A 114,934-nucleotide genomic window follows, 5' to 3' on the forward strand; every position below is an offset into this window, starting at 1 on the left:
TAGATCTATTCCACGCTTTTCAAGAAGAACTCGACACCAAGATGTCAACCTGCTTCCGATTTCCGAGAAAAGAATGTATACTCTGAGGGCTGCCAACAACGATAAATGCCCATCAAGTTTTAAAGACTAATAAATTATGGAGAATGGTCATTCACCCAGCACTGTTATAGCAATTTTGCCCATAGCCTACATGTGGGTTTTTCTGTTTTTTGTCTAATATCTCCGCAGGCTGCTCTGAATATGACCACCAAATCTTTAAGCCTGGAGCTGAAGCGAGACAACATCTTGGTCATGTCCCTTTGTCCCGGCTGGGTTCGCACTGACACCGGTGGTCCGTTCGCCATCCAGTCGACCACGGAATCGGTCCAGAAACTCCTCGACATCATTGATAGCGCCGACGACCAGTGCCACGGAAAACTCATAAGGAGTACAGTGCCTGCTTCCTTTTACGACTTTTGACGTCAGTCATTACTTCGGTAGTGATGATTCGAAGAACGTACAATATTTTCGCAGGACCGAGCAACAAACAGCGCTTTGCGAATCGAATTCCAGCCACAGGAGAAGACTAAGAAGAAGGTGAAAGGAAATAAAACTTTGCTCGATTTTTGGGCCAAAAGTTCGCGTATACATAATGAAACTGTCTTGATCAGCTGAATTTTCTCAGGACAAACGAACAGCTTTGTGGGAAATCCCGCGAAAGAAATGATCAGAATAGATAAGGTTTAAGAAGGCTCCGGGGAAAATGTTTGCCAGGGATATAAGGTGGTGGTTGAATGTTTTATACTCAACGATGCTTCCAAAGACCCTCGATGAGAACAGAGCGCCATTTTGCAAAATTTACCTCAGATATCATCCGCAGTGGTCATCCGCAGATTAAAAGTGTAGTTGCTATAATATGGTTAAAGCCCGAAACGCAGGTGATTGGCTAATGGAGACAATTATGTTGTCATGATGTTTGCAATGAAGCCGTAATTGTCGCAATTAAATCTTGATACATTTTTTACCTTTACCAGGGTCCATTCACACGCCTAATATACTGAAATCATCATAACAAAGCCGGCAGAATCCAACACTAGTTTTTCTAATCGAGACACTTCCAGGATTATGGTAGATAGTTGCCACATCTATTTCCAGGATTTAGAACCGATGCAGCTCCGCGTACGATCACACAAAGGGCTTGATTTTGTTTTTATTATAATATGATACAAAATATATTATGTTTCATCGTTCCGCAGATGAAGCCTTGTCTCCTTCCTTCTGCCTCCTGAAAACTTATGCCCAGATAAATCTCTTCTTGTCCTGATAACAGAACTATGAAAAAAAAAACGCTCCTAATTTGAGCCTTATGTTTTTGTCACTATAGAGAGCATGTGAGATACAAGCTGGTCGACCTTTGGAATCTCCCTCATGATGAATGTTGGTATAGTCTTGCTACAGGCTTCCAATGATGCATGATGCGAGTCTGCGTGCCTCAGCGCAAGCGTCATAAAAACAATAACAACAACCAAAGCAACCGTCAATATAATCTATAACTTAAACCCACAGTAACAACTATCATCAATAACAAGTATGAATAACAGCAACTCACAACCATTAACAAGAACATTAATATCTTCAACAAAAACAAATAGCAATAACAACTGTTTACTGTTCTCATGATCGGGTCATTCCGGTATAGCTGAAGTGAAAACATACAGTTCACCTATTGTGCGAATTGGTGTGAATGCAGTGCATGCAAACATGCATGCATTGTGTGAATCTACGTGGTGATCTAGACGACACGGGAGTCGCGTCTGCGTTTGAAGAATCATCCCTCTACATTCATTTTTCTGCAATTTGTTAAGAACATTTCTTGTGGCTGTTAGAATTGTTAAGATGTACCATATCTGATAGTTTCATGGACTTACAAAGCCAATTAGGGAAGATAATTTTGTCTCAAAGTTAGCCTATAATATGCCGATCCTGTATTTGTTTTCAGTCATGCCGCTGATAAATATCCGGATGCTCGACCATGGGAATACGCCACCATCACCACCAATAGCAATCAATATACAGTATTGGGATGTGTAATTGCAAGGTTAATGATCACATGGACTATATTGTTATATTTCAGGCCTGACTGTGCCTTATAACCTTGTGTTTTATTTTACTACTTTGTCTAACTAACAGCCAAATCGGCTTTGCAGACGACATCCTCTAGTAGTCATCATGCTGGTAGCTTTGTAACGCATGTACATAGCTTGGGCATTGCACATAGCTGGTTATAATTGTGATAAATCTCCCAGCCACTATTAATAGGGTTCGTAACAAAAACTTTGGAGTACAGCCATTGAAAGCAGCCATTTCTGCTTTTTTTTTTCTTTGCTCGATCGTCCTCATCCTTCTCCTCCTCTTTCACCCTTCTTCTTCTGTTAAAGTACAGGCTTCATGCTTTGAAGATATAAATCGCACTGTTTTTGTGTGGGTAGGTAGGTGGGTAGCACATTAATCTTCACCGAGATATCACCCTGCTTTTTTGCGATGAATGAATGAAGCGGGATCTTTTACCAGCTAATGAGTTGTGGCTCTCTCACACACGGGACCTCATCCTATCCCCGAGGGACAGAATGTTTGGCGTCTTGCTATAGAGGGGACGGTATGATTACACTCAACATTACTCAGTGGGACCAAGGAATCGAATCTGGATGCCTTAGACCTGGAGGCAGACCCGCCATGCACCGACTGAACCAAATCACCGCCTTTTCCTTCTAAATCTGCTTCTTCCCCCCCCCCTCTCTCTCTCTCTCTCTCTCTCTCTCTCTCTCTTTTGCACACATTTTCCAACTCTTCACTTGATAATGATAAAGAGCATACAGCCAATGTATCTGACAGGGATTTCATGTTTTGTCGTTGTTTTTCTCCTCATGTCTTTTCAAGTTTATTCATAGGTAAGATGAATTCTTAGAATATTAAAGAATAAAAAGGGGGTAAGAGGTCATGCCACTTGTCAGCGTTGGCCGTCTAAGCCCTTCCACGCTTTAAAAAGACGGCCATACTCATAAGCGGTTATTAAATCATCACTCTTTGTTTATTATTTTCCGTCTTTCCTTATCTTTTCCATGTTGTTGTTGCTATGATGATGATTATCATACTGGTGAATTTGTCTCCGCGTGGTGAAAAGCCGTGGTGAGCAGTTGATGCGTGTGCACCCATCATTTTGACCCAAGTTATGGTCAACGTTTTACCATGGAACTATTTGTTGAGGCTCCAAGGTTTTAAATTTTGCCCGGGGGCCAGGAAAATCAGTGAGAGAAGTTTGCGTGAGCGTATTGCCACTACACATTGACGTAAAAAATCAATGTCAGATGGCCTTGATGTTTTATCCTTACGTGCAATAATGGGATGCTTTTGTACCTGTGAACCACATTAATATCGACGCGCGTCGATGAGTTCTGTAAATCAGTTTATATCTCTCTACGAGGTATAGGTCTCGCCAGCCTCATTGTCTGCGGGCTGGCGTGTATCACCGCAATACTGCAATGCAAAGCGCATCTCCCGCACCGAGCTATTGTAATCGTTTTAATGTTGTCGACGTTGTTTATTGTCCCATTCTACATCGTCTGATACGAGGAGATTTGGTTCCATTTCCCCCTTATTTCATTCAATCTATGATATTGATCTTTTGTTCGTACCTATTCATTTTACTAACTGAAGAAAAAAAAATATCTTGTGAAATTGACGTATATGTATTCCTAAAATCAAGTTTGAAGGGAAACTGTACCCCCGCGTTCTAGGTGACTTCAATGGTTGGTACAGTGAAACTGTTTCTTCTTAAAGCGATAAGCATTGCTTCCACCACTAAAACTGATTTGTTGTGAAATATTTCATTCTCGCTTTTATCACATTCATTGCGAAGAAAGGAAATTTGATTGCAGAGTCATGAGCAAACCAGTGGTAGGAAACGACGTCATGACTTTGAATTTGCGAATTGATTTTTTCCATCAAGTTTAATAATTATATAAATGTATATATATATATATATATATATATATATATATATTATATGTATTACAATTGTTTGCTTTTGGGTTTATTCTCGAAAGTCAAATTGAACAATAATTAAGTTTTCTTCTTTACGATCGATAACAGTCCAGTGTAGAGTGGGGTTGAAAGCGGTCAATTATGCTTGAGGATTATTTATATATTTTATTTACTCAGTTTTATCTATTTTATACTGCAGGGTAGGCCTCTCCAGTTTTGTACGATTGCTTTCCAAAGACACCTTTGTTTCGCAACATCGAACTGATTTGCTGTAGAAGACTTGAAACATGATAAACAGAAGAGCTTTTACCCTCTTATTTTTTCGCCATTTGAGCCGGGTTGATTTTTTGTGTTATTTTTGTCTTTTTTTGGCACTAATAATAGTTCAGCTGCTCATGGGAAAGCATACAATGACACGTGCACGTTACTTGTAGGCCCTACTCAGATGTTTGACGTGTGATTTGAATGATACACTGTGAAGTCTGTTATTACTGTTAACCTGCTTACATGCAATGTGAATGGGAAATTGAAATACAGTGTGGTTTTTGCTGAAAGGTTTAATGAAGAAAGGTCTATTTTGTATCAGTAGTTGCCACAAGATTAAAGGTCATTATAACGATGTATGCATACGTCTGAAAGAAATACCAGGCCTTTCTCAAGATCTCATATATAGCATTATCACACAAGTGCAGGGATCCTCATAAGGGGTGCCACACTTTCCCTGTGCTCAAATTAAATTTACGTGTTGTGATGACACTGTAGGTCTACTTGCATTTCGTTGAAAACTGTAGATTAAATAGTGGCATGATGTGTTGATGTGTGTTTTCCAGGAAATATGTTTGAAGTTGGTTGTTTGTCTGCTTGTTTGCTTGTTTGTTTGCTTGTTTGTTTGTTATAATCTTGATAAGGATTGCCGTTTGTCTTTCATCGCTAAAAGCCACCGTGTACTGTACACAAGAGACGATAACGAATTGATTTCGAGTTTTAGGCAGTGTGGCGTGATTTGCAACTGATGCGTGGGGTCGTAGAGGGGTCAGTGACTAATAAAGCTTGTTTTGCAGTTCATGTGAACGTGAGCGTAATTACGACAATGTCCCGGATATTATAATTCCATAGTGTGCTGCCATTCAAACGATGATTATAATACACAAGGTGAAATGTGGTCAGCAGTGTGAATCCAAAGTATGTATATGACCTGCCTGATAAATAATGATCAGTATGTTGACGCCATGAGAAGTCATGCAATGAGCTTCTCCTTTCTTTGAGTCCGATTATATTTATATCGCTAACATACACATATTTGTTAATTTCATTGTATTTACACGTTGATCATGTAGCTGGTCGTTAACTGTTGATTAGATAGCCGGTTTAGAGTCACTTATTAGTAAAGTGCAAACATCAGCAGCAGAGAGTGCAAAATGCTTGAAGTTTCATCAATGTTTGGATCATGACGTCTGCTTCTTGCGAGAAGTAGACATAGAGATATAATCTGATTAGAAGAGATGTTCTTTAATAGTGTATACATGTATCTCTACGGGTGATGAATGGTATACTAGTGTTGTTATCTAGAAGAGTTTTGTAGTGGAAGCAATTTGAGCGTCATTTGTTATGTATTATTGTCCAATGTCTGGGACTTTGTGCCTTAATTTCAAGTCTTAAATTCGCTCTTTTTGTTTTCCGAGTGTGAATGAACACTGATGAATATGGAACGCCATTAAGGAAACAATACAAAATTCATTTCACTCCAGCCAATATTCATTTCACTTTTAACAAATACATTTCACTCACAAACATTGATTTTACTTTTTATAAAAATACATTTCACTTTTCACAATAATACATTTCACTTTTAAATTAAAATTCATTTCACTTTTCACAAAAATACATTTCACTTTTGCATTAAACTTCATCTCACTTTTCACAAAAATACATTTCACTTTTGAATTAAAATTCATTTCACTTTTCACAAAAATACATTTCACTTTTACATAAAGATTCATTTCACTTTTCATAAAAATACATTTCACTTTTAGATACAAATTCATTTCACTCTTCACAAAAATACATTTCACTTTGGCGTACCATATCACTCAGACGAAACCATTTCACTGCGCTAAAACCATTTCACTCTGATAAAACCATTTCACTCTGATACAAAAAAAAATACGTTCCTCTTTTTTCCCGGCCAAAAGGTGGCGCCAGTCTGAGAGGAGTCACAGTGCCATGGCACTTTGTTAGCGCTGAGCTGAGGTGAGTAGCCGGCCAGCTGGCCGGCTGGCTATGCATGCAGTACCTAGATTTACTGAGTAGCCAGTCAGTCGGCAAGCCCGAAAAAACCCGTCTAGAATATCCAAGTCCTCGCACGCGAGTTGACCCCGCAAGTCATAGAGAGAGCGATTGGAGAATCGTTTTGAAATGCTCATATCTTGGTCACTGAATTACGATTTCACATGATTTTTCTTTTATTTGATAGGTAAAGGTTAAAACTTGGATGCTATCTTGTTGATTTTTCCAAGAACGACATGAAAGATTATCAACTTCGTGGCTAACTAATTGCAGATGTTCCGGAAATAATGGATACAGATATTCTTCTAAAATTCTCCTAAAAGTCTTCTTTTTCATCGTGGCGCACCAACAAAAGTTATATCATGTAAAAGGAAATTTATTCAGCTTTAAGATGATACCTAAAAGTGTAATGTGATGATTTGTAGATGGGTCAGCAGCCAGCTGATATCATAGGGATGTCATTCCTTTTTTTCTCGGCACGAAATCGCGAAGTACTGTACTGTCCCACATATAGAAATTGACGTGTGTCCTCGATGCCTTTGTACGTGTGTGTCTAACTGTATGAGCGACCCCAGCGTAAATACACGTGGTCAGTTTCGAGCGTCTAGCTGTGATATACTGTACTTGTGTCTGTCATTAGACATTACGTACTAATAGTCTACAGCCTCTTGCTGGGCCTCCCTCTCTCTCTCTCTCTCTCTCTCCCTCTCTTTTTTTTGATTATATGTCTTGTTCTTGTTATTCATAATACAATGTATGTTTGTTTTGTTTGCTTTTGTCCACCCTTCTGATTTCGTCAACAGGAAGTGTCTGATTCTCAGTTTCATTCTGCCATCAATCATTCACATCACTCTCTCTCAATTCAAAGCATCCTAAGCATCCACTCAAATACATTATAACCACTACTTATACCGTTCACTCAGCTAAAGTGAACACAGTTACATTATATCGAAATTCCGCTTACATTATCCACTTTTTTTTTTACATGCTTGGTTATAACAACATTTTGATATAACAAAAGAAAGCTGTTGATCCCAAGGACTTCACTACATTACTTCACTCTATTACTATAGGCCTACCTAACTAGGCAGAGAAATTTACATACATTATTGCACGTGCCATTCTCATCAATTCATAAAATACCTTTTTTTTATTAATAACAACAGAGAAAGGAGCACAATCCACAAGTTTTTTTTTTCTTTATAAATGTATATACATCTCCATATATATATATATATATATATATATATATATATATATATTTATTTATTACATGTAAGTGTTGAAAGAACTACATCGCAGTTAAGTTTCAAGGTATCCACCAATCTTCATGACAATGTATCACACACATAACAAAAAAAAAAATAATACCTAAAGTAAGAGCTGCATAAGCAGTCTACGGTTTTATCTACTTTTTAGCAGTATAGTCAAATGCAGTTTTAGATCATTTTATTTTTTTTATTTATAACTCATTTATTCATTCATCCATTTATTAATTATTTTTAATTTATTTTTTGGTGGTGGTATTGGACTCAGTCTCCAGCCAAGTGGCATGTAAGAGACCTGCAAAAGGTACAACTGTCAGCGGTCTTGTGAGTACATGTAGGAACGCGAGTAGGATCAGTCTGTCTTGACTACAACAGTGATGTACAGTGAACATTTCAAAAAAAAAATTCTTCTGGTGAAGCTCAGTAATAAGACAAGAGCAAATGAATGTACCAGGTAGTTTGAACAATTGCAGAGCTACATTGTATGGAGCAGATCTGTACAAATAAAATGCCGGCAAATTTTGACACTGGCAATAAACAAACTATACTGATACCGATGTTGCACAAACATGAAACAGTTGTGAATATGGCTTGAATGTTATGTAAGTGAATAAAATCAAGCAAGAATACCACAAATGTTTTGAGGCAATACTCTGTAAATTACATGCCATCTACACTTTTGGCAAGGTTTCACTCAAATGATACATGTACAGAGATAACTTCATTGATAGTTCAAACTGCATGAATGTTTGAGGGTGTACAAATGCCCTTGAGTACTCTGAAGGCAGGTACACATACGTGTATCTACTATAGTATTCACATCGCCAAGGTTTCACACACATGAATAGAGGGTGACAGTAAACTGGCAGCTGCAAGAGCAATTTGAAGGTGTACATGTATACATATGAAGTGTACTTACTGGAAACAAAATGAAACATGTACAAAATATATAAACTTCATCGACAGTCCAAACAGCAGAGAATGTTTTGAAGGTGTACATATGCCCTTAAATACTTTGAAGGCAAGTACAATGTATCTATTGGTCACACTGCCAATGTTTCAAACACATGAACTGGCAGCTGCATCAACAATTCAGAAGTGTACATACTACATATGAAGCAGGGGCGGATCCAGGAATTCCGTAAAGAGGGGACGCGTTTACAAAATTAAAGGGGGGTGCATGCACCCCTCCCCCCATTTTTTTCTTTTAATTTCTTTTGTTTAAACAAAAAATAAAGGGGGGCGTGCACCAGTTGCGGTCCTAACTGGATCCGCCAATGTATGAAGTACACTTACTGGAAACTAAACAGATAAAAAATTTAAAGGTAGGGGATACCTTTTACAGACCTCCCAAAATGCAGCAAAACATTAAATATGAACCTCAGGGGACTTGTTTAGGTAACTGCTGAGAAATTTTGAAGTCAACAGTTATCTACAATTTGAATAATGCACAAAACTCAACTACTCAGTAGTTCTGTGTGTCAGCCACACTTAAGCCTTTTTGTTGCAGTCTTCTGTATTTTTTTATCTATAAACACAAATCTAAAAGTATAAGAGCTGATGTAATAGCATATAGAGTGTGTGGCAAGAATGTATATATATACAAATGTTTGTAAGTTTTGATGAACTTTCTTCACAAAATATACATGATGGACACACATGCAGTGCATGGGTCTGGAAAGGTAGCCTAGTAATGTACTGGAATTTACGGTGAGCCCCGAAAAGAATTCAATTCAAAATCTAACGATCAATAAAAATGTACTAAATGTTACCTTCCACTTCCAATACTTTATGGGAGTTTCTAAAATGATACTCTCTTCAACATACCACTGTATTTATACAACTCTTCATTTAAGGCATGCAAATGGGATTCCCTACCTTTAAAGTAACTTTAAAACATCAATATTACTGGAAATCGAAGCAGACAGATTAGATTTGGCCTTATAGCATCTTGCAAAACATCTATGTGAAGAAATCTTTCATTCCCAACTTTAGCATTGACTGTATATATAATCTTATCTGAAATGTCAAAAGGCAAACTAATCATCCCAACATCTCTGTCAACTGAATACACATGTATCAGTACATGTACACAAGCAGTATCATACACATTTAAAATATCTGTGTGTCACTCTCTTCATGGTTATGACTGAGTGAATGATACAAATGTGTATTCGAACCCCTTACCAGTAACAACACTCGACAACCCTGGGGTAGACTACAGGCCAACATGAAACCCCCCAGGTGTTATAAAAATCTGCTCATCTTACCTTTCACAAGGTCCACAATTTTTCTTTATAGGTATCTAATAAGAGCATGCCCGTTCAATGCGAACATGTTTAAAATTTTGGTTGATTTGGAAGAAGTACTAATGTAATGTATCATCTATCTAACTGTTGTGTCAAAATCTTCATCTTCCTTTTAATATCCCTTCTTGACCGTTCAATTCCTTTTGGTAACATACCTTGTGTATCTTCCTGATCGAACAGAATTCTTATATCTTTGAAACCTCTTCTGAAATGGGTCACAACCAAAATATTAGCAATAAAACATGCATACATGTACTAACTAAACCTCTTATAGTGCTTCAGTGATGATGTACAAATTAAATTCATACCTTCTGCAACAAGACATGCCCCTGTCGAGTAATGGCTGTACGTCCAGATACTACTTCATACTGTACAATGTACTTGCTTCCATAACATTTATCAAGAATATCATGAAGGATGATATTTAGTTTAATCAGGGCTCATAATTCTGCCATCTGTACAAACTCCAAAGTAATTTAAATGCACATAATTTAACATATACTATCTTGCATAGTTCCACACATTGATGTATCTGTAATGGTCGAACTTCACATTTACTACAACAACCGTGCTTTTCAAAGAATATACATGTACATCCTCTTTACTAAAAATGTTACCGTAAAGATGAATGAAGTTGATATACAGTAACATACTGTAATATGTTACAATTGTATATCAACTTCATTCTTCCTATTGTATCATATCACATATTTAGCACCTTTCTGAGGTAGGTTATCATGATCACATACTGCTCTAGGTTTTTCAATGAAATGAAAAAGTTGACAGGTGTACTAATCAGTTGTTTCTATTCTTGTGAGGAAGTCACTCAGCGCTTGCAAAACAGCAGTGCTCTCCTTGATAAAAATCTGTCAGAGATTGAATGGTATGTGTGCATCCAAGAAAACAAAATACACTATAGAACTGACAGTGTAGATCTTCTCGTTTATGTCATGCAGATTTTCCTGGAGGCCACAGAGAAGAGAATCACCTTAAATATGCATGTTCCATCGGTGTGATGTCAGGTACTGGGGATACCTACATATACAATGTGACACAAATAGAGAAAATTAATCATAGATGATATTATAAACCATTATTCACAATAACATGTCCGAAAACATTATGTTGGAGTAAACCCCAATTCAAGCAGAGAGAAACTACAGACATGCACTGTACTATGGTAAACATATGAAGAGTCTGTTCGCAAAAACCGATGTCCATTTTTGAAGATTTTCAAGTACGGTCTCTGTCATAAAGTACAAAATAACACCTTTTAAATGAGATATTGGTCACTAAATATAAAAGGGCATTTTTGAAGTTATGGTCAAAAGAAGCAAAAATTTTCTTAGTATTCTCTTTATTTTTCCTGACCTTTAATCGCAAATATCTCCATTTGGCAAATATGGACTTATCGGTTTTTGCGAACAAACTCTTCATATTATTCTGAGAATAATTGCATTCATTCAGACATCCTCGTAAACTTTCTTGTTACAAATTGTAGATGCGGAAGACTAATAATACATCTCTATATTTACTGACAACCTGTATACCAACTTGAAAAATTCAAATAGCCTGGTACTCTATTAGTGTTAACATTGCAGCCGGGTCAACTCTTAAACATGTCATGAAAATTATGTTTACATCAAATACTAGAATCGCTCTTGTGCCTTCTTTCTCCATGCGAAAGAAAAAAAACTAATAATAATAATAATATTGAATCTATACTGTTCTTGTTTGTATTAAGTGATGAGTAGGTGCCTAAATCATATAATAATTAACTACTAAGAGATGAAGACTAAGACCCTGTTTATTATAGACAGCATACACATTGTACACTGTACAATTTTTGTGAATAAGTTGTAAATTCAAATTTACAAATTGCCATCGCCACATACAATTGTAGGCCTACCGCCACCGGCCTACACTGACTCACTGTACACTGGACACAAAGCCATCAGAAATACATACACCCTGGGAGACACTCCCCTTGCATCTGTATCAGATCTCCGGTATCTAGGGTTCACTTTTTTATCCAACCTATCCTGGCAAAGTCACATCAACAACATCACATCCCGGGCCAATCGGATGCTAGGACTAGTCAGCAGAAACCTACGAAAGACCTCGCAAAGGATCCGCCAACAAGCATACTTCTCCCTAGTGAGACCACACCTAGAATACTGCAGCTCAGTCTGGAACCCACATACAAACAAACACATTTCCCAAATAGAAGCCATCCAAAGGCGAGCAGCAAGATTCACCCTCCAGAGGTATTACCGTCCAGACAGTGTCTCTGCCATGATTGAACAACTTAAATGGGAAAGTCTGGAGAGGAGAAGAAATGCTGCTAGCCTCTTCCTCATGTACAAGATTCAGCACAACATGGCAGCCATCAATGCACAGCACTACACATCACCCATGATTGTTAGCAACACACGACAGTACCATCCAAACAAGTTGCTGGCAATTCCTACCCGAACCCAACTCTATCGGAACTCATTTTATCCACGTACAGTAACTGCTTGGAATGGGCTTCCTAAAAACGCCCTTGAAGCCACTTCATTGGAGGCCTTTAAGGGAGCTCTTCCACTCAGCATCTAGACTGAGGAACTAGATTTTTACTCGCACCATATATTTTTAATGAACCAACAAGCATGCACTGCAAATGAGCACCTAAGTTCAACTCCTTAGCACTACATCCTGACTTATGGATCCTGCTGAGTATCTTCGTAGAAGTAGAAGTGTACACAACACACGATATCACGAAGTTCCAATTGAGCGAATGAACAACGCTAATTTCAATATATGGGACTGACCCTGCACCTCCGCAGAGATCGTTAACGGTGCATTTACGGTCCAAAAAAGTCCCCTTCCGCACTAGATGCGATCACGTGACCTTCCGGAGGACTAGAATACATTATTTGGCCTCTAAGAATGCAATCTTCAGGCCTAATTTTTAACAAGTTATGCTTCTAGGGCACCGTCGATCTTGGTATCTGCGTAAAGCACGAAGTATTGCCGACCTGATGAACAAAAAGTCACATCAATCCCCTTTTTAGATGGGTCAGCAGCCAGCTATAAACACGGGAATGTTTTGAAAGAGGAAAAATACTATGTCAACTTCGAGATACTATTTAAACGGCAAAAAAATACTCATTTTGAACCGGAAAAAATAGCATGTCGATCACAAGAAGTCAGACATCAAACTTACCCCACAACATCGCTGTTGAAAAGCGTTGTAAAACATACGTTAATCATTCAGCAAGTCAGGCGTAGATTCAATTCTCGATGTAGTATGCATGTAACGGCACGAGCGTGCATGTGAGTGAGGCCGAGACGAGGACCGTCGACTGCTAGCTCGCCTCGCGTCGCTTCCGCGCCAGCGTAGCGCGCTAAATCTAGGTACTGCATAGCCAGCCGGCCAGCTGGCCGGCCGGCCACTCACCTCAGCTCAGTGCTAAGTGCCATGGCACTGTGACTCCTCTCAGACTGGCGCCACCTTTTGGCCGAGAAAAAAGAGGAACGTATTTTTTTTTTATCGGAGTGAAATGGATTTATCAGAGTGAAATGGTTTTAGCGCAGTGAAATGGTTTCGTCTGAGTGATATGGTACGCCAAAGTGAAATGTATTTTTGTGAAGAGTGAAATGAATTTGTATTTAAAAGTGAAATGTATTTTTGTGAAAAGTGAAATGAATCTTTATGTAAAAGTGAAATGTATTTTTGTGAAAAGTGAAATGAATCTTTATGTAAAAGTGAAATGTATTATTGTGAAAAGTGAAATGAATTTTAATTCAAAAGTGAAATGTATTTTTGTGAAAAGTGAGATGAAGTTTAATGCAAAAGTGAAATGTATTTTTGTGAAAAGTGAAATGAATTTTAATTTAAAAGTGAAATGTATTATTGTGAAAAGTGAAATGTATTTTTATAAAAAGTAAAATCAATGTTTGTGAGTGAAATGTATTTGTTAAAAGTGAAATGAATATTGGCTGGAGTGAAATGAATTTTGTATTGTTTCCTTAATGGCGTTCCATAGATGAAGGATAAGATGACTGTTTGTTAATTCAGGCTGTCCTGCAAATTTTCTTGTAATCCCTGGATTGACATTCCGCCTGTGTGCAGTAGCTGGCAGAATAACTCGAAGTTATTTTCTCTCTTGTCTCAGTTTGTGTGTGTGTGAATATCTATTTTTGACTGCTCAATTTGAGCGCAACAACAGCAAATAAAATGTATGAATTGTCTTTTGTTGTCATTGTTACTTGGAAGAGCACAAACGCATGAATGACAACTTGTCCATCTTTGCAATTTTTACATTAAATGTGCTTTGGAAGAGAAAAACGAATGTGTTCACTCATGCGAAAAGTTTGCCTTTTATATTGACCGAACAGGTTAATAGCCAATTAAATTACCTTTAACATGGTATATAAAACTTTAATATTTAGCCAAATTTGCTACGAGAAATATGAACTTGAAAATGTGTTTACTTTCTCTTTTTTTTGCTAAGTGTATATGTATGTATATATATATATATATATATATATGTGTGTGTGTGTGTGTGTGTGTGTGTATATATGTATGTATATATATACATATGTGTATATATATGTATATATATATATATATATATATATATATGATATATATATGTATATATATATGTATGTATATGTATATGTATATATGTGTCTATATATATATATATTTTTTTTTTAAACATTTATTTTTTTTCGAGAACATGTACCAGGTGGTTGCTTGCTTTGGCACATGTCATAGCCACTTGTGTGAATGGTAAGAAAGAATGGTGAGAGAAGAAAGGGAGGGGGGGGGGGTAGTAGAGAGAGAAAGGTGCAAAGGAGGGCATGGAGAATCATTCAACTGAGAAAACATAGAAACTACTTCGTTTTCCTGTAGAAATCATGTTCATTCTGTGTTTTTTTCTCCCCACAAATTCTGTCCTACTTTCTATGTTGTTAAGATTCAGGTTGTTTGAGGAAGAGAGGTTTGCAAGGAACACCATGTGTATGTAGTCCTTGCAGGGACTGCTGCTTAATTAGAAGAGCCGCCTCGAAAGGGGAAAGTTGAGGAAGGAGAGTGTAAGGAAGACAAATAGTGACAGGTGAGGGGCAGCAGTGAGCTGGACATTGATGTTGCACTAGTGGAGATGAGAGAAAAGGGGACAGAGAGAGGAGTACTATGTAAGCTGTTATTTTCGCGAGGGTTTAATTTTCGCGAATTTCGCAAATCACGGTTTGATCACGAATTTAGCAACACGCAAAAGTGTCACCATGCGCCACTGGCGTAGCCGGGGGGGGGGGGGGGGCGATGGGGGCGGTCGCCCCTCTCCCCCCCTAAGATTTGGACCGGGGATTTGGGAGGCAGAAAAAAAAATGCGTGTATACTGTATGCATGCACATGAAGCGGGTCTCCTTTGCAACCTTTCATCAAATAAGATTTTTTTTTAAATATTTCACTCAAAGTGTGCACCAGATCGTTGAATTTCAATTCAAAATATGCAAAATCTCTCGTGCTTGGGAGGGGGTATCCCCCTCCCAAACCCTCCCTCTCTGTGCCTCTTTCCCTAGCTAAGTACTTTTTTTAGATTTACAAAAAATTATGAATAATTCTGAGTGCACAACATCTCTTATATTCCGAAAACTCAAGGTTCCCTCATGTATAAGGGGAATTTCCCCTTTTAATCGACCCTTTCCTCCCTCAGCCCCCCCCCCCCCCATCAGTGTTTTTTTTTTTTTTTTGTGATTTCCCAAATGTTGATTCCATCAAATATGCGTATACGAGATATCTCAATTTCAACCTTAAAAAGGCAAAAGCTCCATCGGAAGGGAAGGGTGGAGATAACACTCGCCACGCCTTCTCCCTGCTCGCCCCCCCCCCCCCCCCCGACATGCATAGAAGTAGACTGTGGCTATACCCAGATCGCTTTATTTCAATTCTAAAAACGCAAAAGCTCCACGAGCGGGAGGGGGAATCCCCCTTCCCCTAAGCTCTACCTCACTAGACTTTATACATACACCCATAACAGATGGTGCACATTCGGAATAAGAGCTAAATTCCGTGATTTTAACACTTCGATGAAAAAGTATTGCACCAAAAATTTGCACCAGATCGCTGAATTTCAGGTCTGAAAACGCAAAATCCCCTTCGTGTGACAGGGGATATGCCCCTATCTACACCCTCGTGTGCATGCTTTTTCTGTTTGATTGCTGAACAGACAGCGTTCATGATATTCAGTGTAAGAAATAATACAAGAAGACTAGTGTATTTAAATTATACCATTTTATAGGCATATTGTTCAATAATAATCTACACTAAAATATACTGCTATATACCTTAAACAAGTGGGACTGTTTCACGTCGATAAAACGCGCAAAAACATGCATCAAATTGCACCATTTGCAATATCAAAATGCAAAAAGTTCTTATCGTGGGAGGGGGGACACCCCCCTCCCACACCCTCCCCTCCCCCCTCGCTCGCTCCGCTCGCTCGGGTTCAGTCGCGTTCATGATATTCAGTGAAAAGAATTAATACAAGAAGTGTATTTAAATTATATCATTTTATAGCCAAATTGTTCAATAATAATCTACACTATAATATACTGCTATATACCTTAAACAAGTGGGACTGTTTCTCGTCGATAAAACGCGCAAAAACATGCATCAAATTGCACCATTGGAAAATCAAAATGCAAAAAGTTCTTACCGTGGGAGGGGGGAAACCCCCCTCCCACACCCTCCCCTCCCCCCTCGCTCGCTCCGCTCGCTAGGGTTCAGTCGCGTTCATGATATTCAATGAAAAGAATTAATACAAGAAGTGTATTCAAATTATACCATTTTATAGGCAAATTGTTCAATAATAATCTACACTAAAATTTACTGCTATATACCTTAAACAAGTGGTACTGTTTCTCGTCGATAAAACGCGCAAAAACATGCATCAAATTGCACCATTGGAAAATCAAAATGCAAAAAATTCTTACCGTGGGAGGGGGGAAACCCCCCTCCCACACCCTCCCCTCCCCCCTCGCTCGCTCCGATCGCTAGGGTTCAGTCGCGTTCATGATATTCAATGAAAAGAATTAATACAAGAAGTGTATTCAAATTATACCATTTTATAGGCAAATTGTTCAATAATAATCTACACTAAAATTTACTGCTATATACCTTAAACAAGTGGGACTGTTTCACGTCGATAAAACGCGCAAAAACATGCATCAAATTGCACCATTTGCAACATCAAAATGCAAAAAGTTCTTACCGTGGGAGGGGGGACACCCCCCTCCCACACCCTCCCCTACCCCCTCGCTCGCTCCGCTCGCTCGGGTTCAGTCGCGTTCATGATATTCAGTGAAAAGAATTAATACAAGAAGTGTATCTAAATCATACCCTTTTATAGGCAAATTGTTCAATAATAATCTACATCAAAATAAACTGCTACCATAAACAAGTGGGACTGTTTCACGTCAATAAAACGCGCAAAAACATGCATCAAATTGCACCATTTGCAACATCAAAATGCAAAAGTTCTTATCGTGGGAGGGGGGACACCCCCCTCCCACACCCTCCCCCCCCCCCCCCCCCTCGCTCGCTCCGCTCGCTAGGGTTCAGTCACGTCATGAAATTCAGTGAAAAGAATTAATACAAGAAGTGTATCTAAATCATACCCTTTTATAGGCAAATTGTTCAATAATAATCTACATCAAAATAAACTGCTACCATAAACAAGCGGGGACTGTTTCACGTCAATAAAACGCGCAAAAACATGCATCAAATTGCACCATTTACAACATCAAAATGCAAAAAGTTCTTACCGTGGGAGGGGGGACACCCCCCTCCCACACCCTCCCCCCTCGCTCGCTCCGCTCGCTCGGGCTCGGTCGCTTCGCTCCCTCGCACACTAACCGCCCCCCCCCCCCCTAAGATGAAATCCTGGCTACGCCGTTGCCATGCGCTAGGTTAATAATGCATTAGTGACAGCGTCAGTGTCAATCTGCGAAAACAACATCTCGCGAAAATGTGACCTACGCATTCGCGAAAATATCTGAACGCGAAAATAACAGCTTATACAGTAAGTAGTAAGAAAGAATAAGAGTGAATATATCAGGTCAAATGTTCAGAAATCTTTTCAAGGGGTGAATTGCTTGGAGTGAATTACTCACATATATACAATATCTTTCTATTTTGAGAGTGGTGCTGGCGTAAAGCAATCTAGGTGGAGCTGCAGGACTTAATATATGTGTGTGTGCGTCCGTGCGTGTGTGCATGCGTGTGTGTGTGTGTGTGTGTGTGTGTGTAATACATGTCTATAATACTAGTAAAAATTAATATTGTACATCTGACAGATTAATTCACTTCATGAACACATATAGAAATTATCATAACTCATCTCTTTATTACAAATCAAAGGTATGCGGTGGCAAGATAAAATATGTACAGCCTTTATGATCTCTGATCTATTCTTGTTCTTCCGGTGACAAAACTCGCTGAAATGGTGGTTGGTTCATCCAAGATCCAACAATGTCACCAAAATTCAGAAATAGGAATGTGGCTCCCAAAATTCTACCTCCACTAAGAGAACATACAGGTTCATGTAGCAGATGTAGTAGAATGGGTCATTCAAAGTCAGAAATCTGTTTTCTTTCTTGTAGTGTTTCTGAGCAGGAAAGAGTGGTGTTTTTTTTTTATGCCCACAGAATAACTGATAGTATGATTGATTGAATTCTACTATTAGAAGCACAAATTTCTCATGAAAAGTTCCGAGATAAGAAACAATGTATACCCCATATCATAACAAGCGAGTCAAATTTTTCTCTAATTGGCACTTCCCGACAATTTTACGAGTGATTAAATTCGTGATCATGGAGTACAGTAATACACAGATAAATGAATGTGTATGTCGCATTCATGTCGTGATCAGAGTTGATATTTTTGCATATTGTAAAATTTGCGAATAACACTTAACTCCTGAAATTCATGAAAATAAAAAACAAGCAAAAAAAAAAAAAAAATACAATGAGGTTTATACAGTAATCTAGGATTATAAGACAAAACCAGAGTTGAGGGACACTTAATGATTCAATTTAATTTCCTGGCAGTTGTTGTTTTAAAAAGAAAAAGAAAAGAAAAGAGAGAGAAAAAATGGGACCCTATTACAAGATAATTTGCCCCAGACAATACTGACATAAAATCAGACCATAATAAATCTTAAACAAATCAAACTTTATCATTAGATATACAATACATTGTATGATGTCTCCCTAAGGGAGCTCATAATGAATTCATTTCCTGACAGCACATATAACAGTCATACACAGGTTTTCTATTTTTCTGAGAATCTTCGATGTACTACTGCAGTTGTAAAGTGAAAATAGAGGCATCCTGCTTGGTTACAAATACATGTATACAAACATATATTCTATATTGCAGCAATAGAAGGAAAAAACATTTCATTTATGAAGAATGAGAGTATGCCATCCTGTGCTCTACTGGCATCATAACATTTGAACAAAATCACAAGATTAATGACCAAAAGTAGTTCCCATAGCTTTATGTTGTGCACAATCAGAAAAAAAAAAATCTAGAATATCTAACAAAAAATACAGGACTGACCCAACTTCCTTTGACTACAGGTACCTCCCTCTCCCTCTCTCTGCATGCTGCCATTGTGCTTAAAGGGATGGTACAGTATTGGTGGAGATGAGAATCTGGCTTTTAACTTTTTGCGAGATACCACGAAAACACTTACGATATAGTACAGAGCATACCATTTTAAGAGGAATTCAAAGTTTATTTGATGAAAATCAGGTTTGGAATGACTGAAACATCCAAAAACAAAGTAAAACAAAGCGATCATAATAAAGTGTGGGTCCTACACTATTAGAATCGCTCTTTTTTGGATATGTCAGCCATTTCAAAGCCAATTTTCATTAAATAAACGTTGAATTCCTCATAGAATTGCATGCTCTTTCATGTTTCATAAGAAGTTTCTCATTATCTCACAAAAAAAAAAGAAACCTGAAATTAGGTCTCAACCAAAACTATATGATCCCTTTAAAGGCAAAATGTTCTCATTTTTATGTGCATTGAAGAATTATTCATATTTGATAGTTGTACTCCTTAGTTGTCATTAAAAAAAAAAAACAATGACAAAGACATTGCACAGATATTGTGATACCGAAAACAGGAACTGGAGACAAAAACAAAACAAATACATACATGCACATAAATACCCAGTGAAATACGTGTACTGAAAAGCCCATATTATATGGCAATATTCAGGGAAGTACATGTACAAGAGTCCATAGTGTAAATATACTTCTATGCAACAGCAAATTAAGTTACGAAAATATTGTACATACGCATTTGTGGCAGCCATCCTTATGCCAAGTACTCTGCTGAGAGCACAGAAGTTTGTTTGAAGCTTCCATCTATTCTCTCTCTCTGAAAACTTGTTCTTTACTTTGTTCTGGTGTTGCTCATCTTTAGCTAGGTGTCAGTTACTGTAAAACGAGGAATTTTCGCGTGCATTTTAATTTCGCGAATTTCGCGAGCGCCAAGATTCGCGAAATTAAAATGCACGCGAAAGTTCTTGTCTGCACAATAGGCACTGAATGCCAGTGGCAGTTCGCGAAAATTTCATGCCGCAAAAATGGCCGTCGCCTCCAATTCGCAAAAAATTCATGCCGCGAATTAATCCCTTCATTGTTGTTACTCTGGTGGTTTACTTCCTGTTTTTTGTCCCATTCATGGCACAGCCAGCACGGTTTGGTAAAGATTAAAGCGCTTGAATAGACACTGTACTTCAGAGCCTGTTTTCTCAGTTCACACTTTTCCTGAGTTTGTGCTTTCTTTCCAATATTTAGATAGGTTAGGAGAGTCTATTTGATTTGAGTTATACATCATTTTAAAGCTTAAAGTCTGCTCTTTCAGAATATGGTCTTAACTAAAAATTCATGTCTGGCGACTTTTTGTTTGTTTTGAGGTGCAGGGTCACATATCATGTTTTACAGTATACAGCTGGAACAGAACTCAAAGAGAATATGAATCAGAGCTGCCTGCACTGTACTTTCATCACGTTTAACCCTTCTGTGTCCAGGCACATAGCTTTCACATGCTCAGGTCTTTCATCAGCAGCATTCGGGAATTCATCCAAGCGTAGTTGTGTTATTGTCAGCCCACTCAGGTATAACAAAGTCCAATGTCCAAAGTCCAACAAAAAATGCCAAGGTGACACGACAGGGATCAGGGGGGATTTGTTAATTTCTACTCATTAACAATCAGTTTCCAGATACTTTGCCAATCAGTAAAGAACACGCTCTGGCTTGCTTGCCAATTGATGAACCTGTAGTAAGGGTTAACATCATGTGTTCATTCTGGCTTGATAATTCTCTTTCATGTCTTAGTTTTTCCCCCTTTCTTCTCTGAAAGGAAAAATAGAGATTCTGGAAATTTTGCACGAATGCTGTCACATACATCTCAATTTAGTGACTTACAGAGCTACATAACAACAATTGTGAGACTGCTCTCATGCACGTCACTAGCATCATAATCTCTCATTAAATCATTTTACCATGATGTTTTGCTCGATTTCTGAAGTTTTACCGTGTCATTGTTCTACACCCTGGGAGCTTTTCTTTACACACATTTCTTGTTCAAGGTCATTCTCGAAACGTCGATTCACACTGTATTTCTTCACACAGCTGATTACAGAGGCAGCTGTATGACATTGAAATCTCCCACATGAAAATCTCTCATCTATGACATAATTGTGCCTTGATCAATTGTGTATGATATAGTGTAACATCAAAGTGTGCTTTCAAGCAATTTTTAATCATATGAATCCACTCTGAATGCGTTGGAATGACAGATACATTCTGCAACTTGAAATTAATGTCATGCTTTAAGCTCTTGCCATTCTGCAAGTTGAACAAAGCAATGAACACACACATGGCCTGCCAAGCAAGGGGCATTCTTCTGCATCATTCAAGTGGAGGACCCTTTGTCACAACATGTAGTTAGCATACGAGGCACACTCAGCGCAGAGAAATCCAAGCTGTTGTTTTGAATTCTTTCCTTTATGCCACCACCATTGATGCATGGTGTTCAGACCTTTACTATCAGTTCCACGTCTTCCTTAGATTTCAGTTCTTCCCTCTGGTCCCTTTTGGTGTTGCTGCTGTAACAAGCTTTCTTCAATTTCCAAATCAGTTTCTAGATCTACTCCCAGCTCTTCATAACTGCTTCATACTGATCCCTATCAATGAAGGGCTTATCAATGGATCTGGAGGGAAAAAAAAGGGGGAAAAACAGGGAAACAAATAATGACTGAGTGATACAAATAAACAAATGATCATTTTATCTATTATCCTATCAATCAAATATATTATACTTATAATTACTATAAAAAGTATATGATTATATATATTCATACATAAAATAACTTATCTGTTTGTCTATCTTTCTATGGGATGTAGATAAAAGAGAAGGTCTAAGTGAACCTTCTTTGCTTTAGTACCTTCATTATCAAATTTTTGCTCCTCACAAAAAAAAATGTTAAAATTCCTAATCAAAACAAAGGAACAAAATGAAGAACTTTGTACCAAGAAGATGATCTATTGCATTGATTGTATCTGTTTGCTTGTTTGTTTGTTTTCAAAAAGAAAAAAACGACAAATTTATCTTTGGCAGTTTTTAAATGGAAACATAATATGCAGTGTAATCATAAAATTCCCCTTGCCTCCCCAAACAGACTTTATATAAGCTTAACAAATGCACCCAGGCCCATAGCCAAGATTTCTTTCCTTAAAAAAAAAAATAATAATAATAATCTTGGAGGTGGGTAGGGGTGCAGCAAGAACTCTATTCACGCAAAAGGAAAATGACATGGTTGGGAACTAAAATGCGTATTGGGGCCAAACATAACCATTTCCAACTAATGGGCCAGCATTAGTCTCACTCTACCAAACAAACAAATAAGCAAACACACAAAAATATATTGCTACTGATTGAAAAATTGCCCTTCCATCTATGTAAACAAGCACGGATTATTCAGTATCATGTCACCAACCTAAGCATGTATGCCTGTGATTTTTATTTTTTTGTCATGGCTACTACAGTGCATTCCCGTTATAACAAACACGGTTATAACGAAATTCCGGTTACAATGAAGTAAAAATTCAGGCCACAACATTATCAGCTCTATGTTTGGTATTGTTTATCAATTCGGCTATAACGAAATTTTGATATAACGAAAGAAAACTGCTGGTCCTGAGGACTTAGTTATAACGGGAGTCCACTGTACTGAACACTGAATAATCAGTGCTTATTTATGTCGATGAAGGGCAATTCATCAATCAGTTGCTATTAAAATGCAAACTCGATGCAAGAATTCACTCATTTGGGCACAGAAATCTACAAGGTACACTCCCGACTGGTCCGAAAGGCAGAGTTAAAGTGTGGCACGATTCAATGAAGGCTGTAGATTTGTCCACCTTCTGCATCAGTTCAAGAGCTCATTAAGGGTGCGTTTATCTAAAAATTTTCTGAGGCATAATTACGATCCTAAACGCGTGTTTGAGGCATTTTTGGGCGATAGATAACTGCAACTATGTTTTCAAACATGTTTAGAAACACCAATTTGAAACGACATTCAAAGGGCGATTTGAAACGTGTTTGAGACCAGGACTGCCTTCTGTGGGTAGATAAATGCAATGCCATTTCGAAACGCGTTTCTCTGAGCTGCCACGGTCAACTTCCAGTATGCTGTAAACGCTGTCAGTTACAAAAGTGTGTGCATCGGTTGACCTCTACTTCCAGGGACAAACGGTGCAAAGTAGCTGCGCAGTGACGACTTTAGTGTCATGATTATATGATTGCTAAATAAATGCAGTACCCTGAGAATCGCGTTTGAAACCACATTCGTAAATGCCATTCGAAAGGTGTTTTGGAATGTAATTCTCTCTCTCAAGTCAGATATATGCAGCCTAAGACCAAAAAACCTATTTCAAGACAAACCAAGAACGCTGTCATTGCGTCCTTCTACCGCTGAGCCCATTGCAGGGCGAACTCACCCTATCATGATGTCGCCGCAGTAGACGCACTCTGCTGCAACGATGTCATCTAGCTCATTGCGCAGCCGGTCCATCTCCTCCCTTTTTGTGGTGCCCTCGGCGGAGGCTGTTGAAGTCTGAGGGCGCTGTGACTGTAGGGCACTGAGCTGAGATTGGATCTCACTCATTTGTATCCTCTTTGCTGGAATCAAATGAGGCTGGACCTAGTGAGGAGAGAGAGAGATCAGGGTCCATTGTTCAAGACTTCAAAATATTCCATGTTATCCCTTTTTATACCAGTCGAATCTACTAGATACTATCTCCTGGTTCGGGTCTAGGGCAATTACCCCAGACCCTTCCCCTGGCCCTAATCCTAATCCTGAACCTAATCCTAACCCTAACCCTAACTCCTAACCGTAAACCTAACCCTAACCCTAATCTTTACTCTAACTTTACCACTAACCAGTATTTAGCCGGGGGGGGGGGGGGGGGGGGGGGGGGGGGGTAATTGCCGCCCTGATACGCCTAGTTCTCCATAGTTCTTTGCCTGTGTACAATTCATAGTACTTCTGACTGGGTCACCCTTTGGCACTATGACAAAGAGCAAATACTGTAACCAAACACAAAAACAAACCATACAATGCATCAGCTTGTAACAAAGAGGGTGAAGATACAGTCCAACATCTCCTATCCGGCCGCCCTTTATCCGGATCTCTCTATTATCCTGATGCGAACTTGGCGTGATTTCTTTTTTTTTTTAATGTAATAATTATGGGGAAAAGGAGATTTCAAACCAAAACAAAATCCCTACACAAACTGACATGAATTACATTACATATTATTCTCAACATAATTAACATACATTTTATATTTAACTTCCATCTAAATAACATGCATTCAGACATTCACTACCCCCAAATCACTGTCAGAACATGGACAGAAAACTTTTCAAAAATTACATCAGGACACGGTACAGGCGATCATTCTTCGGCAGCTGCGTGTATTAAACATTGAGTCTCCCATATACGGCCAAATCCCTTATCCGGATTAGCGCCGGTCCCAACATGTCCGGATAGGAGAGGTTGGACTGTATAACCTTCAGTGTACCAAACTTAGCCACCTAGGTTTGGGAGAGGGCGAATCAAATGACAATATTCCACGCATTTAACAGCTTATTCCAGCGTTCAGCGAGTACAGTATTTCTTGTACCTGTGTACATAATTGTAAGGCAGCCTTGATCATTCCTTGGACCTATGGAAAAAGATGCCTGTGAGCTTCATCACAGGAATGCCAGTTAGAATGAAAGAGAGTGCCTGAAATAATCTATAAAATGAATCTACTTTGTACAAGAAAGGGCCTGAACTTTGATACCACCAGGGCCTAAATCCAGGTTTTTGCTTTAAGGATGTCATCCCTGTTCATCAGAGCTGCCAATCATTTGGACAGAAATATTACAGTTACTTCATGTGACCAACATAGCTGCCCTACGTAATTATCTCCACCATTTGACCAGAAATAATCTCCCTCTCAGTGTTAGATGCATTACGGATTTTGATAAATTCAAATCTGTGTTAAAAACTCACCTTTTTGATAATTGTTGATCACATGTTTGAATAGAGAAATATGTGATTGATTTTGTTTTCATTAATTTTGTAATCTTATGGTATTATGCATTCTAAGAACTGACAATTATTATCATTATTAAACAAAGAACAAAAACAAAACAAAAAACAAATGCACAACCTATTTCAGTTATGTGGCATTGTGGCTCAGTCAATGAAAAAGTCTTGGTGCTTTGAGTTCCTTAGCTTCTTGTCATATTAGTTACAGTGCCGTGCTACCGATGCCATACATGAACCTATCATCATATTTGGTACCATATACAGAGTGAAACATCTATTACCCCCCATCTCCACTATTATAGTAATGCACCAGATTATCATTGTCACATGCCTTTCAAAGAAGTAACACATGCACATATGCTGGCTCCAACGGTGGGATATGAGCCCCGGAAGTAGGCCAGTCCACAAGGCTTTGCAATTGGTGGTAAACATACAGACCATCAAATAACACAATTGATTTCCTTTATACCCCTTTATTGACCCTAACAAGGCCAGGGGGGTGGGGTGGGGGTGGGGGGTTTCTTTCAAGTCTCCCACATCTTTTGACACCAAATTTGCAACCCCTGAGCACGCAGTTCCGAAGTTACACATAAATATGTACATGCATGTCGGACTGAAAAATGCTCAAAAATGTGAATTCACGTTCTATTTCAACGCAAATCGTGCTCACAGTCAAATTCATGAAAGCATGATTATTTTTTGGGTTTATAGATTAAAATCAATCAATAACATATTTTCTTGCTTGCAATAATGTTGCAGACAAATTTCATCAAAAAATAATGAAAAACAAAAAGTAAAAAAACATAGAAATACATAAGAAATTCTGAAAAACAATAAAATACATAAGATTTTTTTTTGAAGACGCATTTTTTTTCCCTTACATTTGTGAAGGACACTAGAAAGAATATCTATACAAAAATGTGCCTGTTTGGAGCTTTATTTTATAGTGATTTAGAGCACATAGTCTGGTTTTATGCATAAATAACATAATTTAGCATTTTAACAATCAACTTCATATTTTTGTAGATTACTTCACAGGCCATGTGTGTGTCAACATTTGTCGTGATTGTGCAGTTGACGGCCGAGATCTGAAGGGGGAGGGGGCCTGGGAGGCCCTCTCCAGCTCTATCATCTACCTAAATAGCCTGACCTGGTTACATTAGGGTTGAACTGCAATGCAGATTGGTATGGGGGGGGGGGGGGGGGGAGATCCGTTCAAATGTCACGGAGATTATTATGTACTACAGAAATTAACCAAACCAGACCAACAATGTGTGTCAACACCCACCAAGTTTAGAGCAAATCTGTGCCGACGGGGTCTTTTGTCTAGCTCTGGCTGTTGCTTTTTTAATAACAACCGATTGTTTCTGAACACAAAGAGAAATCCACTCTGAATTCCAGACATGTTTCTCTTTGTTGTTTGCACAGAGACAAGTTACAATACAAGTTACAACCTACTTGTTGATAACAATACTGAAGTTCAAGTATATCCATATGCATATGTCTATGTATATGTATATGTTTTTGCATAGTATAAGTACAGTATATGCACATGAAACAGTCATTACAGGCAAGATTTAAAGGGGGGAAATTTAGTCCAAGCATAAGTTACTGTATACGCCCGAATATTACGCGAGGCTTTTATTTCGCGAATTTAGCAAGTCGGGCGCTATTCGCGAAATTAAAGACACGCGAAATATTGAGTCTGATCCCGATGTGGATGTGACATACGCATGTACATTTCTCCATTCAGTACAAGACTCCACAATCGCGAATTTAACCACTCGCGAAATCGTCGGGAATTCCCGATTCGCGAAAATTTAGACTTGCAAAATATATGGCGTATACAGCAGTCTGATAAAAAAGAGTAAAATCTTACGAGTTCAATTGTAAAAATTTGACTGAAAGCAGATGAAAAGTAAGGAAGTTATGACATTATGGACTGGAGTTCCCCTTTAAGATCAGCATTTTACCTCAGTGATGAGACAGTCAGCATGGAACATGTGCTCACAGGGAAAGAGGTAGAAAGACCGCGTGAGTAAATGGGAAATTGCAGGAAGCACACTTCTGCTGTCCACTGACTATGCCGTACCTGTGTGTTTAAGACGGGGGGTGAGCAGAAGGTGAGGGGGTGATATTCCATGAATTGAAAATGAGAATATTCACATTTGATTTGTCTGTCGGAAGATTGCGAATGACAGAAATACAGCTAAAGGAAAATTGTTGAAAATAGTCATATCACGCTGTAATGCCATATTTGTACGATGCTAATGAAAATGCTGAGCATTGATATACTTGTAAAGAAATGCAGTACACAAATCAAATCAAACCAAACCAAACCAAACCAAACCAAACCAAACCAAACCAAACCAAACCAAACCAAACCAAACCAAACCAAACTCTCTTTCATAACATTGACCCCCAGAAATGACAATTCTGTGCTTTGGTGCTGCATCTTGAATGGGGTCAAATACAAAATATTTGGCTTGAGCCCTATTTTGCTCATATACCACTATTCCTGTTGAAGAATTATCAAATATGTCTATATAAGTAACATATTCTGGAAGTTGACATTTTTTTCTCTCAATTTGGCAAATTGTGTAAGTCTCCTTTTCTTATTTGGTGCAGATTTCATGACTTCTTACCAGGTCCATCAAGTCTTTCTCTAGCTTTTACCCCAGGAAGATTTTGATGGATGAAATCACATTGTGACTGAGAAATGGGCATGGCTTGGAACTAATCATTGGTCATACAATTGTAAATTCCATGCATCTTCTTACATGACTGATCTATTTATAAACCAATGTATTGCAAAACCTCTTTTCTCTAAAATGTCATATTTCAGGAGAGTGAAGAAATAATATGGCAGCTAAGCACTGTAACAAATGGGAACACCTTTCCTTTGACATGCCATGGTGGCTTCATTTTTTTTTTTTTTTTTTTGGGGGGGGGGGAGGGGGTAAGACAGCAAGGATTTGGACAGAACATCACTCTACTTATCTTCTCATAATCACTTTTAATAAAAGGAGTGATTTACACCAAAATTTGGGATACACAGTCTTGTCATCCCAGCGATGAGGTAATACTGGTACCATCTTTCAACCCCACTCTGCTTCCCTGAGCAGTTTTGACAAACATCACAACTATATACAGTATCCAATTCAACACATCCTTCATCATTTTATGATGAGAGACAGACAGAAAGGTGCAAATGGTGTGTTCTGCAGTTGTACTCGAGAGTACTTGCCTTACATTAGATGTGGAATGTTGACAAATCATTAATCCATTCATCCGATCATCCACATCATAAAGGTTCATTCTGCTCCACCGCATAACAGAAGACCGTCGCTTCCATTTTAAAAAAAAAATTATCTCCCCATCCATCAGCTACCAGCCCAAGGTCTTCCAATGCTAATCAGTTCCACCAACAAAAAAACAGAGAAAAATAAAATGGGTGAATGGAAAAGGTCAAGGTTGGCGGCTTACTTGTTTCTGGTTTCCTGGATATCGGCACGCAGGGCTTTGGCGCTCTCTGACGCATCCTCCATGTCCGCCTTCAGGGCCTCAATGTGCTGGTTGTAGTCTGCAAGGGAGCTGCAAATAGCATCCTGTGGATAGGACATACACACAGACACACTTTTTAAAAATGATATTCCTTATTCAATTTTTGTTTTATGTCATCATTGCTTGTACTCACAATAAAATGAAAACAAAGAAACAAACAGTGATGTTATGCAGATTAATTCAAAGAGACTTCAACAAAAACCTAGAAATATGTATGCAACAGTCACACAATACAAAACTAGACCTAAGTCTTGCAATAAGATATTACTTTGATCATCTTGACCAAACTCATTATCATCTGATTAATTGCACAAAATACACACATGACGAGACAGCATGACACCATAGCCTGCAATAAACTAAAATCCCATAAATCATATTTCAAATGATCAAACAAATTCTGTATTTTTTCTGACTTATAACCCTAACCTACTTATATCTGATTTTCTCATGCAAAACAGAAACATTTAACACACATGTGTACTTGCTGTATCTACCAACTGAACTATCCATGCCCCTTCATCTACCCTAACCACCAATCCCTCAACCCTGTCTCCTGCATGTGAAACCCCTCTACACACGTAGAACCCACCCCTGCCTGCACACACACACACACACACACACACACACACACACACACACACACACATGAACATGCACACACACACACACATAACACATGGAAAAGTGGGAAGAGTGTATAGAGTTATATTGTCTGTATAAAGATATGACAGGCACTAAGGTTGGGAGACCTTTAACCCATTGAGAATGGGCTAATTTCGTTACAACATGCATTTCCCATAGGCACTTGCCAGAGTATACTCGGGACTTGTCTTCAACTGGTTGAAGAGCTGTTACTACAAGGAGATGGTTATTATTTTGTTTAATCATGTCCTGGGGAAATTGTGCTGCAGGTGTATTAAAATCATCTTGGCAGTATTACATTTGCACCTCTAAATCTCCCTACACATCTTACATGATATTTATATAACACCTAAAAAGAATGTAGCCATCCGCCTGGTTGATTGCCCACCGTGTGACATACAGATAAAAGTACCATCACATGCTGTTTCTGTCAGTCGTGCAATTCTTTTGCAAGCATAAATGGACATTGCATGGCTGGTGCAATCAATTTCTATTGACTCCCATGTTAAATTCACAAGTGACCCGAATTATTCATGCCATTGCATGGTTCTGATGTCACAATAAACAAACAATCGCCATGCGCACTCAACAATTACAAGTGCACTTACAAGTGCATATTTTCTCACTCACTTTTGTAAAATTCTTCCACCCATCGATTTCGCATATATGTCTACACGGCTGACTATGACTGTGTTACTCAGTCGCCTTTCAAGGAAAATGGTTGCCATTTCTGTGCTAAATTCAATGATCTGTGTGGACCATACCTGTTGAAATCCGAGATGTTGTATATGAGATCCACTACTCAACTCATTTCGCCTCGTTCAATAGAGTGCCTCTATCTTTCACCTTGTGCAAAATCTTGTACCATCGCACTCATGACATTTCACTATTTGTACACAGATGGCACTGCTAAAATTCACTGAATCAGCACAAAATCTCACACAAATGAAAAACTAAAATATCCCAGTCTGAGAGGAAAACACAATCCTCCATGAATTTCACTATTAGCTGTAAATAAGCCATTTCAAAGTTACATTCTGGGCATAACCAGATACTGTATAGGTCAAATGAAAATCAGACATGTCGCTATGGCAACTGGTATGCCTCTGCCATGTCGCATCAATCTCCCATAGGTTAAAAAAGTTGTACATCTTGACAGTGTGAGACGAGCATTTCCCATGATTGGTAACACTGAAATGACATGTATGAAAGCTTGTGGTGACACAACCTCAAATATGATGAGTGTTTACATACATTCATTGAACCAGATTTGATTTTGATGGCTAAATTGTTTCAAAGACCAAGAATTTGGGAATTTGAGCAATTTCACTTGACTTTTGACCCCATGGCTCACATGTTCTTTAAAATAACCAATAATTGGTAATGTATGAATATAACTGCAATACTTTGTGCTATTTTCAAAACATGAGAAAAAATAGTGACATTTTAACATTATCACTTTGATAACCTTTGACCCCACAGCCCATTCCTTACAGAATCATGCGTAGTATGCATGTACAGGTATATACCCAGTTTAAGTAAGTGTAAGCACTGAGTAATTTCAAAGGTATGGAGAAAAAGTGTAATTTCAGCATTAAACAACAGAATTTTAGCAATTTCACCTGACATTTGATCTTTGACCCAATAACCCCAAACTCCGCTAGAAGATCTTTGATAGGCAGTATATGCATATGTCCTAACTTTCATGAAGATAACCTATGCCTTTTCAGAAATATGGAGGGAAAAATTTAAATCTTAGCATTTTCATTTGACCTTTTGACTCCATGGCCCAAAACTTTCTATAGTGAATCTTCACCTGGTAATACAAGTATACATTAAGTTTCAAGAAAATACCTTCTGACATTGTAGAAATATGGGAAAGTCAGTGAAATCTTGTGATTTTTTTTTACCTCGACATTTGAACTTTGACCTTGAGCATATGCACCCAAAAGTTGATAAGCACAGCTTCCTCCAACATTTTGTATCTTTTACTGTCCAAAAAATGGATTACAGACGTAAGGATGGACAACCTAAAACAGGGGCAGATCCAGAAAATTAAGGGGGGGGGGGGTGCATGCACCCCACCCCAATTTTTCTTATTATTTCTTTTGTTTTAACAAAAAATAAAAGGGGTGCGTGCCCGGTGCACCCCCGCCTGGATCTGCCACAGCAAAAACATAATGCCTCCGGCAACACCTTGTGGTGAAGCCAAAAAATAATTCAATGAGACACAGAGTTGTAATGTGCAACGTCCTGGAAAGCAAGCAACTGAACGGTTACTTTGCATTGCAGTGAAGAACATTCTTAACAGTCAAGGGAGCTTGTTAACATAAAAGCCAGCTGGATTACACAAGCGGTGATATCTAGCTATACAACTGTTTTGTCTCTATGGTTTAAAACTTGGAGTCAATTTGAACCAAAGCCTAAATGCAAACTGGTCTATTCAGCAACTTGGATACTTTTGAACACTCTACTATGAAAACAGACTTTTAGACCTGAACAGCCAAGGGCTTTAAAGAAAGGGATTTTTTAATCTTTTGAAACCCACTTTAAGAAACACTAACAATGATGAGCAAATATCAAAATAAAAAGATAAAAAACTGTTGTATATGCAGAAGCCACTGACAAAACAAGTGGATTTCCCAAAGCAATGCTTTTCAACCAGTGGGCCATGAAACTCTTGCAAGTGGACTGCAATGTCTTCCCAAAATAAAAATAAAAAAGACTTGGATTCAGTCTACACTGTACTCATGTAACTGGGCCTCCCAAAACTTTGCAGGAGCCAAAATGGGCCTTGGGTTAGAAGACGTTGAGAAGCGCAGTCCTAAAAGCACAACTCACATGAACAATTTACACTGAAGTGTGTGGGAAGCAAACACAACGAACATGAATAGCATACAATAGCACAAGGTGATTCTTTGTATATATGACGCAGGGATGTGTGGAGGAGGTCAGGAAAATAATATTTTATTCATTGTCAATCAAGCAGAATGTGAACTGTGAAGACAAAGCAAAATTAAGTGTCAATCGTTTAAGATAATGGGTGTCATGTACACAAGACGTGATCATGTCATACGAACATAAAAAAAACAGCTATTCATTGAAACAAGACAAGGACACATCTGTGACATGAATCCAAGGAAGGGAGGGGATGGGGGTGGGGATAGGATTCTGGTTTTCTGGCTCTGGTATTGACTTCATAGTGCCATGTGAATTTGGGCTAACACCATTCTCATTTAAGGTGATATTGAGGTTTGAAGGGTAACCCTCTCACAAACATCCAAAGAGGAAGATTTAATATTCAAAATGACTGCCCTTAAGAAGATTAGCAGCTAAGACAGCAGGGATGGTGGGCTTCAGGATTGCATGTTGGGAGGGGGTGGGGGAGATAAAAGCTCACTGTGCCTATGGAGGGGTGGGGGAAGAGGGAGGGGCAGACAATCAAAGGCAAATATAACACATTTCAATGTTTGGAGCCATGTATCAAGAACATTAGAACAGAATGTTGTGAACTTTTAAACTGAATGTTGGGATTTTACAGCTGTGCCATCGGCTAATTCCCTTGTTTTTATATGCTGCAATGTCGCAGTGGACTCATATGAATGCTTAATTCCCCCCCCCCCCCCCCCCCAGTTACAATCTTAATTTTCTGCACTTTGTTGAGTAAGAGGAAGTTTGAATACTAATCTTTCTCATGAATGAGGCCCTTGAAGGGGGCAGATACACAGTGCATAACACCCTTTAATTGGTGTGTGGCTTCAATTATTGAAGACGCTTCTCTTCTTTGTGTTTAAACCCACTGGAATGTAAAACACTCATTTACTGGAACAATGCATTGTATGTCTAGTGCATGTCTAGCCTACACCAAAGCAAACATGTAAATGTAAGAAAAAAAAAGAGAAGGAAAAAATAGACTGAACACTACACTCACAGTTTTAACTTTGTGCTCATGCCCCACGGAAAAGGCCAACAGTCCAATCATAAAGGAGCTCAACAATAGTTGGCATAAGGAACAACAGTCTCCCATTCAGCATTTTTTTTTTTTTTAAACAAACTTATGGCATATGTTGGAAAACGTGACTGGAAATGTTTAGCAAACTCTCACACATTAAGCATTAGATTCATGACAGAAAAAAAAGATCAAATACATGTCAGAAAGAATTATGGCATTACTGTCATGAAAACAAGATAGATCACATATCAAAGAAGGAAATTTCCAAACATGAGTAGGATAAGCCTAATAAATACTGATGTCTTGTGCTGTGTGTGTGACCTTCAACCCTTACTGCACTTTTATCTATATCTCTAGTCATCTATCAATGACTAGAGATAATGTGACCCTCCTGGTCCCTACTGTAGCACCATGATTGTGTGTGGGATTGTCAAATTGTTTCACTTGAGTACTTTGACCTAATTTACAGTATGCAATGTTTTGGAGGTAATCAACCAAATCCCAATACACTACTGTAACAAGTTAGGCAAGGTGTGCATGGCCACCTAAGAATTCAAGGAAAGGATTAAAAAAAAATTGATATATGTAGCTTCTTTTGAACAAGCTTTCTTAATCGTAACAGAATATTGCAAATAATCTAATGGCTAAGTGTACACAGGCACCTATAGAATTCTATGGGGAAAAATGTTGATAGACGTGGCTGTTTTGAACAGGCCACCTGGTTCTCAAAATGCAGACTTTAAAAGAAGCTGGATGTTGCATTCTTCCTTTTTTTTCTGTTACTTTTTAATGTATTAGTATACAATGATCATTGATCAACAGCATTATAGCGGACAGGATCTACAGCCAAGTATCCAGTTTCGCATCCTGGGTTGAGAGGGACATTGTGTGTAAAAACATCTTGACCAAGACGCACTAGGTAGGACTCGGACTTGGGAATCCATTTAAAAGTCGAGAGTCTAATCCCGTATACCACAGTGCCCATACATGCGAGCACAAATGCTACATGGCTATTAAAACCTATGACGAAGATAAATCTAAAAACCAAAAACCACTTTAAATGTTTGTTTATTTGTTTCATTTCCTTCTGAGAAGATGGCTAGATAGCCAATATTCAGCTGCAATAGCTGGTTTTCCATGGGGTCCAGTTGGATGTAAGGCAGGACCACTTCACCGGGTTAAACACCCTGCTCTTTGCGATGAATAAATGAAGTGGGATCTATTACGTGCATGAGTTGTGGCTCTCCTACACACAGGACCTCCTTTTTGTGTCCTATCCGAGGGACAAAGTGCTTTTTGCCTCTTACTAGAGGAGACGGTATGATAACACACAACATTGCCCAGTGGGACTGGGGAATTGAACCGGGGTCCTCAGGATCATGAGGCAGACACGCTACCGACTGAGCTAACTCACCACCCTTTTGAGAAGACAGCAAGTGGCCTCACCTTGAAATGGTCGATCGTGACGAAGTCTGGGAAGAACGGAAGGATGTCCTCGATCTTGAGGAGGGGGCACTCCTGAAGGACGGCCATGGCCTTCTTGATGTCGTTCTGCTCGGAGACGACATGCTTGGCGATGCGAAGCCACAGCTTGCGCCGCAGCACTTCGTCATCATCTGGCTTCTCGGCGCTCTGCTTAGCTAGCTCGACATCCACCTGCGGGAGGCGGGGCGAGGGAAGAAATCGGCGTCGACCGCTGAGCGTTAGCACCTTTGTGCTGCCTTTTCAAGTTGTGTGTCTCTGACGACATTACAGTTTCTACATGCATTTACATACCTCCACAGAATAAATCACATCACGTGTGGTACCATGCTTCTTGTAAGTATGCATTCTTGCACCCGTTGCACATACTGGACATGCCCATTACATCAAAGTCAGACATGTCTAGAAATCTGTCCTACCAAGGCACTTGGCTCAAAGCAGATTCTTCTTCAAAGACAAAATATTGCTTTCACATTGAATTCTATGACAAGTGAGAATACTCCATATCGGTTTTCCAGCGAATCTGAATACTAAATCATAAATTCAACCATTCTCCCTTGACAACTACATCAATGAGAGCATCTCCTTGCTGTTTTTGTTATTCTCTGCTTTTTTTCACAAGTGTGCTTTAGAATCAAACACTCCCCCTGTTATCTACATCTGACACTGGGAAATACCAATACAAGACACGGCACACAAAATGCATGTCATTATTTGTACAGCATGTTGTGTCATCTGAGCTGTTCCGCACTTTGCACATTCTGTCTTTGCACTCATGGAATGGGGCATGCCTCCTGCAAGCACAGAGGTTGCAATCATGTCATTAATATTGCAGTACTATTAGTGCCACTTCCTCCTATGACATCACATCATGTAATTTACCTCATCATAGTGTGCATACATGTAAGTGCAACTTTAAATTCTCAGAAGACAAGTTGTTCCCACTTTGTAATGATGTCCTGTAAAACATTTAGCAACTTCTCTTTCATATCTAGAATTTCTAGAATTCATTAGGCAGCATTTTTGGCGTGCTTTATTCAGTGTGGCAAACACGTTTAGCATTCTTGCAACAGTATGTACATTCTTTGATTGACACATAATTGTTGAATTTCGATGAGATATTACTCAACTGAGGACAAGCCACTCCTACACTCACTGTAAACATAATTCAAAAATTCGCATTCAGCTTTAAACATGACATTCATTGCATGTGAGTATGCCAGCTAGTTAGTATTTAGATTTAGGGTAGTCGTGAATTAACTCTTTATGTGCCATGTTTGCACGCCCGACTCAGCTGATGGTGTGCCAAGTTCGCACATTTTGCTCAAATGCACAAACCTGCCCAAACTGACTGTTAAATCGCCAAATGCCAAAATAGCACAACGAAAGCTTCACTGGCAACCTACTCCTCTCACATGTAAATTGTAAGTTTCTGTCACAGCTTTGTATGCAAAAGTCATGCCTGGACAATAACATACTTGTAGCTACTGGTCATGTGAAATAAAAGAAATAGCCATATATTTTTCACAAAATTTACATCAAAACAACATTTGGAATTTTCTCTACAACTTCGCTAATTGCATTGCTAGCAAAACAAAAATCAATACAAAGTTGTATGGAGACAAAAAATAGAAATTTTTCCCAAAGCATGCCTGCATTGCAGTCACAGAATAATGTGGTACATAGGGGGCTTCCACCCTGGCACATAAAGAGTTAACTCCCAACAAGGAAATGTCTCTTTTTTTAAGTCAGTCTCATGCATTTTCTTTAAACAGCAGTGAAGATTCAACCAGTATTAAATGGCACGATTCCCAGTGAAAACCATATTGGTTACGAATGTATCCACCTATATTCACACTACACACCTGTGCCTATTCTAATATCCTTCATAGCATTTATCTACACATGCGACAAATCTCAAATTACCTTTATTGCGAGATCGACAGCTTCCTCATATAACCCCATGGTGGTGTAGATGTGTACACAAGCTTTGAAGTGATTGCGCTCTGCGCACAGCCTGAGTGCATATTTCAGGTCGTAGTTCACGTTGTCAGCAATCTGTAACAAGCACGGTAATGTGAGTAAACATTTTAATTGGAAAAGTTTTACAATGCACCCTACCAAAATTGCTTTAAGAAACAGGGTGGGAGTGTGAAGTGTGTATTACTGTACCAGTGGAAATTTGTGCGAGTAATATTTCCCCCTCCACTGGGTAAGATGTATTTCACATGTTTTTAATTCTGTGGAATCAAAATATAAAATAGTATTATACATAACAAGCCACAAAATTTGTGTGCTTTTATTTTCATGCTTGTTTCATGTTGCGCTAAATGCGCAAAAATTGCCACACAGCAGATGTTTCCACTTTTACAGTATCATCTTCAGGACAGCTAATCAATACAATCATGTCACACTTAGTAATTTCTTGTCAAACTCGTAGCTGACTTTGCACGCAAGTTTATCAATTGCATCATAGTCGGGTACAAACAAGCACAAAGCTGTAAAAGAGATGCATACAGCCATTATTCTGTAAAAAGCAGAAATCCAAAACAAAAGTGCACATCATTGGAGCTGGGTTAATTTTAGTGGACTTCACTTGTTTAAATTTTTGCAAATAAGAGTATTTTTTACAAACTCTGACACCTCCAAAAATACTGGTCAGCACATGTTAACACATCTTTACACCTGCAGTAGTATCATCATAAGATGCCAGATTAAATAGGAAAGATTATAGAGATAGAGAGATCTGGAGAAACAGAAGGCACGGTATACCTCTCCCTGCCTCGCCAAATACCCCATGAGGTTGGACGGCTGATGCTGACAGTAGAGTGAGAGAAGGTAGTTGTGAATAGCCTGCTCCTTGTTACCAAGTTTGCCGATGCAGAACTCCAGATACCGGATGGCCTCATTCACCTGTTGGTTGGAGATGCAGCGAGACACGTTGTCATGGTAATGAGAGAATCATGGGAGCTCTTTGATCTTGGGGGGGGGGGGGGGGGGGGAGGGAGGGGTTATTCTCACATCAGTGGCCCCATTTCATACAGAAGTTGCAATGATAGCATATCTTGCTGCAACGGCAAGTGTTATGGTAATGACAAGAATGCAAATCTCACCAAGGTAAAAATATATAATACTGTAAGCAATGAACTAATTCAATCAACTGAATGTTAATTTGTTCATTTCTCCCCCCCCCCCCCCCCAATCAATATTTGAGCACAACCTTTATTACATAATGACAGAAACAATTTCAAGTGATTCACACCTGTGCCCTTTTGGCTGGGGTCATCAACCCTTCAAGTACCAATTAACTTTCAACCAGTGCCAACATGCCAATTCTCCAATGCGAGATTCAGGCGAAGATTTAAGATAGAGAATAGCTGCTGACAATCAGCCAGGATTCATATGCATTTATGCCATGACTGTCTGACAATAGCAACACAACATGAACATGGCAACTCCACTGTAAGCTAGCTGTTGTGAAAGCAGCACTCCTAAATAGTTGAGTAGACAAGAATGAGGCACATTGAGGAGTAGGTGTTGGGGTTGCCAACATCCATGTTTCAAAAGTCAGGAAAGTTCAAAAGAGGTACCATGGAGATAGATAATTATGCATTACATGGACCACAACAAGGAACACTAATTCCCAGAGCAGGAAAACTCCCATATTCTATTGCCAGGAAGTGAAGCAATAATTTAGTATTTATGAAATATTTTGAATCTAAAGAATCTTATCATGGTTTGAGAAATTTATGTAAGAACTTAGAATTATCAAGACCTCATGAAAATTTTAAGAAATGGAGTTTATCTAATAGGGGTATCAGACGATGGAATCAGCTTCCTGTATATATAAAAAATAAGTCATTTGCTGGATTTAAGATGAGTGTTTAGGTGTTAGACTGAAATGGTGTTAATTCATGAAACATATTTGAGGAATACAGATAAATGATATGTGAATATTCAGTATTTTGTTATGAATGGCCGCGGAGATGGGGGAGGGTAAACGTTTGGGATATTCTCTGTATTTTAACCAAAGTATTGTATTTTCGGGTTTGTTTGTATTTCTATTTGTTATTATATAATTTATAATGACGTATGCGTTTTTATCTGGCAGGGATCACCTGAAGAAGAGCCATGGGCTGAAGAGGGAGCTGTGGTAAAATGAAATAAACTGAACTGAACTGATCAATTCTTCTGGGAGCTTCCTAGCGATACCAGGGAGCCTAGGTTGCTACGTAGGCAGACAGACACCTGCTGTGGGGGTTTCCCCCTCCCTCCCCTCACCTGCTGCTCAGAGGGCCCACTGTCACACTGCACCAGGGAGGGGATGAGTCTCTTGGCCTCCAGCCGCTTGCCCTGCTCGATCCAGGCCGACACCAACTCGTGGGGGATGTGCTGCATCAGCACCGGCGAGAACTTGTAGAAGAGCCCCCGGCTGTCGCTGGGCTTTCGCAGCACGTCTAGCGCGGCGATGTAGTCCTCGTTCTGTATGTGGTGTCGGATGACCCTTTCAAAGTCTGCTCCAGAGAGGGAGAGAAGAATAAGACATTTTTAAGTAAATGATACATGATATGAAGAGTTTTGATGGATAATGATTTTTCTTAAATTATTAAAAAGCTATTCTCTTTTACATAATTGGTGCAACTAATCAGTTATCTTGATATTAACTTGTGATGTTCACTTTAAAGGCTTTACATCTATTGATGTACAAGTTCAAGTTGCCAATGACTTTTAGATATTGACTGGTAGCAGTTTGCCTTTGCGGTAATTTTACATTATCCATGCTATATCATCAACCCGTCCCCTCGCAGTAACAAGCAAGAAATCATGTATTAGCTGAAAGCAGTAATGTGCTCTATAACTACTTCCCTTACATACCTACCTTAGATGTTGAATACATGCATATCATGACAAAAGACACAAAAAAAAGGAGAAAAAGAATGCATTGCACTTCCACTTTTTAAGTTACTTGCAGCGTGACACCAGTCAGAACTATTCTGATATTCCAATAGGGGAAGATTGTAGATTACGATAGTTATGTGCTCCTGCGAAAGATCAATGTGACTTCAAAACTGCAGAGGTCGTAATGGCATTCACAAACCTTGCATGAGCATGGCAAAGTAGACCATGTTCTCCACATCGCCATGGCTAGCAATCAGATCGTACACTGTGTTCACATTGCTGTTCAGACATTCCTGTACAATGGAAAAGAGGATCAAGAAACGAATACAGCTAAAATGAGTCAAAACTACCATATGTTTGTCATACGGAGAGAAGCAGAGAAGCACTTGCTTCTTTTCGGCATCATATCTGTGCAGATTCTAATATATGATATCTACACACATGTAAAAAATCAATAAGGATAACAAATGTAAACATCACTTACTTGATAATGTACCATGTAAGAAAGAGTTAATAGACCACTGCCATCACCACCACCACCAATGCCAACACCAATATCACTCCCACCACCATCACCATAACCACTATCAACACTACCACAACCTGCACCACCATCACCACCACTTAAACTACATCACCATAACCTGCAACCACCATCGCCACCACTTCAACCGCAATCATCACAACAGTTATCAACCACTACCACCACCATCACTTCGACCACCATCATTACAACCACTATCAACACTACCATCACTACCAAAATCATCACTACCAAAAGCACAGCCCAGCACAACCAATACCACAACTACCACCACCATTGCAACCAACACTACCACCTGACAAAAGAAAATCAAAATGCCCCAAACCCAATTTAATCTGAGATTGAGATGGAGAGCTTAAAGGGGAAGGCTAGTAACTGATCAGTGGGAATCAGTGGAAATGCTGGGAGATGATTGTTCCAATCCTTATGGGATTCATTCAAGAGTTCATTGTATATCTATTGCTGTGTGAAAATGATTTGCTTCAGAACGGTCTCATATTCAAGTAATGTGCAGATTAATGCCCCGTCACTGACCAGGGACACTAACCTGGAAGCATTAAACTGCACATTACTTGAATATGAGACCATTCTGAAGCAAATCATTTTCACACAACAATAGATATACAATGAACTCTTGAATGAATCCCATAAGGATTGGAACAATCATCTCCCAGCATTTCCACTGATTCCCACTGATCAGTTACTAGCCTTCCCCTTTAAGCCCAGCTTACCATAACTCTGGTGGTTGCCAAGAATCTCTGGAACTCGTCCTGCTGTTCTCGGAATCTCTCCTGATTCTCCCCTTTACCCCTTAGTGCCCCCAACTGGTTCAGGTTCAGTTCTATCAGCCACATCACCAGCATCGTCAGCTGTGTCTTGTCCTAGAAATGAAGAAACGGAGCACAGAAATCAAGGGAATGAGCATTTCCTACCGTGCAGAGATATGATTTATATTAAAACTCAGCATCTGTTTATAAGACATCACAAGTATGGATGAAACATGCAGCTCAACCTCTTTAATTTTCATACATATTTACAAAAAGGGGCACAATCCAGCTTTCTTCTCGGTACTGTCTCGCGTCTTACAGTGTATACGTGTGGGTAATTTAATGTGTGTACGAACGTGTTGTCCTTGTCATATTTTCCCGGTACACGTGGTTCAGTGAGCAGTGTCCGGGCACTAGCATTGGTATTCTATATTTTTTCCCAACCGGTGTATCTCAAAATAATTACATGTATATTGTTATAGAATAGTATATAATTTACTCATTATTTGTCTAGCGATCCACGTCCGACAAGCTATGCTTTTTAGTGGATCACTATTTTCCATAATCGAATTTATTTTCCGCTCGCCCACGAAGTATTTATACAGTGTTTTCCTAAATATTGTACATGTTATAATTATGTTGTTCTATAATATGTCTCGTATATATATTACATGAATCTTATGCAACGTTTGAACAATATTTCATCACATGTATACTTTGTACTATGTTTTTTGATTTTCGATGATTGGAAATAAACTATGATTGAATTGAATTGAATTCTTTTTCTGACTAAGATTCAATCAAGTTTTAGAGAAGTGAACGTTTCAACAATATTTGTAATTTTCTACAAGAGGAGCAATATTTTATATCAAAATGAATAATATAATATTACTTCAGCACATATTTACATGGTCCTGCCCACTAAGGGATGGACTTAAATGTTAACATAACATCTGTCCCTTCACAAACATTCTGTGAAAAAAAAAAATTGTGTAAAAAGGTGTGTTGCACAGGTTTCTTCTTTAATTTGCACCAGTTACATACAAAAGCGACTTGGGGGAACAAATACTGTTCAGAAATGATGCAAGGAACGACCAACTTAGAACACACACCTCAGTCTTCAGCGCACCCAGCTTTTTCATGAGGAAGACCTTGAGGGCATCTGTCTGTTTCGCCTCGATGAACTTGAGCGAGATCTCCTCAAAGGACTTCTCCGTCATGGCATAGTAGATGGCGCTCTTCTCATACCTTGGAGAAAAATGGATGCACTGTGCAGAGCAAAACCCTTCCAAACTCTTCCATATACAGGTACGATTCAGAGTGCCATTTTCATTGACTTTATGGCAAAGATTTTGAAGCATACTCGTAAACTTAGTATTAAATTAGGTATCAATACTACACAGCTTATTGAGTCAAAGTCAAAGTCTCTCCAAAGGAGTTTGATGTTGGCACAGACATAATCTACCCTAAAAAGCAAAAAAAAAAAAAAGAAGAAAAATTTTACAAAAATGGAAATACAATAAATGTGACCCGCTACAACAAAAGGGTCCTAAAGTCGCGCACGGTCAAAGCCGTGAACATCGAGTTTGAAGTCAGAGCATCAAAATTGGTCAAAACTTATGATTTTCTGATTTTGACATATTATTGTAGTCTGACATATCTTCTATCATCTGTCGAAATTTTGAAGCAAAATGGTGAAAGGAAAGACCAAAAAATAGCATTTTTCTGGGCCATGTTTTTTGGCATTTCAACGAAGCAGAAACTGGTTCCAAAATTTGGATTGAACGCCACAGATAGACTCCGCCCCTAACAACGACCAGAGTGATCTCATTGGTCAGTTTGCTGCTTGCCGCTAACCGAAGCGTGAAGCTCACACACTGCCCAGTCGATTGGTGCGTGCAGGCGGGGTGCGCTATGCCCAGCCGCTTCTCCTGGCATCCTGGTCACTGATTGGTCGGAGAGGAGACCGCCGACGCTGTGCTTGAATGAGCATTTCGGGAGTTGCTAGGGCTTGCCTTCTATTGTCCGGAGTTGAAAACTGACTTGCGTGTCCCTTGATCGCGATTGCGTCGCAAGGAAAACTTTTAGGGTGCTTTTCTCGAAACAGTGATTTCCCAGACGTCTCGACATGCTCTCTTTTAAACATCGATATCTCCACAGCCGATTAGTTTTATAAGATGTGTTATATATCAATTTAAAGCAGAATATTAGGAAATTATGCCATGCAATTTTCAAATAATTGACCTCGCCCGACTTTAGGATCATTTTGTCGTAGCGGGTCACAAATTGTGATCATATCCTCAATCATTAATCTTTTGCCAATTGAATCTCTGAATACTCAATGCAAGTCATAAAACATTTTTCAAGTGAACTCACTTCAAATAGCACATGAGTAATGTGAATAGAAAGAATTTTTGCAGAGACCATTGCAAATGCATCGCGTGGCCCCTCAGAATGCACTGGCAGAGATTCTGATTGCTTGGATAAGCAATGATATTTGATGAGCAAAATTAATCCTCAAACAGATCTCAGTGAAGGAGAAAGAGGAGCTCACTTTCTGTTGTCAAAGAAGTGCTCAGCCTGTCTGCTCATGACTTGGTCCAGGTGGGCGGGGTTGTCCTGTACAAACTCTTTGGCTCGATCAAAGTCTCCTTTGTCCAGGTAGATCCTCCACACATCTCTACAGGGGAACAATGAACAAGATTAGAGCTGGTTGACTTGATGGCTGTGTTTGTTGTAATCGTTTTTTGGTATTAACCATTGTTTGCTTTTTGGTTTGTTTCTGAAAGCAGCAGCTTCCAGTGAACAAAACAATGAAGGGGAGTTTCACACAGACATGAACTTTTAATGACGTAAGTGGTGGTAGAAGTAGAGACTTGTACAATTAACAAAGACAGTACTGCAATAGTATTACTACTTTTGTAAACATAGCTAAGCTAGTTGTAGCATTGTGGTACTTCACAGCTTTCAGCACATCTAAATGTCCCTATTATCATCCTTTTTATAACTGTGACAATCACTGTCATAATAAACACTATTACTGTTATCAGCATCCATAAGATTAATGGTTAAGATGAAAATGTTGATCAGTATTATTTTCTCAGGTAGCACACAGCCTTATAGTTGAAAAATTACCACAATAATCGTTATTATACTATCATTTATTCTCAACATCATCAACATCATCACTTTCATTACTATTGTTATCATCATCACTACATTCATTGATATTTGGCAACATCTGGAGAAATACAATCAAAGGAGACACATTACCTTCATTACATTTCATAATAATTAATTGTATCATATATAATGCAAATAGTCTCAGGCTAAGGCATGCCTGGATGGGCTGCCTGGTTATGGAGAAAATTAGCTACATGTGAATCACTCTGACCAAGGGGTCTCCTTCCCCATGCAGCCGATAGCTCGGTTACATTTGATAGAAAGGTATCACAGTATAAAATCATCTTAGACATGGAGTACCATTTCTAGGAGCATCTTTACATGAATATTTGATGGCATGGGAAGAGGATGTTGTTCCAATACATAACGGTATGTAAATCGTTACGACAACACTCAGTTTTGCCTGCTATGGATGAAAAAGATTTTTGAAACACACCTTGCTTCTTTCACCACTTTGTACATGAAGACAGACTGGTCAGTGTAGGTCCATATTGTACCCTTCATTCTGTCACGACACATGCCAATCAGCCGACCAAACCTCTGCAAAGACAAACATGTAAAGAGATGATAAAACAAGCCTCAAATATACCAAAGTAAAAGACTTATGAGATCAGTGATGACTACTAAAGTGGAATACAGAGTATCACAATGCTGAATTTCTGTTACACACATAACAATATGTTCTCAGTCATACCTTTACAGTTGTGGGAATAATACTCTTCAAACTCACTGACACAGTAATTCCACCATCTAACTCTGAGGGCATCACTTAAACATATACGATATACTCACAGTGATATGTGAAATGAAATATTTAACTTTCAACCTTAGCTTTATTACCATCATAACCACTTTTGACATATCTTACACACATTCTTGTATTATCAACTTGGTAAGTGAAGGAAAAAAGTACAATGTAATAACTTTCAACCTAAGCTTACCATCATAACTACTTCTGACATACATTATCTTACACACATTCTAAAACCTTGGCATGTAAAACGAAAAAAGTAGGTAATAATCCTTGTGGATCATGCAAGACTATTCTGAGTAAAAAAAAAAGAGTAAAAAAAACACAACAAAAATGCAGTTAGAAGACTTCAAATTACAGAAGAGCACAAACACAAAACCAACTTACCGGTTGAAAGACATCTTCGTCAATGAGTTGTTCGTTCAAGACACATAGAATCTTCACCCTTTGGAATTGAGATGACAAGACAGCATTGTTTATTTGGAAAAGTGGATTCATATTTTAAGTAAAAGGCATACTGTAAATGAGGTATAAAACTACACAATGCATCACATACATTCAATCATCAGACATTGAGAGCTCTGCTGACATCTCAAATTAGTAATAGACAGTTGTGTTAAAACATAGCATACACATTGCTATTCAGTTGAATGTCGAAACAAGATAGAAGCTAGCATTAATTGTAACCATCCTGCCATGTATACATTCATTCAGTATAAAACCTCTTCTCCTTCTCTTAAGACCATGAGGTGAGTTCATGAACATCACAGGCTTTGGAGAGTACTGTAATTATTTGGCAGTCTGAGACGATTCAAATTCATGAAATTCTTCCGTCGAGATGCTTTCATTGCAACTGATTGACAAATTGCCCTAGATCGACGTAGATAAGTACTTATTTACGTCGATGTAAGGCAATTTGTCAATCTGTCTGAGACGATATACGAAATTCTGACCTGTCTTGGAAGAGGAGCAAGACGTGGAACTCGGTGAGAATGATGGCGATCGGCCTCATGAAGGGTTCCTGGTCCCTGACCGGGTATGGCAGCAGCCGACTGTCCTTGGTCAGATTGTCCCGAGACTGCCCGCTGAAGTCAAAGCCACCAAAGTACACGCCTGGTCCTGTGGATGCAACGAGAGAGCAGGAGAGATGTGACAGAGTGCAGCAATTTTAGAAATGATATTGTGGGCAGACGGAGCAAGGAGCCATCAACAGGATAATTTGAAAATATTTGCCACTTGTAAATGGAGAAATATTCCCCCACATTATGAAATACAAAAAGATTTTGAAAGGAGCTTTAAAAAATGACATAGACAAAGTAAGAAAGTTGACTACAGTAAAAAAGCAGTTGGAAAAGAACCTGTCAGGTATTCATGCACATGCATTTAGCATTTGACAACCAACTAACTAACCAACCAATCAACAAATTGACAAAGAAACAAATGACTTGATACAATTGAGAACTGCAGTTTGGCACGGTATATCTGTTTGAGGCAGCATAGAAAAAACACCCCAACAACTTCCTACATGCCATCTGCCATGCACGCTGAAGAATGAACATCATTCTTACACAATCCCTTTAAAAATGAATACGGTTACATATAAGTAATACCTCTAACTTACTAAGAGCCAACCATGGGGATCTGTGATAATTTTGCCCATTGTTGCAGAATTTGTGGACACAAGGGAGCTGGCGGTGATCCTAGATGCTTCAAAAGGGCTCACAATAAGATCAAACAACAAACCACTATTCCTTTCTTTTTTTCTTTTTTTCTTTCTTTTTTTTTTTTGGGGGGGGGGAAGTGGTTGTAGTAGAATAGTCTCATAGTAAGGTGGGGGTATAACGTAGGTCTGACATGACCGCGCAACATGATAACATGCAGAAAGTGAGAAGAAAAGGGTTAACCTGTCATCCAAGCAAATGTTGCTGGCAGTCCTCGAGATTTCTGGCAGTACTGCTCCAGTTTGCTGTAGCCAAAGTTGCCAGGGAGTTCCAAGAAGCTCGCTGTAAGAAAAGGACACATAAATATCACATGCAGCACTTCATTGACACCTACCAGAAATTTCAATGTTCAACAAGAAATATCATATGGAAGATAGAAATGATATTTCTTTATGTACCTGATTCGGGGTTAATAGCAATCATTGGCTCGAATTCACGAAGGTAGTTAAAACTTAGACCATGGTACAAATTTAGACAAAGGGCTAAACTAAGCATGAAAAAAGCGCACCTTTGATATGCAAGTATCAACACACGTTTCTTACTGGACGTCTGTTGGCTTATGCAATCTGTCAATTGTATTTACGCAGAAGACATTTGCATAAACCATGGTTTAGATTTAAACCACCTTTATGAATTCGGACCATTCAGTTTAAGATATACATTTTTGGGAGTAGATCAAAATAATTCTCTGACTTGTGTACTTGCGATATAACTGTGATAAGAATCAGGAGTCTTCTGACTATTACACGGTCACAATACCACAGCTGATGATAGCTGATACTGACAGCTAATAAATTGTGTTCAGTTGATGTTCCTTACTATTGTCATAGCTTACAACCTTGTTCCACAAGATGAAAATGGTAATGTTCTGACTTTTGTTCTGCAGGTTTCATGCAATGATATATGTTCTCTATCTAACCAGTATTTACACACATGTATATCTGATGTATGGAATTAAACACCTACATTAAAATACATGGGGTTCACAAGTTATACTCACGTGTGATCTCTTCATACTTCTGGAACACATTCAGAAAGATGGGACTTTCCGCCTGAGCTGGCACTGTGCCAATAAATTGATAGAGGCGACTGAAGGGAATCAAACATAAAATGGAAACGGTCATGTGACTTCTTGCAACTCAGTGGATGCTTCCTTTTTAGATCCCACAAGAATGCACAGAGTACTTACAGTATATATTTATTCAACCACTTATTCATTCATTAGGGTTGAAATATATGTATGAGGAAGTTCCCCTGTGCTAACCTTAGCTAGCTGTAGCAAATTCTCAGAATTTTCCAACCAATTTGTCTGACAATTAGAGCTGAAACTGAGAGCATCAGGTATGACAGCACACAGCAAACGAATTCATCTTTAAATTTGTCTCAGATAGGGGTAGGACTGATGGAGTAACTGCTACGTGGACACCAGGATTTGATGTTATCATTATCATGCACACCCAATGGCTGCCAACATTCACACATCAAACTATGATGAGATTTCACAGAGCAATCAGAAAGATACTTGTGTGTTTCTACAAGCATCTCAGTGGGAAAAAGTATTTCCCAAATCACAGAGATTTTTATATCCTCATCTCAGGACATGAGAAGATATACAAGTTTTCAGGAAGCCTCCTGCAGAATCAGGCAGACTTTGCAGCTCTACAAATGAGCTCTCATCTTATGCTACAATATAGTAAACCTGTTCTTACACAATATTCCCAGGGATATTTCACCCATGAGAAGTACATTTGATGTACAGGAGGGACAGATACTCACGCAGAAATCAAAGTTATGCCGTGCTAGGATATTCAGTGCATGTACAGATTGAAAAGGATCACTCTGGCAGATGAAATGAGCAATGAAGACTCACATCACATCGATGGCAATTTAGAAGTACATTGAACAATTAAGCAAGAAGCATGCAACATCACCCAACCTACCCAGGAGTGGTTGCCATGACAAAGATTCTAGCCCCCTCGTTCTGTTTGGATGCAGGGATCCGCTCCACCTCAATGGCGGTCACAGGCACGGTGCCCTCCTTCCCTAGGTTGAAGACCTTCAAGGATGATATACCATTGGGCAGTTAACCCAGAATATAGGACATTCACACGATAAGAATTGGTTCCATACAGGTGTAATATGACACCATCAAAGATCCTGACACTTGGCCGATGAAAGATGGCGCCACCTTGTAAAGGCTATTGTACTTCCAGTGGTATCCCCAGACGTGCATATAATTAAGTGCCGATAACATTATCATGTAGCTGTTTCTTGTTTGTTTGTAATGACTATCCAAATACCAAATGATAAGCAATCTTCTCCTCTAAAGACTGTTGTCATGTCATGCTTTGTACACTGACAGAAATCAATATCATAAAAAAAAAGAGAAAATCATCGTAACAAAATGGAACTTGCTGCTGATGGAAAACAGGTATGCCACATACACTGTAGTAAATCTTTTAGAAATTAAAGACAACAGTCTAAATGGATGCTATAGTTTTGGTTGAGATGGAAATTCAGGTTTTGACTTTTTCTGAGATAATTGGAAACTTCTCATATGAACTTGTAAAGAGCATACCGGTACTGTTCTAAGAGGAATTGAAGTTTACTTGATGAAAAATCAGTTTTGAAATGGCTTAGATACACACAAACAAGAGGTCCTAATAAAAGGTGGTTCCCACCTTTAATTGGGACTGCTTTGTTTTATACTTTGTTTCTTGATATCTCAGCCATTTCAAAACCAATTTTCATCAAATAAACTTTAAATTCCTCTTAGAATTGTATGCTCTTTCATGTTTCATATAAATGGTCTTTAATCATCTTGTAAAAAGTTAAAACCTGAATCCACTTCTCAGACAAAACTACACCATCCCTGTGGAAAGTGACATCCACTTCTTTTTCCACTCACTTGTTTGAAGTATTGATCCAAACTCTGGTGGAAGAATCGACTATCTTCCCCAGCCTGAATCTCTGCTTCATAGATGAGACCTATTGGAAATGAACACAGAGGAGAGTCAGAAATACTGTAAAACCCCAAAATTTTTGCGCGCTTGAAATTTTAACAAATTTCCGAGCCAAGATTTGTGAAGTTAAAATGCACACAAAAGTCCATGTCAACACTATATATGTATTGAATGCCAGTGCCAATTTGTGAAATTTTCATGCCGAGAAAAAGGCTGTCGGCTCCAACTGTCCAGGGCCCTGTTTTATAAAAAGATAAAATTGATTTTAAATTTCCTTACCACACAGGCCGACATAGACTTACAGTTGAAATCAACTATACAATCAATTTTAACTCTTCATAAAACAGGGCCCAGGTGCAGTGTTTTAACTTTTCAATTACCATATTGCACCCATACTATCTTGTGCTTACCCTTGAAAGAACAGTCCATTGTAAGAAAAAGGCACACACACACACAACACTTTTCTGTCCTTCATGACTATCTGCAGTATCAAATTTTTCATATCAATGAAACCCTTCATTTTTTTTAAATTCCTTATAATCAGGGTCCTTTTGTGAAACACAGTCAGAATAATCCTACTGTTGATGTCATCTGCCCAGAAGGGCTCCTTACCTTGGCTTGTTCCCAGGAGAATCTCTGATGTTGATGACTCATTGGTATTGGACTTATTCCATCCCACAGAATCAATGAGGTGACCCTTTACAGAGAAACACACCAAAAGAGACTAATCATTTTTTCTTCTCTTTTTGAATTTAGTAAGAAATAAAAACCTTCTTGTGAATCCCTACCATAAAATAAATGTGATATGCATAAAGTAATCTCGATGCTATCTGCATGGTAGGTCAAATTAGAACTCGTATCATATTTGGAGTATTTATGAAACCTGCAATAAAGCACATTATTCAAATAGAGAAAGCATCTTAGAAACAGAAACTCGCAAATTGAAAGGAAGAGAATGTATTATAAGAAAATGACACACATTCACTGTTTCTTCGACAGATCTTTATTGTTGCCTTAATTATCAAGTTGTAAAAAATGAATAAAAATGCAGAAAAAACTGCATAAAATAACTATAGAAGCACCCGGAGAGTGCAGACCTCCGCCAAGCAGCTCATTTCCACCCATAAATGCATGCTGAAAATCGCCCAACTTCCCAGTGACAAAGAAGCTTTTGTTTACCTCATCAGCTTCCTGCATGCTGTGCAGCGCCTCGAGCAGAGCACGCGCTTTAGTGTGCGTATGCAAACCTCAAGTACGCGCAGCTTGAACTGCCAAGTTCATTGACCCTATTTGCCAAAAGATAGAAAAATCTTTCCAAAATTTATAAAGATTCTCAAATCACTACAATAATTTAATATGTTCCTTGTGCCATTATCAAGTTTTTCTGCAAGTTTCATCAAAATCTGTTCACAATTTTGAGTTATTTTGCACATAGACAAACAAACCAACACTGATAAAAACATAATCTCCTTGGCGGATGTAATAAAGATAAGTAAAAACTAAGCTCTTTATTTTGTCCTTTCTGAACCATTAAGCATCTAGAGCATGGTCAAGGTACTACTCTCCCAATGTTGGTCAAATTTGGAATTTGGATCGATGATTCTTGAAAAAAAAAAACGATGCCAACCTTGAAGAATCATTTATCATTTGAATAAGTAAAATGATTTGTACCACTGAACAGGCATGAACAAGGAATGTGTGCTTCTGGCAGGTGTTCTCATATTTCCATGAATTATACTCACTTACATTACTGCAGCAAAACACTTTTAAACTACATACAAGAACATTACGATTTACGGGTCATTTCTACATGAGGCAGCTACCTCTTCCACCATGGTAAATGGCAAGCTTTACCTTGCACTTTGTGAGATTCCTGCACTTCCTGCTGTTCCTGGAGAGGGAGAGGACCTCCTGGCCCTCAGTGCTGATCAGGAGGTGACGCCCCGTGGGGTCCAGGAAGAGGCGATGGATCCGGTCCTCTCCTACTTTTACCTCTGTGGGCACCAAATGGCAAACGAGAAAAGGTTTCTACTTCTTATTCAATCTTCTTTGACAAAGTGAAGCATATGTTTCTGTCTCCTGCTCCATGTGTTATGGTTTCACACTACTACAGACAAATTAAAATAATCAATTTAAGCATAGATGATGAGTTTCTTACATTTGCTTCAACTCCGTTGAAAAGGTGGATATTAAAGGACAAGTTCACCTTCATAAACATAAGGATTGAGAGAATGTAGCAATATTAGTAGAACACATCATTGAAAGTTTGAGGAAAATCAGACAATCCGTTCAAAAGTTATGAATTTTTGAAGTTTTTGTGCAGTACCCGCTGGATGAGAAGACTACTGCAGTGTATGAATAACTTAGATGTCACATGCGTACAACAATATAAGGAAAATATAAAGAGAATTTCACAAAATTCCATCTTTTGAAAAAAGTACACATTCCCCTGACTTGTTACCGACAAATGTTATGGGTAATATTATTCCCCCTGCATTTAGAAAGAGGCAAGTCAAGTGCTCTTTTATTATGCGAAAAAAGTGAAAATACGTTGAATTTTCTTTTACATTTTCTTTATACTGTTGTACGCATATGACTCACAAGCTGTAGTAGTCTCCTCATCCAGCGGTTCCAACACAAAAATTTAAAAAATTCATAACTTCTGCATCGATTGTCCAATTTTCCTCAAACTTTCACTGATGTGTTCTACTAATATTGTTGCATTTTCTCAATCCTTACGTTTATGAAGGTGAACTTGTCCTTTAAAAAAAAATGAGATATAAGACATGAGTTGAATGCTATCATATATGTGGTGATCTACTTAGAAAAACCACACATCTTCTATCATATATATGGTCATATACTCAAAGAAATTGCAATTTTATCAGGGAAATTCATGTGTAGGCTATAATGTCACTCAGCATTTTACTCTGTATCCTCTCTCTAGAAAGTTCAATTGCAAAAATCAAGGGACATCCACACAAAAATTTCCTACTCTATAGTAGGTCAACAAAATGACAAAACCTGCCAAAGGATTTAACCCTTGAAATGGACCAAAAATGGTAATTATATGAGTTTATTTCAAAGGTAGTTATTATGTTTCTTTGATGTTTTTTTCTACATATATTTGTACGTCAACAGGTATATAAAATATTACTCTCACAATTTTTCGAGTATTAAAGTCATGATTCATTGTGTGACCAATGTAAGCATATCAGTGCAAATAATGCTTGCAAAGTGAAATAGCCCCCTCCTGCTTCATTCTTATATGACCATCACATCTTACTCCCAAATGTGTATTCTTATCTGTAATCCTGTAAACTGGCAACAATGGTGTCAATCTACCCTAATGACTCAATATTTTGCCATCTTTGTAGACTAAAATCACAGTGTAAAATTCAAACAGCCTTCATGAATATGAGCTTATTTCATGTGTAACAGTGTTAATCAATTTGGGGACAACATCACTCACCATCGGGCTGGTCTGGATGTTCTCTATCGATCCTGAGCAGCTGGTTGTCCCTCATGGCTATGATGAGGATGTTGTTGTTCACTGCCATGTGAGTGATTGGCTTGGGTGGCCTGTGATGCAAGCAGGAGAAAAGACAGGCAACTTTTATACGGCAAGTTTGCAGTGTTCACAGTGACCTCATCAAACACACCAGCCACAATACTGTCTTTAACATTCACTTACACATGTTATGACTTAATACTAGATAGGAATTAAGGCTTCATTTTGTATCTTACATGCGTGCATTCTAATATGCTGAGAGTAAAAACAATGTATCAAAGATCATACAGTAAAGCAATGGTTACTGTAATGATTACTGCATACTCATGCTTTACACAAATATTGTAGAAAGATGTCATCATTTAATGCTTTCTAAAATGTTACTGTGCAGAAAACATTGAATAAAGTACAGTTGCCCTACTTTTCACATCCTGTAAATGTCTTTACAACTAACCATGGCACTTTCATTGCACCAAACCAAGAATAACCTTTTTTTAAAGGTTCATTATTAATCAGGTGAAGGCAAGATGAGCTCTAACAAAAACCAACTCTACACATTATTTCGATACTTACGTGAAATTTATTCTATTTTTGGTAAATATCCTCACATCTTCCTCCATCGTAGCTGTCACATATCCAGAGGATACCTGAAGAAAGTAGCACAGAAGCAAACACTCAAATTTAATAGTGAAAATTTCATATACAAGTATACCAGCTGGTGGTGACTATTGAGAATGATACCACAAACATTGTTTTACAACTTCTCCCATTCATATTGCCATGTTTTCAGTTCTTTGACTTTTTTTTTAGTCTTACCGGAGCAGCTGAAGTCTCTCTCAGCACAGGCTGTCGTACGCTGGATGACTCCCGGGCCGTGGCCTGCTCATATTGGTCAAACAGGGACGCCATGCTGGTTGCTGGCCTCCTGTGCAAAAAGTGGTGAAGAAAGAAATATAGAGCGAGTGAGAGATTTTAATTACACTTACAGGAAAGCAAAGAGACTGGTATGAAACAAAATTTGGGGACAGTCTCTCTGATCATTTCCTGTTGCCTCAAATAAATAAGAACCATTCCAGACTATGTCTGTGAGTCAAAAAGCATCTTAAGTAATTGAAAATGAAATATCAACTTCTAAATGAAGTCAGTAAATGTTTATTGATGAATTTTTTCATACCTTTCAGACATTTTACACTTTTAAGTTTACCATTGGTGATGTTAATGTGGTGGTTCTACTTATGGACATATCAAGGACCTTCGCTAGAATATCAAGATAGTGAAAGCAACAACCACTCTAAACCCAGGGCTATCCACCGTCTCCACTATGGGAATGCCCTGAGTGTATAGTGCACCCAAAGGTTATGTCTTTGATGCTTACATTGTATATAGGCAATATATATAATTATAAATATACAATTATATTGGCTAGCATATGCACAAAGGGTCCAAATCACTTATTTCACGCAGTTGAAGTGGAGAAATTTCATGGCGGTGTACATAAATTTGGACAGTTAGAGACTGCTAGACTAATCGCATTGGGCTTGAAGCCCTGAACAAAATTTCACTCATCATCTGTAGAGTGTACAAATTAAATTGCACAATAGGCCCCACTGCAGTGCGCGTGCATCCATGCATTTGGTTAGGTAAGTTTTCGGGTTAGGGTTTCACCTCGGCATAATATATCCAGTTTTGGACGTTGCTGAGTATCCACGTAGAAGTAGAAGTAGAAGTAGGGTTAGGTAAGGGTTGTATAAACCTACAGTTAAATTAGTCAAGCTGAAGGGAAATTGGGAAGTCTTTCTAAGAATACTAAAAAAGGAAGAAAGAAGAGAACAAAAAAAAGGAAAGAAAGGAGTACAACAAAAGATGCTATTCTGCAGAAATCAGCCCCACTGCTGTATCAAGGGTAATGTAGGCCTAAACACCTTTTAGTGGGGCCGCATTCACAAGTAGTATACTACTGTGAAAGAAAGCCCCAATGCTGTGCTTACCTTATCGTCGCTGGGGTGACAAGACCTTGTATCTGCAATTTTGGTGAAAATGTCTTTTTTTGATCAATGGTCAAATAATCGGTTAAGTGATGTCCTGTTCAAATCCTAAGCGTCTTACCCAAAAAATGAAGCCACCACGGGATGTCCAAGGAAAGGCTATCCCATTCGCTACAGTGCTTTGGCCGCCATGTTTTTTGGCTCTCCTGAACATTTGACATTTTGTAGATACGAGGTCTTGTCGCCCCAGCGACATTATGTAAAGTTGAACGCCACACACTACACAGTGTTGTGGACTAGCTATGACTGCATGCTGAGTGGGGCTGAATCCGTACAAGAGTAAATATAGCAAGAAAGCAGCCGTATAAATAATAAACTCAGGCAGCTGGGGTCTATTTCACGAGTAGATCATTGATTGGTTCTATGCCAATAATTCAATTTTGACAGCTTAATTTTAATCAAAACACCGACACACAACATTCTCACTATGATAGATTTGCAAGTTTACTCCACCAGGATCCTTCCTACACAGCTCAGCCCGAATGCTTTTCGTTCAGGCTGGCTGTGGATGTGGAACTGTGAGCAGTGTTGTTGTTGTTCTTTTAGATTTCTGGAGCTCTCTGCCGGGTGGGCAATTTGCTCAAAAAAATATAATTATTCAAATATACCCTTAAATTCAACCATAAAAACCTACACTACTTCTAATTATTTACAAAAAATTAATCACATTTATTTTTGATATTTACAAGTGATATATTTACATAGGAAGGAAAGGGGACAGGGTTTTGGAAATGATGTCACTTGCCTACTCCTGCACCGAGAAATGCGCCGGTGATGTCTTGGCCTTTCCCGGGGGCAGGCGCCTCTAGTTGTCTTATCGGCCTTGCCCTAGGTGTTCAGTTATGAGGTTTAGCCTAGTAGGCAGAGACATCGTGGAAGAGAAGGGATGATAGAAGAATAGCGAAAAGGGTGAGGACAGAACAAAGAAAACAGACAGCTAGGGGGGTGGAGGGTGCTGAGCTCCTCTCTCTGACATAGGGTCAGCCCGTTACCAGTGTTGTGTTGTGTTGTTTGTTGTGAGCAGTGCCAGTGGAACTGCGGGTATATTTAGCCCAAAAGCTTCGCGTCCTGGGCTGCTCGCAGTTTAATAATTCAGCCTAGCAAGCAAGCGCAAGCAGCATGCAGTACGAATATCCACACTTGACAAACAATGACAAATTTAATAATACATGGGACCACAATATCGGCTCACCCACCAGTGGAATAGAATTATAGAAGGCACATTCTCTTTTATTATTTGCACTACACACACGCACACAAAACTGAGCTAGGAAACAATGAATATTACTCAGTATTTAACGTTTTCTTTCTTTGTACATACCCCTTTTTTCAGATTTCTGACGTAAAAATCAACGCCCGGCTTGCTGCGGCCAACACACACCCCTTCTCTCGTGTAATCGATGAGATGGATTGGGCGCTTGATAATCGATCACATTCAAGTTCAGCGCGGCGCGTCTACACGTGAGCAAAGTAATTATCAGACGAAAATGGCAAATTCATCGTATGAGGTACGAATTGTATATCGTTAAGATAGCAGGGATTACCGTTTTTAAGTTTGTTGTACATTAGAAGGTAGATGAAGCAGGATAAGGTAAATATCACATGGCCACAGTGCAGCCAACAGTTGGTTCATACTTGTTACTAATCATAGTCCCATACCTGTTATGTTGTGTTATTCTTTCAAGCCACGTAGTTACAATGTCGTCTATGGCCTAGCCCCGGATCCGGAGACCGCGCCGCCAGGCGCGGTCCTGTCGGCTTCCCCGCAGTTTCGCTTATGTTAGTTCCTAAGTATTCTGTGCGCTTGTGCAAGTGATTGTGAATTCTGTGAACATCGGTGAGCTGCTTATAAGACATCATTTTGTGCATCACAAGCAATGAAATGCATCAAACAGTCGCCGATGATAGTCATTTAGGTTTCATCGACCCATGTAAAGTATTCCTAGTAGTTTCTGTTGAAAAATTAAGGAAATATAGCGCCGCAAAGGCACCCGTTTGTTCAACATGAAGATCTTTTATGGGAGCACGGCGCAGCACTGCGTGTGGCGGCTGTCGCAGTTATCTATGGCCATGCCCATAGCATAGCCATAGGCTATGGCCATTCACACATGCTGCATGCTGCTATATGCGCCATATGCCTTCTAATCAGTCCGGGAAACCCGCTCATGAGGACCGCCCCCGCGTACGAGGATGGTCCCTCCTCATGAGGACCTCCCCCCGCCTCATGAGGCCCCCCGGGGAACGCCTCATGAGGCCCCCCATTCACTTCTTATTCATCTCACATCTGACGTATAAATTGTCGCAACTTTGCACAGTGATTTTTTGTTACACACACATGTCCACTATCCATGATGAAAAGAAGAAAAAATCCTGTCTGTTTTTTTTTTTTTTAATCGAGTTTTAATCACCCGATGCAGAGCGCCCATCAAAACACGGGCGCCAGCGCGTTCGCACAATGCAAGACTGCCGCACCTAGCGGCCTGATCCGACTAAATATTTTCGATGCTTTTTTCTGCGGCTCTCACCTCTCCGCGCACGAATCAGCCTCGTGAAGCTGAAGTCTGACATCTTTTTACACAAATTCGTAACGAGAAAAATTAAATCAGTACTAACCTGATCTTGTCCATATATTCCAAATTACTATTCCACACTGATAGAGTAGGTGAGTAGATGACATACTCCAGTTTGTTAGCAAAATAATCACTTTGTAGGTATGACGAGTTCACTTTCTTCGTCAATTCCGCCCACGATTCCGCCGCCCGCTTACCGTTTGGGCGCTTTCTCTGGAATCATCCCGCGACGCGACGTACGTCGCATCACATCACGCATCCCAGCACATACCAGTCTGGTACTTAGTATGTGCTGGATGCGTGATGTGATGCGACGTACGTCGCGTCCGCGGGATGATTCCAGAAAAAGCGCCCAAACGGCGGCATCGTGGGCGGAATTGACGAAGAAAGTGAACTCGTCATACCTACAAAGTGATTATTTTGCTAACAAACTGGAGTATGTCATCTACCCACCTACTCTATCAGTGTGGAATAGTAATTTGGAATATATGGACAAGATCAGGTTAGTACTGATTTAATTTTTCTCGTTACGAATTTGTGTAAAAAGATGTCAGACTTCAGCTTCACGAGGCTGATTCGTGCGCGGAGAGGTGAGAGCCGCAGAAAAAAGCATCGAAAATATTTAGTCGGATCAGGCCGCTAGGTGCGGCAGTCTTGCATTGTGCGAACGCGCTGGCGCCCGTGTTTTGATGGGCGCTCTGCATCGGGTGATTAAAACTCGATTAAAAAAAAAAAAACAGACAGGATTTTTTCTTCTTTTCATCATGGATAGTGGACATGTGTGTGTAACAAAAAATCACTGTGCAAAGTTGCGACAATTTATACGTCAGATGTGAGATGAATAAGAAGTGAATGGGGGGCCTCATGAGGCGTTCCCCGGGGGGCCTCATGAGGCGGGGGGAGGTCCTCATGAGGAGGGACCATCCTCGTACGCGGGGGCGGTCCTCATGAGCGGGTTTCCCGGACTGTAATAGGCAATAGCTAATCATTCCAGAGACTCCAACCCCAAGCACCTTCTGAGATCTGGAGATTCTCCCGCCTGAGCTGAAACCCCTTGCAAGTGCAAACGGGAGACTCCAGCTCCAACTTGAGCAAATTGTGTGCGCGAAGTGCTAAAATTAATTAGAACATGTTCCTTGCGGCCGGGGTCCAGCAGGACCTGCTTTAACCTTAAGCCTACGTAAGGGCCCTGGAAGCTCTAGGGTTCTAGATGCTCTCTCGTGTTATCTAAGGTTTATTTTTCAACATACTATGACACTAAGTAAAGAAATCATTTCAAGGGGAGACACAGAGCCAGGGGCCGGGCGGGAGAATGGGAGATTTTGCAAAAATGGGCTTTCGGTGGGAGATCTTCCATCGAAAGCAGGAGAGTTGGAGTCTCTGTCATTCTAACATTTATACTACTAGAGAGAGAGAGAGAGAGAGAGGGAGCTCGTGCACAGAGCCAGAAAGGTTCCACCAGCAACCTCTAGAACCCATCTGACTCTGAGTCTGAGGAATCATGTCCATCATGATTAGCCGGCCACACCACGATCACGCATTGCTGCATGCTGGGGCTTGACCGAAAGATCTGTCTAGACTCTATATCTTGTCGTCGGGGATTATGTTCCACGGAGACTACATCTGGCTTCACAGAATCCCCTCCTATATGGAGGAGAGCCGTAAAAGTAAAAAAAAATTAGGAAAGACTCCTCCGGATAAACAGATTTTTCTGTCCATTACTAGGGCCTACTGAAAAAGTGGAAATTTTTGTGGTGTTGAAATTTTTGCACATTTCACGCAACCAGAAACTAGCGCGAAATTAAAAGCACACAAATATTTTTGCTTGCCATATGTTCCAGTAGTTGATGTCTTCATTCCATGGAATTAAAAGCACGCAAGACCCTTCTTACCCGGCTGAGCGCGAAAAATTTAGTTGCAAATATCCACTTTTTACAGTACCCATATGGTATTATACGCTTTTATTTACCAAGTAGAGATAACTCATTGTCAGTGCTTCAATAAACATGATAGTGTGACATAAATGCCACAGAAGTGTAAATGGAACATTTATATTAAACTCTTGTATTGTCTGTGCCTGTGGGCAGGCAGTGTTACAATGATCATTGCACCGCCACCCGGAAAAGTTTGTTAAATGCTATCTTTCCCTTTGCTTGGCCCCTGGTATCTGGATCTAATTTGATAATTTAAGCCTTTAACTTGAAGAGAGAACATTATAGTTATTGTTTTGTGTTCATAGCAGAAAAAAATGTCTCTGAAATAGAAATGTCCCAAAGTACCGGTAAGGCCAAATGGTATGATATGTCTAAATATCCCTGTGTAGTACAGTTGATGAAATGAACTACACAAGACTAGACCCTATTTGATTCCTATGCACTGCTTGAAAATGAGGACACCCCAAATGGTGTGCAAAGTGTGCAGAAATGTGATTAAATAAAGATCAGGCATTGGCATAAAAAAATAACCAGGATGAGCCAAATTTTCCAACCTCGGGGTTTTGAAATACCGATCCTCAACTCTTTAGATCCGCGCTTCTCAATATTCTTTTCTTTTTAACCCAAGGCTCACTTTGGCTCCTAAAATTTTATTGAGGCCGAGATAGATCACCTAAATATCAATCTTTTTTATTTAATTTTTGGCCAACGTCGTAAGCCCACCTTCAAATGCTTTGCTGCCCACTGGTTGAGAGGTGCGGGGCTAGATCATCTGTGTATCTTTATGTTTTCAATAGAATTTTAACACTTTGTCTGCTTTTTGTCATTTTTTCTTCTCTGAACTTTTTTTTAGGAGCAAATCATTGAGCAGAGGAAGCAGCTTCACATGTCTGTCTTTGCACAGTGCATCTCTCCTGATGGGAAATATCTCCTGGCTGGCAATAACTATGGAACCATTGCAGTCTTCAGGTATTCAAAGAGAAGGCAGATAAAGGCGCGGAGTGCATTTATATTGATCTGATGCGAGGGTTGAATCCCATCTGGATGCAAGCTTTCATAGATGAAGGTCCTGATAAGACAGGAACACTTTACTGATTGACAGATGGAATTGCACATACCAGAATTGAGCAGAGAGTACATACATACAATGTAAACACACACTCTCTATGACATATCCTTATATAAATCATCACAATTTTATATGATAACATGTACTCATGCTTGTATACAGACTTTAATAGTTTCAAGTGTATCTATGTTTTCTCAGCTGAGCACCAAATGCAATGCTGTGTAATTGTCTAAAACCCAGAATTGAAACTGCTCACCAGTTGCTGTACTTGTACTTTTCCAATCATCTGTAAATTCACTTAGATAAGAACTGTATTGTGTAAGTAGTAGAAACAGAATGTGAAACTAACTGTATAATGCAGTATATTTTTTTGTTATGCATGTTTAGTCTAAGAAAGACAAAAATTCCAACCTTTTTGTTATTGTATTTTGGTATTTCCCCAAAATACTTGTATGTGTTCTTATTTTGCCCCAGTTTCGCAGAGCACAAAATGCATGAAAACTCCTGTCTGAAAAAGTTATTTTCACAGTAATATTTAGGTGAGGTAAAAGTACACTCGTGATGGTGATAAAAATGCCACCTCTTTCTGAATGTAGATTCTATCCAATTTACTTTCCCAGTGCACTATGTCAAAATTTAACTGTTCATTATTGTTAAGCTCATCAGGAGCTTTTGCAGCTGGGAAAAATGTATGCACTGAGCTTTTGCACTCTACATATTTGATATATTATTGTTATTTTTATAACTATGTCCCATACTTATTTTAATTGGTGTCATTACTCACAGCTTGAATGCAGCTCTTGCATCAGATGCTACAGAGGACTGCAGGAAACCGATTTTCACATTCAAAGGTAAAGTCAGTCATGATGAGTATGAAAACTTACTAATTTCTTTAATTTGTGGTCAGCATCATCAGAACAATGTCTTTGTCTGAATTTTCTCATGCGAACTTACCTGAGCATCTGTGAGTAAATTTATGCATGGAGTATGTTTGTATGAGATCATGAATTTCACTATGTCATGCATAATCGTGTTAGCCATGTTTGTATCACTACATTGTAGTTTCACAGAAGTACAAACTCATTGACTTTTGTTGTATCTTGCAGCCTATGATGGTGCCATCTTTGCATTGTTAGCAACAGAGAACTTCCTGATATGGTAAGAATCATGTTTGACAGAGTACCTTATGTTACTATTGGCCAGTATTTGTTATTTTGTTTGTTTGTTTGTTTGTTTGTTTGTTTGTTTGTTGTTCTTTGTTTGTTTTTACTAAGACCCATGCAATGTATTTTGATTTCTTTTTTCTTGTAATATCAAGCTTAATGTGATTCACTCTTTTCAGTACATCAAAGAAAATGGACTGTTATTTCAGAAGATAGATGCAAATGAAGACACCATGATTTCCTTGATGTGTTTAGTACTTTGTAATATTTATTTTGTTTAACTCAATTTGACTTTGTATACAGCATAGTTTGAAGGTAGAAATATACTGGTAACAAAACAGTAGTCATTATCCAACGCACAAATACCAATGTTTGTATTGTTGCTATTTACAAATTACAGTTGATCATTTCAAGACTGTAAAGATGTAAGGTAATGATATCAAAAAATTCTGTCACTAGTAGCACTTGAAGAATTCATCGTGCTGAGTTATGTGAACTTCCAAAGTCAAGAAATATTTTTGAAATCTATTGATGTGTGGCAGAGTTGTACAGTAGATAGTAATACATTTATTGTCAGTCCAACAGTTCTTGGTTTCATGAGCCTAGTACTTAAAATCCTTTCTAAGCTCTTTGGGTTCTATCACAGTCATCCAAACTAATATTGTAAATGCCGGAACATTTATAGAATAAGCTGTGAGCATGGGATATGAGCAGTTTTAGGGTTAGACATTTTTCAGTAACACCCTTCTACAAGAGTATAAATTTCTTTGTTTATGATTATTTTTGCTCTTCCTTTGTTTATAGTGGAGGTAGTGGTGACATTAAGGCTTGGAAGTGGAAAGACATCCAACAAAAGGTGAGAATTCAGATTTCTTTGATAGTTTAATTACGTGAGTATTAAAAGAGCGTAAATACACTTTTTTGAAGGTGGATTACTGGGTTGATGTTGTAATAGAAAAGAGTCCAAAAACCCTGTTCTGAAGCGCATTGAGACATTTATTCTGTGTAACACTTTCTGAAGGTTGGAAATGAAAGTCAATGCAGACAGTTTTCATACTCAATCACTTTCAAAGTTTATAAGATGGCTGCTAGCATGACCTGTTCTGAGGGAGAAGACATCTTAAATGATTGGGCGTTTTGTGCTAAAATAAGTAGAGTATTTCTTTTGCTTTCAGATTGTTGAAATGTTTAGCATCAGATGAACACTGATGCTGCAAAGTTGAAAATCTTTAAACATGACTCACAAAGAATCATTGGTGTGTGTTATTCTTCTGGTGCTCAGCCAATTATTTATTCTAGAATATTTAATATCTGGTAATATGTAACAACTGCCTAGATAAAGGGTGCATTGCAGATACAGTTTGTATTGAAGATTGTGTATTGTGTTAGAATTGAGGAAGTTACAGTGACTTGATACAGTAATTGACTTTCAAAGTGACATCATTATAACAGTATATATTCTAATTATTTTCTATTACAGGCACCTCGGGTGGCATGGTCTTTGTCTGTCCCCCACTCAGCAGACTTTGGGGCAGTGGAAACCAATGGCCTGGCATATCATAAACGGGTGAGAGATTGGTCTTTCTGTCTTTGTGTGTGTGTGTTGGTGTCTGTGAATGATGTCCAAAGGTGGACCATTCTCTGTACGTGTAGGTCATTTCCACTAGCCACATGGTTGATGGCTTTCTTGACTGCCCTTCATGCTGTACCTGTTCAATAATATAAACTTTTAAGTGTCTCAGTTGTATGAGATGTAACTATTGTATCAAGTATAAAATATGTTTGTGTATGCAGGTTTCTGTTGTAAACTATATGGAGATTGTAGTTGAGAAATACTAGGTACTTAATGAGGAATGATGATATGGATATATATTTGCATATACACATAAAAACACATGAATTTTGTCTGTGCCTTGTTTCTCCTGCTTATTTCAGCAAACAGCCAAGGCATTGCATGTTATATTCTTAATTGACATGATAAACAATGCTGAACAAAAAAAAAGTATGAATGACTAGAAAAGCCCTCAGAGAGCGCAGACCTCCAACAAGCAGCTTATTCCCACCCATACACGCACGCTGAAAATAACCCAATTTCCCAATATAGAAACCTTTTGTTCACATCATCAGCTTCCAGCTGTGTGGCACCTTGCCTGAGCAGAGCATGGCTTTTGAATAGTGCACGTATGCAAACCTCAAATACGTGCAGCTTGAACTCCCAAGTTCATTGACCGTAGTTGCTGAAAGATCAAAACTCCTTCAAAATTTTATACAATTTCCCGCATCACTACCGAAATTAAATCATCTATTCCTTGTATCCTTATCAACTTTTCCTGCAAGTTTCATCCAATTCCATTCACAACTTTTTGAGTTATTTTGCACACAGACAAACAAACAAAGCAACACTGATAAAAACATCATCTCCTTGGAGGTATAGATATATAGAAACTGAATTAGAATGCAATCATCTGTCAATGTTTCTCATACAGGATAACACTCTGTTTTCTGGAGGAGGGGACAGTGAACTCCATGTGTGGGACCTGGAGTCTGGAACTTGTAAGGTGAGTTTATACCGTATGTCCCCCCCCCCCCCCAAAAAAAAAAAAAAAAAAAACAAAACAAAACAAAACAAAACAAAAAAACCCAAAAAAAACCAAAAAAAAAACGTACCCTCCGCAACGATAACTTTAAAGGGGATGGCTAGTAACCGATCAGTGGGAATCAGTGGGAATCAGTAGGAATGCTGAGGGATGATTATTCTAATCTTTGTGGGATTCATTTAAGAGTACATCATATATCTACTATTGTGTGAAATTTATTTGCTTCAGAACGGTCTCATATTCAAGTAATGTGCAAATTATTGCCCCGTCACTGATCAGGCACGCTAGCCTGGAAACATTAAACTGCACATTACTTGAATATGAGACCATTCTGAAGCAAATAATTTTCACACAACAATAGAAATATAATGTACTCCTAAATGAATCCCACAAGGATTGGAACAATCGTCCTCCAGCATTCCCACTGATTCCCACTGATCAGTTATTAGCCATCCCCTTTAAGAATAGTGAATCACTCCAAATACAATTTTAGGGTATGAAACAATAACGTATTACCCACATCTTACTGAAAATGTCATCAAATTCGCTTCAGTGGTCAAAGAGAAATGAGGATCTTTGTAGAGCATGTCATCAGGAATCCCTTCCCTCCAAGTTCTGTCCATTGTGTTCACACATTGATATGCAGTTCCAAGAGCATCTGAGTGCTAAACTTGGAAGAAACAGTCCCATGACATGCTTTACAACAATCCACATTTCTCCGTGACCACTTAACCAAACTGAATGGGGTTTTCTGCAAAGTGTAGGTAAGATGTTATATTTTTGGACCCTGAAATAGCATTCAGACAGTTTAATCATATTGAAAGTTATCAATTTGGAAATCTGGTTGTATTTTTTTTTTTTGGACATACTGTATAAAGCTTGCATCATCATTTTAATTTTTATGTGAGTGTGGGTCCAAAGTGCCATGGTGCTGAGTACTCCAAGGTAACAAAAAGAGACCTAACCACAGACCTAACCACAGCAACCATTTGCAAAATCACCTCTGTCGTTTGTCTTGTTTTTGTGGATCATCAGTAAGGACAATGATGTCCAATATCAGTCAAGATGTTGTGTGCTATGTTCGCTGATCACTTTTACAGATTGTATGATGTCCTGTAAGAAACTATTGCAGAAGCTAGAGTGCAATGGAAGATGCTCATTCTAAAAGCTTCAGCACAAGTGTACATGTTATTAAAGACTATAGGTTCTCCTGAGTCGTGTGTTCGTGTGATGGTGTGACTGAAAGTTTACACAGATAGCACTCTGACATTCCAAAAGGATCACTGACTACTTTGGTTTTAGCACTTGATAGTTGCATAATACCTGGCGCCCATATGAATTTCAGTGATATTGTGTAGTACGATGGTACATAAATAGGTTATCAGGAATGGTTGAGCTACACAAACGTGAGAAAATACCTCTACCTGATCATCAGATGTATGCCACTGCCTGGTTACTTTTTCACTTGCTGGGTTAATTGAGCTTAGAATGCAGTTATACAGTCCTGCAGAGGGTCCCTGATTTTTTTTCTTTTTTTTTCAATGAAATTATTGTTTTCTCCCTATATGGCAGCATTCCTACCGAGAACACACAGATTACATCCATGCCGTGGCTCTCTTCAACACCTCTGCCCAGGTAGCCACAGGCTCAGAAGATGGTACAGTGAGAATTTGGGGTGAGTGGCAACATATACCATATCAAGCTATGCCTGGTGTTTGTGTGTGTGTGTGTGTTGGTGTGTGTGTGTGTGTGTGTGTGTGCATGTGCGTGTGCATGTGCATTTGTTTAAACTTAATTTTTAGCAGTATATTTATTGCTTATCTCAGATGGTTTTAAAAGGTCATATTATATCCTCTTCCCAGCCTAGAAAATTTACTTGATTTTTGTGAGACGACATGGCCCTTAAGGTACACGTTCCTCTGTTCTAAGTAGCATGTTAGCCACAGCTGCCATAATGTAGCAAGAAATCACATCCCCTCATTTTACCTGTTGATGAAAGGGTTATGTTGCACCTGCAAATCTTAAACAGATGTTTACTCCTTTAATATGAGACGTGTGCTATCATATAATTTTCTTTTCATCATGTATGCAGTTTTGGCACATACTTGAATAAGTCAAAATATGCTTGTAGTTTCAGAATGGTATGTAAGTTCAGTGCATCTCCAAGAGTTTCTGCTATTGTACTCTTGTTTCTAGTAGTAGTTTTTAGTATCCCCAAATTTATTTTCTATTAAAGATACGAGACTAGCAGGAGAACCTGTTGCCATCCTGGAACCCAACAAACATGAGGTGAGTAAAGATTAGTCTTCATCTTTTTGGTCTCTTTGTCAGTGAATAGTGTCATGATCATTCCTCTGTTAAAGTTCTCTTTTTGTGTCCTCATTTTAAGTCATCAATAACCTTGCCATGGCTTTTCATTTCATTGCTCGAGTTGAATTCAAAGTATCGTCTTTTTGATGACCTTAGGATTTATTTGTGATGCTCATTAGAATGATTAACTGTATGTGTCCTCATCTTGATGTTTGTTTACTTCTGTCGAACAAGGAATGTGTGACGAATCCCCGGGACAAGTGGATCAGCTGTGTGGCGGTGGATCCAGCAGATGACTGGTTGGTAAGTCACACTTACACTGTCAGGAAATGTCCTATGTGTAATACTCTTTGTATCAGTTTATGTGCAGCTACTAATGCAGCAAGATCTCCAGCAGATTTTTCCCAGATTTCAGGCATGTGAATTCAGAGCACCAACAAATATATTGTAGATGACCTCATAATAGGACATGCATTGTGGGTGGTCTTAATCAGAAATTTCCTGAATTGCAGACAAGAATGAAGGTTAGCATGATAAGTGGACAGCAGCTATAAGACACATAACACATGATTTGTGTGAGAAAGTGCATTGCGTTTTGCCAAGGTGAGAAGGAATGTTAAAGGGATGGTATAGTTTTGGTTGAGACCAGGCTTCAAGTTTCTAACTTTTTTTTTGGTGAGATAATGAGATACCTCTTGAAATGTAAAAGAGCACGTAATTCCAAGAGGAATTCAATTGTTATTTGATTAAAACTGATTTTGAAATGCCTGAAATATTACAAAGTAATCCTAATAAAAGGTGGGACCCACCTTTTATTAGGATTGCGTTGTTTTACTTTGTGTTTGGACATCTCAGCCATTTCAAAACCGATTTTCATCAAATAAACTTTGAATATCTCTTAGAATTGTATGCTCTGTGACATTTCAAAAGTGGTTTTTTAGTGTTTCACAGAAAGGTATAAGCTCAATCCTCATCTCCACGAATACTATACTATGCCTTTAAGATAACCTTGAGAGCAAATGATGCTGTAGAGTGTTTGGAACCATCCTTGCACAGTTTGGAGAGGCAGTTCTATGAAAGAATTAGACCCGTGCTTCTTCAGTCACCAGATGTAATCTAGATATAAATCTCATTGATGATAGAGAGGGTAATCACAGAGAGATGTCTACTGTGTAAGAGCGACGCCCATGGCATGAAGAGTTAAAGCAACTGTAGTATCGACATATCAACATATCAACACAATTTTAGCGCTACAGTATGTATATGGCAATTTTATTTAAGTAAGCATGAAAGATGAATTCATTCCCACCTGCAAAAACCAAAGATTTCGTATCTTGTAACAACTGGAATCAAATTTATATCATTCAGGGTGTTTATAGGTGTTACATGTGTATTTCATATTATGTATTATGTATGATGAATTTCATTTGTACCTGAATGTTCTTCTTTGAATAAAACTTCTTTCTAAATAAAAACAAAATAAAACCCTGTAGTAGTAACAGCAACCTCAGTAGAAAATGAAGCAGTGTACAACAACTAACAGCAGTAGTTGTAATGATGATGATGTCACAAACTTCACTGTGAGAAGATATACATGTAGGGTGTGTTCAGACCTCTGTCTATTATACTGTTCTCCAGATCTGTGGTGGAGGCCCATCACTGAGTCTGTGGCACATGAGGTCCCTGTGCCCGACGGCAGTCTTTGATGCCCCACAGTGTCAGCCCCATGTCGTCTGCTACCATGACGATGCGGTGAGTGGGCTAGTCTTTTCATCAGACTGCCTTTATGATTCCTTTCCTCATCATGCTGGTGAAATTACATGAGCCAAAGTCATTGTGCAAAGCAGAGAGGAAAGTTTCCCTGACCATGAGAGCTTCACATTGCTCATGATTAAAAGTAAACTTGCCATAGTTACCAATTATAAGCCGCTGTTATTAGATATGCATACTTTCAAGGCTATCTTTTCATGCATATGACCATTAGAGTATGATCTTTTTTGACCCCAAGGTTTCCTTTTGAAATATTTATAGTGAGGTGATAGTTATAACGAGGTAAAATGGGCAGTCCTGGCAACCTTGTTCACAAAGAGCTCTCCCTGTAATAGTGAAACATGTGGTCTTCCATACCTTCACATTTGATGTGCTTTAAATTCTTTTGCAGGTTATATCTGCAGGCACGTCACCCAGCATCTACCACTGGCACGTGAATGGAGACCCCAAGCTGATCACACCCTCGACTACTGTAGATGTGTACAGTGTTGTGATCAATACAGAGTCAGAGTCAAATAAGGTGAGCTAGCAGATAATTGATAAGGGTGAAGAATGAACATAGGATACACTGTATTCACCTCCTGTTTGGCAAATTCTTTTCACTTTCCTTTTTTTTTAATGGTTAAATCGTCCCTGTCAGGAGAAACACTGGCAATCCGCCCACATAGGAGATGATGTACAACACATTTGTGTTACGGAAGTTCATAATTTCGCAAATATCAGTTGACTTGCTAAATCCTCGGAAAATTAAATCTCTGACAAATACCTGGTACTGCATGTAAAGTATGGTACTATTATACTTTGTATGTTGCATTCAAAATTATGTTATGTGTTTGTAATTTAAGTGTTTGTTTTTTTCTTGGGTAAAAAAAGAGAAAAACACTCTCTGGGTGTGTCAATAATGATGTCCTGAGAAAATCAGTGATGTAACATGAAAACAATAACAACAAAACACTAGGCGTGCTTGCATCATGGTATGTATGTTACAGACTGCAGTGAAATTCTCACAAACTAACACATTTATATGTAATGTCATGTTGATTGCTTGGTACAATTGTGCTAAACATCTCTTGCATACAAACTCAATAATCTTTCCCGACGTAAAAATTCAGCCTGTGCATTGAGGGAATTTCTTCTTTCTCTCTCTCTTTCATTACCTACAGGTGCTGTGTGCATCAGGGGCTGGGTCAGCCATCGATGTCTACACAAACTTTGGCTACCGGGCATTCTCGCTGAATTTCTGCTGACCCCATTTTGAATAATTCTACTGTCTAGTTGGCTGTTACCAGAAATTTGACAGAAGAGGAAAGAACTTCTTCACTCAGCTACCAATTGATTGAGCAACTGTCATCAAGTTACAGTGGCTATATGGCAGCTTTTCTGCCTTTGTTTTGTGTGAAGACAGAAGTCAAACTTTGTGGTCATATTTTTATATTGAATCTCTTTCTGTAAAGAGAGAGAGAAAAAAAAATTGCCCTACAGGAAGTATTCTGATTTGAAGCAGTCAGACTGTGTTCTGATGAATATGGGGCATAGATGTGTGAAAGTTTGACTGTGGTTGCAGCCCTGCCAACATGTTCAGCGTACTGTAAGACCAGCTAGAACTGGAGTTAAAGACTCCAAATCCCTTGACTTTGGCGGTAAGTCTCCTGCTCTGCGACCATCTTCTCAAAATTTCCCGCTCTTCTGCTTGAGTTTGAATTCTCCTACTCAAACTGTGTGTCTCCCGCATAAAATTTATCTTTCTCCCACCAATAAGTTATGTCATATATGTTCAAATATAAGGCTCAGATAGCAAAATAGAGTATCTATAACCCCAGAGCTATCCGGGCCTTCCAGACCCCGGCCTCAAGGGAAGTCATGCTTTGTGCACATGAGGAATGTGCACATGATCAGAATCTCCTTTTTGCTAGCTCTTATGTTAAATCCATTGAGGATGGGCTGATTTTGCTACAACACACATTTCTCATAAACCCCTGCCCGAGTGTACTCGGGACTCGTCCTCATAACGGGTTAAGAGATGCTTAGGGTTGGATTCTCTGTAGAAAGGCTGCCGGCAGTCAGATCGAGTCTGGCAGTCATGTTGTATGTTTTGTGACTTTTCTGAAGATGAGTGGCCACATCCATAGTATAGGACGACTATGATCTCTGCCTTCTTATGAGCTGTTTTGTGTAATTCACTGAGGGCACTTCATGTGTATTGGAAATTGTGACTAAATGTGATGATAAAGTACATTGGATTTTTGTTTTTTTTTGTTAGTTTGTTTTTTTAACTCAAAATGTAATGTGCGTCATGGTTATCAATTTTTGATCCAGGTCTGTCCCTCATAATGCGGGATGGCCGGATTTACCTCATGTCTGTTAGCAACCAGTCTCACACCATCTCTCCATCTCTCCCGATTTGAGGCTTCCTCCTTTCTCAAGCCGACCTATCCAAGCTCTTCTCCACCTGTCTCTTCCATATTTTCTTTGGTTGTCCTCACTTTTATGGCACATTTTCTTTACAAAGACAGGAAACAGGGAGGTGATGGGTGTTGTTACGGAAAAATCAAGGTAAAACAAACAAACAAAATTCACCAGCAGATCCTAATGAGAGATGTTTTCAAATGCATGTACATGTTCTTTTGACATGTATGAGAATGTTGGGCAAATATGACTTTCAAATGAAATAAGCGTAAGACAGAATGTGCCTGATATCTGGGACTGGTATAACATTCGAAGGCCTGTGAAATTCTTTGACTGTATTTGTTACATTGTTATGCATATGAGAATGGGAATGAGAGAACGTGAACCCATGTTGTAATCATGAATATCTGATGTGACTTATTTGGATTCCTTTACCTTGGTGGGGGAAAGGAGGGAGGGGTTAGGGCTCATGGTGATATGAAGGGGCAATGCTCCCTGAATTTGTCAACTGTTTTTTTTTTCCCTTCACCTTTCAATAGCCAAGGTGTGTGTGGATTGTGGATGGGGGATTTAGAGACCTAGCCTCCCAGCTGCCCTACCCATCCTGTGGTTACTGTTCATACATGAGCTATCATCTTACAATTCATTCCCTTCTGTTGTGAGATGATCAGGCTTTGTATATGTTTGAATGCCTCACTGTATATATTTTGTACAGTGTTTTGTATTAAATGAATGAAAATACACATTGCCCAAGTTGTATTTCCCTGAATGTTTCATTTGCTTACACTAAATATATATACATTATATTTATATATACACATATATATATAATATGTGCGTGTGTTTGTGTTTATATATATGTATATATATATATATATATAGAGAGAGAGAGAGAGAGAGAGACAGAGAGAGACAGACAGACAGACAGACAGACAGACAGACAGAGAGAGAGAGAGGGAGAGAGAGGGGGAGATAGAGAGTACCGAAGTAATGATGTCACAGTCTTTTGTTACAACATGTGTTGGAACCAGGTGCAAGCATGTTTTGCAAAAATGATGTTCACAAAAAGGGCAAGGTGAGGTTGTTTAAAACCAGTTTCCTTGGCAATGAATGGTTATGACATCACACTTTGGTACTCTACACATTATTTTTATTGTGAAACTGATACAACTGTATATCTGTTTTATCAACAGATGGAAGCTGCTGAATAACGAGGAAAGTAATTAAAATAGTTTTGATTATACACTGAATCTGAAAAATATATCTTGTTACATAATGAGTGCAGTATCATTGAAATGGAATTGACATTTCTCTGTTTGATAATGACCTTGCTTTTAAAAAGTTACCTTATGCCATATTAAAGGTAATTTAATTTGCTATAAAGCTGGTATATTTAGTATAAAGGGTTACTTTACACATGAGTAAACCCTTTCTTTTTTTTGTCGTCCAAAGCACAAAAGTAAAAACTGCAGAACTTGACATTTTGTCATTAAATTACCTTTAACATGGTTTATAAAGTATTAACATTTAAACAAACATTCTATGAGAAATATGAACTTGAAAAAGTGTTTACTTTCTTTTCTTGCTGAGTGTATATACACATGTATATATGAATATATAATTATATATGTACATAGGTATATATATATATGCAAGATACAATGGAGTGGGGAGTTCTTAAGCAGACATAACAGACAAGACAAGTAAGAAGAGGGAGAATAATACTTCAGATCTTTACATTTATGATTTTTACAAATTTTATTCAAATTTCAAATTTTACACATAAAATCAACAATCGAGATAAAATGGAAAAGTGATCAATAATACTTGTGTAATCAAAATAATACAGGCACATGTTTAGTCGATATAAATTTTGCGACAGGTCACTGATGTAAAAGAATTTATTTCAAAGCTCACTTTAGTCAAAAGAGATGATCAAAATGAATAATGCACAAAAAGTATACTACAGTCTCCACTAGTCATGGAATATTCCTTCAAATGTTTAAAAACTTTATACTTGTGCACGGTATAAAAATTATGTACAAAACTAAAATGTGTTTTAAAATCCTGCATCATTTCGTGAACTAATGTCTGATACGAATTTCGCGTGACTTGTGTTTGGGGTCGAGACAACTGAAAATTCTTGAAAAAAAAGTGAATAATAATCCGACATTTTAAAGCTACATAACAGAATTAGACAACCAAGTACTATATGACCGGAAAAGTCATTTGCGACTGCAAAATGTATGAACTCGTAACATCTTTAAAGAATGAAATGTAGGCCACGTGTGTGTTAATAGTGAGAGATGATGGCCGATATGTCTGTGCCCAAGAATATTATGCTAGATATTTGAAACTTGAATCTGAAAGAAATGAAGTTTCAGTATTTCACCTTATAGCGGATAGACATGGTTAAGTACAATAATAATCCCAGAGATTTGCATATTCTTTGCAAACCTTTAAAAAAATTAAATGGCAGTGTTTGGTTGTTGATTTTTTATAGATTTATTTATCTATTTATCTATTTTGGTGGCGTCAATTTAAGAACGGATAAGTAGCTCACAAAACTAAGGTTTACCAAAAAGAATGGTTTGGGAGAATCGAAAATATCAACGCGTGAGGAATATACATTTTGTATATCGGAACTTATAACTTTTAAGTCAAGGTGATAATAGTCTGATTTGCACCTGCCTAAAGACACAGTCATCGTTTTGCAGACGGAAGACGTATAATCGGCAAGATGATCAGAGAATTCGGAGTACATACGAACGAAACTCGGGCAATTATATGCCCATCCATCATGAGGTTGAACTTATTATCTTAATAGAACCTTGACGATCAATAGTGGAAAAATGTAAAGTATAGAGCCTCTACGGAAAAATAGGTTTCAAAGTTTTCAACAAACTTAAGAAGTATCACGGTCCTACTTTGATACCCCTACTCCATGGAACCTTTTCGGGGTTGGTACTGCATGTTCTCCAAGTACAGGGGGAACTGTCTTTAACACTAAACCTTTTGCTTTGCCAGGTACTCATTTATTATATGCCTCTAAATCAAAGAAGAAATCCACCCCAAAATGAATACATTCAAAAAGAAAGAGAAAATATTCCTACAGAATGATAAAAAAAATGACAAAAATAGGATGAGAAGTAAGGAAGATATGGCATTTTGAAATTTCAATTTTTTTTTGGAAAACATTTCTTGACCAGTCCTTATGAACATTCAAATGAACAAGTTGATGAAGTCATACACTCACAATGTTTCGTGTATGTTATATACGAAATTCGGGGGAAAAAATATATTTCCAGCTCATTCAAGTAAGAGCATGTTCTCATACCAAGATATAGCAGAGTTCACATTTGTTCTTTTTTATTTTCGGTGGTTTTAAGACACGTTTTACACTTACAAAGCTGAAGTTTGATATTTTTGTCATTTCTGTATATGAAATGAATAAGAAATTGTAAGACCGTGACATCGTCAACTTGCTGGTTTGAATATTCATGAGGACTGGTCAATAATGTTCCCCCCCCCCCAAAAAAAAAAAAAGTGAAATTTCAAAATGTCATATCTTCCTTGTTTCTTATCCAATTTTTGTAATTTTGTGTATCGTTCTGTAGGGAATTCTTCTTTAAGGATTTCTTCTTGAGTAAGATTGCGGGTGAATAATGTCTTGTTGAGTGTATATGCACTGGGAGGGAACAACAGTCACACATGTGCTTCTGTCGAGAAGACTCCACCTTTTTGATGCCGTGACTTATGCGCAAGGAGAAACAAAACCCATAATCTCCAGGAGCATACGACCATCGTAAATTCACATGTATAAGAATCGTAAGCCCGAACACCGGAATGGAAGAATCATCCAGTTAACAGTATCAAACATTCTTGTATAAATCTTCAGCATTACCATATAATTCCTAGTTCTCCGTACCCCATAATACATGTACATTATTTACAGTCTTTGGTTCGTTAAGGGTCAGGTTAAAACTAAAAATGATAATAGGTGTCAGAATCTCAGAGAAAAGCAAATATAATAATTCGTCAATAAAACATATACATGTACATTACCAGCGCTATCGTTACGAAGTTGCTAATAATCAGTAAAATTTCTTGCTAGAGTTTAAAATGACAGTAAGAGGAGATAGAACAGTCTGATAGATAGTTTGAGCTTAGAACACACTAGATCAATCACAATAAATGTACAATCAAAATTAATGATGATTCAGTTGCATCGAAACATAATAAAAGAAAGGTCGATTTTTGAAGTTATAACAAACACAGGACAACACTGAGTAAAAATCCGAGAAGAGTGACGTGAAGTTGAGGATGATGATGAATCGCGGCGCCGAAGGTTTTAAAGTTGATGATTTCTGTCACGAGAAAAGGGAGAAAATGATAAAAGAGGGATATTTTAATTCAAGTACGTAGAATTCATGATATTCATTTTCATATATAAAGTGTTGTTATCTTGGCCTGTTAGTTGTTATTTTCTTTAATGACATTCACATCCATGATATATAAAACGGAACGAACTTTTTTTTTCCCCTCAATATTTGTAGTTTGCAAACATAAAACGGATTTTGAACTTCGGTTCCAGTAAACTAGATACCATTCCATTGTAGGGAATTATCAGTCATTTCACAGTTTTGATGGCTCACAAGCGTTTTATTATTCTTTTCACTTCACTCTTCATTTTCTTCTTCATTGTAATATTATGCAAGTTACGCACATTATAAATATATACAATCTATAGAGGGATAGATATTATAAAGATTGTAGCATTTGACACAGCTGAGCGCCTCTCTGACCTACTAGTTTCACAAAATTCTCCCCGGTATCCCCTGGGGCAGTAACAGGCTAGTTCCCCTCCAATCCTCGCACAGATGGCGCCGTTTTGGCATGGATTTGGGTCACAGGGATGTATGGCTGCAGAAAAGGTAAAGGACAGGTGTAAAAACACAAAATCATGACGTCAAAGCTCAGTCGAATTTTCCCGCCTCATTGTGGTTATAGCTATAGACAGTTTTTATTTACAACAGGGTCTCCGGACTCTGTTTAACACAAGAGCTGTATTTTGGTAATAACACATAACACGATCTGCCCACAATTAACTCTCCATCTTTCTCTCTCTCTCTCCCTCTCCTGTCGAATCTTTTTTTTTTCTTCTCGAGGTTTCAGCCTTCTTTTTGCCGTGTATTTCCGTCTCCTATTCACAACCACACATCATGTCACTTACATATCCTTTTCCTAAATTATGGGAGTTTGATTTACAGTTACAGACGTGCCAAGTGTGGAAACATTGCTTGATTGCGTACTGTTGAGTCACCATATTGATATTTCCCAATATAGTTGTTGCCTACATGACGAAATTTCCGCTTTATTGACAACAATTATTGCCTTGACTTTCATCGCAAAATTGATGTTATTAGGATATATCCTCTCAGTGTGTCAATGTAATAAGCTTTCAAGGGTAACTTTGATGCCATTAATTACGTTTATTGTCCTTTCATGTACGTTCAGAGATGAACATTTTCGACAGATACAAAATTCACATTCACACACAAAAAAAACAATGTTGACTGTGCTGGAAGCGAAGCACACACACACATACATACACACACACACACACACACACACACACACACACACACACACGCACTTAGAAGCTCATACAATGACAGTATCCGAATGACGGTTGATATGCAGTATAGAACGAACTATTAAAATGCAATATTTGAAGCTATCCTTGGGGGGGAAAGCCTTGTTTTAATTGTTGACGGACAATTTCATTTCAGTTGCTAGTTTTAGCAGGGGTAAAAAATTCCCTGTGGGAGACCATTAAAAGTCTTTTGTAACATGAGAGCGGTAATTAAAAATCCATCTGCTTAATGACAACTAAGTGTTGCATGATTAAAATGAGCAGTTTAACGTCCAAGGTCTATATAGGGAAGCAATCACGTGACAACGCTAATATCAGCGCCCAGAAAGCAATGCAGTGAAAATTCAAACGTCTCGAACGCTATGCTTTGCCTATACTGAACGATCGGTTGTACATATTCATGTCTTATTGATGATTATACAACACCTCAGAATGATGTCGAATTGTGATTGGCCAAGAACATGTCACATGACATTCAATAGAAAATACCTATCAAACTCATTGAGAGTGACAGCCATACAATAGGCCCCTGGCATGGGCCTATAGCACGGCTCGAAGGTACTATAGCACGGCTTCGCGGGGGGCTACTAATGCATGGCCGCTCACAGAGTTCTGTGGCTCACACCCGTAGCAAAGCGCCAGCAAAGTACATTGTACAGTGTACGTGCTGGCCGGCTGCGCTGCGCTGCCGGTAAGTCTCACAGACCAGGCGCGGCGGAGTACTGCAACGTTAACGTGTACGCGCAGTTACTTTACCTAGCTAGTTGCATGTATCGCGGCCTGTATACACCTAGCGGTACTGCTGTGTTTTTACTTTTGACTCTGATCTGCTACGTGGACCACAGTGATCCCAACATCAAGACTTCATTTCAAGTTGAGAAACCGTAATTTGATTATTTTTCTGTGTTTTTATACAAAATCATTTTCGGAAATAGACAAAGTCTAGACCTACTACTAGATCTACCGACATCTCAGATCGACCTAACAGTCAGGGGGGTGTTTCATCAACGAGTTCGTCGGAGATTTCACCGACAAATTTGCTATCAGCCAATCAGACGCAAGGATTTACACTGACAACTGTTAAAAGCTAATGAAATCCTTGGTCTGATTGGCTGATAGCAAATTTGTCGGTGAAATCTCCGACGAACTCGTTGATGAAACGCCCCCCAGGCCTAACTCGATCTAACGTTAGCGTAGAATGGGTATAAAATCTCTTTGGTATAGACCCTGCGGAGTTCGTGATTCCTGTGACTGTGTGGTCGAATCATGACGAGTGTTTGAAAGCAGTACACAGGGTGGTTTACAATTCTCTGCCTAATTGTTACATTTATTTTTGGGCCTTCCTGAGTTGGCGGTCACTAATTTTGTATTGTGATTGTGGACAAGGTGTTGTATAAAACGAATAATTTATGATTTTGTTCGTGCATTAGGGCACGTAATACCGCACTCGGCGCGAGATTCGCCACTGGTCTATTCAACGCGGCGCTACGCGCCTTGTTGAATAGACCAGTGGCTCATCTCGCGCCTCGTGCGATATTCGTGCCCTATGCACTCACAACTCATAAATTATTCGTATAATGACATATGAACGGGTCAGTTCGTATACGCATGCACTAGCTGTTTCAAATCGATGATGTGGCCGTCAACTAGCCCTTACGGCATGGAATACACTCTAAAGTTTATGTGGTTCTGCTTATATGCAGTGCAGTTGTCAGTGTTACGGACAGGGTTAAAACAACAACAAAAGTTATCCATAATGTTTGCTGATCTGGCTCGTTCATGGCAAATGCTTGATAACCACATGCCTGATTTGAAACTCACCCAATTCACAGAAGGAACCCGCCCAGTCGTCTGGACACAAACAGTACCTGTGCTGTTTGTACTCCAGACAGGAACCTCCATTTTGACACTCCACAATGGGACAGGTTTCTGTATACGGACATGAGAGAAAATGATAAATAGTTCCTCATTCTGAGATCAGTGTTCATCGTGGCACCCAAGAAAGGGGAGAGGAGAGATGGGAGGGGGATAGGCCGGAAGGATGAGAAAGTTGAAGTTGAAGTTAAAGTTTATTATCATCCATAGTCACATGTTTACATGGCATAATACATAACGAGGGACACATGCTTGAATACAGGATAAAAGGGACCAGAAAAAAACATGGATGCTAATCAAGTTTGAAACCCGTGTAATACAAAGGGTACAGTACAGTACAGTACAATGAATACCTCTAATTTGAAAATACATGAAACGTGAACATAGATACAACTATTTACATCATAATACATTTGAGGTGAAAATCTGACATGAAAATGCATGTTCTGGAATAAGTGTAAATTGATATCTGGGTCTGAAATACTGTAACTACAAAAGGCAAGCAAACATTATATGTTATTTAATATATTCAGCCGTAAAATTATTCATCATTCTGTTTTGGTTACAGGAAACATTACCCTCGTGAACAGAATATAACAATTTTCGTTTCGAAATGATAGGAATCCCCATAATTATCTCGGGGACTGTGTATGAGAATGAAGCCTCTATTGGTGGAATATTTTGCTTTGTTTTGTTTGTTGGTTGGTTGTTGTTGTTGTTGTTGTTGTTTATATAACGAGAAGCTGTCGACCAACATCACGTCACATGTGTACGAGTTCTGCCCTCGCGTCTCCAGGATCACGTGATCAAACAGTATTTTGTGCTGCGATCAGCATTGATCAGAGCCCTTCCGCAATGCCCATAGGGCGTCATCTACGGCTATTTTCTGATGTTAAAATTGATGGCCATTAATCCCCATATTCACCCCTTTCTACATGAATATTTCCCATGCAGATATATTGCGTTGGTTTTATGGCACGATTTCCTCTGAAATGATCCTATAGTACTTCCTTACTTAAAAGTGGATATGAAGGATAATGTTGTCATTGAAAACAGCCGCAAATAGTTAAATCTCAAACAGCACATCATTCACTGACTCAAATTTTATAAACCGATCCGAGCATTTATTACTCCGTGGGGAGAGAATGCCTCTTACATGTCACTTGAATTACGATACAGCCATATTATAAGGGACTAAAGAATGGAATTAACGTAACTACATAATTTCTCTTCGCCCTCCACTTTTTTTTCTTTTTCATAAGAGGTTAGGCAAATTTCATATTCTGTTGCTATGGGATCAAGAATCCTGGGATAATTCCCCTCTCCATTGCCATTACGGTGAACGCAAGGCGAATTTATACATGGTCTGCCCTGTTCATATGTGGCGTTTCAACCTTAAAATGTGAAGTGCACACGGGTAGGCCTATACTGTGGACGTTTGTTCATAACGTGACGTCATATCGTTTAACCTCAAGCGTGTACATGTGAAATTCTGGCTGTTATAGTCCAAACATTGAGACCTTAAGTGCACAAGAAACGCTGGTTTTTCTGTTCATACAACAATTACATTTGAAGTATAAAATACGCACACACGAAACTGGCTGCTCCGTTGTTGAAACTAGAATTTAGAAAAAAAAAGGTGTTTACTACTGAGAAGATATATGAATGGGACTGTATACGGGAACAGCGTTGACAATGTCTCATTTTCTTACTTTAGAGTGACTATTAGGCCTATATACAATGTATATATATATATATATATATATATATATATATATATAATAATCATCACAATTCAAAAGGCTGCGAGAGTGGTAAACCAGGGGCGGATCCAGGGAGGACCGCAACCGGCGCACGCCCCCCCCCCCCTTTAATTTTGTAAACGCGCCCCTCTTTACGGAATTCCTGGATCCGCCCCTGGGTAAACGAACACATTTCTGCCTTTCGTTCTAGACATATTGTCTCGTTTGTATTTACCATCATGTTTTACGGTCCATACACTTGTTGTGAGCTGTGATGGAAACAGATTATTTGTGTCAAATGCCAGTAATTACGCAGGATCTAATAAACTTCCAGTCTTGACACACTTTATCCTTGAAAGATGAATAACAGCGCTAGGATTTTATGCTTAATATTCCAACTATCTCGCTTAATCCATGGAGGTGACTGGGCTGCATACGATTAAATTGCAGTTCTGGCGGGATCCAAAAATATCCCTATAACCCATCCCGGGTGAAGTAATTCTTTCAATGTTGTTAGGAGGGGAGAAAAAAGGCGCGTTGTTCGCGGGAGCTGTGGATTAGATCGCAGAAGGAAAATGAGAGAACAAAATTTGTTTCACCCCAATTATGGCAAAGCGTGTGGATTACGTGGGAGCAGAACATTGCGACGATCGATGCAATAAAATAATTTGAGAGGGAATTAGTGCCAGGCTGGATGTAAAAAAGAAAGATCCTTCCTCTCAGAGATTCGGTATTTGACGGATATTCCTGATTACATCATTCCCGTTCGCTCCCTGAACGTCTAAGGCGTAGTCTCGTCTCGACGTAATACATAACTCGTATATCATGGGCGGTAACGAAGAGGTGTTAAACAAAAAGTGTGCCATATGTATCTTCTATGTTCATCTATATTAATTGTCTCTCTCTCTCTCCCCCCCCCCCCCTCTCTCTCTCTCTAACGATGTACGCATTTAAAACGCTCTCTCAATCTCAGATCCTGCACATTTTCTCTTTTTTCTAAATTCATAAAACATCAAATGACAAGGATCTATTTTAGGTGTTATATAAAATAAATGATAAATGTTTTTCATTCGTGCAATAGAGAGAATATTTCATTAGGTGAAAGATGAAATTATTGATCCATTCAACGAGGCTGCGCCTCGTTCAATGGATCATTTCATCTTTCATCTCATGAAATATTATATCCCTTGCACTCATAAACATTCATTATTCGTATAACGGAGCGCCCACTTGTCGGATCGACGGGCGGTAGCACCGTGCGAAACAAAATGATTATGTCGCGTTAAAAAAACAAATGCGTTAATGTCTTGATGACCTGGCACAGGACCAATAACCTTACGCTTGGTCGCAGGGAAAGCACTAACAGTCACGATGACTGTCCTAATTATGGTGGAGTGCACCTTTAACATGATGTCTCTTGCATTTCATTTTTATATATCCTTTTTCTTTCAAGTAAAGGTTACGTAAATACTGGGGGCGCTGTGACATTGTGGATACGGCTCCCGACTCCCAATCGGAGGACGAGTTCGATTCCCGCCCAGTGCTTACGTCTTTGAACAAGATGTTTTTACTCACACCACGACCCAGGTGTATAAATGGGTACTTGGAAACGCTATAGGGTAATAATAATAACAGGGCCCTCTGGTAGAGCAGTGGCAACATTGAAGATGTTACCCTGGATAGAGAAGACCTTATTGTTGTTATTATTATTATCATTATTATCATTATTATTATTACTACTACTACTACTGCTACTACTACTACTACTACTGCTGCTGCTGCTACGACTACTACTACTATATTACTATGATACGTACCCTAACTTTACTGAGCAGACAGGGATGGAAAGACAATTGAAAGATGCAAAATTAGCCATGAATACTCGAGGAACCCCTGGGATATTTTATGGAAATCTTAACTTTGACTGGTTTCTCTGTGTCGTCTCAGCAGAGGATATAAGCGGATCGCGGTTGCCATTTGACGGTGTGCTGCTATAATTAGTAACTGGAGTCATTCACCGGTGATTCACGTGAGTTGTCATTTCTTACAACGTGACAAGTTCTTGGCTGATGTTGGTTTTTTGGAGTGGTTTTTTTTTCTTCTTTTTTGGAGGAAAAGACCTGGTCTTCATTAGTCTGGAGCCTGTCAAAATGGCAACAGGATCGGCGGCAATATACTTTCTCACGTGTGCTCCGAAAAGCTGGCTCCGGTAATTGTCCCCTTTCCTTCCTTCAAGAAAAGCTGCAGGTTCTTGTAACATTTTCCTAAACGAGCAACATCCAGATATCGGGCTTCTTAAAAAGCATAACACGAATGTTTAACACACCATGGACAGTGTCAAGAAGTTACGCATATATAAATTACGCCGAATGTTAATTAATGTAATTAAGGGCGATGTATCCAATTATCTCAAATTCTTCTGAAAGTAATTTTCTTGATATCTCTCCGGTAAAAGAGAGAGAGAGAGAGAGAGAGAGAGAGAGAGAAAGGGGAGTGGTGAGAGGGAGAGAGAGAATGGAGAAGAGACGGGAAGTGAGGATAAATCTATTCTTTCGATCGGGAATTATGAACTCTAAAAGGTGACATAAACGTTGCACCAATTCGTGAATTTCGAATCTCTTGATGTGTTAAGACGGTATTCATAGTTGACTCTTCCTGATGTGGGGAGCAAGAACTGGAAGAGACGGGTGGCATGTGGCGTATTGTACCAGCCGCGAACCATGTTACTACCAGAGATTTTCCCGCAGATCCTCAGAACCTTGCGAGATGCTAATATGCAACTGGTTTGTCACGGCAAATATCAGACACACCACCACCAATAACAAGAAGAACATCAACAAAAGTGAAATATTTTCCTCTGCCTATAAAGTGTATAGTATAGACCTATCCCCATGAGGGTATTGTCACATCCGAAAGATGATTTTTTGGAATATTGAGATGAGTAAGGTGTGGCGGCCCGGGATGCAGTCCTGGTTACCATGGTTACACTCACCCACTTGGCAGTTGATGCCCTCGTAGCCGTCCTGACAGGTGCACACGTACTCGGATGGGTCAGAGCTGAAACACGTGCCGTTGTTCATGCAGGGGTGGCTCAGACACGGACTGCGCTCGTCTGGTGGTGAGATTAATGAAGGAGGCTAATCAAATCATCACCACTCACAGACAACGACTTGTGTTCCTTCCTTCATCCAAGATTAACAGCAGATTCACGTGGAGTGATCTTTATCACATCATGATTATCATTACGTACTATACGACAAACACATACACATAAAATAAAATGAACACATGATCTATCGAAAAGCTGGCAGATGGAGACAAGAATATCTCCCATATAGTGACAATGTTATATTTGGATACACACGTGCGTTTTTACCGCAGCATTGGATTCATTTGTACACTTCCTTTTTCTTGCCTTACTTAAGTTTTACTTCGCGACTTTACTTCCGGTTCTTGCCAGGAACAGGTACATGATATAACTGAAGAATGACAGAAGTTATTGACCCTCCGTGAACACGACACTTCACCTTCATTCTATCTCATGATAATAATTGTCGCTTCGTTTAAAGATTTTCCCGTATCAGTTTTTTTTTTGGTCATGTAACCAGTTACCGATGAAATCTCTGAATCATTCTTGATAAACACTGTCTTACACTAATCACCCACTGCCTTGATACCTGCTGTTTATTTATCAACTTGCTACATGCTTGTTCGTATTTTGTGAACATAAGCCGGACAGGGTGACATTTTGCAGGAGGTGATTGTACCATCCTTTAAGCATTCACTTGTCATGAATGACATGGTCAAAAACTAGTATGCAAAATATCTTGGCCGACAGACACAAATGACGCATTAGCTTGTGTCACAATGAATGAATGAATGAATAAATAAATAAATAAATAAATGTATGAATGAATGAATGAATGAATGAATGAATGAATGAATGAATGAATGAATGAATGGATTGTTGACTGAATGACTGACTGACTAACTGAATTAATGAATAAAAGAACGCACACGTGAATTAATGAATAAATGAATGAATGAATAAATGGATGAATAAAGGCATGAATACATGAATAAATGGAGCTATGTGTCTATGTGAATGAATGAATGAACGAGGTGAATAGAATGACACATTTTTTTTTTTGAATATTAGAGTTGCTCGATTTCTGTGTGTCGTGTGTCATTATATGCAACACACATTTTACAACTACAGTAAATCCTTAATTGCAACTATGATAGTACCTTGAACACTTTAGCTAGCTTGACAAAGGATACAACTGATGTGCTTTTTTGGTATGAAATAAGGAGAAAGGAACAGAGGGTTGGTGCACACTTGAATGAACGGATATTGATGCTACACTCACCATTGGCGCAAAGTTTTCCGTAGAAAAACGGTTGGCAGACGCAGGTGAAGTCCTGGGCCGTCAGACCCCCGATACACTCGGCACCGTTCCTGCATTGGTTGTCAGCCAGACATATTCCCTCTGTATCAGAAAATGAGGGCGAAAACTACAGCGAATGAATTCCATTGCATGATTTATTATGTTCTGCTATTGAGTTGAACTTCAATTGGCAGTCTTGCATGAGTTTTAATTTGTTGGGTAAAAATCGTGACACGACATTTGCTCCTGCGACAGTTGCTCCTGTCTTATTTATTCCAAGGACTAAGGGTTAGGTTTAGGATAGTGATCGGGCTTGAAGATTAGTTTGATGTGATGATGAGGATTAGAGTTAGGGTTATGTTTGTGGGTAGAATTTACGTTTGGCTTAGCGCACATATACTGCATGGGAACAATTGTCGCCGGAGCAAATGTCATGGATGGAACCAATGAAAGTATATGTTTGTTGCATGTGAAGGATGGATGACTATCGCTACGTTTTAGTTTTAGTGCTGTGGTCATTATCATGAATCTTAATCTTAAATGTTTCGAGAAATCAAACTAACAAAAAAGAAATAATATCTTTAAATATACTTTCTCATGCCTAACAATTCTTGCAACACTTTGCCAAACTATATATTTCCTAAACCGATGAAGTTTTTCTTTTTTTAATCATTATAGAAGAATAAATATATAGTGTCATTATTTTTTGGTGCACTTTGGTTTCTGGTATAATTCGTCTGGTTCGCCTTTCAAGAAAATGAAGGAATGAATGTAACTCATACCGGAAGTGTTTGTGCATACAATAAAGTAAAAAGAGAAAGAAAGAGGGGGGGGGGGAGACAGAGAGAGAGAGAGAGGGAGAGAAAGAAGAAAAAGAAAAAGAAAAAGAAAAAGAAGAAGCGAAAGAATGCAAAATGTTCTATATTTCATGCAATTTATTGAAGCTTTCTAAAGTCAACAATTTGATTGATGCGAATCCTTGGGTAGGAAAAAAACCCTGCCGCATATTTATTAACTGTAAAGAGTTGATTGATCAGAAAAACCGCATCCTTTAGAGCCCTGTATCGTTTTTACCTTGACTCGGCGCACAAGAAATCTGAGCTTAACAATAAAGCGACAGGTGGATTTTTCGGCGCAAGTATATAATTGCTATAGATCTATAGGCGTTCTCGCCTACATTATGCAGCGCAAGGTTAAACGCCTCGGACTAAGCGCAAATTCCCAGTGGATCCAATAAGGGACCGAGCATTGGCTTTATGTATCTTGGCAGCTGCCGCAGTTTCCCGCTCAGTATTAGCTCTTTCTTCATTTACTTCCGTCAGATAATCATTGTGGTTGTTTCTTGACTAAATTTGAACCGAGCGCATTGTAATGAGGTGAATTCCTCTGGTAAGACTCTGTGAAATTTAGCATTGAGTGTCCGTCCAGAGCGCAAGAAGGTGGTGAATTACGCGGAATTCTCAATTAGTCCCGAAACTTGAAGAAAACGCCATGTCGTTATTATTAAGTCTTCAAAATTGTTTAAATTGTGACGTACGTTTGGCTGACAGTGATTTGAGTCTATATAGCGGAAAAAAAAATCGAGCCAGATTAACTCGGCTAAGATCAGCTTGGATATCGAAAACACGCGCGAACACGAACAGTCCATCATGACTTTGATATATCATATTAAATTTGTCAACGGGATTATAGTTTGATTTCGATTTCTTGCTAATATTAGTAATAACAAACGAAACTTTCAATACATAGTACACGGACTCGCTGGATCACAGTTTTTGTGTTCGAATTGACAGAATCGATAAATGAAAAGCTTTGACGGTTATAAAAGTGGATGTTTGACGTAAATATCAACTTGTGATCAATTTGTTCGAAATGAAGACTGAGTGTCAAGCGCAATGTATGACAAAAATAAGATCGCATCGCAGATACATTCAAAGCAATTCCAAAATTAAGCTTCGTGCTGGAGACTCATTTTTTTTTATGAACTTACGAATGATAGTATTTTTTTATGTGAAATATACATTAATAGTAGGTTTTGCTGAGCTCGTGAAATACACCAGTCGGGCTGTTACTTTGTGTATGCGTTTCATTGAAATGCTGGACAGAGATTATGAAAGCCTTAAATCTAATCGAAGTGAAAATATGACTAACCTGTTTCACATCGGTCACCATAGTAACCAGTAGGGCAGGTGCAGTTGTAGCTGTTTTCATCCACGTCCACGCAGGATGCCCCGTTCTGGCACTCATTGTTCCGGCACGCCGGAATACCTGGCAAGTGTTGAGGAAAGCCGTCATTTGATGCAAACTACCAAAATTTATGTTTGTGTTTGTTTTTTTTTAAAGTAGCATCTTTTTATGTTTTCTTACTGTCTTTGACTTCCTCTGTGCAATGGAGAAGCTGTTGTTGATGCTAAAGGATTTCGGGGGTTTTTTTGGCACTATGTTAGCAGACATATCAGTTTAGCACCGAGATTTATTTATGTATTACAACACTAAATTGCTGCTTAACTGTTTCTTTCTTCTGGAACAGTTTTCATCCCTCAAAAAGGAGAAGACAATAATTGCGCATCCTCATGAGATGGCCATTTATTTATTTTAAGTAACTAACAACGATGACGTCACAAAATGCAAGCTGATTGGTGGAATGTTTTTGGTGTTAAATCTCTTAGCGCACAAGACGAAATGTGTATGGAGTTTATGCAAGCGGCTGTCTGGCAAGACAGCCTGTACATTCATGGCGATGATAAATATTTGCCCTACAGCAAAACTCAGGACCTTGGTTATGCTTTTCTACCCAAGACAACCCTTCACATCTGTACAGAAGAATGCACTAAACGGCCCAACAAAGTGACACATTACATTTTGATTCAAAAGAACGTGATGGTGACTCACGATTTTCGCACGCGTCTCCTTCGAAGTCTTTGGTGCAGACACAGATGTAGCTGGTCGCGTCGTTCCGGCTGAAGCAGGAAGCTCCGTTCTGACAGGGATTGCTCAAACACGGGTTTAATCCTGAAAATTGAATTCCATCACAGATCGGAAATCACTTAAGACCATTTTAATGAGGCATTTGCCGCGACAGCTAGAGCTTCCATGCAGAACATGGTATACATCGTAGTGTCTGACGTGGTCGGTCCGACTTGTTCGATTTTATGTTCTCGATTGAACGAGAACGCGTGTAATCTGATTGGTGGTTTTTGTATACCATGTCAAAAGTCAGGGGGTGAAATGTTACAGGTATGATTATTACATGCAATGATCGGGATAAATAATTATTGATGTCAAAAAGGCAAAAATGACATAAGTAATAAACGTGACATGCAAATATAGCGCCATCTGGGGCCCGTTTCATAAAACTTGTTATCAGTGACAACTGCCACATTTCTATGACAAATTTGCTCTCAGCCAATCAGATGCAAGGATTTCAGTAGCTTGTCACATCTATGACAACTTGCCACTGATGACAAGTTTTATGAAACGGGCCCCAGATCTTTTTTTAACTCGTACATTTCTACTCTTACATCAACTCCAATCTTTATCCTTTCTTAACCTCCACGCTTATTCCCCTAATACGAAATTTTAGCATGTGATTCGATGCACCTAAACGGTTGATAATCATGGTCCAAAAGTCGAAAGTATCCTACCTGACTGCAAGTCTAAAGCCGCTCACATCTTTTACATTAAGAAATATTTGAACATTTTATGTAGGCCTACAGATAGGCCGAATAACCGCGTTTGAACTGACGATATGTATCAAACTTACCATTATAGTAAGTGATATTACCAGGGCCCTGTTTCATAAAGCTGTTCGTAAAGTTACGAACAACTTAAGAGCGACTGGTGATCAGTTCTTGTGCTGAATTATTGAAATTCTGATATGTATAGTACATCAGAACTGATCACCAGTCGCTCGTAAGTTGTTCGTAACTTTACGAACAGCTTTATGAAACAGGGCCCTGGTATACTAAAATATATAGCTGAAGTTATGAATTTTTATCTTTTAACAGCCAAATCAGATGTCGGGCGCATGTGCTGACCAAAGGTCAATAAGAGGTTGGAGATATAATCAATGCATTTGATGTTAGTTTTTGGCGGATGATGCACACTGCTTCTCTAAGAGTGATAGAAAAAAAAATTGTTTTCACATGATAGTATCAAATTGAGTCGACCTCCATGAAGCTCAAAGTTTGGTCTTGGCAAAGGAATGATCACGACTGTGATTGATGTAAAAATTCAATGCATCAATTAAGTTGATTGATATCACATTGTAGCACGTACTCCAGTTTTACTCGTGGACAATCTCACTGAAACACGTACAGCAGATGAAATATCACACGAATTAGGTATGATTCTACTTATCTATTATTCTTTTTTGTTTGGCATATCGGCTTGAAAGCAGCCCAAACTCACTGGATTCGCAATTCGTTCCAGTAAACTCCTCTCCACACAAGCAGCGGTAGTCGTATGTGTTCTGGGGCTGGAGACACGGGGCACCGTTCATGCAGGGGTCGCTGGCGCAAGGGACCATGTCTACACACAGGGAAGTGGGAAAACGAGAAGGGTAAATGCGGGAAACAAGCAGGTATCAAGCCAGGAGTGTACTAGATGGTGACACATGTCATCAGATAATATGAATGCTAACACGAAGGTGCACTGTTCTTAAAAACAACAAAAACAAAAACAAAAACAAAACAAAAACAAAAAACAAACGAAATTACTGTGATCGAATGAATGCGCCAACATAAAGAGATTCTGGCATCAGATGTATTATAGCGATGCCTTCTTCAAGACCAACAACAAATACATTACATTTGGGTATTATTTCTTGATGCTTTCCAAAAGTAGCTACAGGCTTCATTCTAGTTAAAACCAGAGCTAATTTTAACCCAACGTCCTACGTACGCGCTGCATAATGGTATTTATAAAGCTGCTGTTTTTGTTGCTATTAAAAAGGTGTTCTCATAATATATTAACTGGACTTTTATTACTTGCAGAAATTGTCGGATATTATAAAAGAAGGGGGATAGCATGAACTTGAATGACGAAGGGGTTTTAGTGTAATGAAGAAGAACCGGAAGTTCCTTTCGAAGACCCCCCAAACAGCTGAGTAATCGAGTTAACATCTCAACTTGACCTGACCTTCATTTTGCTGCACGCAGATAGAGGGCGGGGTGGGGGATGGGGTGGGTCCTGTTTGTAGAGAGCCCCTACATTTTACATTATGAGCGTTGCGTGAAAACGGTGTCTCGAGGATTCAAGGCATTTACAAAGGGAGAGAGATTTTTGGATATCGAAATATAAAGGACTTGGCACTCAGATACAAGATACAAACTGGTTAAAGGCTAGAGATTTATGCAAATTGCCGTCTACAGGTACCATAACATTTGCAGTTAATATGGACAAGACAGAGAACAGGCATAAATTTCTAACGCTCATAATAACCAGCTGATAACGTTCATATGGATGGATAGATGCGCAGTCATTTATAAATGTGTTCTCGCCCTGGTGTTTCTCACGTTTATTTGCTCGTATAATACAATGTACATTGTACAACCTTATGCAACTCTCAAAGATTTCCAAAACCATACATAATCAAGCTGCTGCCATTTCGTGCGAGTCCTTCTATTTGGATATTGAAAGTTTATAGAAGTTGGAGTTGAAATCGAAATAGAGACATGGAAATTCTTCAATAGCAAAACTATCGAGTAATTCGCTTTTTTAAAAATCATCTTCGAACACATACATAATGTTGCTTTACTATTTTTTTTTCGTGAAGCAATCGTTGAACATTGCGTGAATTTAGCAAAAATATGATACTCAGATGTTTGCTTGTTCCAATAATCCATTTCTTTTAGCAAGAGAATTATAACAAGATGTCCTTCCAACTTGTGTTAGTCGTTGCAAAAGAAAACATTTCTTTGTTTCATGAAAGAGATTCTCTGCAGCTCGGTATCGTCAATAGATAGGTCTAGAAGTTTGTCGATGATTATGAAGTTTAAGACTTACGTTATGAAACGCCCATAATAACGTTTGCTTTATAATTGTCCGATGAAGAAGATGCTGCCATTTATTTATAATCACGTTCAAATATTGTTGGTAGGCCTACTACCGCAATATAAAAAAGATAAGAAAATAACGAGAGCGAAAAGAACGTTGCCACTGTGAAAAGAGGAGGGAAAATTTCACCTTTCTATTTCTTACATCTTTTCGGTAAGATTTAAAAACAATCCTCGATGTGATATTTCGGTTCTTCAACTAGGTCAATGAGGGTAAAATGTAATATGAAGCGGAAATTGAGAATCACACGCTAATAACTGTCTTGGCAAAACAGGTCGGGGGTGGGTGGATGGGAGGGGAGGGGAGTTGGGAATATGATTAGAAAGCAAATATAATGTGGTGTCTGGCCTGTCAAAGTGCAAAACCTAGGGAAGCTTCGAATACGATACGAATTGCCATTTTCAGCTGCAATTATGACGAGTTCCAAGTGAAAAGTACCGGCGCAACTACTAACATTTTGTGGATTTGTGCTTGTAGGTGTATGACTCGAAAAAAGGCCGTAACATTTTATGCATATAACTCAGTGGTGAAACTTACAGAACCACCTCGTTCCAGGATACTTTCTTCTAAAATGATCTGAAATATCCATTTTTTTTTTGAGGGTTGGGGAAAGAGATATAATTTTAGCTCTAGTTGGAGAAGACAAGAGCGATAGCAGTCATGGTTAATGCTGTATTTTGTCCCAAGATTTTGGCTTGGCTAATTTGGCTGTATGCCTATCACAACAATACCCTTAATGCACATGACTTGTCATGATCAGTATTACTTTTACGTCTCAAATATTCCTTAACGTGTCGAGTGCAACACATGGATAGCTCTAGATTGGGTTTTGGGGGTGCCGAAAGGGAAGGAATGGATCTAAACTAGTCGCTCTCTTCTAGAGTAATTTTCAGGCAAGGCGAGTTAGATTTGGCTGAAGCTAGTGAGGGATTTTCTCACTAATTTCGCAGTTGCTTCCAGTAAACCCCGTGCGGCAGGTGCAGTGATGAAGAAGACCGCCTAAGGTAGTGAAACAAGTTCCTCCGTTCTGACACGGCTGACTGTTGCATGCATCAGCTGAAAAAAAAAGGTGAAAACAGTGAAGATGGCGACCATGTTGTTAATACTGAGATCACTTCAAAGTTCTCCGCGTAATCACTAACATTATCTTTAAACATATTCCTTGGTATCGATATGGTGTCGTTATTTCTACAGCAGTCTAGTTTGTCCTCATTTCTCTTCATTGTTGCCATTGATGAATTGGACAGGGCTATACTGTTAGAAAAGTATTCCGTATAATGTTGAATCCATAACTATACTTTTACTTCAGTTTCAGTGTTAAACAGACAAATGAGAGTGATGATTACGTTACTATGCATGCACGCAAACACGTAGTACATAATTACGTATATCAGATATAAATTATCATAAAATACAGACATAATATATAGCATGTGCATAAAGACATATTCATAAACAACTTTTAAGTAATTACTCAATTGATGACATTTACAGTTGTAGTAGTTGAGCAGCCTACTATATACGTAAGAAGGCATACAATCATCACACTATCATAAATGTATCGTTATAGGTCCTTAAAATACATGTATGCAAACAACGTCGATTCATTTGTTGCTCTTATTGTCAAACTTTGCTAGAAACTCGTGATTTCCTCTCTCCAATCGATGTGGTGATTATCGTTATAAAAAGAGTCCAGAGAACGTCAAGCCTTTAATCCCCTATATATATATATATATATATATATATATATATATATATATATGTGTATATATATATATATATATATGTATATATATATATATATATATATATATTTATATATTTATATATATATATATATATATATATATATATATATATATATATGTGTGTGTGTGTGTGTATATAGGGAATTAAAGGCTTGACGTTCTCTGGATATATATGTATGCCCTATATATATAGAAGTATGAACACGTGGACATTGATAGCGCGTCATATAGTATTATGCGTCATATAGTATTATGCCTGCATCAGAGGAAGTGCGTATAGAAGGCCATGAAAATGGTGACAACGTACGTGTTTTCATTTGAGGAGAGGGCTAAATATAAGAGAAGGGGTAATTTACACTGTATAGGGATTCCATCATAGAGTTCGTGTCCTTAAAGGGAAGCGACGGTGATTACTTCTCCCAAGAGAATTACAATTTGAGTCGACGATTTTAGACTTCTTTATCAACGGAAAAGATAGAATCAAAGACTAATGTCTCTGAAAGAGATAGGCCTATACTGTAGTCAGGGAGGTGGGAGAGAGCTATGATATAGAGTCACATCACGACTGACACTTTTTAGATAGCTGTCTTTCCCGGCCCTTTACACCAAAATGCGGTTGTTTGATCTGATCATCAGTCTTGTTTTGAAGACTTTGCGACTTTGCGATAAGATCCTCCTCTCATGTACATGTATGCATGTACATTAATTATCCACTAATATCCAGTCTAAAACCCCATGAATGAGGACAATAACTCTCGAAACGTGGCTGGGCCTTGGACAGATTTTAAGACAAAAATGATCTCATTAACCATTGTGGATGAGAAATTAAAGTGAGAATTCCTGGACATTGTACTGTACGCCTATATACTCACGTTCCTCGCACAACTCGCCCATCCAGCCGAACGCGCATCGACACGTAAAATCAGCTCCGTCAGGGATACAAGTCCCGCCATTCTTACACGGCCTGACCACGCAGGCATTTTCTGGGGGAAAAAGACAAAAGTAACAGAGAAAATGAATAATCATTGTACGCTGGTAAAATCAATTTACATTAAATTTTCTACTACTTGTAATAGAATCGACACTAGAATAATGCCGAAGTAATCAGTTGTGGATTGGTCGTTGGTTTGTAGTAGCAGAAAAAGTACTCGTGGTAGTAAGTAGTTCATGTAAACTGTACATAGTTGTTTGGTGGTGGCAGTAGTAATGGAATGCCAGTAGAAGTAGTAGTAGTGATGGTGGCGGTAGTCATCAAAAAAAGGTAGTCGCTAAAATAGTAGTAAACAATAGTTCATATCAATAATAATGATATTCATCGTCACCAGACTTCCTAATCTCATAACTTTGCTAACATCAATCACAACAATGTAAAAATGCTACTTCTGCCGCTACAAATTCTTAACCATCAACCACAATGAACGTCAACTGCGACTAACACCAACACCACGACCACCACAAAAAACAATAGTCCCATAACCACCACTAATACCATGACTGAAATTTCCACGACAACCACCACCGCCGCCACAACCACCACTCCCACTTGTATATAGCATATTTACCAACTATCTCACAGGTAATCCCCGAGTAGCCGGTGGGACAGACACAGCTGAACGTATCGCCTCTGTTGACACAGCCAGCTCCGTTTTGACACGGGTTTGGAAAACATGGTGTATCTTTTTCAAACACACACACAAAAAGGAGTAAACTGAGAACCACAATGACAAACAAAATTTGCACATGAGGTAGGCTGTTTACATTTTGAATTGATTCGAAATCAATCTCATCAAGTCAGTGCAGTATTTCAATGTCACAAACTGCAAAAAGTTGGGTGTTAAATATGAAACACCAAGCTGGTTTTAAAATTTCCTGTGCTTATTAGTGGTGTTCAATTAACACACACGGATGTCACTTCAAAATATAAGACTGACAAAAAAAGGTAATTAGTAATTAGATTTTGAACTTACACAAGACGAACAAAAACCTTCCGTAAAATATGCCCTATCACTTAATTTTTGAACAAAATGTGAACACATTAACACTACATTAACACCAAAGGGTGTGGTCTCCTATTCACACTGGGTGGGTGTTGTAGGCCCTACAATTGAAATTAACACCAGCAATGTCAAATCCACACCATGTAGTGTCATTGTTAAGTTAACACCAGCGCAGGGTCATAAATATTACCAGCTACAGTCGACAGTGTCAAATTAACACTACGAAGTGCCAGGTGAACACTTTTCAACAACATCACAGCATAGTACTTTCTACACCTATCGGTGTGGTCCTACAATCGACACTGGTTTGTGTTAATAGATTTAACATTCGTATTTTAAAATCAAATACCAATCTTTGTGCAGCGTATCATCCAAACTAGAACTGGACTCCCCACCCCTCTGTTTCCCATTAGTCGCGCATCATCATCTTCTATTTTCGGTTGGATCACTCAGTAGGGTTTATAACGGCGTGCAAGCGGACTCCATCGGAAGAGAGCTCTCCGATTCGATTCTCTCGCAAATTGGGTGCGGCACTCATGAAAGATGGGGAGTGGGGACTCCGTAACATCCAATGCATCAGACCTACTTCTAGCTCCTATCTGAGTATAGCATGCTCTCTACACCCTCTACTTTTTTTCTCGTCCCCTCTACCCTCTTTCCTTAAAGTGACGTCATAATGGCGGCTCTTGGAGGAATAGAATAATTATTGTTGATATCAACGGTAATGTACAAAACGTATAATTATGTTCGTGTGAATAGAATCGGGCTAGCAAGGCTCAAGGACATAATGTGAAGAACTATACGGTATATTTCAGTAACACTATACATTAATCCATCTCGTCCTGGGGTAGCTCTGTGGCAGAAATTAGTAATCATCTTGTCCTCATCTCTCCCTTTGAACGACTCAGTGGTGACTAATCATTCTGGTCATGTAATTTCAGAATAACAGATGACATTCTGGAAAAGCAACTTTTTTCTTTTACGAAAAGTGCTTTGACTCATTAAATCTTTACAATATCTGGAAGAAATATAAAATTGTAGATTTCACAGAGAAACAGGAGAGTTGAAGTTCTTCTAAAATGTGTTGCAAATTAAAAAATCAGTGAAAATTTTAGCAAATACTAGTTCTGCTACCAAAATTGTTCTGCAACCGAAATGAACAATTACTGTATAAGCGACAAACAATGGACTAGTAAAGAAAAAAACTTTTTTTTGCACTATACGCTATACAAAACTTTCATGATTAATCAAGATCAAAAACTACTGCAACAAATCACAGAAATGTGGTAACGAAGATTTAATGGGTTAATAGAAATCTTTCATCGATTGCTTCATCTAAGAAATCGTGAATGAGACAGTAGCATCTCAAATGTACGCTATATATGTCATTGTCTCTCAAAGATTCTTACAAACAGTAAAGATGCTGAAGGCGGAAAAGCTGTGATGTAGGTCATCTCGATAATCATTGATAATGTACTGTATATTCTAAGTTAAACCTCCATTGGGATCGTATGACTTTAACCAGTTTATCATTTCTTTGCATATATTTTTCATCAGTATAGCATTAGATACTTGAACTGATACTGAACATGAGCTGAACTGATAAAAAATTGATGAGTTCAAGGCCTTTGAAACAAACACTGCATATTTACAGACTGTAGGAATGAATTTAGTTTGACAATTGTTTGAAGAGAACCAATACACATCGTTTCTCACTCCTAGTGCATAAGTTATACATGTAGCGCACTATTCTTAATGAGGAATTTAAGCCAAACAAGTCTTTGGATTCAGCGAATGCAGAAGTAATATCAATAGAACACATCAGTGAAGATTGAGGAAAGTCGGACAATCCGTTCAAAAGTTATAACGAATTTACAAAGTTCTGATTTAATCCATATGTCGTCATCGCTATGGATAAGAAAGCTCTAACAATTCATGTCACGGTAGTAGAACGATAGAAAAGGAAAATATAAAGCGAGTTTCAGATAATTTTTTTTTGATAGAAAATCACTCTTTGCCCTGACTTATCACTGCCGTATATATGTAAAGGGTAATATTATTCCTCCTGCCTTCTGAAAGTGGATAACTCCAGTGCCCTTTGATTATGCTATGAGACAAAAATTCGTGGATTTCTTTTTATGTCTTTTATAATCTCTCTACTTCTATAACATCACAAACTGTTGAAGTCTTCTTATCCAGCGATGATGGGACCAAAACAGTAAAATGTCACAAATTTTGAACGGGTTGACTGATTTTCCTCAAACTTATTAGTACTGCGGCATTCACTTAATCCACGAATTTTATACATTTTTTTTAGTAGATTCCCTTTAAGATTACTTCTCTATATGTTGCTGTATGGGGGGGGGAGGGGAAGGGGAGCAATGTTGTGTACACGTATTATGTTATGTCCTATAGGCAATGTTCTGAGTCATGGTGCTTTTTTTGACGACCCTTGTTACTAGATAACTAGAAAGTGTCAGCTGTTTGGGCGGAAGTTGTTGTACATGGATGTGAACTTGACATTGTAATATGTTTCTATGGCAATCATGACGCCGCGGTGAGCTGTGTGTGTCAGGTTGGTCCATTGGCAACGAGGTGAATCAAAGTTCACGGAAAAACTGAACTTCTGCAAAGGTGTGCTTGGGATGTTACGAGAAGCTTCCTCCCCGCCGCGAAACTCAACTCGGTATGTTGTATCAAGATAAGAAATGGATGATTATAATGTGTGATAAGAGGTGACGCGTTTTTTTTCAAGTGTATTTCAGTTATAAAATATTCATACATACAAACATACATACATATTGTACATACATTGTACATACGTTGACATGATGTGTGTGTGTGTGTGTGTGTGTGTGTGTGTGTGTGTGTGTGTGTGTGTGTGTGGGCGTGCGTATTTGTGTGTCTTTTGATTTTATTGTCTAAAATGAGGCCTTTTAAACAGTTTCTGCCATAAATCTAAACTGATAACGATAAAAAAAAATGTTTCCCCCGTATGATACTCCATACAATTAGGACTGTGCGAAAAACGTAGGCCTATAATGTCAAAAATTATACGTTGGTGAAATCAAGATATTGAAAGTTACTTGCGGAAGAGTGTCTTTCTACACAAGAATGTAGACCCTATAGCGAAAAACGAGAATTGAAAAAAAAATCAACTGTTGCCTTCATTTTAAGACGTTCTCCACAAAGACAAGCTCTCGTATCGACAATATCGATACCAGGTACTCGTTCTCTCCAATATTTCTTTTTGTCTTTTAGTGTTTTTTTTTAGATAGAATTCAGCGTAAGAATGTCATGTTCATCGTACTTTGTTGAATATTTTATTATTATCGGTAGTGTCATCTGATCTTTTCAATCCCTACCTTACTACATGTTGTACGTGTAGTTATTTGAAGACGCCGAAATCAAATCTCACCGCCTGGTCAACCTGTCCATCCAAAAACGCAATAACGTCTATTTTGGGCAACGTTCTTTCAAGAAGTCTTTTATCATGTATCACCTACCTGCATATACACTGATGGCATACATGTATACAGAACCTAAATCCCCACTGTCTCCGTATCGCGGTACAAATATAGACTCTTTCAGGTCATTTCGAATCGAATATTAGACATCCTCGGCAATGCTCGGCGCACGTCGAATTTGTTTGTTTATTTGTTTACTTCTGTTTAGACCTTATATAAAGAGATATACTGCAAATCATGATTTCATAGTGGTCAAGGTTGATATCGTTTCTTTCCTGATCTCTGCTAAGGCGTGCGCAGAATGCGAATGAATGCGAGTCTTAATAAACCTGTTGTTTTTGGATCTCTTATAAATGCGCCTATATAAGTGCGCAGGTTGGAGGGTTTTCATACCACTTTATGTATAATGCGTGTGTGTGTGTGTGTGTGTGTGTGTGTGTGTGTGTGTGTGTGTGCGTGTGCGTGTATTTTACCATATAACACCAGTAACTACTGGATTCGCAGTGATTATGGCATAGTCCAATGTACCAACATTGAGATTTTCCGTGTTTCCAGTGCGCCGCCATAATACGATGTACATGTATATTGGGAGGTTATTTTCAGAAACGCTTTTCCGATAAAGAATGTAAAGCAGCATGAAGAAATCAATGGTTGTAATGCTTTATGCCACCTACAGTCTGGAGTGCAATGTGGCTGCAAGCCCGTGGTTCCCTAGGCAACCATGACGTCAGCAAAGTCTTCTTTGAATATTGAAGTTTGAAATGCCAAACCATACAATTTAATATCTTAATGGTATAAACAGATTTGTATGTTTTGCTTGAGCATTATTCCAAGAGGGCAAAAATCTGTCGTATGTACGATCGTAAGCCAATGCGCTTATTTGTTTTTCTTCGTTCAAAGCGGCGTGCGTAATTATTCAAAATTGATCTCCGCAGCAACGTGAACGTCCTGGTGTCTGACAGTAATGCTGTACACCTCTCACATGTGAATGAACATCTGATGACGTACTGACGTATTATTCGGGTGTACCAAGCCAAGTACTATAGGGTTTCTTCATTTAAAGGGATCGTATGTAGTTTTGGTTGAGGCCTTAGCTAACTTTAGGTTTCTAACATTTTGTGGTGAGATAATGAAAAACCTCTTATGAAATACAAAAGAGCGTATGTAATTCTAAGAGGAATTTAACGTTTATTTTATGAAAAATTGGTTTTGAAATGGTTGAGATATCCAAAATAGAGCGATCCAATAATAAAGGCGGGACCCACCGTTTATTACGATTGCTTTGTTTCACTTTTTTTTTTGGATGTCTCAGCCACTTTTCATCCGATTTTCATCAAATAAACTTTGAATTCCTCTTAAAATGGCATGCTCTGTACTATTTGGTGGTTTCTTGTTCTTGGTATCTCGCAAAAATGTAAAAAAGTTAAAAGTTAATAGCCCAATTTTCATCTCCACCAATGCTATAGTACCCCTTTAATGTGACCATAACACTGAGGAGATGGGATGGGAGGGGGGGGGGGTGTGGGTAGGGAACCAGCGTGCTTTTATACAAAACATTCACTTAGTCAAATATGATTCTCCCCGAAACACTGCAAAAGATTATTTCCCCGTATGGATTCTGCACAAACACCACCATACGACTGTATTAGTACAATCATTGACAAGAGCAATCATTTACAAATGCTCACACTGGCTTCTGACTGGTTAAAAGTTTGGAATAGCAGTGTAAGAGGGGTCCTAAAAGTGCTAAAAAACAAACAAACAAACAAACAAAATCCAAAAACACATAAATAAACGGAGGAACTGTGAACAGGACTCACCTAGAGTGCACGTAGGTCCGCTAAAGCCAGCCGGACATATGCATGAGTACTGGGACGGGGAAACGGCTATACACGTAGCATCGCTCACACATGGATTGGGGGCGCACGGATCTACACGTACGTAGGATGAGGTGTGAAATGCGTTGATTGGTCGAGGGGGAAAAAGACCCATAAAGAGAATAACTGATAACATAAAGTAGCTATGGTATTACAAACTGTGATCACGCTTGTGATCGTAACCTGTTAACCTATCTGGTATAAGGTGTGAGATGTTGAAACATTTGCCTATATTAACACCTCCGTAATCCTTTAACCGTAATCCCCTCTGGTGTTTAATTAGCACACAAGCAATCACACTCACACACACACACACACACACACACACACACACACACACCCTCTCTGGGTACACGAACGTTGAGATCAGTATGGAATACACTGACCATTAAAGGGATAGTACAGTTTCGGTTGAGTTTCCAACGATTTTTTATGTTTATTTTTTATCATTTTCTTTTTCGATAATGAAAAACCCCCTACATATAAAATATTTTACGAAAGAGCACATAATTCTAAGAGGAATCTAAAGTTTGTTTGATGAAAATTGGTTTTGAAATGGCTGAGATATCCAAAACAAAGCGATCCTGATAAAAAGTGGGACCCAACTTTTATTATAGGATTGCTTTGTTTTACTTCGTTTTTGGATATCTCAGACATTTCAAAGCCGATTTTCGTCAAATAAACTTTGAATTCCTTTTAGAATTGAATGCTCTTTAACATTTTATAGAGTGGTTTCTTCGTATCGTGCAAAAAGTTCTAAAAGCTGAATCCTCACCTCAACCAATGCCATACCATCCCTTTAACATCACTCAACTGAGCGTCTATCCTCCCCCTCCACCAACCCATCTCCAAGGAGGGGGAAAGAACGTTGTCTGGTGTCAAAGGGGACATGGCGGTTATGCAAATTTACGAAATGATTGTTCCTGGACTTACGGAGTAATATCCGACATCGTCAAAAGTGAAATTGTCAGAGCAAAATCTCTTTGTTCAACAGGCAGGATAATTATGGCAGTGGTAGTGATGGTGATGATAACGACGACGACGACGACGACGACGATGATGATGATGTTACTATTACTATACATGTAAATGTGAGAAATTGCTACCGATACTTTTGTATTATAGTACCACCTTTAACACGTTTAACACTTTTATAAATACGTGGAATAATAGTAACGCAAATACATTTCCAGCGACAAAATAATCACTTTCCATACAGTATTACGGCAGAAGGCAAGAAGACGGCTGAAGGAAAGACATTATACAATACTTTAGTTGTAAGCTATTTTCCTCAGAGTTTATGCACACTATTCACTTAAAAGCGTCTCCGTGACAGCTGTTTAAAACGTGTTCAAGGTTAGAGAGGCTATATATACTGCACACAGTGAATGGGAGCTGATATAACACAATCTGTATTCTACCTGAATGAGAAGTGCGAGTTACAATATCTGACGTCTATTAAAGCTCAGCGTTTATAAACGTGAACAAAATCTTAAAGAAAAAAAAAAACACTTATAACTGAAGAAAAAATAAATGATAGATAAACTCATTGCCTAATATTTCGCAACACACACACACAAAAAGTGAACGGACTCGACTTCTAAGTGCAAAGAGTTAATTACCTTGCGCTAGTATGGATGATATCATCTGAAGCAGACACACGGCAGATAAGGAAATGACCGTGTGAGGCGATATATTCCCGTATTTTCCGGCCATGTTCTGATCAGAGGATCGAATGATAAAAAACTCCTCATTAGTCAATCAAACACTGGTGCTACATTTGATCCGAACTTCATCCGCACAATCCCGCGGGTAGCCTGCACTGCACTCTCACTTTGCCTGGTGGTATAAATGTCGACAAGTTGTCGAGCAGTGCAACTTTTTTCATGGATATCGCCGATTCATTCAGAGGAATATATTTTCGGCTTCTCGGCAGTATCGTCAGATTTTTGAATCCCTCTAGCTGCTGGTATCTTTCGGCGAGGATTATATTCCCCTGCCGATGTTGTTTGAAAAGTCTGGACCAGGTGCTCAGAGCCTGGCTCTCCGCTCATCTGTCAATGCCTTGGCTGCGTCTTTACGCGCTACTTCCGCTGCTTCTCGCTCGGAGCTCACGCCTTCCCTTACGTGTGGGACTGAGCCTTACATATTAGTACCAAGGTGTTTACCAGCCAGAACGGGCGTATGCGTCTTCTCCTCAAAACAGTTAATGTCAATCTTTACAGAGGGCTTGAAGCGTACAATAAGAAAGGTATTCACCCTTTCTTCGGTTTGTTTAAAGAGAAGGTAAAACCTTTTCTGCGTGCCCACTCAACTCCCACGAACAATACGGTTGGATGCACTCGCTGATCTCTGTAATAAGAAACTCTTGCTGGAAGAGAGTAAAGAGTAGAGATCAGTGGATGCACTGTGAGGACGACATTACGTAATGTACTGTCGCACATGACCTCTTCAATTTAAATCCATTACATTGTTCTGAACATACAGATTATAGCGCAAGATATGAAAAAGGTGCCCTAGATAAGTCTCGCGACTCAGATGATCATGAGTATAATCACAAAATCCTGTCGAGGTGCACTGGGCTGTCTCTTGAATCGAAATGGGCATCTCTGTGTTCAGAGGTTCCCCCGGCCTCAAAGCGTTGGTGTGACACACCGGAACGCGCAGCACCCACTCCAAGCTGACGAGGACGATGTGACCTGTAGGCAAGCTCCATGAACGCACACAGTTCTTCTTCTTCATTTTCGTTTTCTTCTTCTGTTTTTCTTCCCCGTCTACAACCGGGAAGGTCCCCTCTTGAGGTAAGGGCAGTACCGAAATAACACGTCCTAAATTTAGCAACTGGGTCTTCGACGGGGGCCAGGTTCGGCCAGCTGCCCGGGCAGCTCCCTCCTCACAAACACTCGCAGAGGATGACATTGACGATCAGAACATCATGGCGAGAAGCGTCGATCGCGAGGCGAATTAAAGTCACTGCTTTAAATCGGAATTGATAGATCATTCGCAAAGTCACGGATTCAAGCAGATGTGCATGACATTTAGGCCTATACCACTCCTGCAAATTGATGTTGTGAGTCGTGCTGACCCGATAGGAGTATTAACCTATGAGATCAAATAGGAAGGCATAAAGGTTTTCCTTACTTAGCCCCATTGATTTCTATGATAGCACAAAACTTTGTAAACGGACAGTTTGTCTGACTTATGAAATGACAACAGTATGACACGGTATACTATCTACGATGAAAAACCCATCATCTCTTTTTTTAACTAGGGAGAAAACTAAAACACTGCTGGTTAAAAAAAGAGGAAGCATTTCCTGCAACAGGGATAATGATATACAAAAGGACATGGCATTACATGTACATAATAAGAAAATGACTTTTGATATATACACTATATACTATCAAAGTGTATGGACTACCAAAACTCCTGCCATTTATTTAATTTGTGAAAATTGGGTAGGGACGTATCCTGAGCAGTCCGCGCGCATACGGTAGGGAGGTGGGTCCCTAGCTCCCTGATATGAGTAGGTATATATAAACCAATCACTTGAACTGGGATGTAGGCTATGGCCTATCCTGATGCCCAGTAAGATAGTGTTCATGTGTTTTCTTCTGTTTCACATTGATTTATCTGCGTTGCTGCAATGTTCTTATGTTGTTCTTGTTTTGTTGAAGAACATTGATTTCTCTGAAAGAAATTGGTCTCATTGGATGATGGACACGCTTTCCTTTAGGTTTTTTTTTGTGTGTGTGGGGTGGGGGGGGGGACGACTAAAGTTTCGTGTCTTTGACAGGAATGACTGACAGGTGTGAGACCTAGAGCGATTGATATAACATGTGGTTAATTTCACGTACATAGCCGAGCGTTGTAAGACGAAACGCTTCTTAATATCTCGAATTTCTATGTTTCCTCTTTGCCACATTGACTTTCTATCCTGTTATTGAATTGAATTGATGAGGTTAATTGTTCCTGAAATTGGCAGCCCAGAGACTGAAGTACATTCAGTTTACAGAGTACATGTATATAGACAAAATCACAGTACTTCACAGATTATAATAAGGTGTTTACAATAAACATATTGAGAAATGATACATAGAATCGTACATTTATCAATCTAAATCAACAAAAATCATACATATACAGTACAACAACAGAGAAAAAAAAACTACTCAATCGAATCACTTTCCTTTACAACACTGGATTATGAATATTTATAAAATTCCTTAATCTAAGCAACAATAACAAAAAAAATACATATGCAGGGGTGTAAAAAAGGAGGAGACCTTATTGCACAGCAGTTATAAAACTTTTCACCAACCATCCAGCTAAAATTACCAAAATGTTGAAGAAAAATCAATGAAATTATTGAACACCAAAAACACCTAACATAATAGTATATTTCATCAAATATTACACTTTCATTTTACTATTATATCATATCAAACTCTATATTACATAAACAAACATCAAATACACTATATTACAATCAGACTTCATTACTTTCAACATATTACAAAAACACTTTTAACAAAATTTATGAATGTCTCCGCAACCATCCTCATCCCTGCACCATCACAACAAAGATGCAATCAATGATTGTCTTCAGACATAGTACTTTTAGTATCAGAGAGCGAGGAGAGACAGAGGGGAGGATGAAATGGGGTGGGTGGGGTGGGGGAGAGGAAGGAAAGAGAGGGATGGGAAGAGATTGTCACGTGCCGTTTTCTGTATTGAAATCAGACATTGCTTCTCAGAATGACTGATACTTTCTTGGAAATCTACGGAATGAATTATTACCATGTCATAATTATCTCATCGAGCAAGTTGATGACTTGTGAATGAATTATTTGTGTATTAATCAAACTGTATGCATGTTTTCATATTTTCTTCTCTTTCACCAATTTTTATCAAATCGCTGCAGCTCAAATATAACTTGGCGCATGATGTTATAGATTTTACGTAAAAAATGTACAATGCAACCCATTAACTCCTGGGCGGAATTTTCAGTTGAAATTATCATCTGGCCATCATCACATTGGCAACACTGAATTTCATTGGACATCTTTTATGGAGAAAGATTAGGATGAACTGATTGAATTCATCCAATCTGCACAAAATCAGAAAGAAATGTGAGAAAAGGGGTACTTTAGTCTCCCCTTGGTAGTGTGCTACAAATTGCTGAGTCAGTCATTACTAAACACTGTATGTACAATGTATTCATGAATAAGGATGCTTTTTATAACTCTGGAACGAAACAAGCAATTACAAAATAAATGCAAAACAGAATACTCAACTGTAAAGTTACTTTTCACTGTACCTTATTGAACATTAACAAAGAATGCTAAAATTATGTTTAAAAAATCGAGAAGATAAAAAAAAATATTGATTGCTCAAACAACAGAAACGCGGTGCTGAGACTTCACGTGTTAATGTGTCACCCGTGTCTGATATATACTGAAGGGACTCTTGAATGAGAAAACGGCTTGCTGTATTACAAGCAGGGTAAGGTTATATGATCCATTCCGTTTTTTGTTTGTTTGTATGTTTGCTTGTCTATTATGTTTTGTTTTTTACTTCAATTCTCACCTCCCCTGCAGGATGATAAACGATGTAGCAGCATTTTTATGTTCCATGCATCCACACCGTCGACCAAGAAGAAAAATAATTGGAAGAAGGGGTAAGAACGCAATCCGTTGACAAGAAGCTTAGAGAGGCATGGATACACAGCGGAGGATTTCCTGCGACAAGACACAAAATTAGAAACATCCTCCCTCTTCTTGCGTCCCCCGGTAACTACCCATCCCCACCCCTCCATCACCTTTTCCTCTATTAAACCTTGAGGGAGAAAAAGAAGAAGAAGGAAACAACAATACCTTAATCTTTGCGTAAATACTTTGAATATTCATTTCTCACAGGTGTATGTTCCACACTACTTGGTCTGCACTTGATTCTTCCGCCAGAATCTAAATTCTCTCTTGTCTCCGTACTCCATCTCCATCCACTCCTTACGATCCACGTAACGATGATGATGCTCCTACTTATCACTGCTTTCATCCCCAGTTGAGTTTTTTTTTCCTTTTAAGGATGTCGTTGCCATGGGTAACGAATTGCGTACGACTTTCAAGCACATTATGCACCTTTTTATTTTTACGAGTGGTGAGGGAGGACGAACCTACATTCCTTAATTCCTCCTGATTACGCCTTGATTTGTGGCCACAAAGCATTCGTACCCAGTGCATCATGATTCAGGAATCTCTTCTTCAATGGAAGAAGTCGCGTTGAAGTGTGCAGCTAGTTTGTCAGACAGGATGGAGGACTATACGCTTTCAACAGCTATCCCTGCTGGAAGGAACACAGTGTCCCACAGTGTGAGAAATACAGTGTGAACAGAATGTGAACACAGTGCGAACATATTGTGAGATCTCTTCACACTGTTAAATTCGAGCGTTTCAACAGTGTGAACTCATTGTGAATCATCAATTCACAGTGTGACACAGAACATTTCCATGTGAACATTCTGTTAAAACCAAACCACAGTGTGAAATCATCTCCCCACTGTGAAATTTGAGCGTTTTCACATAGTCGACTATGTGACCACACTGTGAACACACTGTGGTACACTGTGTTCTTTCCAGTAAGGTATAAGGGCAAACGCCCCCCCCCCCCTTTGTGCCTTCCTAAAGAGTAATAAAATCTTTCCAAGCTGACATGCTTTTCTGCTACTCCTTCAACGTCACTGACGCTGTCATGTTTGTCTCTATGATTTCATGATTGATGGATTCCATTATAAGACATTTCATTATCATCGGCATGAATAGCGCAATAGTCGGGATAGTCACGTCATTTTCGTTTAGTAGCAGCAAAAGTTAAACTTCAATTTTCATCCATTGGCACTGCAAATCAATTCCGAACACGTCATCATCGTGGAATCATATGCATCGAGATCACCGTCCCAATTATCATCACAATTACTTTCATAATCAGCAAATAAGTCATCATCAAAGCCACAAAATCATCTTATCACCTATAACATCACCACCATCATCATTGTTGCCATGTCAATCGTAAAGATTCTGCATGCTATCATGAATAAAACCACGTTTTATTCTTCCTTGGGTTCTCACTTCAACTTCTGTTACGTTCTCCTTGTTGAAGATAGTTTAGTTTTAGATCTGCGACGCAAATGCTAAGACTATACGCAGACTCCCGGCTTGGAATATGGAAACAGTTGTTTTGCGCATGCGCAGAACACATTTCTTCTTTTTTTTTTTCGTCGTCTTAGCGTTCGCGTCACAGATCTAAAGCTCGCCATAAGTGTAGGCATACACTGTATGACAGCGGTGTCATCAAATTAGAAGAAGTACAGTGCGCTTACTGTCTCAATAGACTGCGTGAATATTGTAAAGAAAGTGATGGATAGCGGAAGTTTGATAGAAACTTGCGAGACGATAACATCACAATACGTAAGCATTCCTCATTCGTTGTGAGTGCGAAATGTCTCGAAATTCAAACTTTTCTCGATAGAGACACATACTTTTATGATTATATTCGGGACCAAGCAATAATAGCATGTTCTAGAACATCTTCGAAGATGCGGTTGATTCAAGTTTGATAACCCTTTTTTATCTTCTGTGGGCGCATGCTCATGTGTTTTCTACATCATGTACGTATATAGTGTTTGTATGTATGAGTGTTTATGTGTACATACTACAAGCGACGACGATAATAATACATTATAGTCATGTGACTAACATTGGTGTTTTGATCTTCGCATAAATAAAGACTGCTATGAGAGAGATGTCTACTGACATTTAAGCTGTCAAATGTCCCTCTTACTTGTATGAATTCCCTGCTCATTTCACTTTCACTCATGCAAGTCATGAAGACAACCCTCTGCTTAGAATTTCTGTTCTCCAAGCATTAGCAATGGGTGTGACTGATTGTTCGCTGCATCTGAATATAGCTGTACAGGTTAAAGTCACGATAGCTTCATTGTGTAGAGTAGGAAACTAAAGAGATCTAAAATTTTAGAAAATGAAAAACTCTGTTAGTCTCATTTATTAGATCAGTTCGAAAGAACTGATAAAAAAGCGGATGATACCATTACAGACATGATGACAACAATATCATGCAAGTGAATAATGATCGTGATAAGTCTATTTCGCCGCTGATTTCTTTATCTAATCTTCTAGTATTTGGCAGGTATATCGCCATGATGCAGCGATTCAAAGCAATACGATACGCAATTAGACTGGCTCCGGCACAATTATGTCTGCCTTATCGCGAAGTGGAATGTCGGCAAAGACTCGGGGTAGGTCGCGTTTTTTCGGTTTTACTTTAGATGATAGACAGGGATGTTTAACAGAGACGCAGAGTATCATCTTTTCAAAAAGAAAACTGAAGGATCCTGGGACATTACAATGATGTGCCATTCGAGCTGTACGTAATAGGCACATAATGAACATGATAATAAACATGATAAAAGAATGAATCATTAATGCATCAAGTGTAATGCATTCCAAAGATGAAACCAATCAACGAATGAGTACAAGAATCAAACATCAAAGAATGGCAAAAAAAAAAAGATTAAAACAGTCTAAGGGCTTAAACGATGTCGAAACTGAAATCGGAAGATTGTCTTTGGAATGTCAAATGGGACTACTCCAACTTCCTCCCCGTTAATACTATACGACGCTATGAGACATACTCTGCAATATACTTTGAGCAGCATATCTCGATACAGTTTTGAATGGTGTTTGATAAAATGCCATCAGGAATACATTTAGAAAAAAACAGACACATAAACTTTTGCTGGATGACATTGGGTTGATCTTGAATGATTATTTGATGTCAACCAATACATGAAGGCTGAGCAGGCCAGGGTGTTTTCGGTGATCTAAGATCTTTTAACAAGGGCACAATTTCATTTCAACCCGCTCCCCTCCCCCCGTTTAGGCTTCGATTCGTGTTCTCCGCCCCCCTTTTTAAGAGCTAAATCCCCAACCCCATGCAGTGATCTGGTACTATCAGAAAGCAGCAATGAAATATTGGTGCAATTAGCGCCGCATTTGTTGTGATAAACTACTAAAAGGCGATACTTTTTGTTCAAATAAAAAAAGGAAACTCAGTTACGAGAATGGAGAGTTTCGGGGGTATAAAGTTCATTGAAATTTATTTAGCTGTACCATTGGCAGTCTTTCAGAGTGAGATCTCCTTGATTCTTTAATCAGAAAGATAAAACCGGAGATGATATCCCTTGTCATATCACACTTCTTATCATAGCTTAAAGTAAGATACTACTCCATCCATGGTCAAACTGACTTGTGTGAATTATGTCAAATCGAACAAACCGGAACGGAAGAAGCACTCTCAGAGTAGAAGATGATTATAGAATATAAAATTAAAATGCAATGTCAAAGTTATCACGAAACAGATTAGAGAAAGTGAAAACATATGTGAAACATTAACATGGACTGTATTTCGCGTTAGAATGATTCCTGCATGGCACGTAAAAAAATGTCTTCACTTACACTTTGTGGGACATACAATCAATGGCACCTTATGGTAACAAGCAAATCCTTGGGCTTCTAGATTGAATAAGAAAATATCGAATAACAACTCGGGCGGGTTTTTTTTCTTCAGTTCAATTCAGTTCAAGATATCAAAACGGCGATAGAAAATATTCGATTCAATTATTTCGTAAGATTTGGATTATTGAATTTCTATGATGATACCGGAGTTGTTGATGTTGTTTTTTAAATCTACTCCCCTCCCCCGCAAAGAAAGAAAGAAAGAAGGATAGAAATCCGTGAGTGCTCCTATGATGCTGATTTACGATCAAATTTTCTCTCCCGTAGATGGCGCCCTTCGGCACACAAAAAACACTGTACAATGACCTGCTAGCGACCTGGGTAATGGTTTAGTCGTTATTAGGTGTCATAAAGATAAATCGACAAGGATGATCTGAAAAGATGACGAGATAGCCAAAAGTTGGCAAAGAAAATTGGTACCGTTTGCGCGGTCCTGTAGATTCTCATGTCACTATGTCAGTAATCGTCCGTCTTTCTCCTTGTTAAATGCACAAAATGTTGTGATTGAGTGTGTTTCTCAGTGTTTGTAAAAGAAATATAGTGTTAATTTGTCTTTGCCACGGATTTTCTTTTAATGGATTGTGGTTAATTGCAGGAATATAGCGACAGATATGCTGTATCGATGAATCATTTGGCTTTTATTGTCGTTATCAAATTATCAATTCTTCTGATTATCACGTTCGCCTGTTTTTCATTTTTTTTTTTTGGGGGGGGGGGGGGGGAGTCACACTGTACTGGACTGCTGTACGTTTCGTTTTTTGTTAAAGAGTACATCTGGCCATTGCGTAAAATATTTCATTGCAAATGAATTCTCATTTCGAGAATGTGTGTGTGTGTGTGTGTGTGTGTAAGGGTGTGTGTGACGACTAAATCACGGTGTAAGGACGGCGTTTTCACTGTCAAAGCATCGCGAATAGTGTTGGTAGTGTAGAAAAAAAAAGAGAAAAAAAAAGTGTGTGTGTGTGTGTGTGTGTGTGTGTGTACGTGTTTGCGTACATCAATGACACGAGATTGTAGTATAATGTGTGTATAAAACATTTATTTTTATGATGTGTATTTTTTTCCACTCCTATATACGCCAAGGACGTTTCACTTGCCACGACGTCAAATTATGATAGTGATGATTAGTGCCGTTACCCTGCACCGTATTTTATGCATGCAATCCGCGTATAATACACGTAATATGCGTGTGAGTTAAAATCTTATGTATGGATGTATACACATTGTGTCACAAATGATGTACAAGTAGGCGTGTATAGCCAGCTGATAGCTCTATTGTGCTTGATTGTTATACGAAGTAATGCTCCGAGACTGATTACCAAAAGAAAAAGAAGATATTTCTCAAATAAAAAGATGTAATAAATAACAGGAAATGAAAAGGGTATAATGATAGTGTTGTGTTACTTTGCCTTTTTATCCAAACGTGCAAAAGAAAAGGAGAGATAGATGGGTAGATATAAGGGAGAGAGAGAGAGAGAGATTTTAAAGGTGGATCTATGGAACTATTAAGTTAGTAATTATGCTGAATCATGCACGGTTAACCATGCTTGAACATTGGTAGTTTCCGTCTGCTCAGAGTACAACCCACGATGTAAACCACAATTAGATGTCAAAAGATACGAATGCGTTGGTATCGTATTACGTAATATCTGCAATTATGGTCCCAGAGATCACCGGAGGGAAGGCCATCGACATGATAATTATGATCTGAGATTATTTAGACCATGATTGTAACTTGGCAAAGCGTCGGAGGTGTCTTGATATCGGCATTTGTTTCGGGGAAAAAATCTGGTTGAACGATGAATGATGTTTTTCAGGTCGCATAATAGAGACAGGCATTGCGATGTGGGATAGCGGTTACTGTACTGTAGTAAATATTCAGAAAGCGTGCTTGATAAAACTGTGTGACACGAATGAACATGAACATGAACATTATATCTGTCATGTGAGGTTAGTTTGGCCGTATTTTTTTTTTTGGGGGGGGGGGGTTACGGATACGTAAATAATTGTTACTGTGTGCGTGCTTTCATTGTAACGCAACTGTCAAATATCAAAATCATGCTTTCAAATTCACCTGTTCATAAAATATGTCACATATCTATTATCTTGCAAGTGCTAATGGAGGAAATTAAAGAGAAGTGTTCCGCCATTGTTTTTCTTTTTCGGGTATCATGAAAAAAAAAATAATGCAAGATTATGATATCCGAATCTGATGCGATTTTGCGCAGCCAATCAGTTCAATTCAATTCAATTCAATCATAGTTTATTTCCAATCAACGAAAATCAAAAACATAGTACAATGTATACATGTCATTAACTGATATTGTTCAAACGCTTGCAAAAGATTCATGTAATATACGAGACAAATTATAGAACAACATATATGTACAATAATAAAGAGGAACACTGTACAAATACTACGTGGGCGAGCGGAAAATAAATTCGATCATGGAAAATAGTGATCCACTAAAAAGCAAAGCTTGTCGGACGTGGATCGCTAGATAAATAATGAGTGAATGATATACTATTCTATAACAATATACATGTAGTTATTTTGAGATACACAGGTCGGGAAAAAAATATAGAATACCAATGCTATAGTGCCCGGACACTGTTCATTGAACCACATGTACCGGGAAAATAAGACAAGGACAATACATTCGTACACACATTCAATTACCCACACGCATATACACTGTTGGACGCGAGACAGTACCGAGAGGAGAGAAGACGGTAACAATACAAGTCTACGAAGAACAATAGACAGGAAAGGAAAAGGAGAGAAGAAAGAAGAGAGGTCTGCACACAGAACACGCCAAGTGCTGCGACATCAGGACAGGTGAAAGCTCAAACATAAATTATAACAATTTAAATTATCTAAGATTATAAATAGAAAGTAAATGTTTTCTGAGTTTATATTTAAATGTGACAAATCTGGGGGAATCTTTTAAACTATTATCTAAATTATTCCAAAGTCTGGGTCCGGTATAAAGAAATGTATTTTGGGCATGTGCGGTTCTCATTAACGGAAGATGGAATTCGTCGGATCGTCGCGTGGGATAGTTATGAACATGACTGTTTCGATGAAATAAATCGTGGAATATTTTAGGTAAAAAGGTACTGTTGTAATTAAACATAAACTGACCAAGTTGAAACACATACAAATCATTTACTTTTAATATTTTATGGTCAGAAAACAAAGCATCTGTATGTTCTCGGGTATGTAAATTAAAAACAATTCTAAGCGCTTTCTTTTGCAATAAAAGAAGTTTATCAAGTAACATCTGATATGTATTACCCCAAGCAAGAATCCCGTAGTTTAAATAAGGGAGTATCAAACTAGAATAAAGAGTTAATAATGCAGATGAAGGAAGATAATATTTTAATCTATTCATTACGCCAATGTTACGTGAAATAATTTTACATATGTTATCAATATGATTCCTCCATGAAAGCTTGTTATCAACGCAAACACCAAGAAATTTAAAAGAAGAAACTTCTTCTAAGGGAGTAGTATCAAATGTTATATTGCCTGGGAGGCTATCTAAAGAATTACTAAAAAGCATAACTTTTGTTTTTTGAATATTTAATGACAATTTGTTTGCGTATATCCATTGTATGACCTTTATCAATTCTTCATTGACTGTTCTTATTAAGATATTTGGGTCAGGGTGGGAAAAAAAAAGATTAGAGTCATCCGCGAATAATATGAATGATAGTTTCTCCGAGGATCTATGAAAATCATTAATATAAATAATGAATAACAATGGGCCTAATAAACTCCCTTGTGGAACACCACATGCAATTGTTTTACTTTGAGAGTCAAAGCCGTTGACATGTACAAATTGGGATCTTTCTGATAGGTAACTCGTGAACCACTCCAAGGCCTTTCCACGTATTCCATAATGAGACAGTTTGGCGAGAAGTATTCCGTGGTTAATCGTGTCAAAGGCCTTGGAGAAGTCCAAGAAGATACCTATTGTGTGTGAAAGTGTGTCGAGTGCGTGTGTGACTTTGTCGATGAGGGCAAGTAGTGCGTCTGTTGTGCTGTGATTTTCCCTGAATCCAAATTGAAAGTTTGAAAATATGTCGCAGGTTTTAAGAAAACGTACTGTCCTGGTGTAGACTATTCTTTCAAGAATCTTAGAAATAGAAGATAATAAAGATATGGGTCTATAGTTATTGACATCATCCTTCTCCCCTTTCTTATAAATAGGAATTACTTTCGCAATTTTCATGCTATTTGGCACATGGCCAGTTGCAAGCGATGAGTTGATAATATGTACTAAGGGATCCACTATTTGAGGAATTATGTTTTTTATCAAATAGTTGTCAATTCCGTCGTGGCCAGGACTTTTACCTTCTTTCAAATTGGCAACAATCTTTATTATTTCTTCTTTATATGTTGGGTCAAAAAATATAGTTTTAGAGTTAGGTGTATCTAAAAAATCACTAAAAGATTTACTAGAAAGAGGAATATTTTGAGAAAGATTTTTTCCAATTGAAGAAAAGAAGTCATTAAAAAGTCATCAGTTTGTGGTGGTTATAAGAAAACCTCGTCAGTGTGATTTTGTGGAGTGTGCCTGTGATCCGTGTGTATCTTTTTTTCCTGGGGGATGTGGGAGCGTGCATGCAGATGTAAACGTGTGAATGTTACACACCAAATTTATTCTGGGCTAGCCAATCATTCCTGCACAATAGCGTTATAATTGTTATATCGGCATTCTGTTGTACTCTCGTGGTGACATAATCAATATACACTGTATTATTTGCAATGTATCTATGTTATCTTCTGTATATACGTTTTGCTATTTAATGTACATATGTTCATCAATATTATTCAGGGCTCCATGGAGACCACTATTTATTGGTGAATGGGCTACCCTGACAAAAGATTAGCATTAAATAAATAAATAAAAATAAATTTGTGTGTGTATGTGTGTGTGTGTATGCACGCGCTTGCGATTGTATTTACCATATATATTTAGTGATTGCACATCTGATGGGTTATGCCTTTTTTCGGTATCAATTTACGTATGTGAATGTGTATACTTGTGTGGTTGTTGTGAAAAAGAAGGGTGAATAGTTTCGCTAAAGGCATAATAGTTTAGGAGTGTACAGGTGT

The 114,934-nt window shown here is 38.6% G+C and overlaps 4 protein-coding genes across 4 annotated transcripts in view; 2 read left to right on the forward strand and 2 right to left on the reverse strand.

The window, feature by feature from the left end:
- LOC139718434 (C-signal-like) overlaps positions 1-459 on the forward strand; it is a 10,889-nt gene extending 10,430 nt beyond the window's left edge. Inside the window, exon 5 of the mRNA XM_071629909.1 lies at positions 229-459. Coding sequence (XP_071486010.1) covers positions 229-459 — 231 coding nt within the window. The remainder of the gene's footprint in view (positions 1-228) is intronic.
- Positions 460-21,639: 21,180 nt separating this feature from the next.
- Positions 21,640-56,972, reverse strand: LOC139717753 (vacuolar protein sorting-associated protein 18 homolog). The gene is given in 26 exon segments (XM_071629259.1): positions 21,640-22,173; positions 23,963-24,165; positions 27,537-27,605; positions 27,607-27,655; positions 29,050-29,171; positions 35,171-35,380; positions 37,133-37,264; positions 37,979-38,119; positions 39,488-39,720; positions 40,305-40,398; positions 41,381-41,530; positions 42,529-42,664; positions 43,971-44,096; positions 45,036-45,139; positions 45,738-45,795; positions 46,304-46,469; positions 47,255-47,353; positions 48,072-48,160; positions 49,012-49,127; positions 49,980-50,059; positions 50,647-50,731; positions 51,889-52,028; positions 53,507-53,616; positions 54,119-54,192; positions 54,362-54,470; positions 56,912-56,972. Coding segments are annotated over 25 exon segments (2,943 nt in total). The 5' UTR covers positions 54,455-54,470; positions 56,912-56,972; the 3' UTR covers positions 21,640-22,109.
- Positions 56,973-57,015: 43 nt separating this feature from the next.
- Positions 57,016-70,301, forward strand: LOC139717764 (THO complex subunit 6 homolog). Its single transcript, XM_071629270.1, has 13 exons — positions 57,016-57,098; positions 60,948-61,063; positions 61,950-62,014; positions 62,270-62,321; positions 63,131-63,182; positions 63,807-63,893; positions 64,813-64,884; positions 66,496-66,598; positions 67,160-67,212; positions 67,468-67,536; positions 68,872-68,985; positions 69,395-69,523; positions 70,167-70,301. The coding sequence occupies exons 1-13, from the start codon at positions 57,078-57,080 to the stop codon at positions 70,248-70,250; spliced, it is 1,017 nt and encodes a 338-aa protein (XP_071485371.1). The 5' UTR covers positions 57,016-57,077; the 3' UTR covers positions 70,251-70,301.
- Positions 70,302-75,382: 5,081 nt separating this feature from the next.
- Positions 75,383-101,932, reverse strand: LOC139718445 (uncharacterized). The gene is made up of 13 exons (XM_071629919.1): positions 101,839-101,932; positions 100,160-100,270; positions 94,438-94,551; positions 93,748-93,858; positions 92,067-92,183; positions 89,481-89,600; positions 87,963-88,082; positions 87,222-87,338; positions 85,053-85,172; positions 83,675-83,794; positions 78,887-78,994; positions 76,219-76,332; positions 75,383-75,393 (listed from the first exon to the last, which is right to left on the reverse strand). Exons 1-13 carry the CDS (start codon positions 101,930-101,932, stop codon positions 75,383-75,385), a joined length of 1,377 nt encoding a protein of 458 aa, XP_071486020.1.
- Between the last annotated feature and the right edge of the window lie 13,002 nt (positions 101,933-114,934).

The sequence above is a fragment of the Diadema antillarum genome, unplaced genomic scaffold (genome assembly GCF_040938485.1).
Source record: "Diadema antillarum isolate AM-2024a unplaced genomic scaffold, OU_Dant_1.0 scf00000008, whole genome shotgun sequence".
NCBI lineage: Eukaryota > Metazoa > Echinodermata > Echinoidea > Diadematoida > Diadematidae > Diadema > Diadema antillarum.

Coding starts and splice junctions, on each gene's coding strand:
- LOC139717764 (XM_071629270.1), top strand. CDS start 57,078: ATGGCAAATTCATCGTATGAG. Junction 64,885..66,495: donor TGGAGTCTGGAACTTGTAAG/GTGAGTTTATAC, acceptor CCTATATGGCAG/CATTCCTACCGAGAACACAC. Junction 68,986..69,394: donor TCTGCTACCATGACGATGCG/GTGAGTGGGCTA, acceptor ATTCTTTTGCAG/GTTATATCTGCAGGCACGTC.
- LOC139718445 (XM_071629919.1), bottom strand. CDS start 101,932: ATGGCCGGAAAATACGGGAATATATCGCCTCACACGGTCATTTCCTTA. Junction 93,859..94,437: donor GATTACCTGTGAGATAGTTG/GTAAATATGCTA, acceptor TTTTTCCCCCAG/AAAATGCCTGCGTGGTCAGG. Junction 78,995..83,674: donor GGGCATCAACTGCCAAGTGG/GTGAGTGTAACC, acceptor GTCCGTATACAG/AAACCTGTCCCATTGTGGAG.